At 35.9% G+C, this 122,118-nt stretch overlaps 7 protein-coding genes, 1 long non-coding RNA gene and 2 pseudogenes across 10 annotated transcripts; 6 read left to right on the top strand and 4 right to left on the bottom strand.

Moving 5' to 3' along the window:
* Nucleotides 1-8,233: 8,233 nt before the first annotated feature.
* On the top strand, nt 8,234-9,023 carry LOC143578884 (homeobox-leucine zipper protein ATHB-40-like). Its single transcript, XM_077062345.1, has 2 exons — nt 8,234-8,509; nt 8,892-9,023. Exons 1-2 carry the CDS (start codon nt 8,234-8,236, stop codon nt 9,021-9,023), a joined length of 408 nt encoding a protein of 135 aa, XP_076918460.1.
* A 15,179-nt stretch (nt 9,024-24,202) lies between these two features.
* On the bottom strand, nt 24,203-26,731 carry LOC143578883 (phospholipase A(1) LCAT3-like). Its single transcript, XM_077062344.1, has 8 exons — nt 26,726-26,731; nt 26,210-26,261; nt 25,991-26,091; nt 25,726-25,905; nt 24,927-25,084; nt 24,797-24,851; nt 24,640-24,693; nt 24,203-24,540 (listed from the first exon to the last, which is right to left on the bottom strand). The coding sequence occupies exons 1-8, from the start codon at nt 26,729-26,731 to the stop codon at nt 24,376-24,378; spliced, it is 771 nt and encodes a 256-aa protein (XP_076918459.1). The 3' UTR covers nt 24,203-24,375.
* A 16,722-nt stretch (nt 26,732-43,453) lies between these two features.
* On the top strand, nt 43,454-46,233 carry LOC143578892 (uncharacterized). The gene is made up of 5 exons (XM_077062350.1): nt 43,454-43,598; nt 43,714-43,764; nt 45,465-45,598; nt 45,722-45,822; nt 45,909-46,233. The coding sequence occupies exons 2-5, from the start codon at nt 43,741-43,743 to the stop codon at nt 46,073-46,075; spliced, it is 426 nt and encodes a 141-aa protein (XP_076918465.1). The 5' UTR covers nt 43,454-43,598; nt 43,714-43,740; the 3' UTR covers nt 46,076-46,233.
* A 3,098-nt stretch (nt 46,234-49,331) lies between these two features.
* LOC143578882 (uncharacterized) lies at nt 49,332-51,442 on the top strand. The gene has a single exon (XM_077062343.1). It carries the CDS (start codon nt 49,332-49,334, stop codon nt 50,523-50,525), a length of 1,194 nt encoding a protein of 397 aa, XP_076918458.1. The 3' UTR covers nt 50,526-51,442.
* Nucleotides 51,443-53,423: 1,981 nt separating this feature from the next.
* Nucleotides 53,424-68,918, bottom strand: LOC143578881 (large ribosomal subunit protein eL6-like). The gene is made up of 4 exons (XM_077062341.1): nt 68,662-68,918; nt 68,462-68,568; nt 67,614-67,839; nt 53,424-53,640 (listed from the first exon to the last, which is right to left on the bottom strand). Exons 1-4 carry the CDS (start codon nt 68,916-68,918, stop codon nt 53,424-53,426), a joined length of 807 nt encoding a protein of 268 aa, XP_076918456.1.
* A 390-nt stretch (nt 68,919-69,308) lies between these two features.
* LOC143578891 (uncharacterized) lies at nt 69,309-70,031 on the bottom strand. The gene is made up of 3 exons (XR_013143353.1): nt 69,959-70,031; nt 69,518-69,591; nt 69,309-69,393 (listed from the first exon to the last, which is right to left on the bottom strand). It is a non-coding gene; the product is annotated as an uncharacterized LOC143578891 (long non-coding RNA).
* Nucleotides 70,032-70,327: 296 nt separating this feature from the next.
* Nucleotides 70,328-74,451, top strand: LOC143578878 (E3 ubiquitin ligase BIG BROTHER-related-like). Its single transcript, XM_077062340.1, has 7 exons — nt 70,328-70,630; nt 71,525-71,852; nt 71,970-72,022; nt 73,698-73,739; nt 73,820-73,941; nt 74,044-74,152; nt 74,251-74,451. Exons 1-7 carry the CDS (start codon nt 70,430-70,432, stop codon nt 74,305-74,307), a joined length of 912 nt encoding a protein of 303 aa, XP_076918455.1. The 5' UTR covers nt 70,328-70,429; the 3' UTR covers nt 74,308-74,451.
* Nucleotides 74,452-87,167: 12,716 nt separating this feature from the next.
* On the top strand, nt 87,168-88,594 carry LOC143578890 (protein VASCULATURE COMPLEXITY AND CONNECTIVITY-like). The gene is made up of 3 exons (XM_077062349.1): nt 87,168-87,337; nt 87,492-87,697; nt 88,250-88,594. Exons 1-3 carry the CDS (start codon nt 87,236-87,238, stop codon nt 88,416-88,418), a joined length of 477 nt encoding a protein of 158 aa, XP_076918464.1. The 5' UTR covers nt 87,168-87,235; the 3' UTR covers nt 88,419-88,594.
* A 1,114-nt stretch (nt 88,595-89,708) lies between these two features.
* Nucleotides 89,709-94,893, bottom strand: LOC143578888 (uncharacterized; annotated as a pseudogene). The gene is made up of 3 exons (XR_013143352.1): nt 94,313-94,893; nt 90,119-90,324; nt 89,709-90,032 (listed from the first exon to the last, which is right to left on the bottom strand). The product of XR_013143352.1 is annotated as an uncharacterized LOC143578888 (transcript).
* Nucleotides 94,894-117,243: 22,350 nt separating this feature from the next.
* LOC143578877 (uncharacterized) lies at nt 117,244-120,479 on the top strand (annotated as a pseudogene). Its single transcript, XR_013143350.1, has 4 exons — nt 117,244-117,295; nt 118,518-118,696; nt 118,942-119,034; nt 119,764-120,479. The product of XR_013143350.1 is annotated as an uncharacterized LOC143578877 (transcript).
* Nucleotides 120,480-122,118: the final 1,639 nt, after the last annotated feature.

Genomic DNA, 122,118 nt, shown 5'->3' with positions numbered 1-122,118 from the left:
AGCTTTTAACATAACCGCGCACCAAGCGCAAGCAAATAATGACGTAGTTAATGGTACATTTTTGCTTAACGGATTTTATGCTTCTGTACTTTTTGATACTGGCGCCGATCGAAGTTTTATCTCTCGCGCCTTCGAGCAGAAGCTTGCGCGACCGCGCAGCGATTTAAAAGAGAATTTTTCAGTTGAATTGGCTAATGGTGAAACTGTTTTAATTAACTCCGTGATTAAGGATTGCACGCTTAACCTTAACGAAAACGATTTTCTGATCGACCTCATCCCTATGCCTCTTGGAAGCTTTGATGTTATCATTGGTATGGACTGGCTCTCGAAGAATCGCGCCGAAGTTATTTGCGCCAAGAAGTTGATTCGCATTCCTCGAGAAAATGGTGATCTTCATATCTACGGCGAAAAACCCTCCAGTGGTCTTAAGCTTATGTCTTGCGCCGAAGCCCAAAGACTCATGCGGAAGAAGTGTATTGCATTCTTAGCCCATGTGGTTAAGCCTGCTGAAGAAAAGAAGCTTCGCGATATCCCTGTTGTGCGTGATTTCCCTGAAGTTTTTCCTGATGATCTTCCTGGTATCCCTCCCGCTCGTGAAGTCGAGTTCCGTATTGATCTTGTCCCTGGTGCTTCCCCCGTAGCCAAATCTCCTTATCGTCTTGCACCCGCTGAGATGCAAGAATTGGCAAGCCAACTTAAAGAGTTGACTGCTAAAGGATTCATCCGCCCTAGCTCTTCGCCCTGGGGTGCTCCGGTGTTGTTCGTTAAAAAGAAAGATGGATCGTTTCGCATGTGTATTGATTACCGCGAGTTGAACAAACTCACCATTAAAAACCGGTATCCCTTACCGCGTATTGACGACCTCTTTGATCAACTCCAAGGTGCCTCTTGTTTCTCGAAGATTGATCTCCGCTCTGGCTATCACCAGTTGCGCATCCGCGATGAAGATGTTCCGAAGACTGCTTTTCGAACTCGTTATGGCCATTTTGAATTCTTGGTCATGTCCTTCGGTTTAACCAACGCACCCGCCGTTTTCATGGATCTAATGAATCGGGTGTGTAGGCCTTTCTTGGATAAATTCGTGATTGTGTTTATCGATGATGTTCTGGTGTATTCTAAGACCAAGGCCGAGCACGAGCAACATCTTCGGTTGGTGTTGCAAAAGCTTAGAGCTGAGCAACTCTATGCTAAGCTTTCCAAGTGTGAATTCTGGTCTGATGAAGTACAGTTTCTTGGTCATGTTGTTAACAAGATGGGTATTCATGTCGACCCATCCAAAATTGAAGCAATCAAGAACTGGATTACGCCATCCTCTCCTTCCGAGATCCGTTCCTTTCTGGGCTTAGCTGGTTACTACCGGCGATTCATTTCGAACTTCTCAAAGATCGCACTGCCTTTAACAGCTCTAACGCACAAAGGTAAACCGTATATTTGGGGCTCGAAGCAAGAAGAAGCCTTTCTATCGCTCAAGCGTTTGTTGTGTGAAGCTCCTGTTCTTGCGCTACCTGAGGGTAATGATGATTTTGTCGTGTACTGCGATGCCTCCAACCAAGGTCTCGGTTGTGTTCTTATGCAACGAGGCAAGGTTATCGCTTACGCATCAAGGCAACTCAAGGTCCATGAAAAGAATTATACAACTCACGACCTCGAACTTGGTGCAGTTGTATTTGCCTTAAAGATCTGGAGACACTACCTTTATGGTACTAAGTGTATCCTCTACACTGACCATAAAAGCCTTCAGCATATCTTTGATCAGAAGGAACTTAACATGAGACAACGCCGATGGAACGAACTCATCAGCGATTACGATTGTGAGATCCGGTATCATCCTGGTAAGGCTAATGTGGTAGCCGATGCGCTCAGCCGAAAACCCTGCCAGCTTAACTGTATCTTGCCGCGCACGCATCTTCACTTTGCGCCGATTCAAAGCAACCTTGAATCGCGTATTCGTGACGCGCAGCGCGCATCCATCAGTAATGGTAACCTTCGCGCCGAGTTAGCGTGTGGCGCGGAAGCGCATTTTGTGCCTAATCTGAGTGGAATTCTCTGCTATCTCAATCGCATCTGGATTCCCTTTGATGAGAATCTTCGCGCTGATATCCTGAGTGAAGCGCACAAATCTCGGTATTCTATTCATCCCGGCGCTGATAAGATGTACAAGGATTTGCGCATTACTTATTGGTGGCCCGGTATGAAAAAGGATATTGCTGTGTTCGTAGCTAGATGCCTGACTTGTTCTAAAGTAAAAGCTGAACACCAACGCCCATCTGGTTTGCTCGAACAACCAGAAATTCCTACGTGGAAATGAGAATGTGTAGCGATGGACTTTATTACCAAGTTACCTTTGACAGCAAGCAAACATGATAGCATTTGGGTAATAGTGGATCGTTTGACTAAGTCTGCTCACTTTCTGCCCATTCGTGAAAACTACCGTGTTGAGCAACTCGCGCAGCTTTATGTCAAGGAAATTGTCTGCCGCCATGGTACTCCTTTGAGCATCATATCCGATCGCGATGGCCGTTTTATATCCCGCTTTTGGAAATCTCTCCAATCTGCGTTAGGAACTCGCTTGGACATAAGTACGGCATATCATCCTCAGACTGACGGTCAGTCTGAGCGAACTATTCAAACTCTTGAGGATATGCTCCGATCTTGTGTTCTTGATTTTGGAGGTAATTGGGATTCACACCTGCCTTTGATCGAGTTCTCTTATAATAACAGCTATCATTCCAGTATTGGTATGGCCCCATTTGAAGCACTTTACGGTCGTAAGTGCCGCTCCCCGATTTGTTGGAGCGAAGTGGGTGAAACTCAAATCACAGGACCCGAACTTGTTCAAGAGACAACCGATAAAATCGCCAAGATCCGTGATCATCTGCTGACTGCCAGAAGCCGACAGAAGAGTTACGCAGATCGTAGGCGAAAGCCTCTCGAATTTCAAGTTGGTGATCTTGTTCTCCTCAAAGTGTCGCCCTGGAAAGGTGTTGTCCGCTTTGGGAAGAAAGGTAAGCTTGCTCCTCGTTATGTTGGTCCATTCAAGATTCTCGCACGTGTGGGAAAAGTTGCCTACAGACTTGACCTGCCGCCCGCGCTCAGTAATGTGCATCCAACGTTCCATGTATCCAATCTCAAGAAGTGTTTAGCTGACGAGAACCTTCACATTCCACTTGATGAAGTTCAAGTTGATGAAACTATGCATTTCGTTGAGAAGCCTGTTGAGATTATGGATCGCGAGGTAAAGCAAACCAAGCGCAGTCGTATCCCTATCGTGAAAATTCGTTGGGAGTCCAAGCGCAGAGCCGAGTTTACATGGGAAAGGGAAGATCAAATGAAGATCAAGTACCCGCACCTGTTCTCTGCGCAACCTACTTCGAGATAAATTTCGGGACGAAATTTCTTAAAGTAGGGGAGACTGTGACATCTGCCCCGATCCGACCCGACCCAGGTACCCGTTTCCCTTACCCGATCTCTTTCTTTTATGATTTAATATTTATTTATACTTATATTTTACTTTTAATAATAATAATATATATTTTCCTTCCCGCCTCTTTCTCTCTTTTTCTTTCCGCCGTCCCGTCCCTCTTCTTCTCTCTTTCCGTCTTCTTTTCCCTCTTGTCGCCGTCCCGCCCTTACGCCTTGTTTCCCTCTTTCTTCTAACTCTTTGCTTGTCCTTTGTTCCTTCCCGCCTAAGGTTGTCTGCGCTGCTCCACGCGCCAGACTCCTTACAAGGAATCCTGCGTGAAGACCACCTGTTTCAGCGATACGCGAGACGAACTCTTCTCGCAGCGCGCTAAGAATTGTAATTCTTCTCGCAGCGCGCTAAGAACGGTAGTTCTTCCCGCGACGCGCTAAGGATTTGTAGTTCTCGCAGCGCGCTAAGAATCGTAGTTCATCCCTCGACGCGCGAAGAATTATAGTTCTTCCCGCGGCGCGCTAGGAATTTTAGTTCCTCCCGCGGCGCGCTAAGAAATGTGATTCTTCCCGCGGCGCGCTTAGAAATGTAGTTCTTCCGCGACGCGTTAAGGTTGGTTCCATCTGCCTTCGCGCTCGCGCTCTCTTGACCTTCTGTGTCTGCCTTCGCGCCTTAGCCTTCTCGCGCTAAACCCTTTGAGTTTTCTTCTGTTTAATCTAGCCGTTTTTGTGTTGTCTTATCTGTTGTGCTGTTGACCTAATCTGCTTTATGTCTGAAAAGTTACTTTCGGCGCAGCATGCGCACCAACCCCATTGGTTGACAGAAAAAGTGACTGACATTATCTTTTGAGATCTGCTTTTGCCATGCTTGACCAGTACCTTTATCTGATCCGCCCATGCTTTTTTACTGTTAACCTGTCAGCTTTATCTTGCCTCTGCAGCTGCCATATCTTTCCATATCTTTTGCTTTTGGATTCTTATGCTTTTTGATATCTTTTGCTTGATCCTGTTAAAGATCTTTTCCCCTTTTTCTGGATTTATGTCTCCTAGGGTTTTCCTATATAATAATAATAATATTTTCATAACACTACACACACAAAACACTTAATCTCTCCTGTTCTCTTGCCCCTTGCTCTCTCCGCCGTCTTCCTCTCTGCCTCCGTCTTCCTCCCTGTTCTGCCCTGCTTTTCCGGTAATATATATATATTATATATGATAATTTACTTATTAATTATGCTAACTTATAATCAAGACTTAAACCAATCATTAAAACAATAATCTTATTTATAGGTTAACTTGTGCTTGTTTAAAGTTGGTTCTTGCTTTATCTTACACCGCATCGTTTATCAAGTGAGTAATCTCGTACCTAATCCCTTTTTGCTTTTAATGTTTTGGGATGTTCATGTGTTCATACAAACTTAGAGTCTTAAACTTGTTTATGAACTTTAGTCGCGCAGTATCCCATGTGTTGAGGACGTAGACTTGGCTGTTTATTTGTATGTGTGGATCATTAACCGTCTTGTCGGTCTATTCCGCAGTTCTCATGGTACCATTAGATGAACACGGGAGAACTATCGTTTATGATTTTCTCTTTTGTTTACACATGCACAGTTTGTCTTGTTTGTGAGCTCAATTGTGAGCACTGGCAGTCTTATGAATCTTAGAGTTGGTCCCGATCAGATTACACCCTTGTTGAAAACCAGACATACACATGTTGCGCGCAGATTTATTGTTATCTATGTATTGTATCAAACTTGATTTCTCACCAACACGCAAGTGTTTGACGTTTATTTTAACACATGTTCAGGTTTGCAGTAGCTGTTTGGAGCTTGTGGACACATAGGAAGTTTTCTTTATTTTGGACCTAGATTAAAATGTATCAAGACAAGTTATTGCTGTTCGAACATTATGATTTATAATATATTGATTTATGATGTTTTATGTTATCTTGTTTACCTTGCGCGTGCGCGAATGAATGTATTTATTAAATATTGACACCCAATAGTGTCACGAGTAATGAAACAATATGTGGCGCCCCGATGTATAATCCGCCTTTGGTCGGGGTGTTACAGTTTCCCCTTTGCCTCTTAGATGCCGATTCAGGAATCCCATTCATCAAGTTTATAAGTAGGTCCTTGCTCGGCCTACTAGTCGTTGTTTTTTTAATAAAAGACGATCTCGTGCTTGGACCATATAGTTGAAAATAATGGTCATAAAGGTCTTGAAGGTTTTTGTTAAACTTTTCACACACTTCCGTCGACAACTTCTGGCCGATCTCGTGCATACCCATGTTGTCGAATATTTCTTCGATCGTTCTCTCAACCCCATTAACATTCCAATATAGGTTTAAAGTGGCGGCACAAGTGAAGACCGGGGGTATGTTTTCAAAATATTTTAAGAACTTTTCCTTCATACCCCCAACAATATTCTTGAATAGTGTGTTCTTCTCCTCAAACTCTTTAAAAGTACAAGACATGTAGTATAATTCTTGCAAAACCCAACAACTAGTAGAGTAATATTCTCCCGATAACTTTGTTGTTGAGTTTTTGAACACGTCAAGATACCCCAACAAATAACCGACATTGACCCAAACACTTTCCGGAAGCATATCGGCCTCTCGTACGTCAACAAGATTGTTATGAAAATTTTGTAGAGTATGCCGTTGGGCGAAAACACACTTGAGCATATGACAAGTTGAGTTCCAACGGGTTGGAACATCCCATTCGGCCCCAAATACTTTCTTTCAACCGACTTGCAATAATTCTTATATTCAAGATGTCTTCTTTTACCACTTTTGAAGACATCTTGTAACATAAGTCTAAAAAATTTTAAATCGTCACAAATGTTTTCATTTTCGAGACCTTTTTGAACAACCAAGTTGATGATATGTGCAACACATCGAACATGAAAAAAAATCCCCGAAACAAGGTGGTGAATATTTAATGATAAATTTTTCGGCCGCCTTAGTATTGTTTGATGCGTTGTCAAACGAAATCGAAAATATTTTATTTCTCAAATTGTAAGTTGTTATAACTTCATCAAGCAAGTCAAACAATTTTTCGACGGTATGTGGGTACGGGAAGTTTTCAAAAGCTATGGTTCGTTTCATCAATTTCCATGTCACCGGATCAACCCAATGAGCGGTGACACATATGTATGATTCGCGCAACCCGTGTGGTGCCGACCAAACATCGGTAGTTAAACTAACCATCGCTAGTAAAGAATGAAAAAACTCGATTAACTCTTTTTTAGCACACTCCCACAACTTGATACAATGACGTCTTAAGGTAGTACGACTTACATGTGTGTATCGCGGTTGTAGAGTTTCTCGAATCAACGACGTCAAATCCGGGTCATCAAAGTGGTTAAACGGCAAACCTCGTTGAATAACGAACTTTGCCATTCTATCTTGAACATGAGTCGTGTTGTAACGAAATAGCGTACCATCTTTACCCAAGTCAACTTGATCGGTCGCGCCAATCCCTTTCAAGGCCGGACACTATGAATTCTCGATGTGCTTTCTCAAAGTCGAGTTGGAATCGTGTTTTAATTGTTTTCCACATAGTTTGCAACGAGCCTTTTGATCACCTTCGGCATTGACAACCAAATCCCAATTCTTCCATACGTCTTGGTTTCGGGTATGGGTGACGACCGCAAGAACATTTGGGTCCTCCATAGCACGAACGGGTTCAATAAAAACATTCTTCTTAGCCTTCTTGTTAGTTTTTTTGATGGGTGTCATAATAATATTTAGTTGGGTGGTCGGGTTTGCTAAAGGAGAAGTTTTTTTGTTTGTTTTTTAGTTTGGTGATAAAACAAGTAATGGAAAACAACTTATATATAGGTTTTGGGCTACAAGAACCGGTTCCAACGGCTATATTACCGTCGGAACCGGTTACAACAGCTCTTTTGTTTCTCAAAAACCGGTTCCAACCGCTATATTACCGTTGGAACCAGTTCCAACGGCTAGTTTTACCAGTGTTTGACCTTTTTAAGAAAAACCCGCCGGAACCGGGTATTTCGGGTAGGAACTGGACTGGGTACACTTAGGAACCGGGTTGGAACCAACTGGGAAATACAAATAGGGGAACCGGGTATGATATTCGGGTACAATAATACCCAAACCGGGTATTGCTCCATCGGGTAGGAACTGGAACCGGTTCCGGGCCGGTTCCACCGGTTCGGTTCCGGAACCGGTTTTTTTGTGCACGTCTAGTGAATGGAATATAATACCAAATCACAATTAGCATTTAGTTTTGTGCAGCCTAAGTATTTAGTTCCTCTATAAAAGCAAACACTCTTCACTCACTCCACCATAACAAATTATCTCTTTTGTTCTGTTATGTTCTGTGTTCTGTTTTGTTCTGTTCTGTTTTAAAGCAAGCATGAACACAGCAAGAAGTGCAAGAAATAATAAGGCTAGCAGCAGTGGCCTAAAAAATAGAAAGCTCACAGATGAGAAACTAAACGTCCTGGAGTATTTGTTTGAAGACAACAAAAAATTAGAACTTAATAGAAAAAATGACATTGCTGCTCAATTAAACTTAGATCCTCAGCAAGTGGCGGTCTGGTTTCAAAATAAGCGCGCTCGCTGCAAGAGCAAGAGCGAGGAGGCAGAAAACCTTCAGCTCAAGGAGGCTAATTGCTGCCTCGAAAAAGAGGTATCCTTTTTTCTAATAGATGATTAAATATACATATTTTTCTAAGAATTTAGTTCCTCTATAAAAGCAAACACTCTTCACTCACTCCACCATAACACATTATCTCTTCTGTTCTGTTATGTTCTGTGTTCTGTTTTGTTCTGTTCTGTTTTAAAGCAAGCATGAACACAGCAAGAAGTGCAAGAAATAATAAGGCTAGCAGCAGTGGCCTAAAAAATAGAAAGCTCACAGATGAGAAACTAAACGTCCTGGAGTATTTGTTTGAAGACAACAAAAAATTAGAACTTAATAGAAAAAATGACATTGCTGCTCAATTAAACTTAGATCCTCAGCAAGTGGCGGTCTGGTTTCAAAATAAGCGCGCTCGCTGCAAGAGCAAGAGCGAGGAGGCAGAAAACCTTCAGCTCAAGGAGGCTAATTGCTGCCTCGAAAAAGAGGTATCCTTTTTTCTAATAGATGATTAAATATACATATTTTTCTAAGAATTTAGTTCCTCTATAAAAGCAAACACTCTTCACTCACTCCACCATAACACATTATCTCTTCTGTTCTGTTATGTTCTGTGTTCTGTTTTGTTCTGTTCTGTTTTAAAGCAAGCATGAACACAGCAAGAAGTGCAAGAAATAATAAGGCTAGCAGCAGTGGCCTAAAAAATAGAAAGCTCACAGATGAGAAACTAAACGTCCTGGAGTATTTGTTTGAAGACAACAAAAAATTAGAACTTAATAGAAAAAATGACATTGCTGCTCAATTAAACTTAGATCCTCAGCAAGTGGCGGTCTGGTTTCAAACACATGCTAATCATGGAACTTGTGCTAGCTGCAGCTTTCAGAGGTTAAAGATCAACGGGATAGGTTTTCAAATGAGCTTTCAGAGGTTAAAGAAAAACTTGCTAGTGTTTCAAACGAGCGAGACGAGCTGATAAGGGAGAAGCTGGAGGGGCTTCGGTGAGGAAATCGGCTATCACTTGCCCTTTGAAGGCAGTTCTTGGCTTATATTCGATGGAGTATTCTCCCAGTTCTATAGCCCACTTGGCTAACCAGCCAGATATCTCCGGCTTCATTAATATTCGTTGAAGGGGCTTGTCGGTCAATATTTGGACGTCATGTGCCTGAAAATACCTCCTTAGTTTCCTGGCTGTGTAGACCGATGACAATACTAGCTTCTCAATTGGAGAGTATCTCTCTTCCAGGCCCTTCAGGGTCCGGCTTACAAAATATATAGGAATCTGAGCCTCCTTTCTTTCTACCATCAGCACTTAACTGATGGTTTGGTTTGTGTAAGACAAATAGAGAGTCAACTTCTCCTCCGGTAACGGTGAGGTGATTAAAGGGAGTTCGCTTAAGTGTGACTTGAGCTCTCGGAAAGCCTCGTCAGCTTCCGTGTCCTAACAGAACTTATTCTTCTTCATACACCTTCTTAATACTGCCATAAATGGGAGAGTTCGATCTGCGATCTTTGATAGGAATCGGTTCAGGGCGACTAACCTTCCTTGTAACCTTTGTACCTCCTTGATGTTCCTTGGGGGACTCATCTGAACTAGAGCTTCTATCTTCTCCGGTTTTGCTCGAAACCCACCCTTGGTTACAACAACCCCCATAAACTTTCCTTCTTCGACCCCAAATGAACTCTTGCCCGGGTTGAGTTTCATGTTAGCTCGGCGAAGGGTATCAAAGGTCTCCCGGATGTCATTGAGCATCCTTTCTTCGTCTGTGCTTTTGATGACCAGGTCATCCACATAAATCTCCACGTTTCTTTCTTTTTGGCCGTCGAATAGTCGATCCATGAATCGCTGGTACGTTGCTCCGGCATTTTTCAGGCCGTAAGGCATCTTGGTGTAGCAAAAGGTTCCTTCATCTATGTAGAAGACGGTTTTCTCTTCATCATGGGGGTTCATCTGGATCTGTTGGTATCCTTTATACGCGTCCAGGAAACATCGAAGTGGATATTGGGCAAGAGACTCTATCTTTTTCTCAATTTCCGGGAGAGGGTATGAGTCCTTTGGGCAAGCCGTGTTCAAATCTTTAAAATCAACACATGCGCCAGCTGTTGTCAGGTTTAGCGATCATTACGGGGTTTGATATCCAACGGGGATATTTGATCGCCCTTACTATCCCGGCCTGTACTAGTTTAGCGGTCTCTTCCCGGACCGCCTGGCTCTTCTGAAGTCCCAGACTCCTTCTTTTCTGCTTGACTGGTTCCATCCAGTGAAATTCATCTAGGGTGTGTTGTGTCCAGGTTCGGGGGACTCCCTTCATATCCCGGTGAGTCCATGCGAACACGTCTGCGTTGTGTAATAACAACTCCTTCAGGCCCGCCTTTCCTTTGTCGGATAATTGTGACCCTATCCCCGCCGTCTGCTCGGGGTGCTCTCCGTTGAGTACCCATTCCTCCACCCCCTTCCTCTTTTGTGTGTTTTGATTGACGCTAGCTATTATTTACGTGGAGGACCGAATGGTAGCTATTCCCTTGGGAGTGGGAAATCTCGTGTATCTGTGGACCGTGGACGGGACAGCTCTGAGTGCCCTCATTCCTGGTCTACCTAAAATGATGTTATACTTCGACGGGGCCCGGACTACAGAGAAATGGAGGCATACGGTACGGGTCTTCTCCCCGTCTCGAAGAGTGAACGGTAGATTGAGTGATCCTAACGGTTCTACTACCTCTCCGGAGAATCCCATCAATGGGCATATATCCTCTTCTAACCTTTCCTGGACCTCTCTTTGTAACCTCAGGAAACAGTGCTCATACATCACTTCTACCCCACTACCTCCATCTACATGCACACGAGCTACTCGGTATCCGGCGACACTAGCCAATATGTTCAGTGGCATTTCCCTGGCTTCACTTTCGGTTATGCCTGGGAAACGGACCTCAGCTTTTATCCACTCCAGATTTATCGGCAGGGATTATTTCCTCATAGTTTTGAGGGGTCGCCCCGGATTTCCCTCCTTCTCGTCTCTTCTTCTTATCATGTCCACGAAGTGTCTATCTTCTTCTTCCTCTTTAGCTCTGGGTAGGGGTTCCCTAGCCGGAGGTGGTAACTGTCCGGTTTTTAGGGCTGCTTCCCATAACCTTTTTAGCTGGACACAATTTTCAGTGGTGTGCCCGGTGCTTTTGTGATAATTGCAATACCCGGTGGGGTTGGGCTTGTACGCTTGTTTAAATGGGCTTGGGGTTCTGATGGGATATTTGGCTTTATCTGCCACCAACACATCCTCCTCTCCTGGGTTTATCTTTCCTCCGAAGGGAGGTCGGTATCTCCCTCCCTCGGGTCGTATGCTGGGGAATCTATGAGGGTGGTATGTTGTGGAAGGTACGTACCCTGAGTGGTGTCCCAGAGGTCGGTATGGCGTGAAACGGGCTCTATCGAAAGGTGTTCGTATTTTACCGGGACTTGCACTTCCCACATTCTTTCCTCCCAAAGGCTTGGGAGGCCCCTTCTTTGTCTCCCACTCTCATAGCTTGAACCGTGTATCTTTTCCCCTGACGAAAGCTCGAACCCGATTCATCAATTGATCGAAAGTGGTGGGAAAATCTTCCCCTAACTTCTCTGTGAGCTGAGAGAATCTCACCCCGTTTATGAATCCGCTGATTTTCATGACCTCTGGTACGCCTTTAGTGTTCATGCTTTCCGCTACATATCGGTCCATGAATTGTTCTATCTTTTCTTCGTCCTTCCTTCAGATATGCAGGATCTCATTGGGGTTTTTCATGGCTTTTCTCTGCTGACTGAAATTTCTCAAGAACTTTCCCCTCAGTTCTTCGTAGCTATCTATGCTTCCAGGTTTTAGGCTGTCGAACCATACCCTTGCTCCCCCCATCAGGGTTTGGGGAAACATTAGACACCAAGCGGGCATGGTTCATCCGCTAACCATTCCTGCACCTCGGAAGGCGTGCAGGTGATCTTCCGGGTCTTGTGTTCCGTCGTACTTGTCTACTGTGGAAGGATACCGGAGCTTAGGAGGCAGGGTAGCCTCGGCTATGCGTCGGGTGAACTTCGACACGTCGGAGGTATCCGAGGGTCGATAAGGAGCATCTAGGGTGTTCGGGTTAGACCTTTCTTTGCCTTTGACAGAGGACAGAAAAGTCACCAGCGACTCCAGAAGAACTCCGGGGTCTTTACTGGTTCCTTTATCGGGTTCGTCGTCATTCTGGGATCTCGGGGTGTCGAATGATAGACGTGTCTTGACTGCTGCAAATTTCTCTTCCTTTTCTTGTTCGTCCAGGCAGGCTCGGAGCGCGTCCGTGTGAGTTCGTATGAACTCTGGGGTTATCTCCCATTTTTCATTGGAGGCTTGGTCCTTCTCCCGCTCTTCTCTCGAGTCTTCCTTCTACGTCTCGTCCTCTATAAGGATAGGTCCGTCCATTTCTCTTGTCTTTAGCAAGTTTGCTTCTTCGTTGGCTCCGGTAATGGTGGATTCGTTTCTGTTGGTTGTCATAAGTTGGGATCCCCCCGGCCTGTTCTGCTTTTGGCTCGGATCGACCATCTGAAACCGTAGCGTGGGATTTCCTGGTTGAAAGGGTCCCACGGATGGCGCCAATGTAGAAACCTCAAATGAATCTTAATTAGTGTGTAGGAATAATGTGAGTGGTTGATTATGAGAAGTTTCTTTAGAGATGTTTGAGAGAGAGATGATCGGTATATAAAAGTGAATAGCTTGGTTTTTACATCTCGTTTACATTATACAAATCCCTCTATATAAAGGGTTCAAAAGGAATCTCTCCTTCCAGACCGTTTCCTGGGGACACATCCTATTATCCAGCGGTTTTTTACACTCCTCTTTGACTTAAACAGGCTTCTCTCTTTTATCCGCCAGACGATTCCCTTTTGCCTCAGACGTGCGTCATCTTGACCTGATACTTCCAGGCTCCTAAAGGGACCCTTCATTTGTTGACTTGTCCTTTTGTCTTGGAGGGGCCTTGGGCTTTAAGGACTGGGCTTGCTTTCTTGGGCTTCACTTGGGCCGGATCATATGTAATCTCTTCAGGCGGATCCCGAGTCCATCCGAATATATGGGCTTTTCTCATATATGAATATATTTTTCACATATTTTGGCTTTTCTCATTCTATTGTTCAACCTTAATAGCTACTTCTGATTGACTTGACTTTACTTTCATCGATGCTTTGTAATTCTTTCTTTTTAGTTAACCTCTTCTTTAATTATTACTACGTATAAGCTCAATAAGGTAGATGGATCATTTTAACATATAATTGGGCAAATTTTATTCTAAAGGGCATTTCGGTCAATTTAACACTAACTTATTAATGATGTAACTAACCATTTGTTAGAATGGGATTGTTATTAGTAATAAAGCTAAACCTGGTGAGGGTGTTTGAAATTGCTTATTAAGTGACTGTTTTATCTACCTATATTGTGTTTATCTTAATGCACTCGAGTGATTGGATAAAGAAACGTGATTATGTTAAAGTGAAGTGAATATTGTTGGTGTATTCGAAGTTTATGAAAAAAACTGTTTGAAGATGCTTATAAAACATAATAATAATAATAATAATAATAATAATAATAAGAGGCATTATAAGGTATTCATTCAAAGTTTAAATAAGCAATCAATCAATCCCTAGATCAACGTATTCAAAAGAAAAGAAAAGAATAGGTTACTTATGACTGATCATATTAAGAAAGACGCTAATTAATTATTTATTTATTTATTTAGAAACTGGATAAAAATGTTGTTAGTTAGACCATAAACAAATCCCTTGTTATTATTATCTGGAGTGAAATAAATTAAAAAAAAACAAACAATGGATGTTAATTAAGAGCATTAAAACATCAATCAACCAAAATGCAATTAGTTATAATAATAATAATAATAACTTGCCTCCTGCTGCATCATCATCATCATCATCGGTTGAGCCGTAGAAAGCAAAGCATAGAAATTTGCTCAGCTGAGTTGGTAACAATGATCGGATGAATTAGGGTCGCTTTGATCTGAATCAGAATTCAGAGTCAATGATGAGTTAACGGGCGAATTGGTTCATCGTCGGTGATTATTGTTCAACCTACCTACTTCTACTTCTGATTTACTTTACTTTACATTCACCGGTGCTTTGTAATTCTTTTTAGTTAACCTCTTCTTTAATTACTACTACGTATAAGCTCAATAAGGTAGATGGATCATTTTAACATGTAATTGGCCAAATTTTATTTGATAGTATTCCTTTGTTTGTAAAGGGCATTTCGGTCAATTTAACACCAACTGCATTTCATATCCGGTGGTGATGATGATGGTGACATGCGGTGGAGGTTGGTGGTGGTGGAGGTGGCTAGAATTTATTGATGAAGAAGATGTGATAAGGTGGCTATATGGGACCCATATATGACACATATGCATGCCGGCTCATATAAATAAAACGTACACGTCTAACATTGTTAGCGTTTAGTTAGTGACAAGTGACATAAACAAATAACATGAAAGTTGGGAGTGGTAAGGTGAAAGTTGAAATTATTAAGCATTTGTGCCCCTTTTGATCTCTCATAAATTTTATAAACCGGACTTTCTAGAGACCCCCCAACGGCCAATCCTTGCATGAATTGCTAAAGATCCAATAAGTCCGATATTTATTCCTTCAGATGTGTCAATTGGGCAAATACGCCCATAGTGACTAGGATGAATATCTCGTATTGGAAAAGTAGCAGTTCGCGCAGTCAACCCCCCGGGCCCAAATAACTCAATTTTCTCCCATGAACTATTTGTGTCAATGGATTAGTTCGATCCAAAACTTGAGATAATGGGTGTAAACGGAAAAAAACTTTATAAGTATCTGTTAATGAAGTTAAATTTACCAAGTTAATGACCTATAAATTAATAACGTAACATAAGTTCTATACGTCGTTAAAATATCGATGTCATGTTATTGTTTTTCTAGTTTTAGAAAGTCATTTATAAATAAACATCTCACATCCAATATTTAATGATCATAATATTTAATTGCATCTTGATTCATCAACCAATATATGAATTCTTGGACATTCAACTCCTCAAATAATTTAAATGGAGTTTTTCTTTTACAAACAAGTATGTTCTTTTCTAGGTAAAATGGGTTAAAATGATTTATGAAGACTTTGCTACCTTTATAGAGATCAAGAACACTTGATCTCACTTAATAATGGACCTAAAGATGCTGAAAACTCTCTTATATTTATGAAGAAAGGTCCCGCAAATAACTGGAGATATCTTATTTTCTCAATTCACGATAAATCAAAAGTAAATTTGTTAGCATCTAAACATGGCATCATTTATAGCTTAGAAGTCACCAAATACTATAATGAATTCAACATAAAAACCATATATGAGGTACTCGATCTTCTTGTTCATCTTGTAATGATCGTATATATTATTATCTTCTATAATTGCTTTGATAAATATTACAGAAACCAATGTGGATATATTTACAATAGGAATGTAGCATTTGTTGATTTTATTTCTATAGTGAGAATTGAAGAACTGAAGTTTCAATCCGAAGGGATTTGAGATATTGATCATCATCAATGGTTTTGTCTGTCTCTAAATTGTCCATTTTGGATTACAGTCAATGCGCGCTAATTAACGTTATCAAAAAGAAAGCACAAGCACATGTCCTCTCATTGTTTACCTAATGGACCGCAAAAGGTAATAAACCATTACATGTGAAAAAAAAAAAGAACTCTCTTATTTCTACATCTTAAATTATTTTGTTATTAAAGCGAATGTTACAAACAATTTTTTGGATTTCTAACTAATACATATCACGTAGAGTCGTAGACAACACTCTCTTAATGGAAATCAGCAAAATATGCCAACAATAACTATATAATCCCGAATCCATTTATCATGATGTAACTATTTGTTTCCGTTTCTGTTTGCTTGCATAACATGAAATTCATAATAAGGTGTAAAAATATGACAAGTTATTACATAAAAAAAATATCTTCAGGATTTATATTAAAGTAATTAGTAATTCATTTTATGGTTAGATTTATATAAAAACATACCATCACATTGCAAACCACATTAACTCACACAATCAACTATTCCATATTTCATTAAGAGGAAACATCGAATCATGGAAACTTGACACACTCCACATGATCCAAACATATTATCATCTCATTCATGTGTCTTGTATGTACAATTTGCGTTCAGGGTGTTACAACAACTAGAGTATCAATTGTATCATCATAAAAACGAAGTTCCATCATGAGTAGTACCGTTGTATTCGCCACTGCAAATTTCCATCATGAGACGTACTTTCGTATTCACCAACTGCAAATCACGCACACCCCTAGCCTAACTACTTACCAAAACAACGCGTTACCAAGTTTAAATTAAAATAACAACTAGTATTTTGACCCAAACCATAGTCGTAAAAAAGAATGACATTTTATCGAACACATGGAGTGAAACCATAGTCGTAAAAAAGAATGACATTTTATCGAACACATGGAGTGCACCAAGATACGATAAAGAAACAGAAAATTCATAAAGTTTAGAAAGACCAACAATACTCAAAATATAAATGAAAAGAAGAAATATACTAACAAAACTTGAAAAGAAAGGCACAACTTCAAGATTCGAATAATTAAAAAACAAAAGAAAAAAACAAACTATGGACTAAACAACGCAACATGTTGACTTTCAAGAGTCAAAAACAACTGAAACATGTGAAAACTATGGAGGACGAAAAAAAAATCCAAACTCGGGTCATCATCACACTGGACTGTCCAGGTTCTTCAAATGGGTGAAATGGTAATATTCATATAACTTCTTTATTCATCTTTTTTCAAATCAAAATCGAAGATCATTCGTCCAAAAATAAAACTAAATATGAAATGAAATTAACCCAAAATCAACTCCAAACAATATCCACAATGAAACAAAAAGCACACATAAATGTGTTTTGGTTTGTGGTTTAAGAAAAGGAAAGTACTTGTCAAGTCTTAAGTGTGAGGGTATTAGTAGTGCCTTATTATAATGTTGTACTAGGATAGTACCCGTGTGTTGAAATAGATTAATAACAAAATCTATATAGACAACCATAAAATTTTATAAATAGATAATAATATATTAACGTTCGGATGGCCTAACCAAAATATTAGATACTCACATTGTGTACATAAAAAGTTAATAGTTACACAAACTTGAGTATATTTGCAAAGTCATGAAAGATTAGAGATTAACTGTATTATCCCAGCATGAACTTCAAAATATCCGTCCAAAAACAAAAGTATTTTGCTTTATAACCTGAAAAACAAAACAAACCATGGAATATGATTAAGTATTAAACTAAAATGTTAATGTATGTCATAATGAGTTTATGTTAAAATAAATATCTAGAGACTTATTTAGAACTAAAAAAATAATGTGTAAATGTAAAAATTAGCATATAAATATAGACATATATAAGAAACTCAATTATGTGTGTTACACACGATTAAATTTATAAAAGTAACAACATAAGAACTTGTAAAAGAAAATACTTAAATTTTTCAAACCCGTGTCATTTATCCAAATTCATAATATTCCAGCTAGTATAAACTAACAATATACCAAAATATATTTAATCTAATAACATAAACGGATAATATGATACCAATTACAAGTAAACTAATAACCCATAACATTTGTCTCATTTATACAAACAGTATAAACTTTGAAATGAATGATAAACTTTGTATTGCGAATCTCTTGAACATGGCTGTTGCAAATTCGAATTACTTCTAACAAATGTTAAACTCGAAAAAAATATATGGTTAGTGACTTACCATCTTGAAAAAAAAATCCACTTTTTAATCAAAATGTCTAACATTTAACTTTAAAAGGTCATATTTGTTTCGGTAAATTATACATATTCCATACACTTTCTTTTGAGCTACTTCTTCGTTAAATATTGCTCATGACTGGCTCTTATTTGAATTTTGTTAGGTGTAAGAGACAATGAGCTATGATTATATAATGGTTATCGAAATATTAGTGGTTTATTTTAGGCATGCATCTTAACATTTAAACATAATTAAAAATTGATCAAATAAAAAAATTTAAACTTTCTTGAGATTGAAAATTATCAAAATCTTTTAGATGTAATTGAGAATTAGTCAAGTAATGTTTGTTGATATTGGGATACTACTACAGCTAGATTATATTTTTAGATTTTGACAAATCATAATTATAGTGTTCGTTAATAAAAATTTTAATGAAGTTAAATCATCCATACATGCTTTGTATATGAACAAAAACATATAATTAAATAAAACTGTAATCAATAAATATACAAATTATTATAAAAGAATTTTTATTTTAACTTTTGTATAAGAGACATTCAATGACTTTGTAGTTAGATCTATTAAATCCAAAGTTATGGTTCACTTTTATGAATAAAATAATATTAATAGATTTCAAAAAAAAAAATATTTAGTACAGTTGTATTGTAATAAATAATTTTGACATAATTATAAAAATTTTAAAATCAAATTAGTTAATTAGTCAACTTCTAAAAAATATAACAAGTTTTATTATTTTTGAAATAATAAAATGGTGTGTTTATTTTAAACATTAATTTTTATATTTAGGCATAATTAAAAAAATTGTCAAATATAGGAAAATGAAAAAGTTTATTAATATTGAAGAGTATGAAAAGCTTTAAAAGTTTGTAGCTAATTGGTCAAATTTCGTATTTAATCAAGTTTAAATATGTTATGAATGTTAAGAAAAAATTTAAGCAACAAATGTCAAAAAGTGTTAAACTAAAAAAACAAACATTTAAAATAACCTCTTAGCTAATAAGAATTAAAGTGTCTGGCTTTCGGATTAATGATACCATGTGTCTTTGCCCATTCTTTAATCTGCAGACAATCATCAAAATTTAAAAAGGACAAAATGTTATTTGCTTCACTTATAGCTACGAATTTACTCTTAACCTCATAAACTTATAGATCATACTTTGTTCAATAACTTTAAACACGATTTGGTGACCTTAATTAAAAGTTTAAAATACGGATTTATATGGTTGTATAAAAAAACGAAAATACATTAAATACTAGTTAATTTTTGTTTGCCTTAATAAAAACATGAAAATTATAGGAATTTCAATAGAATCAGAAATACATTAATTAATAATTAATATTTGGTTAACCTAACTAATACACGTATTATAAGAATCTCTATAAAAACATAAATATATTTATTAATTAATAATAATAATAATAATTTATTGGTTACCTTAATTTAAACACAGTAATTAAAAAATTATAATAAGGAAATATTCGTTAACATAAATGCGCATTTGAACTAAAATCATTTTACTCGGAACCCGCATTTTCCCGAACATGTTTCGATATGTGACCCGAGCATGTTTTGACAAACATTTTTAAACAATACTACAATATAATCATTCAAAGTTTCCATATACTTTGAAATTGCTTACTTTGACACCGCCAATACAACATGTGAATTACATATGACATTGATGCATTTGAAAAACCTCATGCTCTTCAAAATAGTTGGTTGTAACATAATAAATTATATCTCACATTACGTGAATACTAATATCAGATCGTAATAAACATTAAAGAAATCATATTAAACAGTAAACATAATTCATAATGCATGATTAAATGTGACTTTTATTATTCCATAACTTAAATAACTTGGGTGTTATAGAAAACAGTCAATCATTTAAATTCAAAACTGTTTTGAAAAACATTAATATAGTCAAATCAATTAAATTTTTATAATTATGTTTAAGTTATGGATAGTATTAAAAAAATTAAAAAAGGTTGAAAAAGTTAGTTAAATTAGGAATGATAATTATGTTTAAATATGTAAATGTTATTTAAACCTATTTAATATAAATGGTCAAATTTAGTCAAATTGTTAATTTATTCAAATTCGGTTTTTTAACAAATGGTGAAAGTAAAACTGATAACATATTTTTGTAAATTTCATATAAATGGTAAGAATCGGATTATGATATTCAGTTATATATATATATATATATATGTATATATATAGTTTAATACGTAAATGTTATTTAAACCTATTTAATATAAATTGTCAAATTGAGTCAAATCGTTAATTTATTCAAATTCTGTTTTTTAACAAATGGTGAAAGTCTAATTGTATAACATATTTTTGTAAATTTCATATAAATGGTGAGAATGAGATTTTAATATTCATTTAGATATATATATATTTTTTGACATGAGAATAAATATATTAATAAATTTATTTGAAAGTGACATTAAAAATCACAATAACTTTAAATATTTAGAAATGCTTATTAAAAGTAAAATCTTTTTTATTCAAATTCGGTTTTGTATAATACTTTCCAAATACTATACAAACATAACAAATTCATTAAAATTTGGTTTTTGCATAACTGGTGAAAATCAAACTATTTAACACATTTTTGTAAACTTAATATAAATGGTGAGAATCGGAATTTGAATGGGGAAAATCGATTTCTAAACTGCCATATTAATTGTGTATAAATTTAAAAATATAAAGTAAGATAATATTGGAAAGTATAATAATGTTTTAAATTGCGTTGACATTAGTGTTTGATTGGACTTTGACCAACACCGATAGAATATTGATTATATTACTATAGATAATTTAATTTCTTATAGAATAATCAATTAAATTTCATTTCCTGATTATATAATAATAAATTAAATTACATAAATTGTGAAAAATAAATACATGAATACTAAAACAAATATGCATCAATATTAAAAAAAAAAGACATCTTATCAACAAATGCTCCATGAAATTAGCTTATATCAAGTTGGGGACAATAACCTGAAATGACAAAATCGAATATTAATATTCATATCAGATAAAAAATAAATTACAAATTATGAAAGATTTGAATTATGTGAACAAATGAAAAATTATTGTTATAATTTATAATCAAAAAATTTGAATGGTGTTACTATAAAAACGAAATAGTGAAAATCTCCTATGTATCTTTGATTTTTATATACAATCTAGAACAATAAATTAATTAAAAACTTTTATGGCTATCAATCTATTTACTTATTTACTAAATTTAGATTTTAGTCATTTTATATAAGATTTGACTAGGTGGTCCCTTTTCTAAAATGATGTAATTTCAACAATATTTTAATTCTTTGAAGTATTACGCATTCAAATATTCAACCATATATAGTATAAAATTTACCATATTGATAAAGTTATAATTTACCATAATAATAAAAGACTTTTTTACCATATTTGAAATTCAACCATGAGCTCTACTTGGTAACTTAAAACGAATTTCATAATTACAAGAAAATCACATAAAAATAATATAAATAAAAAGAAATTATGAAGTTATTATTGATATAATAATATGAGCATGAAAGGCAAAAACATGTACTTTGAGGCCCAGTCAACTGGAGTGCTTGACCAAGTCAATGACAAAAGTCATCTAAATCAACGGTTCTGATTAGGCCTCCCAAAATCAGCAATTTTCTAGGATCTTTAGCACAATATGGATTATTTTAATTATACCTAATAACAGGAAAATTTTAAAGGTGTTAACGGAAAAACGAAATTTAAAGATGTTACCGGAAAAAAGATTGTATAAGCCGTGACACTCACCGGAAAATGTTACCGGAAAATGTTAACTTGTAACACCCTTGGTTGGGGTGTGACATAACTGAAATAATAAAAAAAAGAATATTAATATTGATATACGGAAAATATTACCGAAAAAACTAACCGGAAATACTTACCGGAAAAACGTAACAATGGAATATAAGATTTTGATTAACAAACTAAAATGAAATCTTCAGCAAATTAAACGGGTAAATAACCTGAAATAATGTAAAGCAACCATCATTATAGGTATAAAACATAGCCGGAAAAAATTTAACATTGAGTCTTACCGGAAATACTTACCGTAAAAACGGAAAACGTCCAAATATTACCTTCATGCCCGTTTATGATTTACAACCTAAACTGATTTTAATAAAATCAGTTAACAATGAGAATAAACATAAAAGTTTAGAAGAAACAATAACCGGAATCAATAATAAGGTTGCCGGAAATAAATAGATAAACAACCGGAAGGTGTTACCGGAAAAACTAAATAATAAGTTATTATAAAATACAAACTTACCGGAAAATTGATAAAAATCTTGAATGATATTCGCTGGAATTTATTAATAGGTGAAAGAGAGAAAAAGTTGATTAGGGTAAAAAATTAAGAAATGTTATTGTTTAAATATTGGTTAGTGGATGAGTTGGTTTGATTAAGAAAGGTAATGGGTGACATGGCCTTGAGGTGACATGATGTGGAGGCCCTAGAAGCTTAACAAGTGAAAAATATATCTTGCTTTAATAGTATGTATAGATTCATGATTACTATTGAGACTATTCTTGATTTCTTGTACTATTATCTTTACCCAAGCTTCCTATGCTGCAAATACCAAAATATTATAACTGGGAATTCAAGTTCGTTGGCTTATACAATTAACACAGACAAAGCTCAACAAATCAGTTTGGTTGTAATTAGTATAAGTTTCTAATATCACACAATAATAAACTAACTGAATACATAAACAAATAAAACAAATGAGAGATTCATCAAAGCAGTAGGGTAATGCCCATCCCCTTTGTCTGATGCTTTATAATTTCAAAATGAAATACATACTGATGTCACACACCACCGATTACCATCGTGCACCTAGTACCATTATCACCAGATCTTCGGCATCAACACAGATGAAAGATTGATTAATCAGAACGTTTAAACCATAGTTTTTCTCAGCAGCAGGTGTAATCATAATAGGCTCAGAACCGCATCATGGTTGCAACAAAACTCGCCACACCAATCATCACATCCATAAACCAATTTATCAGATCAGATTACCCCCGATCTAAAAATTAGGACAACAGATCCATAACCCAATTTAGCATCTTATAAAAGTTCCAGTGAACAAAGCAATCGTAGGCAACAAAGATATCGACATGAGCTACTCGTAAAGAGGTATCTAAGGGAAGAATGAAAATCCCTCACAACACCAATGATCGTCGCCAACCGCAGCAGGGCAATAACCATTGACCTGAAAAACCTCCAAACAGACAACCACCACCACATGGAAATGTAGAATCAAAATTGAGGGTTAACCAATCCTCTTACGAAAATCTGTTCATGATACTTCGATTATTATAGATTTATCTTTTAAATTCATTGGCGTATCAATTCTATACATATACAACTTAAAGAGGGAAGCAATTATAATGGTGAACTAAGTGGAACAAACGATGGAGCCGGTACCAAAGCTAAATTGTATCTCTAGCGGGTTGGTGATTGAGCCATGAAAAAAGAAACGAGTCCCGCCGGTTGGAGGATCGGGAAAATGGTGTTCCCGTCCATCTTGTGCCATTCTTCTTGATCTTCCAACCCGCTGGGATCTATTTTCTCTTATTCTTTCATGAAGTTGGCATCACCAACCCGCTAGAGATGAAATTAGCGTCGATACTGCCTAGGGCGGAATGGTGTTACCACTGATACCGATCGTTACCCGCTCCATCTTTTCTTCCACTTCGTTCACCCTAAATATGGATACTTCTATTGGCATATAAAAACATTTTCACACGTATGAAATAATATGTTACATACACATTATACAACATTGGCATTTAGATGTCAAAAATGATGACAGTAAGCATCAAATACTTTATTTAATGAAACCAAGCAATTACCCACACTACGCTACGCGCGCGGTGGATTCAAAAAATGAATACGGCGGGGTCAGTTGCGATGACTTTTACATCAATATAAACCTCACGAAAGGAGTTCTCGTCTAAATATTACTGTAATAAAAATAAACATGTAACGACGGGTCGATATTGAATAAAGTTTATATTAAAAACAACAATAAAAAACTAACTATAAAAATTAGTATACTTAAAAAAACACTACTTATTTGACCATTTGTTATAAAAAAATTAAAATAGCTTAAAAGACGGTTGTCTAGTCTAATATTAACGACCACATGCTACACAATTGACCCTAGACTAATACTAATGACTATATGGTCTAATATCATGTAACACAATACAACATCACCGTATAAATAACATATATTTGAGACATACAAAGTGATACAACATATCTAACGACTGATCTAACAATTTTGTCGCCTGTTACATTATGATTTTAGCATGAGAACCCATAATGTCAACTCTTATTTCACAAAGAATACAACTCCCATCAATGATGACAATAACCTACAAATACTTTTGCATGTTCTTAGATCATGAATTACCAGGACACAAAAACATTCGTAATTCAAGACGAACCGACATCAACAACGTTAGAGCTCTTCACCCGAGACCTGCTCAGTTCTTGGATTCCCAACCACTTCCGTATATATTCAAATACAGGTTCATCTCTTAGTAATGGCCGGTGAGCACCCGGGACTCCTACTCGCTCTATTGCGTCAAATCCATCTGCCTGTACATCACATTTCAGTTCCGGGTCAATGATGTTTGACCAGATTATTAAACATTTAAACACACACAATATATATAATACTAAATGCAGGGACAATACCATTGCTGACTCAGCTGGGACCGTTCCATCTCCATCCACGTATGAGTATTCAGGCTGCACAAAACAAACAGTAAACATTCTCAATGTTAACAAATTGAAATAGGTTCAGGTCGAACGGTTCGTTTTGAATGGTAATTGATGGATTTGAGTGGCTTACCAATGTATGGCATATTTCAGACGGGTCGTTAATTGGATCCGTTTCTGAACCATAACTACACACACATTTCAATCAGAAAACACAAAATAATACAGCATTATGTTTTAAATGCAACCTTTGTCAAACATACCAAACATCAAAAGGTGTATCCCATGATGTTCCATAAATGTTGTAGAAATCAATCCCTTCGGGTAGCTGCACGTTGTTTAGCATCTTGCGTGTAGTAGCAGCCCATTTGTAGATATCTTGATTGAATGGTAATGGTATAGTCTTCTTGTTGTATTCAATCTGCCATGGTTGAACAAGACAAAAGAGTTGACTTCTGATTACATGTAGTCTGTAGTCATTAACAGTATATACGAGAGTTTTGACTTCTTTCAATTTTGCTGACTCAGAAAAAAGTTTCAAATCTCGGGTTTTTGACTTTTTGGGTCAATTTACTAACACAGAAAGAAGTTTTATATCCTGGGTTTTTTACTTTTTGGGTCAACTTACTAACTCATAAAGAAGTTTCAAACCTCGGGTTTTGACATTTTGGGCCAACTTACTAACTCAGAAATAAGTTTTAAATCCCGGGTTTTTGACTTTTTGGGTCAACTTACAAACCTAGAAAGAAGTTTCAAATCCCGGGTTTTTTACTTTTTGGGTCAACTTACTAACTCAGAACGAAGATTCAAATCCCGGGATGTTGACTTTTTGGGTTAACTTACTGACTTGGAAAGAAACTTCAAATATCAGGTTCTGACGTTTTGGGTCAACTTACTAACTCTGAAAGAAGTTTCAAATCTGGGGTTTTTGACTTTTTGGGTCAACTTACTAACTCTGAAAGAAGTTTCAAATCTCGGGTCATTGACTCTGTGGGTCAATTTACTAACTCAGAAAGAAGCTTCGAATTTCGGGCTTTTGACTTTTTTGGTCAAAGAAAATACCTCATTGTCCTTGAATGCTTCTTCAAACAGCCCCACACATCCAGATATGCCGTATGTTGCCCTTTTGACCGAATCTTGTTCGTTTTCTGAGTTATTTCTCCATACCACAATTTCAGGTTCCTTTTTCCATTTGAACTCTGGATTAGCAAGCATCTCATATACAGACGGACATTCTACCAACTGAAAACACGAAAAAAAAACTTGACGGGTTTCGGTTTTAATAGCTAATTATTTTCTCAAATGAGTCAAAATAATTATGTTTTACTAGTTGATGCATTGACCACCTTGATACAAAGAAGTAGCTTTCAAGTCCCTCCACAAATTGCAATCCGGTTAAAAGGGAATCATTTATGCATCCTGGTGCACCTGATGCGCATATACGTAAACATTAGCTAGCGCAAATTAGTTACTAATTCTGAATACTATTGTAAGTTAGAACAATCAATATTATGGCAACAAAAAGTGAAAAGAAATGTAGTTATACCTTGGAAAGGAGTTGCAATAGTTATCCACTTATTCACATACTTAGCGAACACCTATAGCAACTAGACATGTGTCATGTTCTTCAGTCACTATGAAGGATATATGTAAACAAGCCGAGCCAGGTTGGGCTCGATCTCAAAGTTAAAGGTACCAGCTCAGCTTGGCTCGGCTACCTTAACGAGATGAAATGTTGAGCTCGAGCTTGGCTCATAAAGAGCTCGAGACAGCTTGTGGCTCGTAGAGATAACTCCGTTATTTTAAATGTTATCTTTTTACACATGTTGAGATCACGTACAAATCACCTTTAACGCGCGAATAGTATGAAGCAAAGACAAAAGAAAGTGTGTTGGCAATTTCGTAGAAGAGTAATTACGAAGACGCCACCATGTGGACTTTTTCTTCACTTCGTATACTCCGCACCGTAAGTGTGATTTGAATTATGCATACACGTATGTATGTGTGTGTATTAAAACTTGGGATATTATTTATATCCCAAGTTTCCTGATCACCGCAGCACCTCCATTTTCCTCCGCCCACCATGTTGTTCCTCTGATCTGGGAATTGATTGATTGTAGTACGTGTGGTTGGTGGGTAGTTAATTACACAGTGTTGTTATATGTATGTATATATATATATATGGTCAGAGTATAAGTGAGAAAGATGTAGAAAAGTGTGGGGATTTGCGATGATGACTCAACGAGTGACGTTGAAACATTTATTATCCATTTTAATTTTATAATAATATTGTTTCTGGATTCTACCTACTTCCACGTTTTAGTGTTAAACTACGTTATTGACCCGTGCGCGTCACGGGTGAAAATATAGAAATCGTCTAATAAACATATATAATTTTAATCGACAATATTGTCCGTTTTTTAAAGTAAGTTCATTGAACCTGTCTAAAATCAAATGATATACAAAGTCTATTAAATCATATACTGGATATAATGAATTGTTAATTAAAATATCATCGGGAATTTGTACATTCATTCGTCATCATTTGGACCCCCCAACATTCCCTTCATCTATATCCAATAGTTAATTCGCAAATTATTTTATCTCTTCAACATGTAAGGATTGACATCCAACTGTAAGCCTCGTGTTTTATTTTTTAGAGTTTAAGTACGTTTCACTTTGACAAAATGTAGGAAGAACTACTTGAAGCGTAATTTAAAATAAACACGAACAAAAGTCTATACAATTTAACTATTTATTTAACAAAAGTATCATAAATTTAGTATTTATAACTCCCTAAATACTTTCTTGTATACAAGGTTTATACTTTAATTTGTAGTATTTTGGTGTTGTCAAAAATTAATATAAAATGAATATATTGGTTTTTTTGATAGCTAATAACTAAACACTTAGAAACATCAATTGGCTTATATGATTTGTTAACGATTCATAGAGCCATAACTTGTATACACTCTAATCTTGACTTGAACTTGTTATGACTTGAACTCAAGATGCTAATAACCCATATTAGCTCAAACATGTTCTAAATCATGACAAGAACTTGCACAACAATACATTTTGGCATGCCTAACTACATATCCATATGGCTGCTAATAACAGTCCGGATATGGCAACCATTTGATATAGTAACGCATTTTATTTCCCATTAGTAAGATACTAATAATGTATTAATCTTTTAATGCATACAAAAGGTGAACTAAATAATTTTTAGTGGTTCGTAAATATTAGTGGTTCTCATTGAGCCCAGCAGTATGTATAAATCTTAAATTATTGGTTTTAGTTATTGATCTATATTAATAATCTTTATATCCACTAAGACAAGTGTCTCCAACATATGGTATATTGATAATACAAAATCAAATTGTACAATGACCTTGGCTAGAGAATAGTTTAATATATTACAGAAATATAGTTTTCTTTTTACAGTATTCTTTGAAAATAAGTTTAATAGACTTTCCCTAAATTTTGTCCATATGCAACCAATATATTTATTTTCCTCCTGTAAAGCATGCACTTGGCAATGAACATCTTTTCCATCTTATTTTTGCTAGAGATTAACATTGACTTTTGTTAATAGTCATTGCAAAACATACTACAATTGAAAAAAAAACTACATTATCTTCAATTTGAACGAAAGTTTCTTATCTGAATGTGTTAGACCATAACGAATTATATAAGTGCGATAACCAATATTAGTATCTGAAATCACTTTTACTTCAACAAAACGTCTACCCAAATTAATTACTTGCAATCTAGTTCCATTACACAAACCGTTCTCCTGATTCATATTCCTTAGTAACATTATTGACACACCGACTTTTAAACCCAATCTACTAGTCAAAATAATTTTGGTCTTTTTGATTTTATATAGTATAATGTGTTTATGAAAATTTTAGTTCAAACTAAAATATAAAATAATAATTGGTATGATCTTACTTAACCAAAAAACTGATTTTTATGTGGACCACATCTATATTTGTGAATTTTGTTGTTAAGTATGGAAACGATATAAATTGAGTAAACCAAATATAAGTAAAAAATAACGGAGAAATATATTTGCACCTCTAATTAACATAAATTGATTCGTATACACATATTTTAATTGGTTTTAAGAAAATAAAATAGTATTGGATAACTGAAAATTATGTTTCATATCATTTCTAAAAAAGAAAATAGAAAAGAAATGTGTAAACATACATTCAATGTTATTAAAAATTTGTTTATCAAAAAGGTATAATGTAGTTCATAATAGATATATTAAAAATCATTTATAATTTTATGTGACAAGTGCTTAATTTTTAGTTAATAACATATTAATACTCATTTACTATATTTTAGTTAATAAAATTTATATTTTAATACAATATAGTGTATTAACGAGTTTAAAATAAAATGTTACCGTTTAAAATGCTAGTAAGTAGTTCTTTTGGCGTTAAAGATGCACGTTTATAAAAAAATGCATTCTTAAAAAACATTTAAAGGGTAACTAAAAATATTAAAATGACTAACCGTTTGAATTACTTCTCTTATTGGAAGACGTTAATTGACTTTAAATTATATTTTATTTAATTTTGAAGACATCCATAATAGAATATAATATGTTTAGCATATGAAAAATATAAATAACATAAATATAAAAACAGAATTTTATAGAGCATGATGTTTCAATTTTGTTGACTTAATGAAGGATTTTAATACACAAATCATAAAAACTAAAAAACCGGGTGACCAACTACAATTAACTTTAGTGACAATTGTAGGTTATTTATATTTGATGTTCATAAATATATTAAAGACATAGAAATTAGAAATATTACAAAGGAAACAATAATAACACAACTTACACTACTGGATAGGAAGACATAGATGATCAGAAATTCATTTATGTAAAAGTATTTAACCCATCAAATATTTTTAGAATAGTAGCCCATGTTACACCTGGGTTGAAAACATATAAACAACCATATAAATATAGACAACCAAAAAATTTCATAACTAACATATTAAACCAACACAAATATTTAACATAAGTTTGTAACCAAAATATTAAACATTTAGATTGTGTATATACAAAGTCAATACTTACACAAACTTACCATACACCTAAATTAAAAAAACAAACGAAGACATAAACATGTTATAATCATATTAGCCCACCATCAACTTCTTCGACATTTCACAAAAAAAAAGTCATTTTGCTTCACAATTTAAAAAAAAAATTAACCATAGCAGCCTGGTTAAATATACAACTAAAGTCTTAAGTTATTATGAGTTTCATTTCAACATTAATAAATAAATAAAGGTATATTTTATTATAAATTATTTTGTAAATAATCTTTAGTTTTATTTCGATTCAAAGTCCTTTTAGTTAAATGTATTACGTTAAATCGAAGCAATAAAGTTTTATTCTACTAACTTCACTAATTAAGTATAATTAAAATAATATAGAGATAACTAAAATTAAACCGATTAATTTTAATTTTATTACATAGAAGTCATTCCCTAATTAAAATTTTATTAAAGTGACTACAAGCTGCAGTAAAGTTTATTTCAAACTCTTTAACATCATTACTTTATTTAAAATCAATTTCATTATATAATTCTTTTTTCAATTGTATACATTAATCTTGGCATTTATGCGTAATTAAAAATTGTTCAAATATAAAAGATGGAAACTTTGTTTGAGATTAGAGACTATTAAAAACTACAAAAGAATTGTTAAATTCGATTATTAAAAACATAAATAAATAAATGTATAAATGATCGGAAAGTATCATTAAAATTAAAGATGATGGTTATTTAGCATAAATAAGCAATTATAATTAATTTCTAAGATTTTTTAAATATAAAATTGAAATAAGTAATAAACAACATATTAAATTGGTCAAATAAATTAATGTGTATTTAATACAAAACATATTAACTTTCTAGTAAAATCAAAAGTAAATTATTTAAACTTCCAGTATACATTAAATTTGTCAAATATAAATGATGGAAAGTTTGATGACATTGAATATTATTAAAAACTATAAAAGATTGTTGCAAAAAAGTCAACTTCGGTTTTGTAAAAACAGAAATAAATGAATATAAATATTATTATAAAAGTTTTTCCATTTTTTTGGAAATCCAGTAACTAAACAATATACTATTAATTATTTAACTATCACGAAATTATTGTTAACACTTTAGCATCATTACCTTAACAATAAATTGCATTAGCTAATTATTTTTTTCAATTTTATACATTAATCTTGACATTTATGCCTAATTAAAAATTGGTCAACTATAAAAGATGGAAATTTTTATTATTTATTTAGTTTATTAGTTTATTTTTTTTTAATTTAGCCGGAATAATTTAGAAAAATCGGAAATTCTTGACATTTATGCCTAAGTAAAAATTATTCAAATATAAAAGATGGAAAATTTATTGACATTGGAGACTATTAAAACTACAAAAGAGTGGTCAATATTCGGTTCTCAAAAACAGAAATAAATAAATGTATACATGATTGGAATGTATCATTAAAATTAAAAATGTAACATCCCGAAATTTCCAAAATGATATTAATTATATTACTTAATAATAGAGGGAAAGTTTACTCGGGTTATCGGGAAATAAGTAAATAGAGTAGGAGTTGGTATGGGTCGGGCTAGTGTTGGGTAATAGATATGGGTTATGGACTTGGGTTATGAAAGAAGGAAGGAGAGTCCATGGGCTTAAGCCCATGATCCCTAAATATAAATACCATTAACCACCATTTAATCCTCATTCTCACATATTCCATACACACACACCCAAAACACACACGACCCGAACCAAGATCCGAAGGCGAAAACCCGAGCTTGTTGGTGCTCTAACGTCGTGACGGACCAAAACAACATCAAGGCTTAACCGTGTTCGTAGTTCGACTCGTTCAAGGTACGTTTATAGTTAGAAATCGTTCGTGTAGGTTCGGGTTGATTTGAGAAATGATAGATCTGAGTTTGTATGGTAAAAACGAATCCAACAAAGCTAATCTTACTGAAAATGGTTATGATTTGATGGGTTAATCGATTGATAAAAAGAACCTGTAACCTATATGCCTAAATCACACCCTTTAAACATCGATGTTAGGTCGATTTGATGGTTGGGGTTTGTAGGCGCTGGTCAGACGATCCCGTGGGTACCTAAATCGAGTTATTTGGTTAAGAAACGAAGGTGATTAAGGGATTTAAGAACGAACAGTAGCTGCAGACGACAACTTCGCCTGCAAGCTAAGTTCGCCTGATGAACTTCGCCTGCAAGCGAAGTTCGCCTGATGACAACTTCGCCTAAAGCCAAGTTCGCCTGATGACAACTTCGCCTAAAGCCAAGTTCGCCTGATGACAACTTCGCCTAAAGCTAAGTTCGCCTAGGGTTTAACTTCGCCTAAAGCTAAGTTCGCCTAAGGTTTAACTTCGCCTAAAGTCAAGTTCGATTAGAGAATAGATTAAAACGATAAGTAAAAGTAAGCTAATACTAGGCCACCAGATTAGATCAGGCGAGTATTGATACGTGTAACTTATACAGTCAGCCGAGCACAGTTAAAGAAGGGATTTACAACTATCAGAGGAAGAAGCAGAGTTCAGGTAAGTTTCTAGCCCCATTCCTTGTTATGTTTTCGGGGCTGTGTGCATACTCGATGTGTTTGTTAATACATTTATCTTAAGTGATAAGTGTATGCCATATGTGATATATGTGATGGATATGAATGATTGCTTGTCGGTACGCGAACGATCTTCGGATATTGCGCGTACTGTCAGGTTAAAAATAAAAGTACGAATATTATATATCGAAGATGTATGAATATTACAAATGAATACTTGTCGGGGCGTGAACGATCTTCGGATATTGCACGTAACGACAAGGGGTAGGGTTGTTAAATGAAGGATGTAGAGAACGCCTAGAGTGTTCTTATGCTATAATGTAATTATTGTATATGTGAAGTATGTGTATACAGGTACACGAATGGTATGTGAGTTCTACGTTCGACATAGTAAGTTAGGATGGCAAATCCCTCTAACTTCTGTTGGACATAGACTTGGCAGGTGATGGCGTAGTTAAGGACTGCGAGCCTTATACGTGATGTAGATGATAGATGTAGACGTAGATAGGGACGGTGGGCCTTATACGTGTTATAGGAGATAGACGCCAACGTAGATAAGGACGGCGGACCTTATATGTAAGGCCCCGTTACCGGTAACCCTACTTACGTGTTGGATTTACTCATAAACACAGTTCTAAATATCAGAGTTAATTAAAACATTTACGCGGAATATAAAACTTTCATAAAACTTTACATAATTCATAACTTGTCTCAAAACATTTATTGTCTTTCACATTAAAGCATTAAAATTAACACATCATAGGTCTTCAGATGCCAGATTCTTGTTCAGTGCCATGTGTCTCCTCAAGCGAGCTGCCTCATCCTACTCACCTGCGTGCATACTAAAAGTCAGCTACGCTGAGTGAGTTCTAGATAATCACATAATCATACCATTCACATAACATTTTATTCTTTCATTCATACTTTTATACTTTCATACTTTCATACTTTCTTACATTCATACTTTCTTACTTTCATACTTTCTTACTTTCTTTTGTATTAACTTACTTTCATATCTTATGTTATAAAGAGCATTACGCCCTACATTCCTCGAGTATTATTAGGGCTCGGTACCTTCTTTCCTCGAGTATTATTAGGGCTCGGTACCCTCTTTCCTCGAGTATTATTAGGGCTCGGTACCCTCTTTCCTCGAGTATTATTAGGGCTCGGTACCCTTCTTCCTCGAATATTAGTAGGGTTCGGTTCCCTAGTTCTCGAATATTAGTAGGGTTCGATTCCCTCTTCGTTACCATACAACCATACATCATACCTCGAGTATTATTAGGGCTCGGTACCCTTTTCGTAACCATACAACCATACATTATCATTTCTTTCTTCTATTATCTCTATCATGTTCATACACATAAACATACATAACATACTTACCTTATACATAGCGTTACAACCTGACAGTACGTGCAATATCCGAAGATCGTTCACGTACCATCAAGCAATCATTCATACATTTCACATTATCCACATAAGGCATACACTTATCTCTTAGGATAAGTGTATTAACAAACATGTTGAGTATGCACACAGCCCCGAAAACATAACACATAAATGGGGCTAGAAACTCACCTGAACACGGTTACGTTCTCCGTTGATCGTAATCCCTTTCTTCAGTTGTGCACGGCTGACTGTATAACAAGTATACATATCAATTTAACTATCACTACTTATAACATCTTTCTAGTCTTAATTACTACCCACAACGAACGGGGGTCCGGGGGCAGCGCCCCTGGCAGCGGGGTCTAGGGGCGGCAGCCCCTAGCAGGGTCCAAGGGGCAGAGCCCCTGGCTGGGGTCGAGCTGCCAGGTCAGCTTGGAAAAATTTTATTTCCATTAACTGTCTTAACACATTTTTCATTAGATTTTAAATTTATTTTCTAAACGAACTTGGCTTTAGGCGAAGTTAAACCTCAGGCGAACTTAGCTTTAGGCGAAGTTAAACCTCAGGCGAACTTAGCTTTAGGCGAAGTTAAACCTCAGGCGAACTTAGCTTTAGGCGAAGTTAAACCTCAGGCGAACTTATCATCAGGCGAACTTAAACCTCAGGCGAACTTGTCATCAGGCGAACTTAGCTTGCAGGCGAAGTTCATCAGGCGAACTTAGCTTGCAGGCGAAGTTCATCGCTTGAAGGCGAAGTTGCCCAGATGAAGGCGAAGTTGCCCAGATGAAGGCGAAGTTGCCCAGATGTCCGCTGTTTCGGTTTCTGATCAACATTTCGGGCGATTTTAACACCCTTGTTAAGGTTCAATACTACCCACTACACTTCCCGACCATTTTCGGTCGTTTATACACTAAAAGCTCGGATCTTTAAACTTCCAAGATCAAGAATCATACCTTTTGAGCTTGTTTGGATCTCGTTTATCTTGGTATCACCACTAATCTTTCTCTCTTACCCGGACCTCGCTCGATCCTTCCTTCTTTCTCGGCCCGGCCGGCGGCGGTTTTGGGTGTGCTTGGTGTGTGTGTATGTGTGTGTTTAGGAGAGTGGGGGGAAATGAAGATATTTTGGGATTTTGGGGGTATTTATATCCCTGAAATCCCATTCTCATTTAACCCATCTCAATTAATCCAAGTCCAAGACCCGCTCCTTCCCCGACATTAATCAATTACGCGAAATCACTAAACATAACTTCCTTTATTCATCATTAAAATTTTAGGATGTTACATTATACGTAACGTAGATAAGGACTGCGGACCTTATACGTAATATAGATAGGCGTCAGCACATGAAAGGACTGTGGACCTTACACGTGCTTTAGCATAGGGGAGGACTGCGGACCTCGTGCGTGCTATGAATTAGGTTGCAACATAGGGAAGGACCGTGGGCCTTGTACGTGTTGTGGATGTATGATGGTATAGGGAAGGACCGCGGTCCTTGTACGTACCATGAATGGTGAACATAGGTAAGGACTGCGGACCTTTTACGTGTTCACGATCGTGAATACAGGTATAGACGGCGGACTATGAACGTACTCTCGGTAGACTGAGGTTAGTGATTGTAGATATGTATGTATGTATGGTAGCAAGTATGTATGTAGAACAGAAGGGTAACTAGTGAAGTATGGATATGTATCTTCGGATATGGATGTATGTGTTGTATTGTATGGCGTACGATTAACTAGAACTCACTCAGCGTAGCTGACTTTTAGTATGCACGCAGGTGAGTAGGATGAGGCAGCTCACTTGAGGAGACACGTGACACTGAATAAGAGGCTGGCATCGGAAGACTCAAGACGTTTAAGTTAATGTTCGTTAATTTTGAAAGACAAAATGATGTTTTAAGACAAGAAGTGTTTTGTTATGAAATGTTTTATGAAAGTTTTTATATTCCGCGAAAGTTTTAATGAACTCTGATTTGTACGAACTGTGTTTATGAGTAAATCCGACGCTAAAGTAGGGCTACCGGGTTCGGGGCCTTACAAAAAATTACCAATTATGGAATATTTGAATAATGTGAACAAATGTAAAATTGTTGTTATAATGTATAGCCGGAATAATTACCAATAGCCAGAAAAATTGATGTTGCAATGACTATAACCTGAATAATTAACAATAACAAAAATAATTTAATTCCAAATGGATGTAACGGAAATAATAAAAATAATAAAACTAATAATTGAAATGGCAAAGAAATGAATGAACAATGGAATAATGAATAATATGAGAATCGGGAATTACAGTATTTTCCATAATACGTTACCGGAAACCCGTAATAGTTCAGCATCTCCATTAAATATTTGATTTTGATATTGAACCTAAAAAGATTATAAGAAAATTATATAATAATTAAAATCAATTCAAACAAAAAAGGGAAAAGAAAAAGAATTGTTAATGAAATAATGAATAATATGAGAATCGACAATTAAAGTATCAAATAAAACCTTACCGGAAAATAACTAATCTCCTTTACCGGAATTGGTTCAACATGGTGATGTCTTTTGGCTCCATTTTCCCAGTGGTTAAAAAATAAAAATAAACAAAAAGTTCATTTTTGAACAATAAGATTTATAAGCCAAAAAATACATCACAAAATGGGAGGATATAAAAACAACAAAAATTAAAAACCTTAAAAAGAAAGATAATCGTTTTTTCTAAAGAAGTTTTGATAGTGTAAGAATGAGCGTATGGATGTTAAGTATTTATACACGAATTTCGTATTGTAATTAGAAAGAATAAATTAGGGAAAGTCAGTTAACTTAAAAATAAGGACGAAAATTAGGGAATTAGGATTAATGAATTTTTAAAATTTGAATGTAATGTTCATAAATTAGGGAATAAGGATGAAAAACCTTAATGTAATATTCATAAAATAAATCTATACTATATTTAAATATAAACTATACTTAAATAGGGAATTAAACTTACTAATGTAGAAATATAAATTAAATTTATGTGTTTACAATAAATAAAATTATGTATTTCAATGTCATCAAATATAATGATTCATCAAATATAATAGGTTATATCTAAAATATAAAATTACTGTATATATTTATATACTGAATCCCCTGATTGAAAATTATAAAATTATTGAAAATAATATAATTAAATCAACATTTAAATAATTCAAAACTTCATATAAGGTGTGGAAAAATAAGTTACTAATATGGTTTTGATTTATTAACATTAAAAGATTTTAAATAGAATTGAACTGTAATTACCAATTAGAATATTATGAATTAGAATATTTAAAAGTCAAATCAAAACCATATATTTAAATCAATATTTACTTAATTTAGAAGCATTCAATGGGTCAACATTGGTATTTAAAGTAAACACTTAAAGCACACATTAAGGATGCTTAATCAAATATTCAAATCATTATTCAAATAATATACAACCTTTAATTAAAAAAATACAATTTCCGTAAATAAATAATTCCTTAATCAAAAGGGTGATTAATTCATAATTTACATAAATCGGAATCAACATAGAATTTATACTCAAATGGGTCAAAATTGTATTTCTCAAATGCTAAATCTATATGAATATATAAAAAACATATATCAATTACATCAATTAAATTTTATAATATATATATCAACAAAACTTAAATTTAAAATCAACCTAATATATTTAAATGATTAATTGCTAAATTTAGAATAAATAAATTGGTCAAAATCCATATTTATAGTAAGCCTTATGGATGGATAGTCAAATACTTAATCAAATAATAATTGATAATTAATTAGAATATACAAATTCCATAATTAAAAATGTACTTTTGTTAGGTTGTTAAAAGGTTTTAATTTTAATTTTCAGAACCGTATATATGAAGAAATTGAGATTTGTGGATGGTTTTTATTATTTTATTCCTAAAAGGTTTGCTTAATAGTTATAAGTAAAATGTTATATTTGTGTGACTCAATCGGTCAATCTTGACTCAATCTAATATCAAAACCAATTATTATAAACATAAATCCGTAATATATGTATATTGAATAATATTGATGAAATATCAAAAAAATATCAAAAGTATCTATTATCTAAAATACATTAAAAATTATTTGTTAATGTCACATTACTATTTTTTTTTCGGGTAATAAACTAATTTCAGAGAGATGTTAAACTAATTTAGTAATGATAATTTTGAAAATATAATTAATTGCGTAGAAATTCCCGTAAATAAATATAACTAGTATTTTAACGAGGGTATTCAATTTGAATGTTTTCATATTTGATAAATAAGTCAGTTCATGTGACCCATGTCACTTCAACAACACATTCAAGTTCCCGTTCATTGAAGATATAATCATAGCCTTTATCATCCAAGACGAATCAAAAGTGGTCATACGCTGCCGCCCTGGACAACCAAAAAGTCGTTAGCATCCTCACAAATAAAATTTTAAATACTGAAAATGGTTAGTTAGGATACAACTGCCATATGTGTATATTGTAAAATTCTTAATACAAAGAAAAAATAGAAGAAAATAAAATCCATCTCGCTGTCTTCTTTAGTCCAGAAAGTGTAATGCTGAGTAAGTTTTGTAATCAACTTTGATCCTTAAACCTGATACATATCAACCATAAAAAAGATATTATCACACACATGTACAAAATATAACTAAAAAAAACCACATAACACTAAATATTGCAGCAGGCCATTTATTTATTGTGAATACATGATAAACGAATCTATGTTCACTTTTTTACCTATGGCTAATTGTTTTTGGCATGTACACTTACCCTTTAACATAATATCGATTCGAGACTGCAGTAAAGTTGTCTTAAATTAAAAAATGTAGTCCTTTGACCCATAGGAACACACCCAATACTGAATCACTCAAAACCAACAATCCCGAACACTAATAGTATCTATTCTTCCACTTTCATCATCATCATCATCATCGTACTCAGTATATCCCACCAATAGCAATGCTATGGTAGGGTAAGATGTAGACAGCCTTACCTCTATCCCATAGGGATAGAGAGGCTGCTTCCGGTGAGACCCCCGGCTCGATAGTAGTTTTGCATCAAGCCTTGGACATAAGGCACATAGCACTCAATCATCGGGACACCGGCTGATCGGTGCATGTGCCCTTGTCTTTCGGCTATCAACGCCACCACATGATGCCTGATTAACCTTCCGCCACTTTTAACGTTATTTTCACGAGATTAGTAAAATAACGTCAAAATTAGTGCAATTTTACTTTTGCCCACCCGAGGGTTCACACATATATACATTATATGCGCGCACCGCAAGCAGGGCGTTATTCTTCCACTTTCTTATGAATAATTAAATGCCGGTTAAATTTTTTGTCTCTTGCATTTAATTATTCATATTCTTCCACTTTCTTATGAATAATTAAATGCAAGAGACAAAAAATTTAACCGGCATCTATAACATTTGGGTTTTGGTTGTTTTTGGGATCTACCCGTGAACACGTGTAGCTAAATGGATTGTGTTAGGTTGAGCCCCATAGGTTCACACATGGACCCATTTAACCCAATCGGAATATAATGATATAAAAGGTAATAATACATCTTACAGCTTCTTTGATGACAAAGGCAGACGATGCCCCAGGTCGTGAAGACCCATAGCACCCAAGATGGCATCAACAAAACAATGCAACAACATATCACCTAAAACACGCCCTATTTAATTAGGGTAAGAAGATAAAATTCATCAAACATTAATAAACATGAAGCAACACCAAAATTAATAACACAAAATGACAAAAGATCTCCAATTTAAAAGAAAATGTCTTTCATTGTGCAGCAAAACAAATATAAATATAAAAAGGTTAGTAAGTACTTACCACACATTGTTGATCACATTTTAAAAAGTTTTTATTTCTCTGAACTACGGTTCCATATGGCACTCGAATGCTTGTAGGACCAATGTGGGATGATTGAAAAGACCGCATATTTCTTGCTTGAAAACTTCAATGGTGACGGGTCATATCTGCCACGAATATTGATACCCTTAACCTTATAGTTTGGGGAAAAAACATCTCAAAACTTAATAATCTAATAATATGTAAAAAAGAAACCGTAACCATGAAATGTTTCGTAAAAATGCTTACTTTTCCATGATCAATGTGATCCATAATAGTGACAATAGGGGGTCGATCTTGTAAATTATTAAGAAGTGACCCGTATTTGCAATGACAAGCGAGCTTATGGTAAGATTAAGGAGTTTGCATACAAAATAATAAAAAATAAAATGTATACATAAAGCATACAAATGGCAATATCATGAATTTTAAACATTACCTTAGCAAAAGCACCAAAAAGTAATCCATGATATGAAGCTGCATGAATCATTTACCTTTGTTTTCATTAAAAAGAAACCTACACAACAAAAACACCAAAAGGTAGGAAATTAAGACATTGTTGAAGACATCTATTAACACAGAAAAAAATACATTCAGGTAAGAAATAACAATATAATATACATATGACAACCGACCATTAGGCAGCCCCAAATCAGCAAATTCAAGACAATGGTGTTTGAAAACCATGGAAAAATCACAAAAGCTAATCAACTCTCAAATAGCAGCATACATATATATATAGAGCAATGGAGCCATAGATACAAGTAACCTCAAACATAGATCAATGCAGAAATCAGAAAATCACCATCTGAGAGGAATTAAGTGGAGACACTCATGCTTTTGTCTACTCACTCTGGTCCGGCGATTTGCTCTATTTTTCAAGTACAAGTGAAGAAGAGAAAGACAGCTGGAAAGTTAAAATACACAGGAAGGTTAAACATGGCTGGGAAGGGGTACAACACGTAAAGCAAGATGAACAACTTTAGTAGCTCAGGACTCCCAAAATTTTAATTATATAAATTAGCCAAAGTCAAATTATCAAATTAAATATTAAAAAAAATAATTGAAGGCATTTATTGTATCTAATTTAATTATATTATTGATTTATTTTATTAAGATGAAAAATGAAGAAGCTATTGATATACATGGAAACTTTAATGAACAACCAATAAGATAGGGATATTTTGACATGAAGCCTATTGCTTTAATAGTATAGTTAGATTATTATTATTTTAAGAGAAACTTTAGATACAATTTTTGTTAGCATGTTAAAAGGGTATACGTAAAATTTTCAGTACAATTTTCTTATGCTAAAATCGCTAAACTTATCTGTGGATTTATGAAAATTATTATTTAAGCTGAATTAATATTTTAAATTAGTAAAATTTGATGAATTAATATTCAGTTTTTTTATATTTAAAAAAAACTATATCTTCTTATTTTAACAAATTTAGGAGCAAGAAACAACTTTAAATATTTATTATTATTATTATTATTATTATTATTATTATTATTATTTTGCAAACATATGCATTCTAGATAACTTTATGGAATTAATTTTTCAACACAGAGAGTTTTCGTGTTTTATTTTAACATGTTTTATATATATATGTGTGGGCGTCAATAGGCATTAAACCACATCGGGGTATTATTGGTCGGGGGGCTTCGAAGCCCCCTGTGGTTACGTGGCGCTGGGGAGGAGCTTCGAAGCCCCTCACCACAGAGGACAACCTTAGTGATTTTAATATATTGAAAATTCGGTCGGTTTTTCTTTATTGAAAAGCAACAAGGTATGTTGAATTTTATGATATTAACACGTAAAAACCTTTTATGATATTAACACGTAAAAACCAATTTAACATTTTTTTTTAAGTTTAGTCAATTAAGAACCACAAGTTTATTGATGCATGAGTGTAATCGGTGGGATGGATCATGTTAAAAGGTAAGAAGTGAATCAAATTGTATTGGTGAGATATTCTAATTATATGAAAATAACAATTTATGTTTTGTGTATATCTTTACATTACTAACTATTCAAATTAAAAGTGTATATTAAATCAAGTTAAGAATTTAGAGACTATCATGTCTATATGGTTTATTATAAAACTAGTATTGGAGTTTAGCTAATATAAAAATAAATTTAAGAATTTAGAGACTTTCATGTCTATATGACTTAAACTAAGATATACACTTTATGTGGTGACTGGTATCTTGTTCATATAATCTACGTTATGATGAGTATATTCTAGTACTAAGTGAAAAGCCATCCACATACCACATATCCTGGCTTGTATACAAAAGTATGTACACGTATACGTATATGGGCCACATGTGAGTCAAAAGACAACAACATTTTTTTACTTTGTTTGCGTGAAGTGCTTTATCGAGTATAAGTGGACCAATAGTTGTAGGTGTTATTTTAGGACGAACAAAATGTGGCGTGATAACATTCAAATTTATCTTATACGTGTTAGGTGGTATAAATCCTAATAACAGAAGAATATGAAAAAAAAGACGTAGAAAGAAGAGAGAGGTATGAACCCTTAATAACAGAAGAACATAAAAAAAGAGATGTAGAGAAAAGAGAGAGTTTTAATTAGGCGGACTTTAGGCGACCGACTGGGGAGTTGGGGATGCCTAAGCCTTAGTCGGAGAGTACTCGGGGATGGCTCACCGAGAAATCGGCCTAGGTGGGGATTACTCGTGAGTACTCGGTGCCTAGGCACGTTTTTTACAACAATGATCAGGTGCATGTATTAGAATGAGATACACTAAAATATTTATAAAAGATGAAAACTTAGGGAAAACGTTAACTTGCATTAGGAGTTGATAACCACAATATTAATATATTTATAACAATACGCGCCACATACTTTAGATTATTTGATATTTCTTTGTCACACAGCGCTAAAGCAATAACAGGAGATGCAACAAAATAAGGTCTCACAACACAATGATTCACGAGGATTGCATTTCATTTCTTAACAATCTTGTATCAAATATAAGAGATGGGCCCTAGGCCAATACTACATCCCAAAATCGTTTATTAGGTAATTGCTCGTTTAAGAAAATCGAATAATCAAAATTATGACAAAATCGGGTATAATAACCTAGGGATTGTGATTATAATAGCTTGAGATTGGACATGATATAATATCAAGTTACTTAGCTTGGGCCTCAAGTTTTATAAAAGCGTTTTTAACCATTTTAAGCGATTTTTAGAGTTTCTTTAAAACTTATAAAAATATAACATAAGTTAAACCAGGTTAATTAGCAATAAAAACAAGTTTTAATACGAAATATCCTAATTACATTCTTGAGTTGGGTAAATGAATACGAATTCAAATACGAAAAATCCGAAATGTTACAGTATGCGTGCATGTGAGAGTGATGCCCACACCCCCCCCCCCCTTTTTCTCGATCCGCTTGAACGTTTGTAGATTCGGACCAAGTAGGTAGACTTGAGCTCAACATTCGCCGCCTCATCCACGGCCTCCTTGTCAGTCTTCCACAACGTAAGATTAGGGACAAAAGTCGTAATTAACTCCAGAATAACTAATCAGACGGTCACTTAACGGAAGCATTTCATTTCATTTGATTTGATTGTTGACAGTTGAGATAACACCGTTAAGTCTCCTTTACCAGCACAGTGTTCGTTTGTTCCATCGGCGTCGCCTTAAATGACCACCACCGCCTCACCACCACTTCAGCCTTATTAATCCACCACCACTCTTCTACAAATAATGAATCCCACTGCTTGTATCAATAATAATAATAATAATAGTCATTATTTTCTCACTCAATTTCGTTTTCTCCGCCGGACCAATCCTCTCTCTCTACATCTACATCACAATTACGACGCAAAGAGTGTAAATGTTACTGCTGCTAAAGACGAGACGGAGAATTTTGTGGTTGAAGTTAGAAACCCTGGGCTTCAGTTGCCTGTGAAACTAAGCTTAAGCGATCAGGCCTTCTTCCTTTTAACATTCATCGCCTGCACGGTCATTCCTATTTCCTCATCCTTTATACTTATTATTATTATTATTATTATTATTATTATTATTATGTTGAAACAAATTATTAAATCAACTGGATTTTGATGTTTGATGTATGCAGGCTACGGCATCGTTTGTTGGTTTTGTCATGTCAGCTGTTCCAGCACTATATGTAAGCCGTTTTTGCCTTTCATTGTTTATATTCGGTTAACGGTTTTATCAACTGTATGCATTCATATCAATATACCTCAATAGTTTGCTGCTGTCTAGTTAAAAAGCTCATTTTGTGTTTGTATTTGTATTTTGCACATATGTTACTGATTGATGATGGTAAGAATATGGTTGATTGCAGCTTATACATATAAGTAGAATGTTAAGTAGTTTTTAGGGGTTCATTCATGTTAGTATGTTACAATCTTTTGTTATGAAGAGATATGTAAACTGTTATACGGACTTGGTTTGACTTGTCACAAAGATAAACCTTTTTTTTGCTGGACTTTGTCAGCAGAGCCGCAGAGCATGCTTATATTGGTTTAGACTGAGCATATGCAATGCAAAGTTCATTGACCAAAACATCCTTTATTATTGACCTTTCTTTTATGATGTAATCTGTTAACCGTTGTTTTCTGAAGAAATGAGGAAGAGTTCATGTATTTGCCCCTGTTTTAGGTGTTAATAACAGTGCATGTTTTTTTTTTACAATGTTTGGAATTACCCCCCAAAACCTGAGTGAGCCTTCCCGAGACGGGATGTCAACTGTCCATACTGATTTTGATGCTCTGGTCTTGATTCACCACCAAGGAGGAAACCCACCACTGTGGAACCTGAGACCTTAGAGATCCTAAGCCTTATCCATCACCCCCATGCCATTGAACCAGAAGGCCAATTGCTATAGCACATGTGATCATGAAACTTTAAGCTGACAATGCTAAGCAACATATGCTTGTGATGCCTAAGTTTTGATTTCAAAAATTATTGAAATGGTCTTCTACGTAGATCTGAGTTAGTTATATCAGAAATATACTTTTAACACTTTGTTACAATTAGGAAGGCTCCCTTTAGGTGTGGAAAGTGATAAAACATATGTAAATGTCCCTACACCTGTATGGATTCAATGCATGCGTCTTTTAGAACAATGTGGTGATGTGTGAGATTAAATTTTACTTCAATATGTATCGTTCTTTTCGTGGAAAGTTTGATTCTTGATTACATGGATTGTGGACAACTGGACATCATATCATTCATGGGATTGTCTCATCAGTTTATCGAAGCTGTCAAAATCATCTCGTAGATGATCTTGGTCATGGATAAATACACCATTTTAGGTACCCATTAGCCACAAGATGGGTTTTAATACATTAATTTATGTCATGAAGCTGAATTAACTATTTGCACCCCACAGGCCACTCTCTGATACAGTTAGTTTTTTAGATGGCTCCTGGTGCACCTGATACGCATATGCATAAACATTAACTAACTCAAATTAGTTAAGTTAGAACAATCAATATTATGGCATGCGAGCACATCAAAATCCAACAAAAAGTGAAAAGAATCTTTAACCCATTGTAGTATTCTAGTTTTATGTCAAAACAATAATTATTAGCCGCTATGTTTGGTGATAACATTGTTTTCATTTCTGTATACTGATTTTGCATGAAAGTATGTCATTTTTTGCCCGCTTAATTTTGCTTAATCACCCCTTCACCATAGCAAAATGCACCACGTATGTCATTTCTTGCCCACTTAATTTTGCTTAATCACCATAGAAAAATGCACCACATAGTTATGTTTGTGCAACCACATTATATTAGAAACTAAAATAAGAGCCAGGGGTATTTTTGTCAAACTAACATAACTGTGATTTTGCGACAGGCAATGAGTAGAACTGCAATTGCTGTTGCAAAGTTAGCAGATACCGCTCATGAGGAGCTTCCTAGTACCATGGCTGCAATCAGGCGTTCTGGCATGGAAATCAGTGATCTTACCCTCGAACTTAGTGACTTGAGGTTATCATTCTCTCTTTTATTTATGGGTATTTTGCATTTTTGCAGTAACAATCAAACACATGTTATATTGTCAACCTTGAAACTAGATCCTGATTTAATGCACATCTTAACTTATGAATTCAGCCAGGAGATCTCTGATGGTGTAAATAAGTCGGCTCAAGCTGTGCAAGCAGCAGAAGCTGGAGTCAAACAAATTGGTTCATTGGCTCGACAAAAAACTATGTGTATGCATTTAACTCATATTTTTTAATTTTGTGATAAATATTATTGCAATTGACATTCAATAACTTTTGGTATGCGCCTTATTTAGCAATGATCGAGGAACGAGCAAACCTTCCGGTGATCTCAATACAACCTGTTGTTGCAGACGTGGCAAAGAAGACTTCCCGGGCTGTTGGTCATGCTGGTAAAACATTTATGAATATGATATCTGGAGGTGACTCCACGAGTTTAGGAGATGAAAGAATCGACATCTAACAATTTCAATATACATGTTCTGCTTTGCGAGCTATAATGCATAAACCTTAAACCCTGATGGAAATGTTTGTTAAAATAAACAAGTTAGAATGCTTCTGTAGCTGTAACAAACCACATTTTTGTAGCTGACATACCATCCTTCCGATGGATTTGATAACAATGAAGGTTTAATCTCGTATCTTTTGCTTATAGTATAGATGAGTTTTGACTTTCAAAAAACAATAAGGTCTTTTAATCTTAAATTAGAGTAAACTGTCATTTTCTTCCATGTGATTTGATCATTATTGCTACTTTCATCCAAAATATATATATTTGTGTCTCCTGAATACAGTATAGTAGAGTACACTATAGCTTCATTTCAAATTATGACAATTTACTCTTAAAATTATATCTTTGGGAATTGACCAACTCTGAAGGGGTGGTTGAACTCACAATTTTTAGTTTTAGTTGGAATGTTAAAAGATTTTGGTTGCCCTTTTCATATTTCTAGCAACCTGCAAGCTTAGTCTTTTGACGAAAATTTTGGAAGGAACAGCTAACTACTATACAAACTGAGATGAGGAAACCAGTTTGGTTTTATCGGCCTTGATCTCACACACTCCTAATTTTACATCATTTTGTCTTCAATTGAACGCTCGTCACTTTAAAGATAATTTACCTTGGTACCCTATTTTTAAAGTTAGCAACCATTTTTAGAACTAGTTACATACGTTAGGCCAAAACATGAACTTTTCATCCAACTTCGGTACAATAACTCCCACTTGCTAATATTTATATAAGAACATACTCAACTCCAATCAACAAGATCCATTCTAAATTTCCAAATTTAAGACTCAAATCATTTAGACATTCATGGACCTCAAAACATACACCCACTTAATCAATATCAAATGAGATTTGACAATCATAAACATGAATCTTATCATCTACAATCATAAACAAGCATGAGCAATCAATTTCATTTATGATGTTACTTTTCATTAATCATAGACCTTCAATTTCTCAATCTTTCGCTACAAAAAAATCGATGGGTTAAACCCCGACAATTCTTTCCTTCACTCCCGTCATTGCCACCGCACTTGCACACACAAACTTCGCTATTTTTATTTTGACCAAACGGGTAGGTTTCCATCTTTAAACCTTTTAATTCAACTATCAAGGAACGACTAAGTAGTAGATTCTAGTTTCATTATTAACGTTTGACCAGGTCATGCTAGCTAATTTTATCATTGATGTTAGTATCCTATTTCACAGTGTCATGGATGATCATATCTATACATGTTGAGTCAACAGCTATTTGTCATATCTAATTAAAACTGAAATCTTGACTCACTCTTTATACTTCCTCCACAACGCTAACGTCCTCCCCTCCTTCTGCCACGTCAACGGACGAGCTCTCGCAAACCTTGCTAGAGCACTGACCGGCAGATTCTGGCAAGTTGACCACTTGAGACGTGGATTCGTTAGAGGGGCTGAAAACAGATTATTACAATCAACATTAGTATGGCAAGTTGATGTCATTATATATTCTGCAAGTTCAACCATGGCCCAACCCAACCCGAATAGTCCAAGATCAACCAATCTTATATCGGTAGTCTTCGGTTTTGATTTTCTATATATTTTATGTTTAGGATTTTGTTTCAACCCGATGCATACCACACCAACAAAAGTACCAATATTTAATTTACATTAAGTTTGCTAATATTGTTTGCAGAGTTTTTTTTTTATTTTTTATTTTGGCTAAAAAATGAAACGAACCAGGTTATCGGTTGCTGTTCGGCTGGTAAGCGCCCGAGGATGGAGTCTTTCAAACGCATGATATCATCCATCTTCACCGGTTTCAGGTTAAAAAATGATATCATCCGGTTTCAACGCTAAGTCCTTCTCCTTCTCCTCCTCCTGTCACGTTAACGGACGAGCTCTCACAAACCACTTCAGACGTGGATTCGTTAGAGAGACTGAAAACAGATTACAATCAACATTAGCATGGCAAGTTGTGATCATAAAAACAAAACAAAAGTTAAGCAAACTGAATTTGATCAAATTTATTTGTTGTGAACTAGACATACCATTCGCCCGTGTGTCAATCGCAATTTTGGATAATTTTTCATAGTGTCTTTAACATATTATACTATTGTTTCCCAATTATGTAATTATCAAAAAAATAATTAGATACTAAAATTTAGATAAGCAAATAATAATATAATATTAACGCGTTACCTTTTCATCCACGTTGTGGTAGTGCACCGAGACACTGAACATGTTATCTTCAACATTTGCTCCTTCTATGTTCTTCATGATCTCAACAAGTGACACAAAAGCCTTGATGCAGGAGCATCTGGTCCATTAAGTCGGCCCGGCCCGGCACGGCCCAAATGTTTATTTTTATTTATAAATAAAGTTGTTAGGTCTTTAGATACATTAGTTTTTTATTGAGTTTTATATTAAAGAACTTTGTTCTTGGAACCTATGGTTCGGTTATCGGTCTTTGATTAACTAAAGTGTCATGAGCCATTTGAATGCTTCCGTTTCCCCATCAGTTGGTATCAAAGCCGAATTTCTGGTTCAAAAATGCCTCCAAGGAGAAGACCGGTTGATGAGGTTTACGAACGAGAGTTAGAACAACGGTTTATGGCGCGGGTGGAGCAACGATTGGATCAAGTGGTCGATCAACTCACTGATCGAATGGCTGACTTGATGAATCGTCAAAGGCCGGCCCCAGAAAATAGGGATTTCGATAATCCGTTTTTTGGTAATGATGATTCGTCTTCCGAAGAAGGTTTCGAGAGGAGACCAAGACCAGAACGTGGGGATGGAAACCGGCGTTGGGATGCTGGGATCCGTACTGATATCCCAGAATTTGATGGGACTAGTTTGGATCTGGAGGGGTTCATCGATTGGTTGGTTATTGTAGAAGAGGTGTTTGAGTTCCGAGAGGTCCCTGAAAATAAGCGGGTCTCTTTGATCGCTACTAGGCTACGTGGGAGGGCGTCAGCTTGGTGGCAACAGTTGAAGATGACACGAAATAGACTCGGGAAGTCACGGATCGTGACATGGGCCAAGATGAGGTAGTGTTTGCGGGACACTTTTTTACCTCACAACTTTCAATGGTTGATGTATCAACGTTTGCAGAATCTGAAACAGGGATCCAGGTCGGTTGATGAATATACGACCGAGTTTTATCATTTGATTTCTCGTAATGATATTAAAGAAACCGATGAACAACTCGTTGCTCGGTATATTGGAGGTTTAAATCATGGACTCTGTAAATCTTTTTGATCCGTTAACGGTCGCCGAGGCATACCAAAGAGCCTTAGCTTTTGAAAAACAAAACCGTCGGGTGGGCGGTTCGTATTCACCAGCCCCTGCTGGGGGAAATTCGGGGTCGGGTAGTGGAGGACCTCGTGTCGTACCTAGTCAACAGAGGTCGGGGGCCAACAACACTGGGTCGACTTCTAAGGGGGCTAGTAGTAGCGGGGTGAAGTGTTTCAAATGTGGTGAGACGGGTCATCGGCAAGTTGACTGTAAACAGGCGGGTAAGAGGCACTTGCTTGTTGAATCCGAAGATGAACAGTATGAAGAATATGAAAAGGCCCCAGAGTATGATGAAGAACCCGAGTACGAGGAGGAGTTTGTGACCGGTGATGTGGGGGTGAACTTGGTGGTTAGGCGTTCTTGCTATACACCAAAGGCTGATGGGGACGGGTGGCTTAAGCATAACATCTTCCACTCCACATGTACCATTCTCGGGAAGGTTTGCACATTCGTTATCGATTCAGGAAGTTGTGACAACCTGATTTCTGAAGAGGCAGTCCAAAAGTTGGCCTTGAAGACGGAGAGTCACCACAAGCCTTATAAGCTTCAATGGCTTAAAAAGGGGGGAGAGGTAACGGTCTCAAAAAAAGCCCTTGTTTCTTTTTCTATCGGGACCACATATAAAGATGATGTTGTGTGTGATGTGGTTCCTATGGATGCGTGTCACTTGTTGTTGGGTAGACCTTGGGAGTATGATCGAAGTATAGAACATGACGGACGGTCAAATTCTTATAGCTTCATGTTTGGTGGGGTAAAGATAACGCTTGTCCCTAGCAAGCCGAAGCAGCTAGCCACAAAGCAGTCGGGTAACCTGTTGACCATTAGTCAGTTTGAAGATAAGTTGGTGGAAGCAGACAGTGTGTTTGTTTTGATAGGGAAATCGGTGCCCAAGGAAGTTGAGATTCCTGCAGCTATGATTCCTTTACTTGAGGAATTTTCTGATGTTTTCCCCGATGACTTGCCGGATGGGCTGCCACCTTTGCGTGACATCCAACACCATATTGATTTGGAGCCTGGTTCACAATTGCCCAATAGGCCACATTACAGGATGAGTCCGAGAGAGCATGAAGAGATGCATAGGCAGGTTTATGAGTTGATTTCTAAGGGTCATGTTCGTGAAAGTATGAGTCCATGAGTTGTCCCTGCTTTGTTAACTCCAAAGAAGGATGGTACCTGGCGGATGTGTGTCGATAGTCGAGCCATCAACAAGATTACTGTGAGGTACAGGTTTCTTATTCCTCGCCTTGATGATTTGCTTGACCAGATTAGTGGTGCCACTATTTTCACAAAGTTAGATTTGAAGAGTGGTTATTACCAGATTCGTCTTAGACCTGGGGATGAGTGGAAAACAGCCTTCAAGACTCGTGAAGGGTTGTATGAGTAGTTGGTGATGCCTTTTGGTTTATCAAACGCGCCTAGTACTTTTATGCGTGTGATGAATCAGTTGCTCAAGCCTTTTATTGGGAAGTTCGTGGTGGTATATTTTGATGATATTCTTATTTATAGTGCTTCTTTCAGTGAGCACGTCGTGCATGTCAAGAAAGTTTTGGCCTTGCTTCGCAGAGACAGTTTCTATGCAGCAACAAAGAAATGTGTGTTCATGACCCCTAAAGTTTTGTTTTTAGGGTATGTTATTTCAGGGGATGGGATACAGGTGGATGAATCTAAAATTGCAGCTGTTCAAAACTGGCCAACTCCTACCACCATTACCGAAGTCCGCAGTTTTCATGGGCTTGCTTCTTTTTATAGGCGGTTCATTCCACACTTTTGTTACATTATGGCCCCTACGACAGATTGCATGAAGGGAAAGACGTTTGTATGGACAGAGGGAGCAGAATTAGCTTTTCAAGTTATCAAGGAAAAGCTCACTACCGCACCAATTCTGGTATTGCCTAACTTTTCACAAGTTTTTGAACTTCATACTGATGCCTCGAAGGTTGGGATTGGAGGGGTCCTCAGTCAGGGGGGTCGACCAATTGCTTATTTTAGTGAAAAGTTAACAGGGGCAAAGTTGAGATATAGTACTTATGACCTGGAGTTTTATGCAGTGGTCCAAGCTGTAAAGCATTGGCGTCACTATTTGTTTCATAAAGAGTTTTTTATTCACTGATCATGATTCTCTAAGGCATATTTGCACGCAAGACAAGATATCTCATAAGCACGGGCGTTGGTTAGCTTTTCTTGAAAAGTTTACTTTTGTGGTTAAACACAAAACTGGTGTTTCAAACCGTGTTGTTGATGCCTTGAGCAGGAGGGGGAATATGCTTGTTGCTGTGAGAATCAATGTGCTGGGGTTGGATGTTATTCGTGAGCAGTTAACCACTAACCCGTATTTTTCAGTTGTGTTGCAGGATGTGCAAGCGGGTCAGAAGTCAGATTTTCTTCTGCATGATGGGTTTTTGTTCAAAGGGAATCAGCTATGTATTCCTGACTCTAGTCTTCGGTTGAAAATTATTCAGGAGTTACAAGGGGAGGGTCATGTTGGTCGTGACCGTACTTTACATTTGGTGCAGTCTTCCTACTTTTGGCCTACTATGAGGAAAGAGGTAGATCGTTATGTCAAAAGGTGTCGAATTTGCCAAGTCTCAAAGGGCACTGCTACTAACGCGGGTCTCTATATGCCTTTACCAGTCCCTTCAAAGCCTTGGACTGACATTAGTATGGATTTTGTGTTGGGGTTACCTCGGACTCAGAGGGGTAACGATTCGATCTTTGTTGTTGTTGATCGGTTCTCCAAGATGGTGCACTTTATTCCTTGCAAGAAGACAACAAATGCAGTTAATGTGGCTCAATTATTCTTTCGGGATGTTTATCGTTTGCATGGTTTGCCATCTTCTATTGTTTCTGACCGGGACACTCGTTTCTTGAGTCATTTTTGGCGCAGCCTATGGAAAATGGTGAACACTCAGCTTAACTTCAGTGGTGCCTATCACCCTCAAATGAATGGGCAAACGGAGGTTGTTAATCGGTCACTTGGTAATCTTTTACGCTGTCTTGTGGGTGATCATGTGAAGTCTTGGGATCAAAAGCCATGTCAAGCTGAGTTTGCTCATAATCATGCTGTCAATAGAAGTACCGGGTTTAATCCTTTTCAGGTGGTTTATTCTACTCAGCCACGTGGTCCCCTTGACCTGATGTCACTTCCTGTTCCTAGTTCTGTACCTAAGAAGGTGAAAGATTTTGTTGAAGGGCTACATGAAATTCATAAAGATGTGCATGACAACCTGGTTCGAGTCAATTCAAAGTACAAGCAGGCTGCTGATCAAAAGCGAAGACAAGTTGATTTTGAAGAATGAGACTTTGTGTGGGCTGTTTTAACTAAAGATCGTTTTTCAGTTGGGGAGTATAACAAATTGTCAGCCAAGAAAATCGGGCCAGTGGAGATTGTGCAGAAAATAAATCCGAATGCTTACCGTCTGAAGTTACCAAGTCATATTCGTTGTTCGGATGTTTTTAATGTCAAACACTTGCTGCCATTTTATGGGGATTCGTCTGATGATGAGGTCATTGCAGATTCGAGGTCGAATTTTGTCTATCTAGGAGGGAATGATGAACGCCCAAGTATTGAAGAACAAGCCATGTTATATTTGGAGGCCCATGATCGTGTCTCCAAAGGTGGCCCAAAAAACGGGCATAACTTGGCCCACGAAAACGGGCATAACTTGGCCCACGAAGCTCCGTTTCAGGCCCATTACCAGTCAATTCGAAGCTTGAGACGAGAAGCACATTGTGGTAAATTGCCCATGGCGGTTTGGCCCCTGTCCGAAGCCCAGAAACGACTCCTAAATAAATTTATGGGCCATTTTATGTTATGATGAATCAGTTATGATGAAATCGACATTCAAAGTGCAATCGGATGGATTGTAGTAATCCGAATTCAGAGGCAAACTAGATTGAACTAGGGGCCAGATGGAATTCATTTCTTATTTTCTTTAGCTTAGAGTAATTGTAATTATAGTTGAAGGTGTATGTAATATATATATATATATATATATATATATATATATAGGAGGAAAATGATTGTGGGTGGGTATCAATCACACGGCATCAGGTTCCCCAAATAATAATTAAAGTGTTGAAGGCGTATGGAAGAAGTGTTTGTGGTGGGTATTGTATCAGCATGTGATAATGCTGTATCTTTCATAGGACAATAATTGTTTTTTATAATATTATTCCTAGGGGAAGAAGATTTCATGGCATCCAACCAGCTAGCAGAACAAACATCGTCAAGTAGTTCAGAATGAGCAAAACTGTTTGAAAATTACAAGTTTATGAAAAAACTGTTTGAACATGCTTAAAATAATAATAATAATAATTATAATAAGAGGCATTATAAGGTATTCATTCAAAGTTTAAATAAGCAATCAATCAATCCACAGAACAATGTATTCAAAAGAAAAGAAAAGAGTAGGTTACTTATGACTGATCATATTAAGAAAGACGCTAATTATTTATTTATTTAGAAACTGGATAAAAATGTTGTTAGTCAGACCATAAACAAATCCCTTGTTATTATTATCTGGAGTGAAATAAATAAATAAAACAAACAATGGATGTTAATTAAGAGCATTAACACATCAATAAACCAAAATGCAATTACTTATAATAATAATATTTAATAACTTGCCTCCTGCTGCTGCTGCATCATCATCATCGCTTGAGCCCTAGAAAGCAAAGCATAGAAATTTGCTCATAATTGATTTGATTTGCCGCTCAAATAGACAAAATTGACCCGAAGTTGATCGGATGAATTAGGGTCGCTTTGATCTGAATCAGAATTCAGAGTCAATGATGAGTTAACGGGCGAATTGGTTCATCGTCGGTGATTATTGTTCAACCTACCTACTTCTATTTCTGATTCACTTTACTTTACTTTACTTTCATTTATTTTTTTTTTTATAGTTAACCACGTCTTTAATTATTACTGTAAGTAAGCTCAATAAGGTTAATGGATCATTTTAACATGTAATTGGGCAAATTTTATTCCTTTGTTTGTAAAGGGCATTTCGGTCAATTTAACACTAACTTATTAATGACGTATCCAACCATTTGTTAGAATGGGATATTTGTTATCGGTGATAAAGATCAGATTGTTACTTAAGATTATTATTAACCATTGATTAATGGTTTGAATTATTAAAATCCAGCTTTCTTAATAATAATAATAATAATACAGAAATACCTATTTTTGTTTTGGGGCGATAAGTACGAATCTGCAACCACTAGTATGTAATACATGTAACATGTAATCTAATCGTCATTAATCGTCATCGGATAACGGATAATCGTTTCTAATGTGGTGTGTAAATGTGTGCATAACAGTCTTATGATGTCAACCATTTCCAATGACACAACCTGTTACGCCCGGATGAAGATGATGACTCTCGATGGCTAATAACTGCATTTCATATCCGGTGGTGATGATGAGGTGACATGCGGTGGAGGTTGGTGGTGGTGGTGGAGGTGGCTAGAATTTATTTGACAAAAAACAGATGACGAGGTGGCTATGTGGGACCCACATATGACACATGTGCATACCGGCTTAATAAAATGTAACGTCCACGTCAGTATGAACATAACGTCGTTAACGTTTAGTTAGTGATAGAATGACATAAACAAATAACATGAAGTTGGGAGGGTATAGATGAAGTTGAAAGTATTTAAATTCAATGATCCATTAATTAATGACGTAACATAACAACTATACTTCGTTAAAATATCGATGTCATGTTATTGTTTTTACTAGTTTTAGAAAGTCATTTATAAATAAATATCTTGCATCCAATATTTGATTACATCTTGTATCATTAACAAATATATGAATTCTTGGACATTCAACCCCTCAAATAATTAAAATAAATAAAGTTTTTCTTTTACAAATAAGTATGTTTTTTCCTAGATGAAATGGGTTAAAATGATTTATGAAGACTTTGCTACATTCATAGAGGATCAAGAACACTTGATCTAACTTAATAATGGACCTAAAGATGTTGAAAACTCTTACAATTATGAACAAATGTCCCACAAATATTTGGAGATCTTTATTTTTCTCAATTCACAATTCACGATGAATCAAAAGTAAATTTATTAATCTAAACATGGCATTATTTATAGTATTTTCAAGAAAGATGTAGCATTTGTTGATTTTATTAATACAGTGATAATTGAAGAGCCGAAATTTTAAACGTAGGGCTTTGGAATATCGATCACCCTCAACGGTTAAATCCATTCATCTCAAAATCGTCCATTTTGGATTATAGTCAACATGCACTGATTAACGTTATTCAAAAAGAAAGTAGAAGCACGTGTCCTTTCATTGTCTACCTGATGAACCGGAAAAAGTAATAATCCATTACATGTGAAAAAAAGAGCTCTCTTATTTCTATATATTAATGTTATAAAAACGAATATTACAAACTCTCTTAATGGAAACTAACAAAATGTACCGACAATAACCATATCATTCCGTAGAGTCGTAGACTAATACATATCACCAACAATAACTATATAATCCCGAAATCCACTTATCATGATGTACTATTTGTTTTTGTTTCTGTTTGTTTGCATAACATGAAATTCATAATAAGGTGTAAGAATATGCCAATTATTTCATAATGGAAAATTGGTTTTAAATACTCCCAACTATCATGTGTTGGCAAATAACGGGTCCAACTTTGTACTTGGCGGGTGACGGTCCCAACTAAAGACCTATATGTTTTTAACGGTCCGCGACTACCGGATGACTAACTCCGTTAGTCAGTTGCTGAGTTGGCACACGTAGTTGTCAAATATTGCATATGTGGCAGCGTATGTGGCAATCAAAGTAATATATAATATATAATAGGATATATATATATATATATATATACATGTGCTGTCTACTTGTCTTTCTCCTCCCTGTTTAATTCTCTAGCAGCCACCACCATCGCCACTAGCATCCACCACCATCACCATCACCTGCAACAATCGCCGGAAAACAAATCACCACTACATCACGTTTTTCCGGCTCCTCCCTCCCACTGCATATACCTACCCGCACCCACGTTTTTTCGGCGAATAATCGAATCACCACCACCATCGATGGGTAGTTTGAATCCAAAATATCAAAAATCGTTTTTCCGGTGGGTTGTTTGAATTCCGGCAGGGCTCTTCGGGATATCAATTCGAACACCATTCGAGGTAATAAATATATCATTCAACTCGTTTTTATCAACCAAATAAAAGCCCTAAGATTTTAATTGCAATCTGTAATCAACTAACACGAATTATGGATTCTAACCGGAGCCCGTTTCTAGACTTCTAATGAAAAAACCCACCATTGGAAACCTAGAACTAAAATTGACCTGAATTTTAGTCATCCGTTAGTCACAGAACCTTTTAGGGTTTTTCTTCCAACGAGATGAAGAAGACGATTGGGAGCTCAATTCCATCAATTTGGTGTTTTAGGGTTCTTCAGTTTGCTCAATTGGGTATTTTAGGGTTATGACTTTGGTCAACTACGTCACCTGATGTTTATAAAGAGATCACAGCCACGTAATCGTTCCACGTCAGATGGTTTCTAACAGCTGGATGGCCAACTCAGCATAATACTAACGGAGTTATGAATCCGTTAGTCGCGGACTGTTAAAAACAAATAAGTATTTAGTTGGGACCATCACCAGCCAAATGTATAGTTGGGCCCGTTATTTGCCAACACATGATAGTTAGGAGTATTTAAAACCAATTTTCCTTTCATAATTCATCAAGTGAAAACCTCGAATCATGAAGACTGATTCCACAAGATTCAAACATACTGTATGTACAATCTGCGTCCAAATGATACAACAGTCAACAATATCATCATAAAAACAAAGTTCCATCACGAGACGTACTGTCAACCATAACTAGTGAATGAAGCAACGCGACGGTTTCCTTACTAGTTTAAATAAAAATAACAATATTTATTTCCCCAATTGGAAGGAGAATATTAGGGGGTGTTTGGTACAGAGAATGGAATTGTAGAGAAATGGAATATAGAAATGGAATTGCAGAGAAAGGGAATTGATCTGGAGAATGAGAATTGACTGTTCTGTTCGGTAGTACGGAGATTTCAGTAGAGAAATATAGCTGAGAATCATTTCTCTTGTTTGGTACATAGAAAATAAACAGAGAATTATATCAACTTTATCATTAGCACAAGTATTTTTTTCATAACAAATATTTATTAAAAAATAAAAAAACATATAAAAAGATGCATAAATTCCAACCAAAATATGCATTGATCAAACCAATTCACATACAAAACATAGTTTTTAAGCAAAAAACATCAACCATAGTTAAAACCAATTCACATACAAAACATAATTTTCTCTTCTATTGTCAACGCAAGAAAAGTGTAACACCCCGACCAAAGGCGGATTATACATCGGGGCGCCACATATTGTTTCATTACTCGTGACACTATTGGGTGTCAATATTTAATAAATATATTCATTCGCGCACGCGCAACGTAAACACAAGATAACATAAATCAACATAAATCAATATATTATAAGACAAAATATTCGAACAATAATAACTTGTCTTGTTACATTTTAATCTAGGTCCAAAAGTAAAAACGTCCTACGTGTCCACAAGCTCCAAATGTAGCTACAGCAAACCTGAACATGTGTTAAAATAAAACGTCAAACACTTGCGTATTGGTGAGGAATCAAGTTTAATACAATACATAGATAACAATAAATCTGCGCGCAACACGTGTATGTCTGGTGTTTAACAAGGGTGTAATCAGATTGTGATCAAGCCTAAATAGATCATAGTTCATAGTTCAATCCGTGCTCCCAAATGAGCACCAAAACAAGAAAACATCTGTGCAAGTGTAAAACAAAGAAAACCGTAAACGATAGGTCTCCCGTGTTCATCCAATGGATCCATGAAAACTTCGGAATAGGCCGAACAAAGCGGTTAATGATACACACATACAAATAAACAGCCAAGTAAACGTCCTCAACACATGGGATACTGCGCGACTAAAGTTCATAAACAAATTTAAGACTCTAAGTTTGTATGAACACATGAACATCCCAAAACATTAAAAATAAAAGGGATTAGGTACGAGATTACTCACTTGATAAACGATGCGGTGTAAGATAAAGCAAGAACCAACTTTAAACAAGCACAAGTTAACCTATAAATAAGATTATTGTTTTAACGATTGGTTTTAAGTCTTGATTATAAGTTAGCATAATTAATAAGTAACTTAAACAAATTATTATATATATTATATATTACCGGAAAACAGGGCAGAACAGGAGAGAGGACGAATGCAGAGAGAGGAGGCGACCGAGGACAACGGCAGAGAGCAAAGGAAGATAAAGATAATAAGTGTTTGTGTGTGTAGTGTTAAGAAAATAGCATTATTATTTATAGGGAAACCCTAGGGAACACAATCCCTAGAAAAGGAGAAAAGATCTCCAAAAAGTAAAAGATTCCAAAAGCAAAAGATATCAAAAGATATGGCAGCTGCAGGGGGCAAAGGAAAAGCTGACAGGTAACAGTAAACAGGCATGGGCGGGTCAGATAAAGGTACTTGTCAAGCATGGAAAAGCAGATCTCAAAAGATAATGTCAGTCACTTTTTCTGTCAACCAATGGGGTTGGTGCGCATGCTGTGCCAAAAGTGGCTTTTCAGACATAAGATAGGTCAGGTCAACAACACAGGAGATAAGACATCACAAAAGCAAACGGCTAGATTAAACAGAAGAAAACTCAAAGGGTTTAGCGCGAGAAGGCTCGAGCGCACGCGCGAGGGCGAAGGCTGACAGAGAACAGTCCACAGCGCGCCGCGGGAAGAACTAAAATCCTTAGCGCGTCGCGGGAAGAATTACCATTCTTAGCGCGCTGCGAGAAGAACTACAATTCTTAGCGCGTCGCGGGAAGAACTACCGTTCTTAGCGCGCTGCGAGAACTACAATTCTTAGCGCGTCGCGGGAAGAACTACCGTTCTTAGCGCGCTGCGAGAACTACAATTCTTAGCGCGTCGCGGGAAGAACTACCGTTCTTAGCGCGCTGCGAGAAGAACTACAATTCTTAGCGCGTCGCGGGAAGAACTACCGTTCTTAGCGCGCTGCGAGAACTACAATTCTTAGCGCGTCGCGGGAAGAACTACCGTTCTTAGCGCGCTGCGAGAACTACAATTCTTAGCGCGTCGCGGGAAGAACTACCGTTCTTAGCGCGCTGCGAGAACTACAATTCTTAGCGCGTCGCGGGAAGAACTACCATTCTTAGCGCGCTGCGAGAAGAACTACAATTCTTAGCGCGCTGCGAGAACAGTTCGCCTCGCGTATCGCAAGAACAACTGGTCTTCACGCAGGCTTCCTTGTAAGGAGTCTGGCGCGTGGAGCTGCGCAGACATCCTTAGACGGGAAGAAACAAAGGACACAAAAAATAAGAGAAGGGGTTCAAGGCTTAAGGGCGGGACGGCGACAAGAGAGAAAAGAAGGCGGAGAGAAGAAGAGGGACGGGACGGCGGGAAGGAAAAGAGAGGAAGAGGCGGGAAGGAAAATATTATTAGTAATATATATATTTTAAATGTCAAGTTTTAAAAGAAAATAATTAAATTTTAAATCATAAAAAGAATCGGATCAGAAAGCGGGTACCTGGGTCGGGTCGGATCGGGGCAGATGTCACAGTCTCCCCTACTTTAAGAAATTTCGTCCCGAAATTTATCTCGAAGTAGGTTGCGCAGAGAACAGGTGCGGGTACTTGATCTTCATTTGATCTTCCCTTTCCCATGTAAACTCGGCTCCGCGCTTGGACTCCCAGCGAACTTTCACGATAGGGATGCGACTGCGCTTGGTTTGCTTTACCTCGCGATCCATAATCTCAACAGGCTTCTCAACGAAATGCATGGATTCGTCAACTTGAACTTCATCAAGTGGGATGTGAAGGTTCTCATCGGCTAAACACTTCTTGAGATTGGATACATGGAACGTTGGATGTACATTGCTGAGCGCGGGCGGCAGGTCAAGTCTGTAGGCAACTTTTCCCACACGCGCGAGAATCTTGAATGGACCAACATAACGAGGAGCAAGCTTACCTTTCTTCCCAAAGCGGACAACACCCTTCCAGGGCGACACTTTGAGGAGAACAAGATCACCAACTTGAAATTCGAGAGGCTTTCGCCTGCGATCTGCGTAACTCTTCTGTCGGCTTCTGGCAGTCAGCAGATGATCACGGATCTTGGCGATTTTATCGGTTGTCTCTTGAACAAGTTCGGGTCCTGTGATTTGAGCTTCACCCACTTCGCTCCAACAAATCGGGGAGCGGCACTTACGACCGTAAAGTGCTTCAAATGGGGCCATACCGATACTGGAATGATAGCTGTTATTATAAGAGAACTCGATCAAAGGCAGGTGCGAATCCCAATTACCTCCAAAATCAAGAACACAAGATCGGAGCATATCCTCAAGAGTTTGAATAGTTCGCTCATACTGACCGTCAGTCTGAGGATGATATGCCGTACTCATGTCCAAGCGAGTTCCTAGCGCAGATTGGAGAGATTTCCAAAAGCGAGATATAAAACGGCCATCGCGATCGGATATGATGCTCAAAGGAGTACCATGGCGGCAGACAATTTCCTTGACATAAAGCTGCGCGAGTTGCTCAACACGGTAGTTTTCACAAATGGGCAGAAAGTGAGCAGACTTAGTCAAACGATCCACTATTACCCAAATGCTATCATGTTTGCTTGCTGTCAAAGGTAACTTGGTAATAAAATCCATCGCTATACCTTCCCATTTCCACGTAGGAATTTCTGGTTGTTCGAGCAAACCAGATGGGCGTTGATGTTCAGCTTTTACCTTAGAACAAGTCAGGCATTTAGCTACGAACACAGCAATATCCTTTTTCATACCGGGCCACCAATAAGTAATGCGCAAATCCTTGTACATCTTATCAGCGCCGGGATGAATAGAATACCGAGATTTATGCGCCTCACTCAGGATATCAGCGCGAAGATTTTCATCAAAGGGAATCCAGATGCGATTGAGATAGCAGAGAATTCCACTCAGATTAGGGACAAAGTGCGCTTCCGCGCCACACGCTAACTCGGCGCGAAGGTTACCATTACTGATGGATGCGCGCTGCGCGTCGCGAATGCGTGATTCAAGATTGCTCTGAATCGGCGCAAAGTGAAGCTGCGTGCGCGGCAAGATACAGTTAAGCTGGCTGGGTTTACGGCTGAGCGCATCAGCTACCACATTAGCCTTACCAGGATGATACCGGATCTCACAATCGTAATCGCTGATGAGTTCGTTCCAATGGCGTTGCCTCATGTTGAGTTCCTTTTGATCAAAAATATGTTGAAGGCTTTTATGGACGGTGTAGAGGATACACTTAGTACCATAAAGGTAGTGTCTCCAGATCTTCAAGGCGAATACAACTGCGCCTAGTTCGAGGTCGTGAGTTGTATAATTCTTTTCATGAACCTTGAGTTGCCTTGATGCGTAAGCGATAACCTTGCCTCGTTGCATAAGAACACAACCGAGACCTTGGTTGGACGCATCGCAACACACGACAAAATCATCATTACCCTCAGGTAGCGCTAGAACAGGAGCTTCACACAACAAACGCTTGAGCGTTATAAAGGCTTCTTCTTGCTTCGAGCCCCAAATATACGGTTTACCTTTGTGCGTTAGAGCTGTTAAAGGCAAAGCGATCTTCGAGAAGTTCGAAATGAAGCGCCGGTAATAACCAGCTAAGCCCAGAAAGGAACGGATTTCGGTAGGAGTGGTCGGCGTAATCCAGTTCTTGATTGCTTCAATTTTGGATGGGTCGACATGAATCCCCATCTTGTTTACAACATGGCCAAGAAACTGTACTTCATCAGACCAGAATTCACACTTGGAGAGCTTGGCAAAGAGCTGCTCGGTTCGAAGCTTTTGCAATACCAATCGAAGATGTTGCTCATGCTCGGCCTTGGTCTTAGAATAAATCAGAACGTCATCGATAAACACAATCACGAATTTATCCAAGAAAGGCCTACACACCCGATTCATTAGATCCATGAAAACGGCGGGTGCGTTGGTTAAACTGAAGGACATGACCAAGAATTCAAAATGGCCATAACGAGTTCGAAAAGCAGTCTTCGGAACATCTTCATCGCGGATGCGCAACTGGTGATAGCCAGAGCGGAGATCGATCTTGGAGAAACAAGAGGCACCTTGGAGTTGGTCAAAGAGGTCGTCAATACGTGGTAAGGGATACCGGTTCTTAATGGTGAGCTTGTTCAACTCGCGGTAATCGATACACATGCGAAACGTACCATCTTTCTTTTTAACGAACAACACCGGAGCACCCCAGGGCGAAGAGCTAGGGCGAATGAATCCTTTAGCGGTCAACTCTTGAAGTTGACTTGCCAATTCTTGCATCTCAGCGGGCGCAAGACGGTAAGGAGATTTGGCTACGGGGGAAGCACCAGGGACAAGATCAATACGGAACTCGACTTCACGAGCGGGAGGGATACCAGGAAGATCATCAGGAAAAACTTCAGGGAAATCACGCACAACAGGGATATCGCGAAGCTTCTTCTTTCCTTCATCGGGTTTAACCACATGGGCTAAAAATGCAATACACTTCTTCCGCATGAGTCTTCGGGCTTCGGCGCAAGACATAAGCTTAAGACCACTGGAGGGTTTCTCGCCGTAGATATGAAGATCACCATTTTCTCGAGGAATGCGAATCAACTTCTTGGCGCAAATAACTTCGGCGCGATTATTCGAGAGCCAGTCCATACCAATGATAACATCGAAACTTCCAAGAGGCATGGGGATGAGGTCGATTAGAAAATCGTTTTCGTTAAGGTTAAGCGTGCAATCCTTAATCACGGAGTTAATTAAAACAGTTTCACCATTAGCCAATTCAACTGAAAAATTTTCTTTTAAATCGCTGCGCGGTTGCGCAAGCTTCTGCTCAAACGCGCGAGAGATAAAACTTCGATCGGCGCCAGTATCAAAAAGTACAAAAGCATAAAATCCGTTAAGCAAAAATGTACCATTAACTACGTCATTATTCGCTTGCGCTTGGTGCGCGGTTATGTTAAAAGCTCGGCCACGCGCCACTTGGTTCGAAATTTGGTTCACCGGATTCGCTTGTGTGATTTGCGCTTGTAGTCTCGGGCACGCGTTCCGGAAATGGCTGGGATCACCGCAGTTAAAGCACGTCCTGGGTTGTGGATTAGGGTATGTTGGTTGTGGGTTCTGCGGGTAGGTTGGTGGTGTTTGTGTGATTGGGTTGGCGGAAGGGACCCTACAGTACTCAGCTGAGTGACCAACGCGGCCACATCGATTACATTGTCGACATGGGACTTGAGGTGGGTGGTGAAATCTACAGGTTGGGCAGAAGGGTTGGGTTCCTGTGTAAGGTTTCTTAGGTTGCGGGGCAGGGAGTGCGGGATTGGTTAAGGCATAGTTGTGGACAATAGGGGAAGTTGGGTAGGCTGACAGTGGGTTAGGAGCGTGTACTGGAGGTTGGTAGGTGGGTTGCTGGACAATGGGCGGGCTGGTAAGCGCATAGGCTTTGCGCCTGCGCTTGAGGTTGTTACGGTTTGAGGGTTCTGGTTTGGTTTCTGTTGGTTCAGGGGCAGTCTTGGTGGGTTTGGTCTTCTCAGCTCCTAGCAGGAACAGGGTTCCTGCTCTGACATGGTTGTCGCTGAGCACAGCGGCCAACTCAATGGCGTCAGAGAGGGTTGCTGGGTTTCTGGCCCATACAGAATCTTGAATTTCCATGGGGAGACACCCGAGGAATTTCTCTATGGCTCGGCGGGAAGGGGTAACAAGGTGAGGGACAAGCAGGCTTAGTTCATGGAAGCGCGTCGCGTACTCGCGCGCTTCACCGCTGTATTGCTTAAGATTCCAAAATTCCTCCTCCAGGCGCTTAACTTCGTTGGGAGGGCAGAATTCCCGCGTCAGAATTTCCTTGAATTCCTCCCATGTCATGCTAGAAGCAGCTTCTGCGCCACGCGCATGAGCTACTCCATTCCACCATGTAAGCGCCCTTGCTTCCAGGACACTGGAGGCATATAGGGTTCGTCTGTCTGAGGGGCATTGGGTGTGGAGGAAAGTGTTTTCTATTTTCTCAAGCCACTGGAGCATCACGGTGGCTCCTTCAAGACCTGTGAACTTTGGAGGGTTACCCGCGTTAAAGGACTTAATGTTATAACCAGAGGTATTGTTTTGGCTCAAAGCTTGGGCTATTGCGGCGGCCATTTCCTGGGAACGTTGCTGTCTACGCCTGCGCGAGGCTTCTCTTCTCTGAAATCGGCGAGATAGCGGAGGCATTCTATAAAAGTTTTAGTTTTGTTAATATCTTAGCGCAAAGTATAATCTTATAAAGCTTGGTTTCGCGGGGTTAGATACCATCAACAGTTAAAGTAAAACATGAATTTGAATGCAAACTTAATACAGGTAACAAATTCGAATCGAGAATCGACAATTCATGTATCACCATGACTTTCCGAATTCTCAATTTAAAATGACGAGTAAACGAGTATTGGAGATTGACGATTCATGTATCACCATGACTTTTCAATCTTCAATATAAAATATACAAGAAAGTGAGTATTGGAGGTTGACAATTCATGTATCACCATGACTTTTCAAGTCTCCAACCTCAGAACATAATCGTAAATGGAAATTGAAAATCAACTATTCATGTATCACCATGACTTTTCGGATTTTCAATCCCAACAAACGAATATGTAAGTAAAATCAATAAAAATCGAAATTCAGCAAAAATCGAAATATCACGAAATAAAACATAAAACCATACGCTGCGTCTGCGCAAGCATATTTATAAATAACGAGTAATTAACAATAAGCGCGCAAACATGAGATTTCTCTCATGCGCGAGAAGGGACTCTTAGGTATTCTAGGCCGTTACGTCTAACCACCTATCCTAAAGTCAACGAGCTCTGATACCAATCTGTAACACCCCGACCAAAGGCGGATTATACATCGGGGCGCCACATATTGTTTCATTACTCGTGACACTATTGGGTGTCAATATTTAATAAATATATTCATTCGCTCACGCGCAACGTAAACACAAGATAACATAAATCAACATAAATCAATATATTATAAGACAAAATATTCGAACAATAATAACTTGTCTTGTTACATTTTAATCTAGGTCCAAAAGTAAAAACGTCATACGTGTCCACAAGCTCCAAATGTAGCTACAGCAAACCTGAACATGTGTTAAAATAAAACGTCAAACACTTGCGTATTGGTGAGGAATCAAGTTTAATACAATACATAGATAACAATAAATCTGCGCGCAACACGTGTATGTCTGGTGTTTAACAAGGGTGTAATCAGATTGTGATCAAGCCTAAATAGATCATAGTTCATAGTTCAATCCGTGCTCCCAAATGAGCACCAAAACAAGAAAACATCTGTGCAAGTGTAAAACAAAGAAAACCGTAAACGATAGGTCTCCCGTGTTCATCCAATGGATCCATGAAAACTTCAGAATAGGCCGAACAAAGCGGTTAATGATACACACATACAAATAAACAGCCAAGTAAACGTCCTCAACACATGGGATACTGCGCGACTAAAGTTCATAAACAAATTTAAGACTCTAAGTTTGTATGAACACAGGAACATCCCAAAACATTAAAAATAAAAGGGATTAGGTACGAGATTACTCACTTGATAAACGATGCGGTGTAAGATAAAGCAAGAACCAACTTTAAACAAGCACAAGTTAACCTATAAATAAGATTATTGTTTTAACGATTGGTTTTAAGTCTTGATTATAAGTTAGCATAATTAATAAGTAACTTAAACAAATTATTATATATATTATATATTACCGGAAAACAGGGCAGAACAGGAGAGAGGACGAAGGCAGAGAGAGGAGGCGACCGAGGACAACGGCAGAGAGCAAAGGAAGATAAAGATAATAAGTGTTTGTGTGTGTAGTGTTAAGAAAATAGCATTATTATTTATAGGGAAACCCTAGGGAACACAATCCCTAGAAAAGGGGAAAAGATCTCCAAAAAGTAAAAGATTCCAAAAGCAAAAGATATCAAAAGATATGGCAGCTGCAGGGGGCAAAGGAAAAGCTGACAGGTAACAGTAAACAGGCATGGGCGGGTCAGATAAAGGTACTGATCAAGCATGGAAAAGCAGATCTCAAAAGATAATGTCAGTCACTTTTTCTGTCAACCAATGGGGTTGGTGCGCATGCTGCGCCAAAAGTGGCTTTTCAGACATAAGATAGGTCAGGTCAACAACACAGGAGATAAGACATCACAAAAGCAAACGGCTAGATTAAACAGAAGAAAACTCAAAGGGTTTGGCGCGAGAAGGCTCGAGCGCACGTGCGAGGGCGAAGGCTGACAGAGAACAGTCCACAGCGCGCCGCGGGAAGAACTAAAATCCTTAGCGCGTCGCGGGAAGAATTACCATTCTTAGCGCGCTGTGAGAAGAACTACAATTCTTAGCGCGTCACGGGAAGAACTACCGTTCTTAGCGCGCTGCGAGAACTACAATTCTTAGCGCGTCGCGGGAAGAACTACCGTTCTTAGCGCGCTGCGAGAACTACAATTCTTAGCGCGTCGCGGGAAGAACTACCATTCTTAGCGCGCTGCGAGAAGAACTACAATTCTTAGCGCGTCGCGGGAAGAACTACCGTTCTTAGCGCGCTGCGAGAACTACAATTCTTAGCGCGTCGCGGGAAGAACTACCGTTCTTAGCGCGCTGCGAGAACTACAATTCTTAGCGCGTCGCGGGAAGAACTACTGTTCTTAGCGCGCTGCGAGAACTACAATTCTTAGCGCGTCGCGGGAAGAACTACTGTTCTTAGCGCGCTGCGAGAAGAACTACAATTCTTAGCGCGCTGCGAGAACAGTTCGCCTCGCGTATCGCAAGAACAACTGGTCTTCACGCAGGCTTCCTTGTAAGGAGTCTGGCGCGTGGAGCTGCGCAGACATCCTTAGACGGGAAGAAACAAAGGACACAAAAAATAAGAGAAGGGGTTCAAGGCTTAAGGGCGGGACGGCGACAAGAGAGAAAAGAAGGCGGAGAGAAGAAGAGGGACGGGACGGCGGGAAGGAAAAGAGAGGAAGAGGCGGGAAGGAAAATATTATTAGTAATATATATATTTTAAATGTCAAGTTTTAAAAGAAAATAATTAAATTTTAAATCATAAAAAGAATCGGATCAGAAAGCGGGTACCTGGGTCGGGTCGGATCGGGGCAGATGTCACAAAAAGAACTTCCTAGATCCACATCTTTACCAAACTCACCCTCTCCTTTCTTCTTTTTCTTCTCGACCTTCTTTCCAAAGTACTTGTCATCAAACTTTTCCACATTTACCCCTGAAATATCAGCCTTTGTTGATGTGGCGATAACGTATAATTGGTTCACTCGCCTCAAAGGAACACCATTGATCTTAAAAGGGCCTGAAATGAAGAATGTATATCAATGATTGCAAAATAATGAAGGAAAACAAATAAAAACAAACACATAGAAAATAAAGTGTCACAATTATTGAAATAATCAACAAAATGCAATGAAACTGTAAAAAGATACTAATTCTCAGATTTGACATGTACTTTTGTTATAATGAATAAGCATTTGAGTGCATCTTGAAGCCTACTAACAATAAATAAACCCAAACAAGACTTGAACACTGTCCTTTAAAACCTTTAAACCACTTATCAAAACAAGCCAAACAGGTTGGTGAGCTGCAATCATGTAAAAAAATGGAATATCAGGTCACAAAAAATGGGTTAAACATGTAAAAAAATTGGCAGATTAATCTTGTCAAGTATATATTTAATCCTACTTTAAAAATGTTAATCTAAACATACTTATTATCATGTTGTGCTTGTTTCATGTTTAGGGTGGTGTTAGATTTTGCTACCACTAATCAAAAAAGCATGAAGCAGAATTGCAAACATTTAAACAAAACAAGTAAAAGCATTTGCAGACATCATAAAGAATAATAAAAGCATTCAAACATGCAAATACAGAAATGATAAGCAAATGTTTTTCATCAAAATACACAGAAAAACATATTACCTGTAACCAGCAACAATCCAGAAGTAAGCTGTTTCAAGAAAACAACCCTCTTTCCCTTGAATCTCCCAGCCAAAATAATCAAAACAGTTCCAGGAGTAATGCTAGCCCTAAAACCAACCAACAAAACAATCAAAAACTAAAATAATACGTGAATCAAATCATAATCATCATTAGCATATAAACAATAATAAACCATATACCTGAGCTTAGTTGGTCTGGCTTTGCGCTTGTTAACAAGCGGTTTCTTCACATCATCGGCTGGATAGAACTTTGGTGGCTTCTCAACCGGAGCAGCAGCAACAGCTTGCTTCTCGTGTTTAGGGAAAGCACCTCCGTTCTTCGCCTTAATAGCCCAAAGCCCCCTTTTGTGGTACATTTTGGACCGTGAGTATTTCCCCACACCTCTGATCAAATCAGGGTTCCTGCTCACATGTGGCTTCCTGCCCTTCGGTGCCATCGTTTCTACATTCAAAATGCATATAAATGGTGATTCAAAGTAGCGTTGAGATTTGTATCATACGAAAAATACCCATACCAAAAGTGAGTCTAACTGTGTAACCTAATACCAAATACCATATTAATTTTTTATTCGGTATCGATACCATAAAAAATGGATACCGAAAACAAGTAAAACCTCATAACGAATACCATACGGATTATTTCAGTTCGGTACAAATCAATACCATAGAAAAGACCGAAACCAGAAACAAGTGAAACCTCATACCTAAAGCCATACAAATATGTTTTGACTTATAGGCCAAATTGACTACCAAAAGTGATCTAAAAACTTGACTAAAAGACTAACATACCCTCCATTCAACAAGGCAGTCCCGAAAAAAAGATGAACCTTCAGAGGGTTCTTGCTTGAGGGGATCAAGACTTCTAAAAACATCAACATCAATTTCTTCAATTCTTTGAGAGAACGTCTTGAACTGTAAAGATAGATCAATGTAAACATGTCACATTGGTACTTTTAAGTTTGGCAACAATATGTTCCAATTGTAATATCCAATGACTAGAGTAACATTGTTATCAAACATTAGAGTTAAAACGTACCACAAAACGTCTTCTTCCAGCTCCACTGTTCAACGACTTAACCGCCTGAGCATGAGACTGTGTCGCCATTATATCTGTCACCAACAAGAGCACCAATTTTTATAAACTTTGCATATCATTAACAAAAAACAGATCCTAAATTCCGGCATTACACTTTTACAAACCAATCAGAACCAGACTACAAATTCACCTCCAATTTGCATCCTAATTCATCCACATACTCAAATATTACTTCAAAAACTCAAAACTAGGGTTATCCAAATCCAAATTCATAACTACTCCATATTATTTTACAAATTCAAGCTAAATTAAGGTCAGTTCTTAACTAACTTCGATTGAAATTAATGTATAACTTAAAACAGTTTACTCAGCTTCTACTAAAAAAATAATTAACTCCAATTGACAACTAATAATAATAATAATAACAATATCGAAACCTACTGAGACAATCACGGAGAGTTTCCGGTTAACCCTAAGTCGACGGACGGCGGATGGCCGGCGAGAGAAGCAACGGAGAAGAAGGAGGTCCGGTGAAACGCGGCAAGCTCAGATGGCAGGGAGAGGCGTGAGGCTGAGAAATGAAACCCTAGAAATCCAATTCTCCGCTTTTTTTAGAGAAACAAAATTAGAGAAATGGAAATGGTTTATTTCCATTTCTCACCTCTTTCTTTCATAAACAAGAGAATTCTTTCCAATTCCATTTCTCATCCCTCAATTCCCTCATCCAAACACCCAATTGGAGATTGAGGGTTAACCAATCCTCTTACGAAATACCGAGTATATCTCATCAACAAGTAGCCATTGCGGCAGTATAAAAGACATTGCGTTTGCGTACTGTATTACTCTATTCACTGCAACACATAAACTACTTTGTCTTAAAACTCTTTGAAACCCTAACTCTAACCTGACTCCATGGACGACAACAACTACAACTCCAAAGATGAAGCCAGCAAGATCTCCGATGAAAACCCTAGCAACACCATTGCTGATCCTGCCGCCGTTGCTGAAGAGCCTGTCAATCCGAACCGGCCTGCTGCCGTTACGAGAACGCCGTTCACGAATCTCAGTCAGGTCGATGCAGATCTTGCTCTCGCTCGTACACTACAAGATCAGGTATGTATATTGTTTAGTTAGGTCGAATTAGCATTTGGAGTTGAAATTGATGTGAAATTATGTTATTGATTGGTGATAGGTTTGTGTTATGTGAAATGAATATGCTAGATCAGGTATGTATGTGTATATCTGTGATTTCATTGTTTATTTAGGTCGAATTAGCCGTTGGAGCATGAAATTAATGTGAATTGTGTTTTGTTAGCTTGTGTTTTATCTCTTATTTTGTTGTTAATTAGTTTATTTTGGTCGAATTAGCCATTGGAGCTTGAAGTTGATGTGAATTTGTGTTTTGATAGTTTGTGTTTGTATATTATGATTTATGAAATTGAGGTCGTGTTTATCTCTGATTTTATTGTTGATTAGGTCGGATTAGGCGTTGGAGTATGCAGTTTGATGTGAGACTATGTTATTGATTCTGATAGTTTTGTGTAATGTTAGTTTGTGTTTGTATGTTTTGAAATGGAGGTTTTGTTTATTTCTAATCTTATTGTTGATTAACTTATTTAGGTCGAATTAGGCGTTGGACTGTTGGAGTTTGAAATTTGATGTGAAATTATGTTATTGATTGCGATAGCATTGTGTTCTGTTAGTTTGTGTTTGTATATTATGAAATCGAGGTTGTGTTTATCTCTGATTTCATTGTTTGTTAATTTATTTAGGTCGCATTAGACATTGGGGTATGACATTTGATTAATATTATGTTATTGATTGTGATGTTTTAGTGTTTTGTTAGTTCGTGTTTGTATTATATCTGATTTCATTGTTTATTAGCTTACTTAGGTTGAATAAGGCGTTGGAGTATGAAATTGATGTGATATAATGTCATTGATTGTGATAGTTTTGTGTTTTGTTAGTTTGTGATTCTATTTTACGAAACTGAGATTGTGTTTATAGGAAAGGGCGTATATGATGTTGAGGATGAACGGAGGTGGAAGTGACCATGAAAGTTGGGAAACTGGAAGCTATGTGGAAGGTGAAGATGACGAGTTTGATCAAAATAATAGTGAATATGTTGGTTCTGATGTTGAAGAAGATGAAGAAGATGCATTTGATGTGCATGCTCACCTTGATAATGGATCTGGTGAGGAAGATAGGGGCAACCGAGGTGTTGAGTTGGACCCGGCTTCTTTTCCGAATGATGAAGCGTATGCAAGGGCGTTACAGGATGCTGAAGATCGAGAAATGGCTGCTAGATTGCTGGCTCTCACCGGCATTAATGGAAGTGAGTTTCGAATTTAATTATTTGTTTCATTTTCTTGTTTTAGGTTAGTCTTGTTGGATGCTGTTTCCGCTTCCAGTTAAAACGTGCATGGTTAACAAAGTTTTTGCTGATTGTCAGTGGTTACTGAGGAGGAAGAGGATAGTATGGAGGATGACGGTGGCAATTCTCAGGTAATTGTCCGATTTTTAATTTAGCTCAGTAGTATTGTTTACATGTGTTTTCACACACTTGCTCATTAAAAATCTAGTGATGAGCATAGTCACATAATTCGCTCAACAAGCCGCGAAATTCGTATTGGAACGTTTTGTTCCAAAACGAATTCACAATTGATCCAAATCGCGAATTGATTTGGCTGCTTCGTATTCCAAATTGATGATGAATACAAATCCAATTGACTGGTTTGTTGCTCCAAATGGATGGTGAAAACGATTTCAATTGACTGGCTTGTCGATTCAGATTTAAGTTAAAGCCGATCTGATGGATATGGTAATCAATTTAATCGATCCAATGATTCCAATCAATTTGGACGGCAAATTAGGCAACTCCTCGTTACCCTATGTTTAGGTATTAATTAAAAGGATTCCAAAATCCAAAGACTATCAATTAATTTGGGCAGTTTATATTATATTATAAATATAAAATCAATATATTAGTAATTTATTTTACAAAATGTAATCAATTAACTAGTAATTTCCAAATTTTTAAAAACCGCTAATAAATTAATAATTTAGAACTTTTATGTTTTCATTTTTTGCTTTGTTCTTGATTAGAGTTTGGATTTTGAAATTCTGTTTTGAATTGGGAACGCCGAACCGAACTCTACAGTACAGCGTACCGGTTCGTACTGAAATGAACTGGCGAATCGCGTTCCCTTTCCTCGTTTCTGTATCGGAGCGAACCGCGATTCATGTGACTATGGTCATGAGTTTGTCAAATATCAAACTTCATGTGACTATGGTCATCAAACTTATGATCATATGTTTGAATTCTCTGATCTGCGTGTACTCATATAGAATGCTAAGGTTAACAATGAAAAACAAGTGAGAAGAATAAAAGAAACACGCACATCAACACTTGTAAACTATATGCCTGCAAAATGAGTTAGCACTTGTAAACTCACTAGTAATAATGCATATAGATATTTTAGATACTTGAGCACAACTAAATAACCAATTTAGTACTATTATATTGCGCAGTCTACGTTTTTTTTTGTACACCTTGAGTGTATTTTTTCTGTTGGTATAGATACCATAACGAATTTTGTTTTTTTCATGATGTTGTCTCAATTATTGTGGTAACATTAAATTTATTATTCTTGATGATATAACAATAATGAAAATCAAAACCTAGTTTTTCTTATGAACACGTTAAATTTTAAGTATGCTTATGTGTGATAATTTTAACTTTATTTTTTGTTATAACTTATAAGTATGTTTTGAAAGTGTGATACTAGAGTGTTTTTATGTTCAAGTATAGCAATATAAAAATCGACACATGTAATTATTTTTCTAGTTTTTTTAATAATGAACGCCTCGCATAAGTGACATGCACCTCTCACATCATATTTTTGGACCAATAGACATCAGAGCCTCTCACGTTTTTAAAAACCAAGGTTGTAAGAAGCGCGAGGTGCTCTAGTGCATGTAGGTCCAAAATCCGAGGCTGCATGAGTCGTTCCTCTATGTACAACCAAAATCTGCATTTTTCTGTTAGATTTTTTTTACATTATTACATATTGTTCATTACACATCTTGCTTCACTCTATACTCTTTTTCAAAATAAATGATATCAGCTTGCCACTCTTCGTATGTGTTGATGCTTAGTGTTTGTGTTTGTATCTTGCAGGGTTCATGGGATGATGTTGACCCAGATGAACTTTCATACGAGGTAACAAAATCATTTCATTATCTCAAGTTAAGTTATGTTTTGGTCTTGTATGTGTTTCTGCTCACATGTAATTATGTTAGGAACTGATTGCACTGGGTGAGGTAGTCGGGACCGAAAGCAGAGGGCTTTCTGCTGATTCAATTGCTTCTTTACAGTCAGTCATTTACAAGACCCAAAATACTCAAAATGGAAGCAGTGAAACGTAAGTACAATTCTCTTCTGCATTTTTTTTAATTGACCAAAAATAGTCCAAAACACACCGCCTATATTCTCTTTGATAATTTTTTTGATTTGCATGTTTCAGATGTGTCATCTGTCGCTTAGACTATGAGGATGGTGATAACTTGACCTTGCTTCCGTGCAAGCACTCGTACCATGCTGAGTGCATAACCAACTGGTTGCAAATAAACAAGGTACATGTTTTTACTATCAGGTTTAGCTTTTTAGTTAAAATTATGTTTGTCGGTATACAAAGTATGAATTATGAATGATGTTTGCTTATCATGTGCAGGTGTGTCCAGTTTGTAGCACTGAGGTGTCGACATCTAGTGCGGGTTGTGGACATTGATGTTGTGATTGTAAACTTTCTTTGTTCTGGTTTGTCTATTGGTCCATTGTTTTAAATTTTATCTAGTTAAATTTGTACAAAATGTTATAAACTAGGTGGCTTTTGTTATATTTAATATCTCATGAATTTATGGCATGGTTAGTTTTTTATGACCCATTGAAGTTTTATTATGATGATTAAATAAGAACTATATTATTTATCAATACATGTTGTCAACAACAATGTTGTACCATTTTTTAAATGGTTTAAAGAAATTCTTTTATCCAAATCAAATAATTTATTCTTATCGGATTCAAAGTCACATAAATTAATTCATTTCATTATTTTTCACATACTACGGGGCTTGGTATGTTGATAGCCTTGGAAGTGTAATTGAAGTTGCAATGTTTTCCTGTATAAATCATGTTTGGTCCATATTTGTGGAAAATGGAATTAACATTTGTGGAAAATGCATTTGGAATGTTCTTTTTTTTTTTAATTCTTTCATTCATGGGATTTCAAATTTTCCGTTGGAATGTTGTATAATTACCAAGTAATCCTTACATTTTTAAAAGATAGTGATTGAACTATTTTTAGTAGGAGTTTATTTTAAGAGTATTCATGCCATTTTTATTTTTTTAATATTCTAATTTGTTTTGAATGAGTAAATTTTACATATTAGAGGGGGTTTGAATTCATGACTCTCTATTTCACACCCTAACCACCGTACAACTCCACTAAAGTAGAAATGACTCATTTCTAATTCCTTCAATAAATTTGCAAACCAAACATGATATAAAAATGTAGATAATTTATTCATATTCTTTTCATAAATTCCAACAAAAATTTCTTGTACCAAACAACCCCTTAATATGTAAAAAAAAGTTTGCAGTTATGTTCAAGTTTAAATTTTGTAGAGACATTTAATGTGTGAAAATTGTTACTGGACTTTTATAAGAAAATGAAAACAAACTAATTATGTTATCTTTTTGCTTGAAAAAATTGTTTTTGGAAAAAAAAATATACATAAGGTATGCTAGTTTTGCATAGGTATTGTCTAATGTATAACAAATAGTTAGTACTGTAATAATCAATATATACGGGAGTCGTTAATAATTTCATGAAAACTTTCTCAAACATAATTATGAGAGTAAATTGTTTGGTCAGTCCATGTGGTTTTCACATAAAGTACAATTAATCCTCAGACTTTACTAATTAGTAATTACAAACTTGGTTCTACACATTAACAACTTATTTCTTGTGCGATTGCAGTCTAGTTCCTAGCTTGAATGTGTGTTTGAAGATCAAGTATGAGAATCAAAGGGAAAAATGGACAACTGGCATCTAGGGACATGAGTGTGCGATCCAAGCGTTGCATCTTTTCAGCTTGAAAAGAGTAAAATTCCCTCATGTGGGGAGAATTAACGATGAAAACTAACGGACGTTCATGTACAGGATCACATATAGAATAAGTTGTTAGCATGTATGATAGCAATATCACCGGTAACGGGTAGGAATTGAAATTGAATATGTAACGGATAGATCAACAGCTCGTTTCGGATACAGATTCACCACCGAAAACAAACAGTCGGGCTGCGATTTTCTTAACCGAAGATACAGACACACCACTCCGAATAAAAAAACCGTGTCTAAGAACACCACTCGAGATGCCAAAATCGAGCTAGCATAGACAAAAATCAATCTTGCTCAAAATCCATTGAGACAAAATTAACACAATATTTTTAATCAAGCATAAACTTCTGCCTTTTTCATTCATGCATACGATTACATAAAGAAATAAAATAAACATGGGTGTAGATCATGGGGTACCCATTACTACAATTTAGGGAAAACTAAATAACTGCAAAGGAAAACAATTCAAAGAAAATGAACTAAAATAAAAAAAAAACAAATGCTAAAATAAATAACGTGGGCAGCTAGTATGCATGAAAATCGGATTGCCTTTCAGGTGGGGTGGGTTGTGACCCATGGACCCGATCCCTCCACTTCCGTATCTGGATCCGGATTGTTGTCAACGTTAACTAATATTAAATCATCATCTTCATGGCTATCATCCTTTCCCTCTTTGAAAAATTTTGACCTCAAACTTGAGATAATAGATTCAACTTTATATAAAGAAGACATGCCAAAAGAAAATATAGATAGAGCTCGCTGATTGCGATAATGGGGTGACAGGGGTAGTAAGGTAATTTTCCTTCCCTCTTTGAGAAACGAGTATGTATTTTGATGTCCATCGTGCATGACCCGCCTATCAAATAACCAAGGCCTACCTAATAATAGGTGGCATGCATCCATGGGCAGAATGTCACACCAAACTTCATCTTTGTATTCTTGTCCAATGGTAAATAATAGTAAGACCCGTTTGGTGACTCGAATGCCTTTACCCTGGTTGAGCCAATGGAGATCATAAGGTGAGGGATGTGGTTCAGTTGACAGGTTCAATTTTGTCACCATGGATTGTGAAGCAACATCAGTACAGCTGCCGCTATCAATGACAACTGAACAGACCTTGTTCCCTATAATGCAGCGGGTCCTAAACAGTGATTCTCGTTGTGCATTGTCACCTTGAACTGCAGTCCCACTTAACACTCTTTGTATCATCAAGCAGTCCCCTTCATCAGGTCCTACTACTACCTCTTCTACAGGTGGTTGTTGAATCTGTTCGCCATTATAATGGGGATCGATCAAGGCTTCAAACTCGGTTAAAGTAATGACACGTTTGTTGGAGCATTCAGATGCAATATGTCCAAATCCTTGGCAGCGAAAACAACGCCTTGAGTGCTTTGTTGCAGTGTTTGAACTTTCGGGTGAATCATTCGTCTTCGACGGAATGGTAACAACAGGTGTAAAGGGAGGCGTGTTTGGTGTAGGTACTGCCGCCTTAACTAAAGACTTGGACACCTCCAACTTGCCTCGAGTATTCTGTTGAGCCTCGACTTTGTGTGCCAGGAGGATGAGTTCAGCCAATGTTGAGTATGATTGCAACTTGATCACATTAGCAATTCTTGGTTCTACTGCTCCTAGATATCTCACAAGGGTTTGCGGGTCATCAGGGTTCAAATCACACTTCATAAGAAGGTGTTCAAACTCTGGGGAAAGCTCTTGAATGGTTCTTGTTCCTTGCTTGATATTATGGAGCTTAGAGAAGTTCTCTTGGAGGTAATACACCGGCATGAATTTGGCTTTAAGCAACTTCTTCATTTTATACCATGAACGGACCTTACTCTTGCCCAACTTCTCCCGTTGTGAATTGATATTAGCCCACCATGTTGAGGCGTATTTTCGCAGCTTCAAAGCGACCAACTTCACCCTTTTTTCCTCCGGTGTTTGTTTGTAGTCGAACACTCGTTCAACCGTGTGTAGCCAATCGATAAACTCATCTGGATCCAAGCGTCCATCATACTCGGGTATGTCTACTTTGATATCATTGCTGTGATATGCTTCACGGTGTCGACGACCGTAGGGGTTACAATCCCCGGCATCCGAACGAACATCATCATCTTCATGTACTGGTTGGTATCTAGGAGGGGTTCGTTCCCTACCCCGCTGCTGTTGCATGGCGAGGGATAGTTCACGAAATTGATCTTGCAATTCTCTTAGTTGTTGTTCAACAGTTCTTGTCTCGTAAGCCATTATTGCACAAATTAGGTGACAAGAAAAAAGGCAGCGGGTATTGAAGGGATGCAAGAGCAATCTGAACACTAACAGGCAATGAGATTATGAGTCGAAATGATCGAAATAGATTTCGGATCTGATACCAAATGATAGCAATATCACCGGTAACGGGTAGGTATTGAAATTGAATATGTAACGGATAGATCAACGGCTCGTTTCGGATACAGATTCACCACCGAAAACAAACAGTCGGGCTGCGATTTTCTTAACCGAAGATACAGACACACCACTCCGAATAAAAAAACCGTGTCTAAGAACACCACTCGAGATGCCAAAATCGAGCTAGCATAGACAAAAATCAATCTTGCTCAAAATCCATTGAGACAAAATTAACACAATATTTTTAATCAAACATAAACTTCTGCCTTTTTCATTCATGCATACGATTACATAAAGAAATAAAATAAACATGGGTGTAGATCATGGGGTACCCATTACTACAATTTAGGGAAAACTAAATAACTGCAAAGGAAAAAAATTCAAAGGAAATAAACTAAAATTAAAAAAAAAATGCTGAAATAAATAACGTGGGCAGCTAGTATGCATGAAAATCGGATTGCCTTTCAGGTGTGGTGGGTTGTGACCCATGGACCCAATCCGTCCACTTTCGTATCCGGATCCGGATTGTTGTCAACGTTAACTAATTTTAAATCATCATCTTCTTGGCTATCAATGTAGGATCATGTAACATTCGTCATTTTCGATCTTTTTTGTATTTGTATTTGTATCAAAACCCGACCCGATTTGTAAACCAAATCTTTCACTAATATAAAATGTTGGATTTTATGTTTCATAATCATCTCTTACCTTTTGGATTTGTTACTAGATTGTATTATTTAAACCTTTTTAAAAAAAAAAACACATGCAATTATTGATATAAAACAAGGAAAACAAGTTTGACGCCTTCCCTATATAAACAACCACAGCCTCTTTATTATTCTTTGCTCATTCATCTTCTTTCTCTCCCAAATAAAGTTCATATCTCTAACCTCTAAGGTTCTTAATAATCAAGCAATAACCTTCTTTAATTCTTGTTTGTTACTTATTAATTCATATCTTGTGGCACAACATATATATAATATGCACCCCTTGTTTCCTTCGGCTTTCATCTTCTTCGGGAGGTGATATGCTACAAGGCAAGGCTACATGGAGAACTCTTTGTAGTTCTTGTTTATACTATTTTCCTTTAATGTTTTCCTAGTCTTGTTCATATTGTAAGTAGTTTAGCTTTTAATTCATGTTTAAAGAGTTTCATGGTATTGGTTATGAAGTCACTAGTCTCGGTTTTCATGTACGATTTTCCCGACTATATATATAAATTTCAAAATCTCAAAACCTCCAATTTTTGATTGGCAAAAGTTTGAAACTTATAAATATATATACATTTTTATCTTTTGATGCAAGTATAAAATGGTTTTTACTAACATTCTCATTCTCATAACTCTAGGATTCACAATCATTAAACCCTACATTTACTCTTTTTCCCTCATACTTATATCAATTACCCCAAACATATACCATTTCTCTTTTATTATTTTAGAATGCCTCCAATCAGTCGCCAACTACGCAAGCCGAGCTCCGGTCGTCGGATGGCCGCAATGGTAGCAAAAGAAATCGCCGCTGTGATTCCCGGACTCATAACTCAAATCCAAGCCACCCAACCCACCGTTACTCAAACCACACCCAACCCCATACCTTTCGCATTGAAAAAACTTCACTAGTGCCAACCCATCCCAATTCTTTGGTACGAACTGTGCCACCACTTTGTTACAATGGTTCGAGAAAATGGAAAGTGTGTTTACTCTTTGTGAGTGCCCCGAACTCAAAAAGACCATGTATGCCTCTAGCATGTTTGAGAATACCGCCCGCACTTGGTGGAATAGCGAGATTTCCACCCATGGAGCAAAAGTAGCTATGGCCTACTCATGGACCAAGCTCAAAGAAGTCATGATGAAAAAGTTTTGCCCAAAACATGAACTTCAAAAACTCGAATCTGAATTTTGGGAACTCAAGCAAGAGAGTGGTGACAACTCCACCTACTCCAACCGCTTTCACTAGCTTAGTCTCTTGGTTCCTCACTTGGTCACTCCCCTCGAAAGGGCTATTGACAAGTATGTCGGCGGTTTGCCTATGAAAATCCGCGACTCGGTGATGAGTCGCAACCCGCAAACCCTTCATGATGCTATTACCTTCGCCGGTGCTCTTTCTGAAAACCATGTCAAAGATGGTATCCTCTCCATCAAGAAAACGAGTGACCAGAGTAAGCCCGAACCAACCCCTCAAGCTAAGGTCGACCCACAACCTCAAGTCATCAACTACTCCGATTCCACCCACCACACCAAAAAGAAAATCAAACCAAACTACCGAAACTATGCTGTCACCCAGCCATCACAACCTCAATCTCAATCCCACGCACTCCAAAATCGAAAACCGTATTCCGGCCAGCACCCATTATGTAACACTTGTCAACGTCATCATCCCTCCTACTCTGCTTGTCGCCACTGCACCAAGTGTAACCGCTATGGTCACACTAACAACGTGTGTCGAGAAGCCTCTCGTGGGCAACCCGCTCCACCGAGGTTTGCCCCATCCAACCAAAATCGTCCCACTCCTTTTGCTCAAAACCCTCCATCCCAACCTAGGGCTTGTTTCAATTGTGGAGACCCGAATCAATTCCGCAATGCTTGTCCTCGACTTGCTCTTGTTAACCAAGCCCAAATCATACCGACACCCTACTACCATACCCAATCCTACCAAGTTCAAACTTATCAACCCCAAATCCCGCAACTCTTGGCTCCTCCCGCTCAACCGATCCAAGCCATGCAAGCCCTTCCTCCTCCACCACATCTGCAATCCATGCAAGCTCTCCCACCTCCTCCAGCTCAACAAGTTAACCATGGCAACCAAGGCGTGCCTTTATGATGAACGCCAACCAAGCTCAACTTGCCAACGATGTGGTGAACGGTACGTTTTTAGTAAATGAGCATTTAGCTTCAATTTTATTTGATACCGGAGCTGATAGGAGTTTTGTTTCTTTTAAATTCGAATCTATTCTTGGCGTATCTCGCACTAAACTTTCTCGCCCCTTTTCTGTCGAAGTCGCCAATGGAAATTCCATCATCATCGATTCGGTCATTCGCGATTGTATCCTCACTCTTTGCAAGCACAAGTTCTCGATCGCCCTCATCCCGATGCAAATGGGAAGCTTCGACATCATAGTAGGCATGGATTGGTTAGCTTTGCACCGTGCCGAAGTCGTTTGTTATGACAAATTCATTCGTATCCCACTCGTCAATGGAAAAATTCTCAAAGTCTTTGGCAAAACGATCCCTAAGAAACTCAACCTTATGTTTTGCTCTCAATCTCGTAAGTACTTGCGCCAAAAGTACGTTCCATTCCTAGCCCAAGCGGTGGTGAAAGATCCAAAAGAAAAGAAGATTCAAGACATTCCCGTTGTTTGTGAATTTCCAGGCATTTTTCCCAAAGACGTCTCTGGTCTTCCACCCGTTCTTCCTGTTGAATTTCGAATCGACCTTGTGCCCGGCGCGACTCCTGTAGCCAAGGCTCCTTACTGCTTAGCCCCTTCGGAATTGCAAGAGTTATCGAATCAACTCCAAGAACTCTCCGATAAGGGCTTTATCCGTCCAAGCTCTTCTCCTTGGGGTGCTCCCGTCCTCTTCATGAAAAAGAAAGATGGCTCGTTTCGCATGTGTATCGATTACCGTGAACTCAATAAACTCACCATTAAAAATCGTTACCCCTTGCCTCGCATCAACGACCTCTTCGATCAACTTCAAGGCGCAACTTGCTTTTCCAAAATCGATCTTCGATCGGGTTATCATTAATTGCGTGTTCATGAAGACGACATTCCAAAAACCGCTTTTCGTACTCGGTATGGACATTACGAATTTTTGGTTATGCCTTTCGGATTAACCAATGCACCCGCGGTATTCATGGACCTCATGAACCGTGTTTGCAAACCATTCTTGGACAAATTTGTGATTTTTTTTATCGATGACATTCTTATCTTCTCCAAAACCCAAGCCGAACATGAACATCATTTACGTTCCATTCTCGATCTCCTAAGAAAAGAACAACTTTATGCCAAGTTCTCCAAATGTGAATTTTGGTTAAAAGAGGTTCAATTTTTGGGTCATGTCGTCGACGATAAAGGTATTCATGTTGATCCCGCCAAAATCGAGGCCGTAAAAGATTGGAAGACTCCATCCACACCCACGGAAATCCGATCTTTCCTTGGTTTAGCCGGGTATTATCGGCGATTCATTCTAAACTTCTCTAAAATCGCGTTACCCCTCACCGCACTAACTCATAAAGGAGAACCTTACAAATGGGGACCGAAACAAGAAGAAGCTTTCCAAACTCTAAAGCATATGCTTTGCAACGCTCCCGTCCTAACCCTTCCCGATGGAAACGACGACCTTGTGGTATTTTGCGATGCATCCAACCAAGGTCCCGGTTGCGTTCTCATGCAACGAGGTCAAGTTATCGCATATGCCTCAAGGCAACTCAAGGATCACGAAAAGAATTATACGACTCATGATCTCGAACTTGGTGCCGTCGTTTTCGCTCTCAAAATCTGGAGACATTATCTTTATGGCACAAAGTGTGTTGTATTCACCGATCATAAAAGTCTACAACACATCTTTGACCAAAAAGATCTCAACATGAGACAACGTCGATGGGCCGAATTACTTAGTGATTACGATTGCGAAATTCGCTACCACCCCGGTAAGGCGAATGTTGTAGCAGACGCCCTTAGTCGTAAAGTTAATATCAAATCCGTTCTGCTTCATAGCATCATCATTCAAACCGATCTCCCAAGACCGCATCTATCGAGCCCAAAGCACCTCCATTGATGAAGGCAATATGTATTATGAAATGTCATGTGGAGCCGAACTTCAACTTGAAACCATACCCGATGGCTTTCTTTATTTCCTCAACCGTTTGTGGGTTCCCGATCGTGATGAACTTCGTACTTTCATTCTCGATGAAGCTCATATGTCACGATATTCCGTACATCCTGGTGCGGATAAAATGTACTTCGATCTTCGATCTATTTATTGGTGGCCGGGTATGAAAAAGGACGTAGCACTTTATGTATCGAAATGTCTTACTTGCTCAAAGGTTAAAGCCGAACATCAAAAACCTTTTGGTTTACTCGAGCAACCTCCTATCCCCATTTGGAAATGGGAAGGCATCGCTATGGACTTTATCACCAAATTGCCTCCCACTCAAAAGCAAAATGATAGCATTTGGGTCATTGTTGATCGATTAACCAAATCGGCTCACTTCATCCCGATCCGCGAGAAGTACTCCGTTGAACAACTCGCTCAAATCTATGTTCGTGAGATTGTATGCCGCCATGGTATTCCATTGACCATCATTTCTGATCGTGACGCTCGTTTCACATCCCGTTTTTGGAAATCGCTTCAAGAAGCCTTGGGAACTCGCCTCGATCTTAGCACCGCTTACCATCCTCAAACCGATGGCCAATCCGAATGCACAATCCAAACTCTCGAGGATATGCTTCGATCTTGTGTTCTTGATTTTGGTGGAAATTGGGATTCTCATCTCCCACTTATTGAATTCTCATACAATAATAGCTATCATTCTAGCATTGAGATGGCTCCTCTCCAAGCTCTTTATGGTCGTAAGTGTCGTTCTCCGATTTGTGGAACGAGATTGGTGAAGCCCAAATCACCGGTCCCGAGATGGTTCAAGACACTACCGATTGTATCGATCAAATCCGCAAAAATCTCCTTGCTGCTAGAAGTCGCCAAAAGAGCTATGCCGACAAACGGTGAAAACCTCTCGAGTTTAATGTTAGCGACTTTGTCCTTCTCAAAGTATCCCCTTGGAAGGGGGTAGTCCGTTTTGGAAAGAAAGGAAAATTAGCACCCCGTTTTGTAGGCCCATTCAAAATCCTCGAAAGGATTGGAAAAGTGGCTTATAAACTCGATTTACCACAAGAACTTGCCGGTGTTCATCCCACCTTTCATGTCTCAAACCTCAAAAAGTGATTAGCCGAAGGTAACCTCCATATACCTCTCGAAAAAGTACGTATCGATGAAACCTTGCAAATGATCGAAAAACCCGTTGAAATCGTGGACGCAATGAGAAACGAACCAAACGTAGCCGCATCCGTTTAGTTAACGTCCGTTGGGAATCACGGCGTGGCGCTGAATTTACTTGGGAACGAGAAGACGAGATGAAGGAAAGTACCCGCACTTATTTATTACGGATTCTTCTTAATTTCGGGACGAAATTTCCTAAAGTAGGGAAGATTGTAACATTCGTCATTTTCGATCTTTTTTGTATTTGTATCAAAACCCGACCCGATTTGTAAACCAAATCTTTCACTAATATAAAATGTTGGATTTTATGTTTCATAATCATCTCTTACCTTTTGGATTTGTTACTAGATTGTATTATTTAAACCTTTTTTTTAAAAAAAAAACACATGCAAGTATTGATATAAAACAAGGAAAACAAGTTTGACTCATTCCCTATATAAACAACCCCATCCTCTTCATTATTCTTTGCTCATTCATCTTCTTTCTCTCCCAAATAAAGTTCATATCTCTAACCTCTAAGGTTCTTAATAATCAAGCAATAACCTTCTTTAATTCTTGTTTGTTACTTATTAATTCATATCTTGTGGCACAACATATATATAATATGCACCCCTTGTTTTCTTCGGCTTTCATCTTCTTCGGGAGGTGATATGCTACAAGGCAAGGCTACATGGAGAACTCTTTGTAGTTCTTATTTATACTATTTTCCTTTAATGCTTTCCTAGTCTTGTTCATATTGTAAGTAGTTTAGCTTTTAATTCATGTTTAAAGAGTTTCATGATATTGGTTATGAAGTCACTAGTCTCGGTTTTATCCCGAGATTAGACCCGAATCAAGACCGAACCAAGACCAAACTCTTGTTTATTAGTCTTGTTTATACTATTTCCCTTTAATGCTTTTGTTTATATTGTAAGTAGTTTAGTTTTAATTCATGTTTAAAGAGTTCCATGGTGTTGGGTATGAAGTCACTAGTCTCGGTTTCGTCCCGAGATTAGACCCGAATCAAGACCGAACCAAGACCGAACTCTTGTTTACTAGCTTTTGTTTTAAATAGTTTTGTTTACTAGTTTTGTTTAAAATAGTTAAATAAACATGTTTATGAAAGATTTGAACCTTGTAACTTCTAAAACCATTTTGATAGTTCTATGGTATTTGGGTATGTGGCAACCATCCTCGGTATCATTCCGAGTCAAGGACCGAACCAAAACCGAACTAAACCGAGTTCACTTGCCTAAGACACACAAGTGTGTTTTTGGCCATCGAAACTCATCTTTTCTTCAAGAATGTATTTTAAACTAATTTTAAGTATTTTATCAACTTACTTGGTGTATCGGTATCCAACTTGATCTTATAACAAGCTTGGACCGGTGATACCAAATACACACTTAACGGACATTAAGGTTCTTCATAATAGAACTATATACTTGGTTAAGTCTTTCGATTTTATTGAGTTATCTCAAAACATTTTGGAAAGTTAACTTTGAGTTTAGTTAATTATCTAGACCCAAGTTAACAAATCCGAACACTCGATTAAAACCTTGTTTTGGTGTTCATATACCCAAAGGGTCTTGCATTAGTGCATTATAACCCACATAAGTTACTTAACATAGGTTGAGTAATAATTATGAATGAAATACCAAGACCCGGTTTCGAGTAAACTTACTTTTTAGAACATGTTTTTAATTTCCCAAGTATTTACATTTTTAAACCATAAACTTCATTTATTTACTTTACTTGTCATATTTTATTTTAAACCCTTCTAAGACTACCTACTAACTTAAGACCCGTTTAATCTAGGTCTTGCTCGTTAAACCCGATCTCCGATTATTCACAAATCAATCTTTCAAGTTACTTAGTTAACGTGAGTACATTTCATCCCCTGTTTTCACTTTTATCTTTTGGGGGTAACATGCATACTTATTCAAATAAAAATGATTTATATTATACTCATTTCTCAAACCACAAACTTTAGGGTATATGATGCTAGAATACTTGCTCTATTGTGTGTTATATGTCTCATATGATTTACGTGCGCGAGTGTTTATTTTTATGTTTTTGTTGAGCCTCATTAAGTATGATCATACGCTCCCCTAACTACTTAGCCTTGTGCTAGGAGAATAGGGCCTCATTATCCAAGTATGTCGGTATTCTTACCGATTAGAAAGGATCCTCATTTACATATGTTTTATATACCATGATTGATGCTTTTATTTATAGTCTCATATACGTTTGTGGATTTCACTCATATTATATATACTCAAAACTATGAAATTGCTCACCAACATACGTGTTGACAAATGTTATTTTATGCATGTTACAGGTTTGATTATTACTTGAGTTGGAGTTTGAAGACGTCATTCTATTTTGATACCGCTAGGTTATTAGAAGAATGAACAATATCTATTTCTTATGTTTTGATGTTATTTGTATGAATAATATGTGTTACTTTGGTGATTGAATGAAATTAATGAGTTGATTAAATATTGTCACTTTAATAGTGTCTTGTGTATTTGTCCAATCACGTTGCATCCCGGCATGTTCCGCCGTCTTTGATCGGGGTGTGATAGATCAGGTTTGTAATTAGTTAAATATAAGGATCAAACGTGAATTATCTGAATACCATAGTGCCTCATATTAAAAAGAATAATAAGAAAGGTAAAAAAAATAGGTTTAGCATTTAGCAATATTAGCATGCTCGATCTCACATTTAAGACTGCCATGCCCAGTCAAATATTTTTATTTAAGATTCTGTTTAGTATATCTTATAATATTATTGGGTAAAAGTGCTTATATAATTACAAGATATATATTTAAAATATATCTTGTTAATAAAACATCAACATTATTTACAAAATCTTGTTAATAACTATGAGATTAAACATATTAAAACTTTCGTACAACTAAAAAAATGGTTAGAATCATGTATGTCTTTGCTCTGGACCCGGTTAGAACATAGTCTCCCTACAAAGAATCCAAAGTAAAAAAACATAAAAAAAATTAAAAAGATATATAAATAAAAATGAATTTAGAAAAATGGTATCCCGCGTGAACCCTATATATTTATTACACACCCTCCTTTTGATCTCTATTCATACAACACTTGCAAGAGAAACAACAAACCCTAATACTAATATTAGCTTGATTAAATCTTTGTCACAATGGTTAACAAAGTTGTCGGCATACTTGTCTGTCTTGTCATTGTCGTGTTAGATATAGTTGCGGGATTTCTCGGTATAAAAGCAGAAGTAGCACAAAATCAGGTTTGCCAATTGTTTTTTAAACTCATTTGTTGAATCAAAACATTACTAGAAAATAGGCTTTTACCGACATATTATCGATGAATGATACGTTATTTGTATTTCATATGAAATAATTTTTGATTTAATGTTTGTTTATTGTGTGATGAGTATATAGGAGAAGCATTTGAGGTTGTGGTTGTTTGAGTGCAAAGAACCAAGCCAAGAAGCATTTAGGTTCGGCGTTGGTGCAATTTTGTTGTTGATTGTAGCTCATGTGTTGGCTAACTTGCTAGGTGCTTGCACCGCTTGTAGTCAAGAGGGCAACCATAAAGCTTCTGAGTGGAGAAAACAATTGTTATTTGTCTCTCTCATAATTACATGGTACTCTTTTCATATCTCCTTCTATCTTTGATAATAATCTTAGTTAATCATATATATTTTGTAATTTATTTTTAACTTTAATCGAACAAATAAACACACATGAAACGGTTGAACAAGATAAAATGGTTATGAGTGGATCAACCTTTTTATCTCACGAGGCGTAGAAATGTGAGAGATTTTATTGAATACTTTTACTTGTTTGTTTAGGTTCGGGAGAGGTTTTTGGGTTGAACCCACATACTGTTTATTTAGTTTTATATAAAAATGTGTTTCATACATTATGCGAAAGTACGAGTATTTTTTTATGCCAACATATAAAACTTTAAAAGTAAATCGGCATTGCCTAAACATAATTGTTTCACAAGAATAAAAGTAATATGTATGTTTAGAATTTTAAAGTATAATAATAGTCGTGTTTGTGTCATACCGTGAATACTGAATACACGAATCGTGTTTAGGTTCATTTGTATGACATGATTACAAGGAAAATTTTCAGGTTTGTGTCAGGTTAGAATATACGGACATAATCGAACATACAATGTATTGTATCAGGATAATTGCACTCGGTGGAATCGGGTTGCTGGTGATGGGGACGAAAGCAAATGACAAATCGAATGCTTCTTGTGGACTCTCGCATCATCATTTACTTTCCATTGGCGGGATATTGTGTTTCTTTCATATCCCATTTTCTACCCTTTATTACGTTATTGCCACTGCTTAGGTCCAGTGAAAAGTCAAAAAGATGAAATGTTTTATTGACTTTTGAATCAAGTGTGTTTTGCTTTTGCCCATCTCATATCCTGCTTTCATGGACCTTTTTGTCATCTGACAATTTACTAATTTACCCCTGCCCTGTATGATTGGATTTTTAGTTTTTCAAGGAGTAATAGGTAACGGAACTTGTGGTGTTAAAATGTTAAGTCTAGTATGGATAGAAACTCGTGTGTATTAGAAAAGACATGTGTTTTTTATTATTATTTTTTTTAATTTGCAAGTTTGTTCATCGTTATTGTATGTATGCATGATAACCGTAATGAAGAGAAAGGTGCTAAGAAATGCTTAGTTAGACACTCTAGGTGTTACTCTCATGCCTTAACGAATCATGAATCATAGAAAAGAATGTTTTGAACAATGAACACATTACAAATCGGGTTTTTCAAATACCCGGTTTAGGGTATGGAACCGGGTTCGGGTATGACCGGGCATTGAAAAATCGGGTATTGGCAATACCCGGGTCGGGTCCGGGTATTGTCTCTAAAAACCATACCCTATGCATCGGGTTCGGGTCGGGTATAAACTAGTATTCTAAAACTGGGTATTTGAATACCCTATTTTCGGATATTGAAAAAAAAAATCCTATTTTTGGGTTCTTACGAGCCTTTTTCGGGGTATAAATTGATTTATTTTAAGGAATTGCACTTTTTCAGAGTATTTTCGAGTATTTTTTAGGTTTTGTTGGGGAAATTTCGGGTATTTGAAAAACCCAGTTTCGGGTAATGGAAAAACTCGATTCCAGGTATGGAACTGGTTCCGGTTTTCAAGTATTACCGGTATAAATCAGGTCCGGTTCCGGGTACGGGTTTTGGTACGGAAATGCATACCCTATCCGTACCCTACGGGTAGGGTCAGGTACAGGTTCGGGTATTAAAAACTCGGGTATAAAAGAGCCGGTTCCGGGTATTTTTTTCGGGTACGGTTCCGGGTTCGGGTTTTTTGTGCACCTCTAGTCTAGGGGTTTACACTTGGTTGTTTTGCCATTTTGGATTATTTTACGTTGGTTTTTTTTCTTTGGCTTACCATAACGCTAAGATTATAACCAATGCGGTTCATGGACCTATGCCACACAAAACAACCTCCAAAAACTAGTTTTTGACCAAGGATCAAACAGGCAAACACCGTCCATCTCTTCCATATAACCAAACCAACTTGCAATTTTTTCTCTCAAATCATATAAAAACATATTTTTATGGCACATTCAGCAAGTTTAAAAAAAAAGGTAGGAAAGATCAATTGCGTTTAAAGTCGCATCAAGTATGTCTACACGTTTACAACATCATGCTTCTAAGTGTTGGTAGCTAAACGTTATGATATTCATATACCAGACCGCATCCAACCAAAACCCATTTATAGAAGATGCATCCTAACAAAACATCATAGTAGCACCTTTCTGGTTGGAGTTGTCAACGCAACTCAACCCAACAGTCATATAGACAAAGCAAGCTCTAGTTGTACATTGTGAATGAACAAATGTACCGTCAAAGCAAGCTCAAGACCTTCTATACTCTCGACTCCGGTTAGATGATGCCGCTGACTGTCCTCTACTCTGCGTTCTACCCTGCATATAAAAAACCAAACTTTGTGACACCTTATGGATATAATATAAACAAATATTAAAGGTCAAGAATAAAATTGTAATTAAACCTGATACGATGCTTTATATGCTGCTCTTCTTTTAAGGAAAACCTTCATAGCTTGTTTCTTTTTCTCTTCTGCTTTGAGTTTGGTTAAGCTGGGCCTGTAAATGATTATAGTTCGACTGATTCGACCAACCACGACGGAACCAGTGGCTTCCTCTAACTGACTCACCACATCATCTAGCTCTCCCGGACAGTATTGTGAATTTTAAGCTGTTGCATTAATAGATAGTTCCTCGTAATGATATTCAAATGAAGACCAAAGATGGCATAACTAATTGTAATTAACATGGATTCTTGATTTTAACATGATAGCCAATGCGAGGCATTTATTGAAATAATGCTAAAAAACTATTTGTAGATAATAATTTAACTTGAACTTTTAAACACTAAATAATAAGAAATTAAATAAATATAAAAATAGCTCTAGTATTACCAAGGAAGTTTTATGCATAACCAAAATATGTCTTATGTGTCCAAGTAGTATGCATAAGGCTCAACGTAGTGGGCGATAAACACCAGGCGACAGAGGCGATTTTTTTTTTGGGTCCCCCCCAGGCGATTTTGGGGCAAAACGGGGCGGGGGCGGGAGAATTTTGTCGCCGGAATGAAGAAAAGAAATATTATTATTATTATATTAGTATGTGTGTGTGTTTTATATTTACATATATATATATATATTATTACTATTTCTAGCCCCTACACCATTACACCCCAAAAACAAATTCTCACCCCTTACTGACTGGGCGCCACATGGCGCAAAACGCCCAATTGTGTAGCCCCTCCACTGCACATAGCCTAAGATACATGTAATCTATAAAACTCACTTAGCAACCTCATCAACTCATTGTACAAGCTTATTAAGCACATTCTATAGCGTAAATAGGTAGGTCTTCCAGGATTTTCATTTTAAACGGCATCCAACCCTCCATCGCTCTTCTCCACAGTCCACTTCATTTCAGGAGAGTTCCAACCTTCTCTCTCGATTGCCAATTTTACTCAAATGGTGGTCAATTTCAGAAATGTGTGCATCAAACCGCATCTTGCGATATTGTCACATCACACTCCGCATTATAAAATTTACAGTGCATCGCTGCAGTTGATGCACTTTCATCACTGATTATGTGCTCCTGATGCGCATGGGTGGATCTACGTACATGAGTATGGGTTCACGAGAACCCACTGAGTTTCGGATTTTATATAGAATGCCTATATAATATATGAGAGTGAACCCACCTATAAATTGTAAGTGAACACATACACAAAGTTGGACAATGGTCTAGTGGAAAACTACATGCAATCCGGTTGTTAGAACCCTTGTTCGAATCCCTATTTCAGTATTCTTTTCTACTCATGCTGTCCTCACATCTATGTGTTATGGAATAATTCTCCAACTGTATGATTTCAAAGTTTATACATATGGAACAATTGAAAAGTATGAAATAAGAACTGAATTTGTACAAATGAATCAATAGTTTTTAAACAAACAAGACGGATGAAACACAAATGAATCAGCAAGTGTATGAAGCAAACTCATAATTGATACGAATGAGATATTCTGATGCGCGAAAATCGTTTAAACGTATGAACAAAAACAAATCCAACACCAAACAAAAGCAAATCCAACATTTAACGTATGAAAATGAATCTAAACGGAGTAAATCGGATTATGCAAACACGAACTCAAATTTGAAGCCAACACGGAACGAACAAAAACTGAACCGATTTTACACGCAATAACCGATTCCGAAACGTATAAGCAAACTGTCATCAGCAACGGAATCAACAAATAATACAATCGTGCAACAAACACAGATTTTGTATGAACTGAAATGATCTCATCATGTGAATCAGCTACAGTCGATATCTTCACGTTGTTTTTTCTTGAAACTATTACCAAAAGCTTTAATTTCTAATGATGGTGCTTTTTGTAATGTGACGTATTTTTATTATGTGATAAACTTAACTGACCTGAACCGTCTAAAGGCCACTGCTGATGCGCGCATTTTAAAACCAAGGCTCGTAGTAATCATGTCAAACCAAATTGAAGAATTTTTCAAAATGGCCAAATGCAATGAAATCGATGTGTTATCTTAGTGAAGATAATTCTACAGATACCTAAGAGTTTTAAGTTGAACCAAAAGGGCATAATAGTCGGCTTACATTAATTTATATAGAAGACAAGAAAAATGGCATAATTCACTCTAGTTTTTACATGGATTCACTATAATATTATTGATAGATGATTTTTAACTTGTTACCTTTTGAACACTAAAATAAGAAATTGGTATATATAAATACAAAAAAGCTCTAGTACTAAAAAAAGAAGTTTTATGCATAACCAAAATAAGTATTTTTAACTTTGCATGTACAAGCAGTCTATGCATAAGATACAAGTAATCACATAGCAACTTCATCAGCTCATTGAACAGGCTTATTAAGTACGTTCAAAAACAATGTAATGTCTTTTAGAATTTTCATTTTAAACAACCTCCAACTTTACAAGTCAAAATATAACATTATGCACATCAGTGTTTCATCGCCACATTATGCATTCCTGATGCGCGTGCTTTAAAACCAAGGGTTGAAGTAATCACAACAAACCAAATTTAAGGATTCTTCAAACTCAGCAAATGCAATGAAATCAATGCTTTATCTTAGTGAATACAATTCTAAGATGAATGAGGTACTAACTATATTTGCATTAGAACTACTTTTAAGGACCTATAGACAACTACCTCAAATTGGTGTCACTCTATATGATGCCTCCATTAAATGTAACTAGATAGTTGCTTCTTGAAACTAGTATCACTAAAATTGAGAAAACCACGCTTCATGTAGTGGTATCTACAAAAGGTGATTTGAAAGATGTGGAAGAGTGTGTAAGAAATCTAGTGGATTTAATGGCTTGGTTTAAAAAAAACGTTAGGCGAGGTGAGGCGTTTTGGTACAAAAAGTCGAAGCGCAAGCGAGAGCTTTACGTATGTGAGGTGCTCAATTTAAAATTACTAAAAATTAATTATACATGACATACTCTACTTGTTAATCAATCATAAAGATAAAACATATTTGTAAAACTAAACATGAATACTTAATACGTAGTTAAAAACATTATAAAAACATACTTAAAAGTCGCAAAACACTAACCTTCTTAGAAAACGAGCCGATTAAAATAAAATTTATTACGCAAGCATTTAATAATAAAATAAAGTATAAATGTATAGTAAAAAAGTAATAATGAAGAAAAATACCTCTTGAGTCACAAACATATGTGTAATAATTAGGAGAGTTTAAACCGATTAAAAAGATGGGAGTAATAACTAAAGAGAAGATAAACTTGAACCGTCTAGAAGGTTGACATTTGGAAAAGATAAACTTTGAATATGAAAATTAAAGAGTGGTTTGAATTGACGATAGAGTGATAAATATATATAATACGGCTGGATAATGTTTTACGGATGGGCCCCAACGTTAATTTTTTAAGCAGATGGGCCCAAGCAACTACAATTTGAATCTAATTTAGACTGCATCACATGAAGCGCCGCCTCATGTTTTTCTCGCCTTACATTTCCAAAACGCCTCGAGCACGCTTGAGGCGCGCCTTTTTAAACCAAGTTTGATGGAAAAAGAAGACTTGGCACATGAAAATATAAATTCAGCACTATGCTCCATGTAACGGATGCAGCTATAAACTTGACAATGTTAAGATTATGATGGAAAAGACAATATGTTGCTGACAATGCCATGTACTTAACATTTTCAACGTTTCTAGCTGCGAAGCCGAAATGAAAACCAATGTTACAAATTTCATTTTCAAGAGCAAAATTTCCTCCTTTTATTTTCATTCAATCCATTAAAAGTCTCACAAACTCTACCACATCTTCCGGATCCCCGTTTGCACGTTCCGCTATGTGAAGTGCAGTTCCACATTTTCAGTTATACTAAACCTTACCAACAGCGGTTTCTTTTCAAGAACAACTTTAGCAATGTTTCTAGTTATATAGAGTCAGTACATCATATAAACGAACACCGATTTTGGGGTTAGCCTATCTAGTACCTCGGATTCATCTTAAAATTCGCTTCACTATAAATAAACCTCAATTCTACTGCATTTGGCATACTCCTAAACCCTAACATCCAACTAATGATAACACAATGCTTAGCTATCGAAACCGAATTCGAAACGAAAGAAAGTTAATACCTTGAGAAGCTCATTAGCTTCAAGGGTTTCGACCAACGCAATCGCAACAGCATCGGTAACACCGGACTTGCCGACCTGTTGGGATTTAAGCTTTTTGCCCAAACTGTTGGCGTAAGAACCCAACTCCTTCTTTTCTTTAACACTCATTGATTTCAATTTCGATAACATTTCGTTATGGGCACTCAATAATCTAGGGTCTACAGGAGTCGCCTGCTCGGTCTCAGTCTCAGTTTCTGTAGGACCCACATCGTCTATTTCTGTTTCCAAAACGACGTCGGTTTCGGTGGCCGAGTGGGTTTCGTCTCCGGTGAATATGACGGGTTCAACAGCGAATGCGGCGGCGGTGGAGGTGGAGAGATATCTAGGGATTAGTGAGGAGCGTGGGGCGTGAGAGATGGGAAGGGTAGGGGTAAAATTGGAAATTGAAGTGGTGTTTGTGAAGGGTTTGAAGAAATGAAGGGCGGTGGTGGCGGCGGACGGCGGAGGAGACATCGGAGGATAAGAGGGGAAGCTGATGATGATAACGCGCCCATATTGCTACCGAGTAAGATGGTGAATCCACGCTCCGGTTTCCTTTTATAATAACACATGTGGGTTTTCCTTTATTTAATTTAGGGTCAAGCGGATCGAAACAAAACGAACTTCCTACCGAACGAACAATTTACAACCCTAATTTAATTAATTGTGTTTTACCGAATCAAAGTAGCAAGGCTATTCGTTGTAGTTAACATCGATATGAGGTATTTATTTGAGAGGGAACAATTTTGTTCCAACATAGGCACTTTAACATGGAGAGAGGAGATAGAATGGAAACTGACATTATTTGCGTTGACAAAATAAAATGTGGGGGTTAGCAATGGTAGTATGTCCAATTTGTGAATAAGAAGTGGGATCGGCGGAACACTTACTTGTTACATGTCAATTCACTCGGTCGGTTTGGTGCATTATTATAGCATGGTGTAAGGTCCTGGCAATTTACGCGTTCTAACACATGACTTGTTAAGAGTTATATATACATGATATTTCCGAGGCAAATGGCTAAGACGCTTCATGCGATGTGTTTAACAACGATATATGTATATGGCAGACAAGGATCGAGGTGGTATTCAATAGGAAGTCGTCTTGTTTAAGCCATGTGATTGGCGAAATTAAAGTTTATTAACATTAAGTTTTTTTGTAGGTGAAGAGCCGCGCAAGGTGGTTGGGATCAACATGGGAAAGTTGGCTGGCTTTTAATGTAGTTGATTAACTAGGGGTGTTGGGTGGCTTTTCTTTTAGACGGGTTGGTCTTATACCATTGTAAATCGGATACCACTGTACCTGGCACCTTGCTAGCTATTTTAATAAAGTTTCTTTTATTGGTCACGTCGGCAGGTATTAAGCTTCATCAACATCACCATACCGTCTCACTTATTTCCCCTTTGCTCGTTAATGCGTTAACGTTGTACCTCAACGCCAAACACAGCCTCCTTGACATGGTGCTTTATCCCTGCAAAAAGCGTGCCACATCGGCGGTCACGTGGTGTTTAACACCGGTACCCACCGCCCCTAAAACGAACGGCCTAAGGGTTCCTCTTGGCTCGTGGGGACACCGCCACAATCACATCAGGTTTAGCTATTTGAAAAATAATGGTTGTTCATTCGGATATGTTTGAAAAAGAGTGCAAACCCAATTTGACCTTTTTTTTTAATGAGAAACGCCGTATCAACCCAAATTATTTTGAAAATGACCCATGCTAACACAATTTTAAGATGAAGGGTCAAGATTATTGGTAGGACTATGGTTGACCAACCAAACTTTTTCCTTCTTTTTTTGTTATTTTTCTGTAAAAACTTTTATTCTTTTCTTCCACCAACCTTTGTAACACCTAATAAATCTTTATACACTCCTTTACATTATAATCCTTCATTGGTTTTGTTTAATTCCACATTCAACATATATGGTTGATAGAATTATATTAGAAAGTTTCGGATATGCAATCAAGAAACAAAAAAAAAAACTAATATATACAAATGGGGTTTGTTTCATAATTTCTAAAACTTGAAATAACCCACCAGAATAAGTTACAACATTCAAAATATGTCAGAAATTGAAGGTGCACGCCATATTATAACAAACTAAACACATAAATTTCCAATAGTAGTAACGAATTACCTAGCAAGAAAGTTTCATTTAATTTTGAAGACCGTCTTTATAAGATTCATAAATCTAGGTAATGTTCCGTTTTCGTGTTCTTGGCCTCGTGGTTTGATAATTGAAGTCCACACTAGCATTTTAGTGTCCAAAAATGAAGTACTATGTTTGTTTTATCTTTTATAAATACCAAAAATCAGTCATAAATCTGTGAACATATAAAGAAAAATATGTCTTGTTTTAATATATATGATATACTAGCTTTTGAACCCGTGTATTATAAGGGATTTGTCAAATTAAAATAATAATAATAATAATAATAATAATAATAATAATTCTTATAAATAAAGACACAAAATTAAAGTTAAAATAAATTATATATATAGTACAAACATTAAAAAATATATAATCTCAGATTTACATTTATATGAAAAAACATAGAAACAAATTAAATATTGTTATGAGTTGAATACTACTATAAGTTCGATTGTTCGAAGAAACAATAAAAATGGATTCAAACAAATTCACAACAATAATAAAACCAAAAAATAGAAGTACATAGAATGATGTGGAACATGTCATATGAAAGTAGCTATCATGAAAGTTGTTTTTGTATATGATCCTATTTATTTTGTTGAAATAAATTTTGTGATAAATTTTTATGAAATCAAAAAGACCGGAATTGATGGTTTCCATAAATCAAACAACCCGGATTTATAATTTTTCAGAAAAAACATGAATTGTAGAATTCCAAAGTTTTTAGTATAATTAATCATGTTTTTAGTGTTTAAAAGCTTTTTAGGATAATTATGTTTATAAAATTAAATTAAAGATTCAAAATTAAATAATCACATTAACTGGAAATTTTAATTAAAGAATTAAAACTTTTTATATATGAAGTGAGAAGCTTTGCATAATTCAAACTGAATTCACAAGTCCTTGTTTTTTAAAGAATGTTGAATTCTTTAATATAAAGTAATGTATACATTGAGTATAATTATATTTTAGTTGTTGTAAATGATCATTAATGTGTGCATAATATCTTGAAATATATTGGAAAATGTTATAACTCATGGGTCAAATCATTTTCACCTCATGACCCGTGGATAGCATGAATTAAGTAGAAGAGAGATTAGAAGATTAAGAGAGAATTTTATGCTAGGATTGGATGTGGTTAGGACAACTAAGCATCATTATTTTTTGTTTAGTAAGATTTGTACAAGAAGACTTGAAGGTTGTTTAACTTGTAGCATTATGCCAAAACTTTAGTTATAAGTTATTACACACAAACATACACAAAGCTTTCTCTTAAATATTAAGATTGTGGAATTGTGGAGATTTATAACACCAAGAAAAGGTTACGAGAATATATAAATCATATTATTTCTATTATTTGAAAATTTAATAAATTAGTAAATATACATTTATATAGATTTTCGACCATGTTTGCATGCCTACACGTACACATAACAACCTCCATTTGTCACACACATTGATCAACCACAAAATCACGGGAATCCTATACTTTAATATATATAATTAACCTGTGTAGTCAGTTTATCTCTGATACAATGGGAAGTTTAATTTTAATCTTAAAGGCAATGCTGAAACACCCTAACGATTTTTACCCGTGGTTGAAGTTGAAGATGGCGGTGAAGAAGGCGGAGAAACAGATTCCGGCAGAGCCACACTGGGTGGTTCTGCTACTCCATCCTTCATAAGGTTTCTAAATGTTTCTCCCTCTTTATTCAACAGCTCAATCCCGAGCTTTGCGACACTGTAAAATTAATCAACCAAACTTGATCCATCTTGTTTGTGTGTGTTTTTAAAATGATTGTAATGTGTTGGACGAAATGCTATGCAGGTGTGCATATTTTATTTGGTTCTACGTGCACTTGACACCGTCGGTATGTTTTCATACCTCCATGCTAGTGCAGACGTGCATGAAACTGAAAAGATTGATCCGAAACTAAAAAAAACAAATCGAAATAACCAAACTGAAACAAAAACCAACAGAAAAAAAAAACAAATCGAAATAACCAAACTGAAACAAAAACCAACAGGTTGGTTTTATGTTTTTCCAAAAACCAAAATTTCGGTTCGGTTTTGCGTGTAACTAAAATTGAAAAAACCGAGCTTATCAATATTTATTGCTTATGTTAAATTCTGAAGTAATTTATAATAGTTTAATATATAATTCAATCCATATATTTTGGCCAAAAGTTTTATTTGGTCTAAAACTTTCAACCCCAAATGGCAAAAAAACCAAAACCAGATCGAACTGAACCCAAACCAAAAACTGAAAGAACTGAAACCAAACGGTTATAAAAAACTCAAAACAAACATTTCGGATATAACCCAAAAGTCAAAATTGAACCAAACCGGGCCATGCACACCCTTTTTCCCAATGATCTTCCTTCATTAGTGATGGTTGATATTGAGGGCCACGGGATCGATTAAACAAACAATAATACGTAAATAACAACAAATATAACATAAACGAATCTTGTATTATTGATTTGTAATTGAAAAAGTTTATAAAAAGCTATCTTGTGTGATGCCATGTGGCATTGAAAAACATTCATTTATTATATAGTATAGATTAATTATTTAGCTAAATCAATGTGGAAAATTGTTACTTATAAAAGTTTAATATTAATAACCAATACAACATATTTATAAAAGTTTAGAAAATAATTATTAAAGAGAAAATAATTGATTAAAAGGAAAAAAAAGTTAAATATAAAACTACTATTTATAAAAAGTGAAATGTATTTAATAAGAGAGAGAGATGGGAAAAATTTATAAAAAGCTATCTTGTGTGATGCCATGTGGTATTGAAAAACCTTTATTTATTATATAGTATAGATTATAAGGCAATCCCTTTATTAAGCAACAAAAGGTATAATTTCAAGAATGTTTTTGGTAAGTTATTAAGCAATCTCTATATGTGTTAAGGAAGTATATGACAAATTGCTTCCCTATGTGTGTTCCTTGTGTATGTTTTGGTGTGTTGTGTTTGATAGGGTTATAAAAGGTATGTTGACTGTGTGCAGGGTCAAAGATTATAATGAAGGGCTGGGATCAAGCGTAGGTAGCATAAGATCTTAATGACCATACTAATCTTTTTGTTGAACTTAAATCGTTTTGAGTTTATGAAGTGCTAGTGTAGTAGTGTTTACTTAATCAAGACTAGATTGTAATGCTTTCGATGATGCATGCTTGTATAATATATTTAACTATTTAAGTCTTAATTAAGATGGTAATTAATTTGTGTTTCATGAGGGCCTAAATTTGGTTGTGAATTTTTAACACAACACACGAACATAAAATTTAAATGAGAATTTGATATAAATTTTATTATAAAAATATAAATGATTTTTACACATTTGAATTTTTTTATTTTAAAGTTGTAGTTTTAAAGTATTAATACATGAAAGAAAACTAAAAAATAAAAAATAAAAACAAACGGATTTGCATCATGTTCGTCTTGAGTTGGAATATTGCTAACATGACTCGTGTAGGAGCTCATCTATGGGCTTATTTGGGGGCATAAACTGAAATTTTCCTAATATAAAATTGGTGGATCATAAATAATATTGAGTAATTTTATATTTCAGAAAAGTAAAACCGTAAATATAATCCTATATTCATACTCTCACTCAAAACGGAAATTTTTTCCAAAATTTGAGTTTAAGTTAGTGATCAACAACTTTGGTTATGCCTATAGAAACACAACCATCCACCATCTTTAAAACTTTTGATGTGCAAACGCTGGTCCAACCTCACGAGCCCTCTTGATAGGCCGACTTGAACTGAAGCTGTACGTTGTCTTATCAGTTGCACAACCAAATGGAACTATAAGCAAATCAAAGATTATGTTAGCACATTATGCATATAAAATGAAAATATTGAATAATCAAAGTATGAAACTCACATTTCTCAAAAGGTTGAAACTGAGGCAATGTATCTATTATAGTACTATAGTATATAGATATATAGATATAGTTATAGATCGATGGTCCTCATGAATTAAAAATAAAAGACCTATAGATTTTGATCTTGTTGATACGAAGAACATAAAACGTGTAGACCTGAACCCTCAAATGGAAAGCATAAATTCATGCAAATTTGGTCATGTACTTGTTGCATGCTACACTTCACCAAAAGCTTCTTTTCATGCAAATTGATTGTCATACAAACATCTGCCACACAAAATCATATATGCTTACCATTCAAAGGAAAACATATTTTCCTTCCTATTTGGGCTCATTTCTCCTCTGTCACCGGACTCATTTTCCAAGGCCAACTCCACGATATGTGTGTTCAGTGACATGAGTAATTTATGGAACGTTAAGTCAATAAAGTCAGGATGGCCGAGTGGTCTAAGGCGCCAGACTCAAGTTCTGGTCTTTGAAAGAGAGCATGGGTTCAAATACCACTTCTAACATTTTTTTGATTTTTTCCACATTTTATATGCTACACATATTTACACATATTCTTTCAGCTAGTGTGACTTTTGATTCTTTACCAAAGGGTAATTTACACACGTTAATGATGTTATCCGCAACAAATTTATTAGTATCATAGCTCACACACTTTAATGATATTATCCGCAACAAATTTATTAGTATCATAACTCACACGTTAATGATATCATCCGCAACAAATATGTTAGTATCATAGTATGGTTTCTACAAATATTATAAACTGGGCACTTTCATAGTTTCATGCATATAGTTTTTTTGGTCACTTGTAAAATGTCATGTTTTTTTTTTGAAATGGTACTTTAAAAACATCATATATAATTACATCGAAAAACTTGTGTTTTATGAAAATATGTTAGTATCATAATTAATTAGGTGTGTTTTGGTCCAGTTAAGTCGGTTTCAATAGCATTATTGGGCCGAGTTGGTAAGTACGGCTTTTGGCTTATACCAGTTTAAAGGTAAAATTAAATGCGATTTACTTTGTAGTCCCAACTCCCTAACACTTTGTTTTAGATGTTTTCACGGCCCATTGCTCCGTGTTTGTTACACCATAACTGGTTGAGTTTGCTATTTTTTATAGAAGTGTTTTGAGCTAATTAGGAGGTCAAGTTATAAGTCAACTACAACCAAATCAAAAATATTGTCAAGAATTAGAACCTTTCTCCCTCTTTTGTTTGTCGGAATCTATGCGAAATCGAAACATAAAAACTAGGATTTCAAATGTAAAACTTAAAACTGCAATGGTATGTTATGTGGCAACTGGCAAAAGCCCAAACTACTCAAACTATAATAACACTTGGCATACACTGATGAAAAAACATGGATTTAATAGGCCAACATATACATTCAGTTGGCCTAAACATGCACAAAGGAGACTGCTATTGTAGAATTTCGTTTTCCTTTTATATATAGGATAATAGTTTCTTTTGTACATACGATATGAGCACACCATCAAACCTACTTTCAGAATAATGAAACCTACATTTATCCTTATCCGATGAGCCAAAGCCGGAGCTCTATTTTTTGCTGAGTAGTAGTTCGAGAAAGTCTTAATTTTTTTCTATATAGTATTGCGATTATTTGTAATTTCATGATGCATTTTAGTTCATGAATGTTGATAGCATGTGGCGATTGATAACTCATTTTATCCATTTCATTTACACTTTCTTTTTCTTCAATTAACCCATTTGCGAATAATTAAGGGGATGACCATGCTCATGCGTAATTAGAATGGTTCAGGTCAAAAGGCGTTTCGGGCAACCTGAGTTCCAGTATATATTATTCAACTATGTAAACAGATAATGTAAAAGCCTATCACTACAAATAACATACAAATATAAACGCACCCGTGTACCGCAACACAATCCGTAATTATGATCATGATCAAGACGGACACATTAATACACTTCATTGTCGGAAATGGGTATCACCTAAAGATTACCGATAACGTCTTTTTTAATTTATTATTTCATATGACAGATTTTCATCAAAAGCGTTGCTGAGAGAATATATGAATACATTGATTACTAATACAACGTTAAATATATTTACTATTTTTCTAGAAGTAATACTATAGAATAACTTCTCAAAATTAATCTATAATAATTATGAAACTTAAAAGATTAAAAAAATTATCATAGTTTTTTAATATATACAAATAATTTTATTTAATTTTATTCAAGGACAACTTATCCTAACTAGAAGGGATGAGGGTGTTCTTACTAGCACTTGCGTTTGGGACTATTGACATCGCATATTCGCATGTCTCGTGAAGTAACCAGACCTAACATGGTGCGCATTTTCTTGACAATTTTTATAAGTCATGCTGTTTTTTTTATCAAATTTCATCCTTCGAGTTATGTTTCTGTTTTCTTCTTTACACTTAGTCTATCTGACACTCTCCTATCTTTCGAAGGTAAATGTTTGATATCATATGCTTCCTATTATACTCCTTGCATCCCCGCTAAGCTAATTTCATGTTTCTCGACTATTTGTTTGAAATATCGTTGTACAATACAATAATATATAACAAGATGACCCAAACAAAACTTTATCGGGCATGTGTGCTTCTCGTCTAAGGTTATTATTAACAATGAATTATCACGTGAAATACTAGATACCCAAAGCCTAAATGGACACTTCGTCACTTCTTTTTTTCACAACATCATCATCGTCCATTTCTTGTTCTTGTTCTTACATCTCAGGAACAACTTGTTGTGGATGTTTACCGGAAGCTAGAATTGAATCAAACTAGATATACATCACTCTATGTATTTCCAACACTATTAGTATCATCACCATGCATCTATATCGTCTTAAGTCTTAAAAAAGTAGACACAAAAGGGATATTTGGTCATTTGGTTTATTATACTAGCACCATCTTCATCTTCATAATATAATGATACACTACTAACTTGGATATTTCATCTTCTCCAACACTAGAGCTCATTGTCGTAATATTATTTGTGGGAAATTAAATTATGGATTTATGGTTCTGTTCACTAAGGACTACTTATTAATCTACATAACGAAAACATATACAAAATAATTGACTAGGCTATAAAAGTTTATAATATTACATATTTTTTAAAATTTTAATTTTATTTATTGTAATATACTTAATATTACAATAAAAGTTAATATATAAAGGTAGAAGATAATAAAAGTTCAAGTTACATGTTTGTATCCATTTATATGTAAAAAAATCATATCCGACATGATTTCCTCTCAAAATCACATGCTTACTTTCAACATCGTCAAAATATTATCAACAAAATTAGGGTTTTAAATTTAAAAACCTAATCCGCCACTATGAATGACGGATTTGGAAAAACTAATTTTAAAAAAAAAAACTAATCCGCTATTGAGAATGGCGGATTAGGAAAATATAAATTTTTTTTTGGTCTTCGTCTTCTTCATGGTGGCAGATCATGGACAGCTCATGACAGCTTGGTAAATTGTAAGGTTTATCATCTTTATCCTCTTGTGAATTGGTAGAGAATCTATGGCACCTTTATCATCTTGTGAATTGGCTATTTGGCATAGAATCTATGGCAACTTTGTATGTGGAATGGGAGATGAATTATGGAGCTTTGCATGTGAATGGCTTTGCAGTAGGGCAGTTTTTAAATGTGAAATTGGCAGATGTTATGAGCTTTGCAGTGTACATTAAGGGGGTAGAATCAAAAGTTAGGTTAGTTGGGGTAGAATCCAAAGTTAGGTTAGTTTGGTTGTTTGATTATTTGGTTTCTTAACTGGGTTAACTTGGCGCCTAACAGGGTTAACTTAATTTTTGTCCTAATTCGCTATTCTCAATAGCGGATTGTAGGATTGTCAGGTGTTGCAGGTGATCCGTCATTCTCAATGACTTAATGACGGATCCAAATTCATTTTCCTCTTAATCCGCTATTCTCAATAGTGGATACACCCAAAACCATTTTTTTTTACTTTAGCGTTAAACTAATTTTTTTTATTACTAAACACCATTTCAAAAAAAAATTTTGGTTTAACGTTGCCGAGTTCAATTTGGCAACCCTAGGCAGCGTTTGTATTGGTTACTACCACCACCAGCCCTTCTATGGTGGCAGCAGCCGATCACTGTGTGTTGGTGGTTTGTGGATGGGTTACGGTTGTTGTATGGCCATCGATGTCAGTTTGTTTGGTGGCGCTGTATCTCATGCCTAGTAAGTGTGCTGGTGCGTTCGATTTGGAAACGTTGGTGGCGGTGGAGTGGTGGTGGCTGTCGGGTTCTGATATGGAACCTTTGGTGGTGGTGGAGTGGTTGGCGCAGTGGTGGCAGAGGATGTGCTTAACAGTATCGTTATCGCTTCGCCACCACCAATTATTTCTCACCACTGTCGTGGGGTATTTGATGTTATCGGGTTTTGTTAACTTTAGGCTCAACCGGTTGTCATAAATCCGGTGAGGTGTGAAGGAACGTGACTAGGTGTGTATGTTTGTCTGTCTTCGGCTTATGATGGTCTTGGTTGTCGAAGAAGCGAGTCGATGGTGGATGGTGAATGGCGAAGTTTGTTGATGAATTGAATATGTCATTGCTCTCTATGGTTTATAGTTGTGATGATGCTCCGAATTCTAGCATGGCAAGATATATAGCAGTTGTTTACCGGACCAGAGCCTCTTTATCTTATACATGTTTATATTTTGATTTGTTTTTGTAAACTGACCCATGCTTGATTTGTTGCCATTAGGCTTATACTAATTGATTCCCAAGTTGAATGATCGAAATTGTCATACAAAAGTTTGTGGTTTTGTGTATGATGTAGGTGTAAATGATGATTAAAAATATTGTGATTGTGTAGTTCTCTTGATTTTTTTGATGATTTTCAACTGATTTCAATGTGCTTTAAAATACTTTAGTTTTAAAGGTAATGTTAATGTTGTTGTGAAGGTATTTTTAGTATTAATGGTTAAAATTTGTTGTCAAACGGATCACCCCAACAGGCTTCTTTATCGAATTTGAAAACATTCAAATCGATACCCCCCTTCCCGGCAACGCGGGGGTCACATTACTAGTTGAAAACAAATTGAAAGAAGTATTATATTGGCATTAAAAGCATGTTGGCGATGCATATTCGAAATGAAAAAGCTAGGAGATATCTTAATAATATGTGTAAGAAACTGCTTATTCCTTTTACACACAAATTTCCTAATGCTGATCCATTGGCACTCCGCCTACCTAACCGCCTGCTATCGTTTGGCCCGAAGGCACACAAAGGTAAAAAACGGTTAAGATTAGATTCAAACTTAAGATCTTGCGGTTTTCAACTCAACTTTCGCTTGCCCCCTAATAATAGTTGAGCTAAAGCTTATTGTCCCTTATTGTCCATCTAACACTATTTTGGTAAAAAGTTTATAAAACACCATGTTATAGGATCTTTTATTAACAGCATTATCTTACAAAAAAGGAAAAAAAATAACTCATTGCTTCAAGACATATATAGGAACAAATTAAATTTCATAACAAGTTTTTAATTAGGACATATCAAATATTTTTGTATTAAATATATATTAATGATGACATATCATATTAATGTAATACTAGGATAATGCGATATACATGTGGCTAACAAATTAAAACAAAAAAGTTAAAATTAATAATATACATGATAACATATCTTATAGATTTATAATATATAAATAATTTTCTAAAATACATAGATTAGTAATAATAATTTGTATTTGTAAAAGAAATCAAAATGGAATGTTGTGAATCTATACCAATAAAGAAAAAAGAGAATGTTAACATTAATCCATCTTAGTTGAGTTGGTAAGCCACAAACATTAGGTAGTGATAGTAAGTTCGATTCCCACGTCCAACAACATGTGTTTTTGCTTTAATATTATAGGTAGTAGGGATGAGCAAAATCGGTACCGGTACCGATTGGTTGGTACCGGTACCGATACCAAAATCGGTACCGATTTGGTACCGTCAGCAAAATCGGTACCGGTACCGATTGGTTGGTACCGGTACCGATACCAAAATCGGTACCGATTTGGTACCGTCGGTACCGAATCGGTACCAAATTTTTAAGTTTCGGGATCGGTACGGTATGGTATTGGTACCGGCATTTTCCCAATTTTTTACCCTCGGTACCGGTATTATCCCGGTACCGTCTCAATACCGGTACCAAACCGAATATTTCGGTACCGGTACCAAGAATTAGGGATTTTCGGGATCGGGACCGGTCCGGTACCATGCTCATCCCTAATAGGTAATATGTGGATATATTTTGTATTAAATACAAAAAGGTAGATATATATTTGGATTAAATACAAAAGGTAGATATCTTTTGTATTGAATATATATTTGTGGCTATTTAAGAAGTTTTACGACCGCACCAACTATGATCTCTATACTAAAATAATATCAAGAAATATCAAACACCAAATCATTATGGCTTTCACTTGTGTTGATGTTTCTTACACTTCTGCTTTTTGTCAATACATTTGTTCCATCTGATGGTATGTGAAGTTTATTTAACATTCCATGAACATTACTACAACTGTGAAATATACTAATTGATTGTTTTATATAGAGCTATTGTATGTCTAGGTACTTGTGCTGAAATTGGTGATTGCCTTGCTGTTTGCCGAAGCAAAAAATTTTGAATTTGGTAGTTGTTTGGTTCATCCTCCATTGTGTTGTTGTAATTGATATAAGCAATGGTAATAAGATTCCCTACAACATCTTATGATATGAAAACAGTTTTTAAAGACTTTCGATGTTAATAAAACTATTAAGTGCCTAAAATAATTATCTATTTAAGGATCTTTCTTATTTTAGGGTCAGTAATCCAATGACGGGATACATTTAACACAACTCTCTAAATATGTTAATGAACAATCCAACAAACCATCAAAAAGTGTTAATAATAGAAAAGTTTATTCAAAATTCAACCATGTATGCATAAATGTGTTTCATTTTAAAACATTTTTTGGTATATTTGTGGCCTTGTTCTCACTTGAAACGCGTTGCTATTTGCTACCATAGATGTTGTAGTTAGAATAAATATTTAATAATTTGGTGTAGTTTGAAAACTATTTATCAAAATGGATACATTCTTAAAACTTGTTTGTCTCTCTCCTATATATTTTTTTTGAACAAACAACAAAGATATGTATATTATATGAAAGTTACTTTACAAAAACCAACACTCCGAATCACCAACCACAATCAATTTCAACGAGCAAAAAACATCTAAATATTGAAACTTCGCCAAGTCTCCCACATTAAATTCCTCCACTTTGCTCGGTTTTTAATCCACAAGAACCCGAGCGCCTTCAAATCTCCCACCACATTTGATAGCACCGCATACCTTCTGTTAAACACCAACTTATTTCTAGCCTTCCAAAATACTCCATAACGTGACTAGGGATGGCAAAAATCCCCGAATCCGACGGGGAAACCCGAAAACCGGCTTATTTCGGGTCGGGTCGGGTTTTGTTTTTTCGGTTTCGGGTCGGGTTTCGGAGATTGTTTCGGGGATTGTTTCGGGTTCGGGTTCGGGTTCGGGTTCGGGTACCCCCGCCCCGACCCGCCCCGATATAATATATAAATATAAATATAAATAATATATATATATATATATATATATTAAAAACCTACATCCAGACATCTTAATTCTTACATGTTAATTTTGACTAAAATAGCTTGAGGTCAACCAAATCCAACACCAATGGTGAAGCGATAACTTGCACCGCCGCAATCCAAGCACCGCCACACCACCTTGCGTCACTGCCTCCACACCACCTTGTGTCGCCGCCTCCACCCGCCATCGCACCAGCTAGCACCGATACCGCACATCCACCACTGGTTGTTGCCGCTGCTACATAATCAATATGTAAGTTTTGTGATGGATTCTTGAACAGTTGACCATAGACTTCATAAGCATATTACTAAGGTTTTGGTCAAAATTACCCAGAATAGTCAATTTCGGGTCGGGTCGGATCGGTTTCGGGTTTTCGGGTTCGGGGACGGGGCGGGTCGGGGGGGTACAAAAAACCAAACGGGGAATCCCCGAATTAAACCCGACGGGTAATGGGGCGGGTACGGGGATGGTTTTTGGTTTCGGGTTCGGGTTCGGGTTAAGCAAAACCCGCCCCAAACCCGCCCCGTTGCCATTCCTAAACGTGACTAAATAAACAACATAAAAAAACCTTTGCTTTCTTCCTACCGAAACCCGTGTGTGTGTGTATATATATATATAAACCTTCACAGACCCTAATATTCACCCAGCTTCTAATTGTTATAATAATATTAGAATAAGAAACAGACTTTTTATATAAAAAAAACAACGTTAATACTTTAGTTTGTTTTTTTTAATACCAGTAGATTATATATTTTAAAAGAAAATAACTTGTTAGGATGATTAAAATAATTTTAAGAAAGAATACTTGTGTTTTTTTTGGGTCATGAGTATATTATTTTTTTAATCACAATTTTTCGTTTGTATATTTAAAGGGTCAAGTTATTCTATAAAGGAAAGAAAAATGATAAATAAAAGAAGAATCTGTTGTCATACAAAAAAACTCCTCAAAAAAAAGTTATAAGAAATTAATAAAAAAATCATAACTCAAAATAAAGAAACGAAAAGGTAAACACACACAAAAATATTTTCCACCGTCTTTCTCGCTAAAAAAAGATAGAATGTTGAATGAAAAGGATCATTTTTTTATCATTGTGTTTTGTGTTTATTTTCTTCATTGATTATTTCTTTTTTCCTTGACATTTTGTCTTTATTTTTTTATATTGTGTTATATTACTCAACATTGTGTTATATTTTTTCGGTATTGTGTAATATTTTGTGATCTATTGTGTTTTTTAGTTATAATTGTGTTTTTTTGTTCAATTTCGTCATTGTGTCTTTGATCTCGGCATTGTGTCTTTCCGTCGATTTTTTAACGAGAATGGCGGAGAAAACATTTTAGTTTTTATAACCTTTTCATTTTTTATTTATATTTTGCGTTATGATTTTTTTTAAATTATTTTTAAAGGATTTTATTTGGTCACAAATTCTTCTCACACTTCTCATTTTATCTTCCTTTGTAGTTTAATTTTATCCAATATTTAAATATATGATTAAATGATAGTAAAAAGTAATAATAATAAATAATTAAAAATAACAGTATTCTATATTATTTAATTTTATTTAAGAATTATTTAGTTTATAAATAGTGAATTTGGTTTATCCAATTATAAAATGAGAGAGACAGACAAGTTCTAAGAATTTACCCATTTTAGTAAATAGTTTTTTACACCAAATTGATAAATATATATTCTAAGTAAAAAAAAACTCCAGCTCCTTGTGTTCAGTAACGTCTACACAACTACTGACAAGTCTTGGATGGAAAGTACAATATTTTAACGAGTAATAAAAAATCTACATATTATTATTCTAATAAAATAAACTAATTGTAGACACATGTCATTTTATGGTTAAACATCATAGTTTTTTCCCTCCTAACTAATATAAGCCATTGATCAATATTTATTTATTTTCCGTTTACACTCTTTTTATATTATATCTATATATTTTTGTAAAAACAAATATTTATATATTATATTACTATACATTATACATTGTTAGAAATATATTTCAAAACATCCTAGGTGAAATTCAAAAAATCAACAACAAACAAACAGGGTTTGCTAAAGATTGAAAAAAATATAATTTCAAATGTTGTAATTAACATATTATGCTATGTATACCGTTGAGAAACGTAAAGAAAAAAAACTCGAATTTGCTTCCTTTTACGAAACAATTTCTTTAATCATTAAATTATAAGTATATACTGAAAAGTCGATCATCAATCTATTTATCTGTTGATTGTTTTTGTAAATTGTCATATAAATTTATAAATTATAAATATATCTTTTTTATCTATCCATTTATTTTTTCGATTGGTAAAGTAAGTTATATATAATGTTAAAATGTAAGAATAATATATATCAATCACTTTCATATATAACAAAGTTTAGCATACTTAGTTTCTTGGTTTTTTTTATTAAGGATTTTTTTTTTGGGTTTTTTGTACAAGTTAAATTTGTTACGAGTCAAAGTTGGTAAATAGATTGTTTAGTACAAGCTAACTACATTTGACTCAAAATTTGTTACGGGTCAAAAGGGGGGGGGGGTGATCTAAGTATCTTTAAAAATATGAGAATGCAAATAGATTTATCTTCAAATTTGTTGCGGGTTCAAAATGTTGACTTGAATATGTCAAACAGATGAAAGTTAGAATTTTTAACGTGATTTGGTTTTTGAATTTATTTTCAAAGGCATTTTTGGAAATAAACAGAAGGTTCCAGATTTGATGAATTAACTAATTTTCCCTCAATTATTACAACTCAATAAAAGATGGCAAACACTTCCGTTGTGCAACATCCAGAACTATCAATGCTTTTAACTTTTATCAAATTTGAAGCATTTGTATAAGCATTGACTTTTCCTGCAATGGTGGTCAGAAGGTTGTATGTGAAGCATATCATGCACAAAATTGAACGAAATTAACGTGTTATTGTCATGTTGTTATTATGGCAAAGTCGAGAATCTCATCAAACTTATCAGATACTTTTTCATGGTGTAGCTTGAAAAAACAAGTTGTTCCTTGAAAAGCATCCATCGTTGCAATTTAATGTTATCCGTTCCTTCTATGGGTGGTATACTGATTAATATCAATAAATGTGACGCTCCATCTATATTTAGGTTGAGTAGTTAGAAATATCATTGTATGAGAAGCCTGTATCTATATTTAACTAATTTTTTTTTCATTTATCCATATATGGTATTGAGAATGGATTTCCAATAAAAGGAGCATTGTCGGATATTTTTTGCACGTGCATTTTATATTATTAAGTTAATTTAAAAAAATTATTTTGTGATATAAATAAAATCTATTTATGTACGTATATTATAGATACAAACATAGATGTAATAGATTTTTTTCATATGCGTTATGTACTTATTTGCTTTACTTATAACTTTATTATTAAATTTATTTGTATCATACCATATGTTACACGGGTTCTGAAGATAGTAATATATATATATATATATATATATATATATATATATATATATATAATATAAACGAAGATCAAAAAATCCCAGGTGTCGCGATTTGGTCGCTTCCCTTTTTTTGGAGTCACCAGATTTGCTTGATTTTTAAATGGAGGCTTCTCATGCATTTGACCCGAATTCACGGGTATGGGTCTTACCAAACCCATATATTTCTTAAACGGTTTATAACATCTCATTAAATTAAAACTTAATACCACCAAATATTTGAGATAAAAATCCTATAAAATAGAAATATATTAAAAATTAATATATGATACTTTTAAAATATATTATAAATAAGAAACAATTATATGGTAAAAAAACTAAACAGGTCCTGGGTCCCATCAAACTCATATAGCTTTTAAATCGGATTATAGCATCTCATTTATTTGTGAAACAATTTAATATCAAACCATAAGTATATTATCAACTTTCATACAATACAAAAATAAAAATTCAAAAAATAGATAAATATTAAAAACAAATAATATAAAACGACCCCCGTAATACGGGGGATAAAAACTAGTATGTGTATATATATATATATATATATATATATATATATATAAACAAAATAATAATTACCGCAACTCGAAGATACTATTTTTAATATTGTATAGAAATTCGTTAAAAGGGGTCTGAGTGAGCACCTTACGACGATCAGTTCGATTTGGATTATTCAAATTTGGATTCGTTAACAATAATCGAACCTTTAACCAAAAACCAACAAAACCACTCCAAATTAACTGTATACTGGTTCCCTCGGTTAACCGAATCGAATCATTCATATTATCATATGTTTCTGATATGATTAAGTACCGTGAGGTTTTGTTGACCCACAATGGTACACTCAATTTGTTAAAAGATGCATTAAACTTTGTTTTCATCACTCTTCACTTCACCATTGAACATATGCTATACTTATTCTTTACTATTCAACTTATTTATATTATTTACATTCAAATTAAGTATGAAAAAGGAAACATTAATTGTCTGGATGTGGTCTTTGTGATCTAGCACATGGAGAAAATGCCCGTCCGCCACTAACGACTATCGGAAGGGGAGTTTGGTGTTTCAGTGAAGTCATTTGTGTCACCTCAACATCATTAGTAGTGAAGTCATTTGTGTCACCTCAACATCATTAGTAGTGCTCCAATACCCCCCAAAGGCTCTTAGCTTTAGAATACAAGTTTAAGGAATAAAATATCAACTAACGTGAATAACTAATATAATATTTGCATATATGTAGGTCACTTTATATCGTATATTTTACTAAAATATTTTTTAACATGTTTTTTTGAGACTACATGTGATGAGATTTTAATCGTCCCCAGTTATTTGACATTTCAGATCTCATTCAAAGACCCCAACAATCGAGAAAAACCTCTCCAGATGCAAACAAGCATTAAAGCTTGAACCGAGGACCTCTCTTAGAAAAAAACAATCGTGTTACCACAATGCCACAATAACATGACTTTTTTCTTAGTGTAGCAAAAGCTAAACATTTAGGGCGCGTTCGCTTCACGGACTTTTTTTAAAGGATTTGGAATTGGAATATGAATTGGAATGGAATGGAATGTTTGAGAATCCCTATCATGTGTTTGATTGGTTAATATGTATTGGAATTGGAATCTTCTTCATTGTTTTTTTTTTTATTTTTTATTTTTAAAGAACGAGGGCAAAGGCGGAAACGTTTTAGTTTTTTTACATTTTTCGTTTTTGATTTATATGTTGAGTTATAATTTTTTTATTAATTTTTTTGAATTTTTTTTGAAAGGGGTTTTATTGTTAATAAGAAAATCCTTAATAATCCTTTCAAATATGTGGGATTTTAAAATCCCATGAAATGTGGGATTTGATGGGATTTAGTTTCCATTCTCATTCTTTCATTTAATGAAACGAATATATCAATTCATAGGATTTAAAATCTCATTCCTTAGAATTCCTTACAAATCATTGAAACGAACAGCCCCTTAAAATTAATATTAAAATTAAAATGATTCTATAATGTAACAGGATGAACCAAAACATGACATAATATAGACTAGTAAAAGAAGATAAAATTTGCTAAGATATTATAGAAAGAAATAAATTTTGAGAGGGAGGGAAATTGTTAGCGGGCCCAATATAAAGAGCGGGAACCCAAAAGCCTTTCACCAAAAAATGAAACACAAACCCAAACCCAAACCCAAACCCAAACCCAAACCCACTTTATTATTATATAAATTAACGCCCTATTTTCTCTACATTCATAGCACTCTTACCAAACCCTAACACTCCCATCTCATTTCATAGAAACCCAACTTTAAATCATGAAACCCTTGTTTAAATCCTATATTCAAACACCCACCCGACTGAAGACGATGAATATTAGCGTGGTTCTTCCACACATCGATAATGTACTGACAAGCAAAACTTGTTGTCTACTACTTCGTGATCATCTGTCAACACCTTCCAACATCATGGAACATGTACGATCTGATTTAAAAAATTTAATAATTTCTTTATAAGTAAATTGAGGTGTTGATAGTCGAGGTGATCGTGATTGCCAAGTGAAAATAAGTTTTGCTTGTTGTATATTATGGATGTGTGAAAGAGCATGTACGATCTAATTAAAAAAAACTTCTGAAGATGATGCCACATTGATATGCATATTCTACCTCTTATGGGTTTTCATGTGTTTGCAGTGACGGACCCAAGATTTTTTGTCAATGGGGTCCCAATTTTTCCGGTTTACAAAATTTTTGGGTCGGTCGTTATTCGGGTCGGGTCGAGAGGAGGAACATAATAAAACACGAAAATATGATGTCATCGGAAACGAGTAAGTAGAAAGAATATAGATTAGAAACTAGATAGAACATACACTTTTAATTCATTTTTATTCATACCCGAAAAACATAAGCGTAAGCTATATATATATGGTCTTACATGAATAACTAAGACATGAAAAACTAACTCTTACACAAATAAATGATTAATTATAATATACATACACAAGATAAATAATTTAAGTATATGTAAAACTCATGTTGTCATTATATATGTTGCATGGTGATAATGGTTATATGGGATAAACTAAAGAAAAGCACAAATACCCTAACTAAATAACTAATATTGACTAGAATATTAAAAAAACAACAAAAACCGGGTATGGTGAGGCTTGAACCTGCAACCTCTCAAAGAAAAAACAAGGGACTTTCCACTAGACAAGTTTAGCCTTAATAGTATGGGTTCCAAGTATTAATTTTTATGGGGTCCTTACAAAATTTAATATATCGTCTCTAAGTAATTTTTAAAAAACATTGGTGTCCCAGGACCCCGATGGGAACTATGTAGGTCCGCCCCTGTGTGTTTGGCCTAGCTTTTATTTTTTAGCTTATGCTTATACTTTAAATTAGCTTATTGCTTATTTTTTATTGTTTGATAAGCTTTTTTTAAGTGTTTGGATTAGCTTATATTCTACAAGTTGATTATACTCCTTAATAAGTTGTTAAATCCATCATTCTATAATTTGTTACATTAACAAGTTGCTTCAATATTATTAATCCACAACTATTTGAGGTCAAATGAGTAACTTACCCCCTTAAACAATTATGACACAATATAAGGGTATGTTTGGTTGGAAGTAATGAAATGAAGAAGGAATGGAATGAGAGAAGGAATAAAATGAACAAGAGAATGAAATGAATCATTACACTTCCATTGTCTTGTTTGGTTAACCTATGAGAATGAAATAAATAATTACCTTATGTTGTTTGGTATCTAAAAAAAATTGTAGGAATAAAATAGAAATAATAAAAATATTCCTATCCCAAAATATATGTTTTTTTTTACAAAAAAAAAACCCTGAAATGGCGACGGTGGTGGTAGCTCCGGCGACGAAAATGGCGGCGGTGGCGGTTAGCCGGATGGTTGTGGTCGTGGGGGTGGCGGTAGTAGCGTTTGTAGTGATGGCGATGGTAGGGTGGTGGTCAGGCAGCGACAGTAGTGGTGGCGGTTATGGTTAGGTGGCGGTTGGGTAGCGCTGGTAGTAAGGTGGTGGTGGTGGTGGCGGAGGTGGTGGCGACGGTGACGGTCAGGTGGTGGTGGCGGCGACGGTGATGGTGACGGTCAGGTGGTGGTGGTGGCAATGGTAGTGGTGATGGTTGTTGTTAGGTGGTGGTGGTGTTGAGAAAGTAGGGTAAGGAATGAATGGAATGAAAAAAAAAGAATGGGGGTGGGAAGGAATGGTTTTGATGGAATGGGATTCTATATGTAATGGATGATTCCATTTCATCGAGTAACCAAACACCACATTCTTCATTTCCACGTAATGAATCATTCCATTCCCCATATCATTCCTACATGCCAAACGCTACCTAAGAATGTTGTTATGACAATATAAGAATCTTTTTGAAAATACATACTATGAGAACATTTGTTTGGAGACAACTTTAGTGGATCAATTTTCACATGATAGATAAAACAAAGTAATAGTGAAGGGCTTGTGTTAAGATATTGAATGTTTCATGTTTTATACTTTTATGTGTGAAAACGCAAGGTTGGAGATGTAACAGTTGCAAGTATAAAAATGTAAAGATTCTAAAAGTAATGGGTTGTAGATCAATTGGGCCGAAGATTATAATTATCAAATTATGGGCTGCTGGATTAAAAAGGCCATTCAACTCTTGATTATTATAAGTCATAATACACGACAAAGTGAACACCAATAAACGTGCAACTTTAAAACGCTGGTTAAATTGAGAAAGACAAATAAAAACAAAGATATAGTTATAAATTCTACTATGTATAACGGGTTCAAGAAACAAACCCGATTAAAAGATGATATTCCTAATAAGTGCTATCATCTCTTTTTCTTTCTTTGGAACTAGTTTTAAATTCATAAAATTACTAGAGTTCCGTCCCCTTAACAAAAATAGAAAAACTAGTTTTATGTACTCCATCCGTTCATCTATAAGTGTCATGGTGTTTGAAAACATAAAATTTAAGAAAATTCGAATGATTGCATCTTTTACTTAACAAATGACTATAATGCTCTTAATATATATAAAAAGACAAATTTTCAAAAAGTTTGAATGATTGTATTTGTGTAAGGGTAAACTTGAAAATTAGTTAATAAATTTTGAAAGTGAACATTTGTAATGGAACACATTAAAAAGGAAATGTGGACACTTTCAAATGGACGGAGGGAGTACTTAACAGAATGTATGGCTTTTTTCTTTTTTATTATTAACTCATTTATAAGAATACAATAAATAGTGTAATCAAATATTTTAATCTTCTTGTATAAATCATTGATTAACAAAAACATTTAGGGGCATATTCATTATTTTGGGCTAATTTTTTCCTCGAAAGTTGCAAGCCTGAATGGTAAATCGTTGATACAGGTGTCCATTCCACCCAAACGATACTGATATTCATTTTTATTTGTTTTATCTTTAAAGAGCTTAAAGATCAGCTCAGGCACAAGTTTCTTTAATCTTATCTAGGTTCAAATTTATACCAAGTCAATCATTAATGGCTCATAAGCAGCTTGACTCTTTTGTACCCTAGTTCGTAAAGATAATACATAAGACGACACATATCTAAGTTTTTTATTTCGTGAATAACACAAGTTTGAGGTGCATAAATATCATTAAAAAATATATTTAAGGACCTATACAAAATTCATATTCACATATTGACTTAGTAATTGATAATTTCATATCTTTCAAACCCTAATTCAGTTCTTCTCTCTCTTCGAATCAAACAAACAACGAATTGAAGATCTGTTTTTCAGGTATTTGGTTGATCTGAATCTTGATTTCATTTTATAAACTTTAATTTATTGATTCATAGATACAATTTCTGTTTTGTTTACATTTATTTTCATGATATTATTCATATAAATCAGAATTGTGCATCCAAATTCCCTGTGAAATTAGGCTACACTAATTGCTGGATAATGTAATTAATTATTTAATTTACCATAGAGTAGTTTGTTAGGTGGGATGTGTGCTAGATGAATAAGATTTGTGTATCCAAATTACGACCCTTTAAATCTTAGTATTATTATTTTTATACTTATTCCGTTGAATGGTTGGTATGCTTTTTAAAGGAAAGATGATAAATTTATAAACTTTTTCACATATTATGTATACAAATTACAAAATAATGTGACTGGCCTTGGAATTTGATGTTAGGAAAGGGTACTTTTCGCCATTATAGTGTGTTGAGAAAGTTGTGATTCGGTGTGTAAGGTTCGTGTTAGATGATGTTTATTGTTTAATAGAGCTTTATATGTTTCACCGAGGAAGCTGAAATCTATTCTCAGCTATGCAGTCAATATCGGTGCCATAGCGATAATATCGGGGATTTTGACCGAGATATGATGATTTGATCGATATATCACCGATTTTCTCGATGTCAGTTTTTAAGTCTTAATTATTAAATTTTAGTGTTTAATGTTAGTGTTTTAAGTCTTAATCAGTTCCTAATTGCTACAATTGTTAGTGTTATGTAAGTTGCAAAAAGTTAATTTGTTAATGGTAGGAGGAGAGTATACTGAATTGTTGGTGTTAAATTGCTATATATATGTATAAATTCTGCATAATATTATGATTACCGATATCTCAAATATCGGTACTTGACCGATATCCGATATTTTTCCCCATTAACTACATAGATTCTCGGACCTCTATATGTTTATGTTTGCATTAGTTTGTAATTTGTTTTTGTTCTATTTTGAGAGGGTTGTTGTTAACTTGTATTGCCTGTTGTGTGAAGCTGGAGTTGCCTTTTAATGTTTAACAATTAACAATACTAAAGAGTATAGATGATGTGGTGCGTGATGGGTTGGGTATGTCAGTGAGAACAAAGCCTTGGTGCTGGTAATTGGTAACTGACACGGGTGATTTTGTTGCGTGTTGACTAATATGTGTGTCGGGATTGGGTGTTTGATACCATGTTGGGTGAAGTATGATTGGTTTTTGTCTGATGGAGGGTGTTGTTGAAATGGGCAGGGTGGTGGAGGCGGTTGTTGGTGGTTGTAACTATATTTGAAAATGAGCTTAGACAGCAGGAGCCGAAGCAGAAGCCGGAGCCGGAGCCGGAGCCGAAGCCCCGTGGGTCGCAAGATCCGCACCGAGCGCAGCTCTTATCGCGATGCTCCTTACAGCGGGATGTTCGTCGGGGGTTACAGGTTTCAATATATATTTAAATTTTTGTTGGGAGACCGATATGTTTAAGTTTGCTTTTTGTTTTTTCTTCATCATCTTCTTTATGCATATGTTTAAATGTTGTATGGCATGCATTTATGCATGACTTGTTAATAAGCAGTGTTAAACTTGCTATTTTGTCTTAATATATCATAACATCATTCACAGCTTGTGAAGACTCATTATGTTTTAATCTTGTAACAACTGTTGTTAAATTTTTCTGTTCCAGTCAAAGCAGTCTGTGTAAGAACTGCAAAAGACCGGGTCATTATGCTAGAGAATGCCCTAACGTGGCCATTTGCCATAACTGTGGACTTCCAGGGTATGATTGCTGATTCTGCACTTTATTTTTGTTGATTTTTTTTATTGATAACCGGATGTGTTTCTATAATGCTTTCCAATTATTTGTGACTTTTTTGCTCTCCAAAATAACTAGTGATGTAATTATAGCTTGTTAAACGGAGTTTATTTCGTAAGAACTCTCTAAGTTCTGGTTTAATTGGAATCAAAAGGAGTTATTGTAAATAGGCCTGCAAACGAACTGAACGCTCGGTGAACCGTTCGGCATTAAGTTCGTTTATTTACTAAATGAACGAACTTGAACATGTCTCTTTCGTTCATTTAAGCTCGTGAGTGTTTGTTTACGTTCGTTTGTTTACATTTGTTTATGTTTGTTCATTTATGTTTGCGAGCATGTTCATTTAAGAGTTTTAGGCACAACACATAGTTATCCACATATACTTTTTATTGGTTTTAGCTCAGCTATGCTTGTTCATCTATGTTCAATTACGCTAACTCATTCACCACTTTACCTTCGTGTAGCTTTTTTTATACTGTTAATTAATGAACACCAACGAACACGCCCATCATCTTAACATTTCAGACATGAACCACAAAACTCTTTTTGTTTAATTGTTTGATCGTTTGTTTGATTAAATTTAAACGAACGAACATGAACATGCTTTGTTCTGTTTTTTCAGTTCGCTTACATGCCTAATCTTAAAGGAACTTTATATCATTTACATTGGTAACAATATGTGATGTGAAACAGGCATATTGCATCAGAGTGTAGCACCAAGTCTCTATGTTGGAAACTGTCGGGAGCCCGGGCACATGGCAGGCAGCTGCCCAAACGAGGGCATATGTCACACGTGTGGGAAAACAGGTCACCGTGCTAGAGGAATGCACCACTCCTGTCCCGCCACCTGGCGACACGAGGCTATGCAACAACTGCTACAAGCAAGGGCACATAGCAGTTGATTGCACCAATGACAAGGCGTGCAAGAACTGCAGGAGACCGGTCACCTTGCTCGAGATTGCACAAACGATCCTGTTTGCAACTTGTGCAATGTAGCGGGCCATGTTGCTAGAGAATGCACAAAGATGATTGATGATAGAGGGGGGCCACGTGGCGGGTTCCGCGACATTGTGTGTAGGAACTGCCAGCAAGTGGGCCATATGAGCCGTGATTGTGTTGATCTGATTATTTTGTCATAACTGCGGTGGAAGAGGCCACCTGGCGTATGAATGTCCTTCTGGAAGGATTATGGATCGGTATTCAAGGAGGGTATTGATGGTGACACGGTCTGCTGTTCGGTTTCAAGTGAGATGATTGGTTTGGTGTTATAAGCTTTTTTTGTTTTTGTTAAAAGACATTTGAGTTGGATTATATGAGGTGAATTATGTTGTTGCTGTAGGTTTAAATTAATAGTGTGTAATTCAACATTTTAACTACTACTGCTACTAATAATAAAGGTGTTCATTGTATCATCACATGCTTTGAACTGAATGATTCGAGTAATGTTTAAATGTTGCATCACTTGCACATGTTTTTATTTATGTGCTCGGGAGTTGGAGACTTAAACCTTTGGTCCTTTTTTGTTTAATAACATAAAGGTAAAGATGATACGCTCGAGTATCATCTGCATGCATGTATATATTTCTAATAACACGGCTGCACGTGTGTACCTTCGCTCAATGAGAAAATGAAGCACTTGAAAGAAGAAACAATGCCGATTTATATTTCTAAAATGAAGCACGTGTGTACCTTAGCTTAATGAGAAAATGAAGCACGTGTGTACCTTCGCTTACATTATTTCTGATGATAATCCTCCATCTTTATTCTTTTGATGATTGGATCGTTTCAAACAAGTAACACGATCTTTCTAGAAACGAACCGAAATTGATTGATGGGCTCCAATATGCTTTTAACGCCAATATAATATTTTTTTTTTCCTGTTAGTTTTTATTTCATGTCGATATAATTTGCCTTTTCAATTATTTTTCCAATAAAAGTTGGCTTTCTGGTCCAATGACGTAGGGTGACAATTTCTCATGCTATATATTTCTTGTATTGTAAAAAGATATCTACAATCAGATAGTTGAGCAACCTGAAATTAACTTAGGTGGAATGCAGACATATATCATAGGAAGCATATCATATCAAACATCTACCTTGGAAATAAAGAAGAATGCATGGTATGATGGTAGTCTATGACTCTAAAGCGTAAAGAAGAAAAGAGAAACACAACTCGAAGGAATGAAATTTCAAGAACATAACATGTAAAAATTGTCAAGACAAACATGGGCACTATCTTAGGTTGGTTGGATAACTTTTGTATAAAAGTATTTGTATATATTATTGTATATTTTACTTTACAAAAAAACTTTGGTTAATATTATAATTTTTTTATTTATTTGAATTTGAGAAGTTATTATATGGTGTTAGTTCTAAAAATAGTAAATATATTTAACCCATTATTAGTGATCAATGATAACACATATGACCTATTGGTCTAGTGGTATAGTGTCCTTATAAAAGATGATGCGTTCAAATCCTTACAAATGCAATGTGTAAAAAGATCTGGATGGAAAATTTTAATGTTCAAAAAAATAAAGTAGTCAATGATATCCACAGATTCTCTGTGCAACGGTGACGGTAAATATCTATCGGTGAAATTACAAAAAAAACATCATCGTTAATCTCTAGGTGATACCCATTTCAGATAATGGCACGATTGTTGTTGATCACCATTAATGCTTCCATCTTAATCATGATCAGTATTCTCTATTTGTGATCCGTTAATGAAGTCTTTACCGGGGGGGGGGGGGGGGGGGGGGGGGGCTTTTTCGTGTATAATATTATTGGTGTATAATATTCATGATCGACAGCTACAAAACTATGATAACATATAAACACTATGATTTGTAACGAATAAAGTAACAAACCATTTTCGTATGGTTCTTCACGGTTACCTTTTCAAAAGGTCGCGACGGATCTATCCTTTATCCGATTTGTAACGAATAAAGTACAAACCGATTATCCAATCCTATTTTATATTTTTTTTATTAATGTGAATCTTTAGACACTAGTAATATTAGACCGGATTGGAAAACAAGTGACTTG

This window comes from Bidens hawaiensis, unplaced genomic scaffold (assembly GCF_021521415.1).
Source record: "Bidens hawaiensis isolate Kalapana, Puna unplaced genomic scaffold, B.hawaiensis_p1.1 tig00029389_1, whole genome shotgun sequence".
NCBI classification, from domain to species: domain Eukaryota; kingdom Viridiplantae; phylum Streptophyta; class Magnoliopsida; order Asterales; family Asteraceae; genus Bidens; species Bidens hawaiensis.
This window is presented reverse-complemented; position numbering and strand designations above follow the sequence as displayed.

Coding starts and splice junctions, on each gene's coding strand:
- LOC143578884 (XM_077062345.1), top strand. CDS start 8,234: ATGAACACAGCAAGAAGTGCAAGAAATAATAAGGCTAGCAGCAGTGGC. Junction 8,510..8,891: donor ATTGCTGCCTCGAAAAAGAG/GTATCCTTTTTT, acceptor AACTTGTGCTAG/CTGCAGCTTTCAGAGGTTAA.
- LOC143578883 (XM_077062344.1), bottom strand. Junction 25,085..25,725: donor AAGCATTCAAGGACAATGAG/GTATTTTCTTTG, acceptor CAACCATGGCAG/ATTGAATACAACAAGAAGAC. Junction 24,852..24,926: donor GATACACCTTTTGATGTTTG/GTATGTTTGACA, acceptor ATGTGTGTGTAG/TTATGGTTCAGAAACGGATC.
- LOC143578892 (XM_077062350.1), top strand. CDS start 43,741: ATGTCAGCTGTTCCAGCACTATAT. Junction 43,765..45,464: donor CAGCTGTTCCAGCACTATAT/GTAAGCCGTTTT, acceptor ATTTTGCGACAG/GCAATGAGTAGAACTGCAAT. Junction 45,823..45,908: donor GGCTCGACAAAAAACTATGT/GTATGCATTTAA, acceptor CGCCTTATTTAG/CAATGATCGAGGAACGAGCA.
- LOC143578882 (XM_077062343.1), top strand. CDS start 49,332: ATGGACTCTGTAAATCTTTTTGATCCGTTAACGGTCGCCGAGGCATAC.
- LOC143578881 (XM_077062341.1), bottom strand. CDS start 68,918: ATGGCACCGAAGGGCAGGAAGCCACATGTGAGCAGGAACCCTGATTTG. Junction 68,569..68,661: donor GCCAGACCAACTAAGCTCAG/GTATATGGTTTA, acceptor GGTTGGTTTTAG/GGCTAGCATTACTCCTGGAA. Junction 53,641..67,613: donor CCCGATCCGACCCGACCCAG/GTACCCGCTTTC, acceptor ATTTTCAAACAG/TTTTGCTCATTCTGAACTAC.
- LOC143578878 (XM_077062340.1), top strand. CDS start 70,430: ATGGACGACAACAACTACAACTCCAAAGATGAAGCCAGCAAGATCTCC. Junction 73,740..73,819: donor CAGATGAACTTTCATACGAG/GTAACAAAATCA, acceptor TAATTATGTTAG/GAACTGATTGCACTGGGTGA. Junction 74,153..74,250: donor ACTGGTTGCAAATAAACAAG/GTACATGTTTTT, acceptor TATCATGTGCAG/GTGTGTCCAGTTTGTAGCAC.
- LOC143578890 (XM_077062349.1), top strand. CDS start 87,236: ATGGTTAACAAAGTTGTCGGCATACTTGTCTGTCTTGTCATTGTCGTG. Junction 87,338..87,491: donor CAGAAGTAGCACAAAATCAG/GTTTGCCAATTG, acceptor ATGAGTATATAG/GAGAAGCATTTGAGGTTGTG. Junction 87,698..88,249: donor GTCTCTCTCATAATTACATG/GTACTCTTTTCA, acceptor GTATTGTATCAG/GATAATTGCACTCGGTGGAA.